We start from the raw sequence: 139,184 nt of genomic DNA, 5'->3' as shown, positions 1-139,184 counted from the left end.
AACTGTGCAGCTCTGATTGAACAGGGAAATTCTCAGTCCTATTGGTTGAATTTCAATACTAGGAGCTCTCATAAATGTTAACCCAGCCACTTTGCAAGAGCCTTGGTAACCCAGTGTGTGGCTTTTCCCTGAAATGCAGCGTGCTTGAGAGGCCTCTGTAAACAATGGCTGCTAGATTGGTTATGAATTTGGGCTTAAGGAGCCACAAGAAGTCTTTTTGGTAGGTATATTCTTCTCAACGTTAAAATGGTACATTTGTCACAATTACTGAACCTCCACTGAAATAGTATTAGTAGCTAAAGCCCACACTTTATTCAGATATTTTTACCTAATGCCTTTTTTTCTGTTCCAGAATTCCATTTAGGAAACCACAGTACTTTTAGTTCTCACGGATCCCTGGGATCCTCTGACAACTAGTCAGACTTTTTGCTTTTTAATGACAATTTTGAAGAGTTCCCAGTCAGATATTTCACAGTGTCCCTCAACTGGGTTTTTCTCATGATTAGACTGAGGCAATGTGCTTGTGAGAGGAAGACCATTAGAGATAAACTGCCATTCTCATCACATCGTATCAGCATGATTTATCACGGCTGCATTGGCCTTGAGCACCAGGTTTCCCACTGTGCATTTCCTGGGTTTTTCTCTCTTTCCATACTGTTCTCTGGAAGAAGTCACACCCATAGTCCACACTGGAGTGAGGAGCTATGCTCCACCTTCTTAAGGTGATATCCACATAACTTGGATTTCTGGTGCACAAGATGCATAGGCATTTTCTCCTTAAAAATCTCACAGGACTTTTCCAGTAAAACTAACAGGACTTTGTTTTAAAAGGGGTAACTTTTTGACAACTTTTTCCACTTCTTACATGCTTTTTGACAATTATACTTTTCTTAATTCAAATTTATAAATTATATTTTCATAGAAAATCATGTGCTTTATCGATTTACTCCTTAATAAGACTTTATACATTTACAATGCTCCTGTATTCACTCCCCCCCCATAATTACTTGTATTTAGTCTCTCTGCCTGATCAATCTGAGTAGTGAAATATGTGTTTTATTGCTGCAAAGATATCGTCTTTACTAAAGAAACAGCTGTTATATATATATATATTTTGTTTCAGTTTCCTTCATGATTTCAGGTCACATTTTTTTCTACATTTAAGTTGTCTGTTTCATTTTTCCACATACTTTCCTTGAAGTTGTGGACTCAGTGAATTGGATGCTTAATTAAGTTGCTTCATTTATTTCTGCAGTCTTTCTTTCCTTCTCCATACCAATCATCTTTTGATCCACTCTCTTGCCCCTCTGCATTTTCCATGACTGTTTCAAGCCTCAGCTTTATGTTGTTGATTTGATTTTCTGTAGTGATAATTTTTCTTACGACTGCTAATTCCATTTTAATTCTGAAGTGACATTTTCCCTCTTTAGTTTCCTTTCTCACCTATATTGGATTGTTCTTTCATCTTTCCCTGTTGATTTACTACATAGACTCTAAGCTTGATTTTTTTATCATTATTATTCTTGAGAACTTGAAGAAATTGGAAATAAAACTATTCTTCAATTTTGCCAGATAAAATAAGGACAGCAGTGTAATATAATGGTTGACAATCAGATTGCTCTGGTTTGAATCCAGATGACGCCTTTTTGTGTCCGGGTGACTTAAATGAGTTACTTAATCCCTCTATGCCTGAGTTCTCGCTCATGCAAAATGGAGGTAATTCCAGGAGCACCTTCCTGGAAGTATTGTTGGGCAGAGGGAACACTGTGTGAATAATAATGATAGCTAACATTTATATAGTGTTGATTATGTGCCAGGCATTGTTCTAAATGGCTTACATTTAAATACTGTATGTTTTCATAGGTAATTTAATCCTCATGGAAATCCTATGAGGTCGGTACTATTATAATCTCCTTTTTACAAATAAGGAAACTGAGACAGTTTAAGTACCTTGCCTAAGGTCACAGTTCATTAATGGCAAAACAGGGTTGGAAACACAAGCAGTCTGATTTCCAACCTACTCTTACCCAATATTGTGCCATGGAAAAAGTTTGTACAGAAATTCTCTGTGTTACTGATTTGGGGAGAGAGAAAGAGTTGGTATAGGAGAAATTGGCCTATGTATAGCCCAATAGACTCCTAGATATTTTGAAATGGATAAGATCTTAGGGGTACAAGAGTCAAACTCTTCCATTTTACGGATGAGCAAGCTGAGGCAATGGAATAGTATTCATTCCAGATGAAATGGTTAATAGGTAATTCTAGAGTGAGTGTTAGAATGCACACATCCTGATTCTTCTTAGATGGATAAAATTAGGAGAATCCTCTTTTCCTTAAAACATACTCACTTCCCAGCAGATATACTGGCTAAAACACTGAACATAGCAAAGCATTCCATCCTGGTTAGTGTTTTGCTTTTTAAAGGCATTATCTTATGAAAAGCTTATATCCTTAAGGAAAGTAATGAACAACAACGTTATAAGTCATTAAGAGTTTAGAGTAAAATAAAGTGTTCACCAGTTTTCCTTATGATGCATTATACAAAAGCACAAAGTTATAATATAGGTGAGAGGGAGAAAGAAAGCGACGTCTATGCTATGGTGTAAAGGAAAAGCCTGTTCTCGGTGAGCCAAGTCGAGATCTAATACGAGCTGAGACCTAATATGACGCCCTGACGTGAAATCAGAAAAACCAGGGCTGCTTTCCATACTTCCTACTCAGCATCTGCTCTGGGTTTTTCCTTCCTCTGTAGGTAATGTCTTGATACCTCCCTGCTTTATACACCTTCAAGGTTTCTTGCAAGAAATGAAATCATTCTCAGGAAAAATTCTTTATAGCTGTATAGAATTCTAGGCAATTGGTGGTAGCGAGACGATGCTGTGTATCACCAAAAGGGAAGTCAAGGTGCCAGAGACCCCAGTTTTATCCCCATCCAGCCAATGCTTTTACCTTTCCTGGAGATTTGTGTTTGAGCCGTGTTTAAATCACCATCATTGGAAATGTCTCCCACTGTGGCCTTGGCTTCTGCTCTAGTAGACATGTTGGTTCTCGTCTCCCTGGGCCTGGCGTTTAGCGACTGAAATAAAAGAGTGCAGGCGTAAATACAGAGACAGAGAAGTAGCCTTTATGACACGTGAGTACCCTCGGTTCTTCTCTCTAAGGACGTGGAGGAGAGGCATGGCGGGGAAAGTGCTGGATTAGGGTTCAGGAGACCTGGTTTGCCATCCAGACTCTATACTAGCCAATTGTGTGGCCTTGGGAAGGTCACAGTTAGCCTGGGTCTTCGTTTCTGCTTCTCTCAAAAGAGGGATCTGGCCTGGATGGCCTTAAGGAATTGTCATGGTCTCTCCAGCTCTGTGTCCCCGTGTCTCTCAACTGAGATCCGTAGCAACTGGATGTTAAAACTTGGCAAATCTTTTTTGAAATTTCATCTGGAAGATTACAATGTACTAAATTACCTGAAAAACTGTGTATTGTAAACACCTAGCTATACTAAATAAAATATAGCAAACAGCCTTTTAAATACATAGCTCCAAAGATAGTAAGCGATGTCCCCATGGATGTAATGAAAAGTTAGAAGGACAACTCTGGTCTTCAGTGACTCTGGGACTGGGGTGGGTACTTTTAGATTAAGTTTGGAGTTTTGTGCTTTTCATCAGACTGGCCCTATTAATTTTTATAATATGAGATTATCTGGTGGCTGAAAATAATCAACGGGCTTTTTACTCTCTGAAAATAATCAGAGAAGTTACAGGCCGAGCAGATGTAAAGGGAAGTGGTGGTGGGGAGGGGTTGCTGGTGAAATATATCATTTCTACTTCCTCTCTGTGGAGTACTACTTCTGTTAACAAAGGCAAATTTCTGATTCTTTGATGCTCCTGTTTTTAACCAGAAGTGAAAACGCTCAGACTGTGTGTCACCACTAACGTGGTAAGTGTAACTGCTTGCTTAGTGCTGGCTACACACACAGGTTGCCTCCTCCCAGCATCAGAAGCACAGAAGGCAGGCCAGGAGCCCTCCAGACCGCCCTGGAATTCAGAAACACACTGAAAGTTAAGTTGAAATCCAGGTCAGCGCTCACTGTCAAAACTGAGTGACTCTGGTGGCCGAGAAGAAACCGTTCAAATGAAGGGATGGGACATCCTGCTCATCATGTGTGTCCACACCGTAGGGAAATTAGTTGAAGGAAAGAATTCTGAGTCACAAGAATTGGCGACAGGCTTTCAGGGTAACCTTTCCCAAGGGTTGTACTTGTCAGGACTCTGGTGACCCAGTGCCTGCGAGTTCACTGCCCTCCAGTTCACTCACTGATTCAGTCAATATTTGTTGAACAGCAATGAATGGATGCAGTGTCCTGCTTGCTTTGCTCTTGCTCCTGCATTTGTGCCTGGAGGACTCAGTTCTCACGAAATCGCCTCTCTGTCCTCATTATGACAGGAGCCTGTGCTGGTTTCCTGTAACTGGACGTCCAGCATTTGGCTCGGGGCAGCCGCGGGCTTGGTCCTACTGCCAGCCTCTACCGCCAATGGCCTCTGCTCTGCGGACTCCAGCAAAGCCTCCAAGAGGGGTAGCGTATGACAAGAGAGAAGGATGATGTTTGCTATGAAGGAAAGGAGAGTAGCGGTGACAGCGACTATAGCTGACATCGCGAGAAGAGGGCAGCTAGACCTGGTTCATGCGAGTTGCAGCCGAGCTGAAATGGGAATGATGAGAAAGCAGCAGCCCGGAGCGACTGCTCCCCAGGCACAGGGGCCGGCGCAGCGTGAGCTGCGCTCCCACAGGCTGGTGGGGGCCTGGAGTCAGTACCCCCACTGCTGGATGGGGCGTGGGCTCTGATGGACACGGGGAAGCAGGAGATGCGGGCAGAGGCTGCTGCATCCACCTGGGCACGAGCAGACGGTGTCAGGTGGGCTGGTGATGGAGCAGAGACCAGACTGGGGGCCATTTGGGGAGACAGAGCCAGTAAGAACTGCTAATGCGGCAGGCGGATATGGGGACCAAGGGGAATCATGAGATTTAGGGCTTCAGCAAATGGGTGCATGGTGCTGCGCTCGGTGGGGCTGGGGGGGTGACCCGGACCAGAGCAGGTTTCCAGAAGGAAAAGAAGTGTTTCATTTGCACATCTGGATTTGACATGCCTGTTACACCTGGGGAAGCATTGCGTCTGTGACTCTGTAGCTTGGGACAGGGGGCTCAGGTAGAAATAGAACTTTGAATGTCATCAGCCTTATCTAGTTCTTTAGAGACCAGATGAATGAGGAAGAACAAGCAAAGAAAGTGGACCAGTCGTTCTTCTACCAATTTCCTGTCCATTTCTCTGGCCGAGTCGGATTTTGTGTCTATTCCCCTTCGCATTGGCATATTCCCGGCTCTCCTGCTGTTCACTAGTTCACTGCAAGAGACTTTTCCTCTAGGTGCCAGGCAGAGCTGTTAATAGTTCAAATGCCACCTCCGGGTGCCCTCAGCACTGACCATTTCCTCCGAGTCTGCAGCAGCTCCCGGCTCTGATTCTCGGCCCCTAAGTTTTCCCACATTAACTTCTTCCCAAAGGCATGTGGGATCTCATGTCTTACTTTTCCCAAATGTTTCAACGACGCAGAACTTACCGGAAAGGTCTGGCCTGTTCTGATTGCTCTGGTCTTTCAGCCCTGAGCAGGACTCCCTCTGCCAGAATCCGCCATTTGCGTTGTATGTAGTCTCACCACAGATGTGATCGGTGCTTTTAAAAAAATTATTGTTAATGCATCCCACAAAAACAAGCCCACTATTTGGATCTTAAGCTGCAGGTCATCTAGTCTAGTCCGAAGGGTGGGGTGATATTACCCCTTAAAAGTAGTTTCAAATTGCGGGTTTCAATCATTTAGCTGCATTAGGTAATTCAGATTCTCTCTGCAGCTATCCTTTTGGATGACATTATTCCCTGGAGTTCTGGGGGTCTTGTTTCTTTTTGGAAAAGGTGACATCCTCTCACTTTTCAGAATTGTCTCGGGAAAGACAAATTCTCTTCCCCATCCCCATAATCTCTACCCCAGAACCCCAAGAGCCGTTGCCAACATCTGAAAAGCAGAATAGTAAGAACAGACAGAGGGAAGGCTAACCTGAGGGAGACAGAGTGCAGGGTCCTCACTCCTCTCAAATAAGTCTCTCCAAGCTTTTCAAAGTTTCCTGATCTCCAGGAGGTAAATGATTACCCCAAACCTTTAACCCTGTGTTACCAAATGGGAAGGTTCTATTGGCTCAACGGTTTAATTTTTAACTTTACTTTTATTGTTTAATTAACAAGTAAGTCAAGCTCATTACATCTTCCTCATGCTTCAGGCCCAGATGAGGTCACTTCCATCTTCCCTGATCTCCCATCAGAACCGCTGCCCTTTCTCCCAGGAGCCTGACGCCACACACTTCTCCCTGACTTGGACTCCCTGAGGTGACAGTCTCAGTCTACACACTGTCATCTCAGGGAGTCCGAGTCAGGGTGACGGTGTTCTTCACGAGGGTGGGTATGTCTTGCTCCTTCTTAGCCCTCTCTCTACCATCCTCCTGTTTAATAGAACTGGGCTTTCCACAGACTGGAGACTTTCCTTAATGTGAATGATTTTTGTGGTTTTCTGAATGTAGCTATTTGCACACCAGCCACTGAGTTTTTTGATGAAAATTGACACCCTGTGATTCTGCTCCCTTTTGTAGCAAAACCTTCACAAGACTCATGCTTGATTGTGATGTTTCCTCATGTTCAGTTCTCTCTTGCGCCCACTCAAAACAAAGCCACCGGCTGCCCCCAGTGGTCAGTTTCAGGCCGTCGCTGTCAATGCCTGACAGCTTTCAGCACTTGTTCTTTCTTAGCATTTTCGCTGTGACGTTCGTCTCTAGTCAAGTGATATTTCCATGCCGCTGACTGCAGCGTTTGACTTGACCCCACAAGTGCAGTGTTCCAGAAGGGAAGTTTAGGAAAGCAGACATACATTTTTCTGTATTTTTATGTCTTTCAAGAATGAATAACAATAGGAAATTTTTATACTTCAAAGTACTCATTTATTTTAATAAAATGTAGCACCTTAATCATAGTTACTTAAAACTACAAATACTGTAATTATTTTCTGTGGATTTTTGACACATTTTGGAGAACAAACTTGAAATCAATGAATGTACTGAAAAGGTTAACGCCCTACCTGCTCCATCTTGGCTGTCAGATACCGTTCATGTCTGATCATTCTCATGCCTTATTGGTTGCCCTTCCTGAACCTTTTTGCTGAATCCACATCTTTTCTATAAGCTCTGCTGTTGCTGTGGCCAGGACCCTGGCCTTGAACTTCTTCCCTATCTGACTACACTCACTCCCAAGGCGAGCTGTGCAGTCCCGTCCTTACCTGCCCTTCTCCTGAGCGCTGGACTCCATCTCTCCAGTTGCCTTCATCTGTGGTTGAGGCTGGATTTCCAGCAAGTTCTCTGCCATACAGTGAGCTACATGCATGCCTTCCCCAAGAAGGTCTGTCTCCTGCAGTTCTCTTTCAGTCTTAGGGTACTAAGACTGTCCTTTACGTCTGCTATTCCTCTACTAGTTAGTTATTTTTACTTCTTATTAGCCAACTCCTCCTGTATCCGGTCCCCTGAGTTAACAATTCTTTATATTAAATGCTCCCTATTCAGATAACTGTGTGTTCTCCCTCTCTGGATTGGATGAACTGGAACAAACGTATTCTTGCCTTTGTGCATATTACTGAGTATTGAACCATTTCGATCACAGTTTGTCCTCGTGTGCTAATTATTTAATGTTCTCCCAGAGCTGAACTCTGATATTTAATGTCATAAGTAAGTCACTCACTCGGAACAATTTTGAGCATGTTGTCCTTATTAGGTTTCGTCATACTGTTATATTTTCTGCATAAATAGAAATGAAATGTATTTCTGCGTAATTTGTCTGTGGTTCAATTTTCTCCCACATTGCCCCAAATTTCTCTGCCTCTTTTTGGGCAAAAGAAACCCACAGCTGCCATATACATAGATAGATAGATAGATAGATAGATAGATAGATAGATAGATAGATAGATAGATAGATAAGTAGGTAGATAGGGCACACGAGGACTTAATTCAAGGAACATTGACTCGCATGAACTTGATTATTCTCAGCTATCAAATTACATCATTTCTTCTAATCTTATGTTAATCTTCTTAAAGATCTTTAGACTTTTCTTCACATTACTGCATTTTTCTCGTTTGTCCCAAATCTCTGTAGCTTTTATATATGTGTGTGATAATTAGTGGATATATGGAATATATCGTTTTACCTCACAGCCTATAATTTTAAAAGGAGCTTTCTTTTTTTAGTAATATATTTGGATTTCTGTTTTCAGTTCTTTAGATGTTTCTCTATATACAGTGCAATAAATCAACTGCTTAGAAAACTCCTTGACTAATATTCTTGACTATATCACACAATGTCATCAAATAATGATGGCAAAGCCAACAGTTAACAGTAAACATGGTTAGGCATTGCATCAGCGTCTTGAGAGGTAGGTATGGGCTTTAACTAAGGGTTTCAATTGTTTCGCTCATCACACAGCTCAGAGCCAAAGGTTAAGAAAGGACATCAGTCATGTCCTGGAGGCCTGCCTATCCAGCAAGTTCCAGGAAAGATGTTTAAAGGGTGCTTTGCTGGAGATGTATCTAGTCAAGCACAAATGATGGCTTAAACCACGACAGTGCTCACAAGATGTTTAGTTTCTGCCTTTTGCTTAAAAGATAACATCACCGATGCACATTGGTGAGGTGTTTTGCAGAATCTTCAACCCAGTTAGCTCATCCAAACATAGTTACGATAAAATGTATAAAAATTTCTGGTTTTGCTCTGCACTGGTTAAATGTAAAATAGGTAATAATTATGCACATATGCCCTTACAGCAAAATTTGAATTTAACACACTTTTGGGGAGGGGGTTAGCACAAATATTACATTCCATTTGAAAACAAAAACTAAAATAAAACGAGCTATAAAAATTTTTGAGGAAATTGGGGGAATTTGAAAGTAAGCTAGGTATTAGGGAATTGTTATTTTTCCTAGGTATGAAAATGGTATTGTTATTATAAGAGAATATCCTTTTTTTAGGAGATAAAACTGAAGTACAATTTCACGTGTGCAATGTGGGTGTTTATCACACTAGTCTTTCAAATTTATGTGTCAAAAATTTAACAATGAAAGGTTTAAAATTAGTAAAATAACATAAAAGGTGAAAGATAGGATTGGGAAGGGGATGTTATTGATAATGACATTTTCAGCTTAAATGTAATTGTTGTCTACTCCTATTTGAAATTTCCATGTAAACTTTGTGTGTTGTATGTATCATTTTATTGGAAAAAATAGACTAATCACTATTAAGTGAATATGAAAGTACCTGGTATTTTAAAATAAAGCACCTGTTCATTGCCTGCTAGGCCTCAGGGCACTGTAAGGGGAGGCAATGAAGTATGGAAGTGAGTCAGTTACATGCGACTGCTATACTTACATTGTGCTGCACTTAGTACCATGTTTCCCCAAAAATAAGCCCCAGTTAAGAGCTCAGCCAGACGGATGCATTCAGTACATTAAGATGATGTTCCAGAAGATGACATGACTGTATTTGAATAAATGTAGATTGCTGTACATGAAAAAATAAGACATCCCCTGAAAATACGCCCTAATGCATCTTTTGGAGCAAAAATTAATATAAGACCCGGTCTTATTTTCAGGGAAACACAGTAGCATGCTTTCTTCACTAGATTCTATCACATTTCTTCAAAACTATAAAACTGTGTTTATAATCTGAAACCATTTAATTAGCTGTAGATTTATCTTTTCCTTAAATGTCTAAAAGGGTACACACTTGGAAGCTCAGGTTTTTAAGGATGGTAACTCATTTATGACCTCAAAATTTATTTTCGTTTATCTTAGTCCTCATTGCTTCATAGGTTCAAATTAAGCAATTTTTTTTTTTTTTTGAGACGCTGCTATTTCATCAGCATTTTTTCTGTTAACATAGGTTTCTAAAAACTATGTCCTTGTAATTTTAAAACATACCAATTCTATAGTTTTGGGGATAATTTTATGGACACAAGTATTAAGGTAATTTTTAACTGTGAATGTTTTAAGAAATTTTTGCAGTTTGTCATGAATGTGTAGGTTTTTGTTTTGCGTTGTGTTTGAGAGACATGTTTCCCCCTTCTTCCGTCTCTGCCCCCCGCCCCCACTCCAGTTCAAGCCATTGTTTCTGTTTGGTTGTGTAGGACACAGCTCCCTGGCCCATGCTGGTATTACGAGGCTTGCGCTCCCCCCAGCTGAGGCTGTTGGTCACCAGTTGTCGGTCAGCAGTTCACAGCAGCTCACAGCCGCTCACGCTGGCTGCTGGTCACTCACAATGGCTGCTGGCCACTCATACTTGCTGCCGGCCGCTCACGGTAGCCACCGGCCACTCCTGGCCGCACACAGTAGCCCATAGCAGCCTACGGCCACTCAGACTGGTGGCCAGCCGCCTGGAGAGACTTTTGATGGTTTCATTTTTATAGTTTTGTATTTGACTGCTTTCCCAGTTTTCAGTTGTTTCTGTGGGTGTTTACTCATATGCAGTGCTCAATGATCAACAAAATATTGTTTCATTTTCAGTGATTAAACTGCTTGAATTCAGTGGCTAATATTCCTGAATAATTGAAAACTGCCTTGTTACATGACTGACTCATATTATCTTACCATCAAAATGGTATTAGGCTTCTTTGAGGTGTAACCTATATACTCAGAAACCCATTATTCATTTTTACTGTTTTTCACATACATTTCAAATAGTATGTGCCTTTTGTCTTTTGGCCTAACACGTCATGGTTGCAGATTTCAGGACATGGAAGCATCCTAGAATTTCTGAAAGGAAAGCCCGTGCTACAAGTCATTTGGGAAAACAAGAGCCAAGCTGCAAGTTAGATATGCGAGCTACTTGGCTGACATCCTGTAGATGCTCTCCAAACAAAATTTGAGCCAAAAGCTGCCCAAATTTATCTTTCTTAGCTCCTAATCCATTCATCTCATCTCTGTCCTTACTAGAAATGCTAACATTGGGTTCCATTTTCCTTCCCTTGACAATTGTCACAGCAATCCTAAATTTGCTCCTTTTCCCATCTGCCAGCGTGCTAGGCGGTTATCTACTCCGCTGTGAAAAAGCAACTCCACCCGAGACCATTTCTGTGGTCAAATTTATTGCACGTTAAAGTAAACTGCTTCCGAGACCTACCAGGTTTCCCTGAAAATAACACCTAGCGGGATAATGTGTCCTTTGAAGCAAAAATTAGCTTTTGCTCCAAAAGACACATTAGAGCTGATTGTACCATTAGACTAGGTCTTATTTTGAGAGAAACACGGTATTATCTGAACAACATGCTTCCCCGTCCTACTGGTTTAGGCGAGTTCATCAATACACTTATTTGTTAATCAGTCACTGTTTCTTTAAGCTCTTTTTTAGAAACTGTGAGTGGCTCTGAAAAGAGCCTTTGGTTTGTTTCCCTTTCCAGATGTTCAGGCCCCTCCGTGGTTTCACTTCACCACTGGAAAGATTACTTGGTCTGGACTTTGTGATGGTGGCTCTCGGTCTTCTTGGGCAGCAGCACGGCCTGGATGTTGGGCAGGACGCCGCCCTGCGCGATGGTGACCTTGCCCAGCAGCTTGTTGAGCTCCTCGTCGTTGCGGATGGCCAGCTGCAGGTGGCGCGGGATGATGCGCGTCTTCTTGTTGTCGAGGGCCGCGTTGCCCGCCAGCTCCAGGATCTCGGCCGTCAGGTACTCCAGCACGGCCGCCAGGTACACGGGCGCGCCGGCCCCGACCCGCTCGGCGTAGTTGCCCTTGCGGAGCAGCCGGTGCACGCGACCCACGGGGAACTGCAGGCCAGCTCTGGATGAACGGGACTTCGGCTTGGTGCGAGCCTTGCCGCCCTGCTTTCCACGTCCCGACATGACAAAAAAACCAGTTATAACAGAAAAAAGTGACCGTTAAGGGGGGGGGCTATTTATAGTCTGTCCGGAGGTTGTGATTTGCCATCTGATTAGTTGATGGACCGCTATCCAATCAGAAAGCATTACTGGAATCACCTACTTTACATACACGTCACTAACTACTGTCCAATCAGATCTTGGCTGCCCAACTCGACATGTCACTGTCGCCTATAAATAACGCTCTTTTAGACACCAGGCGTTACCCTTCGGTTTGGTGTAGAAGTTGTACCTGCAAAGTTGAGCACTCGACATGCCGGAGCTGACTTCGAAGACCGCCACTGTTTCCAAGAAAGGCTTCAAGAAAGCTGTTAGCAAGACGCAAAAAAAGGAGGGAAAGAAGCGCAAGAAGTGCCGCAAAGAGAGCTATTCCATTTATATCTATAAAGTATTAAAGCAAGTGCATCCAGACACCGGGATCTCATCCAAGGCCATGAGCATCATGAACTCCTTCGTCACTGATATCTTCGAGCGCATCGCAGGCGAGGCGTCGCGCCTGGCGCAGTACAACAAGCGCTCGACCATCACGTCCCGGGAGATCCAGACGGCCGTGCGCCTGCTGCTGCCCGGGGAGCTGGCCAAGCACGCGGTGTCCGAGGGCACCAAGGCCGTCACCAAGTACACCAGCTCCAAGTGAGCGCGTGCTCGTGCAGCACTCTTCAACCCAAAGGCTCTTTTCAGAGCCACTCACACTGCTTAAGGGGCTGTGAGCTCTGCTTAGCTGGTTAATCAATGTGTATGATATGTCTTAATCCTCGGAGTGTCAAATTGAGTAGTTAAACGGTGACCGCTCCCGACGTCATATATATACGTAGTGTACAAAAAGACTGCTCCGACCTTTTTAGGGCAGCCAAAAAGGAAGCTAAATAGGCAGAAGAAACTTATCCGCCATCTTAAATCATCCTAAAAAAAAAAAGGCAGTCCGTGTTTTTCAGGACACTGGGCCCACGAAATCAATTTCTATTTGGGGTTCTGCTGGTTAAATGGGCCACCTGATACCTTCTACTGACAAAAAAACGTAAATAAGACCTTGCCGTACCATCAGCTCTAATGCATCTTTTGGGATAAAAATTAGTTTAAGATCTCAATTTAAGATCTATTTTTGCTCCAAAAGATGCGTTAGAGCACAAGGTCTTATTTACGTTTTTTTGTCAGTAGAAGGTATCAGGTGGCCCATTTAACCAGCAGAACCCCAAATAGAAATTGATTTCGTGGGCCCAGTGTCCTAAAAAACACGGACTGCCTTTTTTTTTTAGGATGATTTAAGATGGCGGATAAGTTTCTTCTGCCTATTTAGCTTCCTTTTTGGCTGCCCTAAAAAGGTCGGAGCAGTCTTTTTGTACACTACGTATATATATGACGTCGGGAGCGGTCACCGTTTAACTACTCAATTTGACACTCCGAGGATTAAGACATATCACACACATTGATTAACCAGCTAAGCAGAGCTCACAGCCCCTTAAGCAGTGTGAGTGGCTCTGAAAAGAGCCTTTGGGTTGAAGAGTGCTGCACGAGCACGCGCTCACTTGGAGCTGGTGTACTTGGTGACGGCCTTGGTGCCCTCGGACACGGCGTGTTTGGCCAGCTCCCCGGGCAGCAGCAGGCGCACGGCCGTCTGGATCTCCCGGGACGTGATGGTCGAGCGCTTGTTGTACTGCGCCAGGCGCGACGCCTCGCCTGCGATGCGCTCGAAGGCATCAGTGACGAAGGAATTCATGGTGCTCATGGCTTTGGAGGAGATGCCCGTGTTCTGGTGCACCTGCTTCAGCACCTTGTAAATGTAAACCGAATAGCTCTCTTTGCGGCTACGCTTCCGCTTCTTGCCGTCCTTCTTCTGCGCGTCAGTCACCGCCTTCTTGAAACCCTTCTTAGAAACGACAGCACCTTTTGAAGTCGGCTCTGGCATGATGAGTGCTTTGTTCTACAGCTCCCCCTGGTACCAAGGAAGAAGACAGCATCTGGTGTCCAAGAGTGGTATTTATTGGCATGGCACTAACATGACGTATTGGGCAGCCAAGATCTGATTGGACAGTGGTTAGTGACGTATATGTAAAGTAGGTGATTCCAGTAATGCTTTCTGATTGGCCTTCCATCAGCCAATCAGATAGCGAGTCACAACCTCCGGACAGACTTTAAGTAGGCCCGGTAGCATACGTTTAGGTTGTTTTTCCGTTACTACTTCTGGCCTCAGAGTACGTTTGGGAGCAGTGAGCAGAGCAGCAAGGGAACGGTCTTCCTCCAGAGCCGGCCTGCCGTTCCCCGTGGGCCGTGTGCACCGCCTGTTCTGCAAAGGCAACTACGCCAACCACGTTGGGGCCGGCGCGCCAGTGTACCTGGTGGCCGTGCTGGAGTACCTGACGCCCGAGATCCTTGAGCTGGCGGGTAACGTGGCCCACGACAAGACACGCACCATCCCGCGCCACCTGCAGCTGGCCATCCACAATGACAAGGAGCTCAACAAGCTGCTGGGCAAGGTCACCATCGCGCAGGGCGGCGTCCTGCCCAACATCCAGGCGGTGCTGCTGCCCAAGAAGACCGAGAGCCACCATCACAAAGTCCAGACCAAGTAATCTTTCCAGTGGTGAAGTGAAACCACTGAGGGGCCTGAACATCTGTAAAGGGAAACAAACCAAAGGCTCTTTTCAGAGCCAGTCACATTATCAGTGAAGGCTGTTATGTAGACCAAAGAGCTGCAGTGGTATTCTGTAGCAGTAACGTGTGGGCCATAGCTCCTTGCAAAACCGCCCTCCTGAAATGATCTGTGCTTCTAATAACCAGTGTTGCTGAAAAATTAAAAGCTCAGAGTCACTTGGATACTCATCGGGATGCCCTTTTTAGTTTCCTAGGGACCAGTTGTAGAAGGCTCCGTGCTGCAGCACAGTGTGAGCAGAGGAATCCTATTTGAAGCTAATTTATTGAGTTAAGTGGTGATTGGATTAGAACAAACGCAAGATAGTTGAACTCGTGGCAGTCTACAGGATATCAGCCAATCTAGCAAGGCTGCATCGTTTTCTCAGTGCCTTTTTCAAACGACTTTCCCATCAAACATGCTAGTATGGTTCAGTGTGAAGTGTTTCAGGTTAATCTTAACATTTCGTAAAGGTTCATATGTGAATATTAGATCCATGGCTTTGCATACATGCTTAGTAAAAAATTTCCTTAAAATGTAGGAAAAGATGTATCTCAAAAAGAAGCTTGATAACTACCATGTGTAATGGAGAGACGGTGTCAGTCTCCAAGACTGGAATGTGGCAAGAAGTTAAGTTTGAAATTGCAATACTAGGGAATGTCAAAATTTTCAGGTATTTTAACCACACAAAAAAGGATGAAATAGTAGCAGTTGATCTGTTTGTACTGTCAACACCAAGATAAATTGAAAAGCAAATGAACATTTAGTTAAGCTGTCAAATACAAAATTACTATACAATATTTAAGATTACTTTATCTCAAAGAAAAAGAATCTCAATGGTTATGTAAAACAAACATTGCTAGACAGTTAAGTGTGAAGTATAAAGTTCTATAAGAAGTTAAAGATGAGAATAACTATATAATATGTTAATTAGGGACAATCAAGGTAGTTATAAGAGTCAGTCATTTCTGAATAAATGTTACTGGAGTCTCAGTTCTTCTTGCCAACGCAGTGAAAAATCAAAGTTCAGCAAGCTGATTAATATGCAAGCAGGGTTTATTAGGGATACATTCTCAGGGAAGAGAACGGGCCTAGCTGAGGTGGGGGAGAGGCAGAGAGAGGGGGAGAAAGCGAGGGCCAGAGGGCTTGAGGGGCAGGGAGAGCAAGAGAGCGCCTGTCTAGAGGACTTCTGGTTTGCTGGGTGGGGTGAGGAAGTTACTCATTGATTTGGCAGGAAAAGTGGTGCACACTCTTCCAAGGGAGGTCTGTTGACTCAGATCCTTATCTTGCTCCAGACCCTGGAGTAATAAACAGCTACTTGGCTGGAGGCAGTTAATCAAAGCTAGTTATGAGCTTTTTCTGTAGGCACCATGGACCCCCTCCCACCCCTCCTCTTCCTTCATTTTCTAACCTCTATCTGACATTCAGGTACACAAATATCGATTGAGGCCTGCAGTTGGGGAGGACACCAAAAGAAGGAAAATTTTTGGAAAAGGAAATTGTACAGATATTGGATAAAATTAGATAATATTTAGAACATGGCAATTAAAAACTTTAAAATGTGCTATTTTAAAATCAGAGAATGCTGATATAATTGATTGAGTAAATAAATTAGGGCTATGTGATAAGTCTCCTACACAGAAGGATATCAAGCAAATTATATAGATGTTCTCCCATCAAGCAAGTGTAGTTTAACTCCCCAGACTTGCCAGAGCACAGAGTGTGGAAAGGCAAGGGGGGAAAGGGAGTGACTTCACAGGAGAGAAACCTGGCAAATATTACCTCAGCCAGATAATCTATGTTAATTTAACATTGTCAATCTTAAAAATTAAACACAGGTCGTTGAGCAACAAGTGAGTTTATTCAGAAATAGCAGAGAATTTCCAACTTGGGACAAGAAAACTATGGGGAACCACAGGCAAGTCCTGAGAACAAAGGAGACGAGCAGTCTTTTATAGAGGAAAGGAGGAAGTAGGGAAGGGTTGTTTTAAATTTTCACTGGAGGAACGTGAGAGTTCTAAGGGGTGGCCGCTTCTCATTGACTGCAGGCAAGGGCAGTTGCTATTGCCAGATGGAGAGGAAATCTTATTTCCTGCCGGCCTATGGAGGCTGCCTCTAGTGTAGTGCATGAGAGCTCCTCGTGGCTTCCCTATTCCGTTTTGAATGAGGTTTCCTGTATTCATTCTCACATCATCAGTGATAAGCCATGTTGATAGCATGTATCATTAATATGAGCTGCTGAGAAGAGCATCTTCTCTGGGATTCCTCCCAACAACCATAATCCCAGTCTAACCCTGAGAAAAACATCAGACAAATCCACGTCGAGGAACATTCTACAAAGTTTCTGACGATGCGTCCTCAAAGCTATCAAGGTTATCAAAAAAGGAAATTCTGAGAAATTGCCACAGCCCAGAAGCAGCTAAGGCAACATTACAACTACATGTCACATATTTTAAGTTGGATCCTGGAACGGAAAAGGATCATTAGGTAAAGTATAATGAAATCCAAACAATGTTTAGCATTCAATTCACAGAAATGTACCATGTTAGTTCCTTAGTCGTGGCAAATGCACAAATGTGGACAAAAGGGGAAGCTGCATGACGGGTGTACAGCACAATCTTTACAACTTTTCTGTAAATCCAAAATTAAGTTAGAAACGTCATTAAAAAACAAAACACACATTTTTTAAAAATCAGGGAAGGGTCTCAAATCCAAAAACAAACAGATGAATCAAGTTCGGTAGATGACACTCTTACCTGAAAGTCTTAAGCAGCTAAGAAAAGCGTCTGCTGTTGGATGTTCGTGTTTCCCGAAGAAAGCTCCTGTAGCTGGTGTACTTGGCGACAGGATATAGTGCCCAGCACACAGCCTGGCCAGTCCCCCGGGCATCAGCAGCCACACAGCTTCCTTCCGTAGAGATGCCAGTGCAGGGCTGAACCTGCTTCGTGGGCCGGAGGTGAAATCAGAAGCAGGAGACACAGCCTTCCACTACCTTGAGGAAAAGACAGTGGCTGGTTGTGAAGCCACGGATCTTATTTATACACCGTGTATTCAAATGAGGCATTTCTGATTGGAATAAAATCAAGAGGCAAATGACTGTAAATGAGATACCTCAGGTCAGTGCTGATTGGACAGTACTCCTGTTCCCATCACCCACTCGGAAAGCAAAAGGCTATCACGGTGGGGGGGCCTCCTTCACCAGCACTTTGAAGAAGAGTTCCCCACAGGCTGCTCAGTTTTATAGATTTCAGACTCATCCTCTTTGAGAGACTCACTTCCTTAACCCGAGTCCAAGTTCACAGAGGAGTGCCACTGGCCCATGTGGAATCATATGTCCACTCACTGTCCATCCATCAACAGTGGTCAAGGGAGAATGATTCTGGAAAGTAATGCACCTGGGTGCACACATTGATGTGTCAGGAGGCCTCTCGATTTTCCACTATCTCCTGCTAGGGGATAAGCTTTCCTCATACTTACCTGTCTGAAAAAACCGGTCCTTTGGCCAAACGCAGTTCTAGTCTACCACCCTATCAAGTAAAAGTGACACTTTGCTGTTAGACTTATTAGCCGGATTGAATTTCTACTATTTAAATAGTGAGGTGTGGCATCATTTCGTGTTTGGTGGCTTTTTGAAAACCTTTTTTCCTCCTTGTTTTAAAGACTACCATAATGTAAGTATCTTTTTTTTTTTTTTATCAGATAGTGTAAACTGCCCTTTGTACTTTTCGGAATTGACCTGTGTGTTCTTTTCTTCCAAATGCACTTTGTAACACTTTTTTTCAGTTCTAATTAAGTCCTATTAGAATTGCATTAAATTTAAAGTTTATATAGAACAAAATATTTATGAAGAATGTGAATACATATTTAAGGAGACACGGCCTTGAGTTTTTTCAAGACTTTTATGTACTTCTTATAGAACTTTTATCATTTTCCTTGTAGGGCTTTTACATACATTTCATGGAATCTATCTCCCAGTGCCCTCCTTTTTATTATTTTATTGTAGGGGAATATTAAAAGGGATTCTTTTATTGTGTTTTCTGACTATTTTTTGTAGATAGAAACTTACTGAGTTTTGTATTGCAATTTTATATTTAGTTTCCTCATGGAATGCTGTCATTTCTATTTTTCTGCCTTTTTTTCTCTAGGGTTTTCCACATAGGCAAGAAAATCATATAATTTTGTTTCTGTAGTTTTCAGTAGTTAACTTTCTTGTCTAAATGCATTGTGTGATAGTTGGGAAAGATGATACATAGAAGTGGTGATTGGGGACTTTCTTATCTTACTGCTGATTATAATCAGAATAATACTACACTTTCCAAAGTATGATGGGATTTTTCATTTGGTTTGTATTATGCCCAGAATAGTAAGACTTTTTAATTCAAAATAAATAGTGGCTATTAGCAATTTACACTTTAGCAGTAACTCGGCAAGCATATGCTATTTTTTTCCTTTTGCTTATTATAATAAATTACTTTATGGATTCCTTATCTGCAACCTAGATATGGGGTGATTGGATCAGAGTATGCACAATTGTATGCACTTTTTCTTCATACTTTTAAATTGCTCTTCCAGATGGTTGCACGAAAAATCCACCAGCAAGGCATGGGACTATATCTGTTTTGTTTGGCCCTCACAGAATTTGGTGTTATTTAACTAAAGATTTGATTAGTTGATAGGGCAAAGTGCTACCACATTATTGGTTTAATTTACATTTCTTTTTATCTGAGTAAGTCATATTCTGGGTCCATTAAAAATAATATAATCAGCAAATTCACATTCGCTGTTTTCTAACATTATAAAACCTAAAATGTGTTAGATCCTTAATAGAAAATTTGTGAAATCTGAAGAAAACAATTTCACAATGTAATCAATAAGAGCCAGTTGAATTTTTGAAATGGATTCTTGACGAATAACATATTCCTCATTAACTTAAGATGTGGTCACACATGAGCTCTTTTTTTTTTTTTTTTTTTTTAAAGTCATGACTTTTAATCCACCATTCAGCAAATATGCAAAATTTATGAGGCAAAACAAGTAGAATTTGACATAACTAAAATCACACAGAAAATTACAGCTTACGGACACACATATAGTAATAATATAGAGGATTTGGATGACGTAATCAACATGTTTGATATGTATCATGGGAATGTAATGTGTATTTTGTTCACCATTAACAACCCAGTGCCTAGCATGGTGCCTAGTAAATAGTAAACAGGCCCGTACAAAATAATTGATGAATGAACGAGCCAACACATGAGCTCTTTTAAAGTCAAATATAATCTTAGCTGACATCCACAGGGAGCCCAGGATATTCTGACTCCTGGCCTTATCTGTCTGGTGTGCACCTTTGTTTTACACTCAGATCATAAATAACTGGAACCAGACTTTTCCATGAGCTCTGAGGACAAAGAGGAGAGAAAAATGGATTTCTGGAGAGAATGGCAAATCAAAAGGGATTTAAGTAGAGACGGAAAGAGAAGGCAGCCTGGGGACCCTGAACACAGGCTGTGAACCTCACACTTGCACTCCAGACATACCCTAACTGCTTCTTGCTCTTTGGAACTAAGAGATTAAACGATAATATCTACCCAACTCTTTTCTTTAGAATATTGGAAAATTAGAAGCATGTCATGAGATCATCTCCCTTAAAAATACACCCATCTGATTAATTTTGAGTATAATTCAACTCATACATATTTTTACCCACACGAGAAGAGGGGTCTGGGGTCTGGGGTCTGGTCTAGAATCTCTACATATGTACAAGCCCTCTTCCCAAACAATAACTTGCTGTGAGCTTCTGGCCCAGACAGTCTCTCTTGACCTCAGGACTGTGTTAATATGATGAGTACAAAAGAACTTGGCCTATATGTTCACAAGGATATTGGGAAGGAAAATGAGAAATCAGTCCCTCCTTTTCATCCAGTGGGGAAGTTTGATGTGTGTTCTTAATAAAGACAGAGGGGGGAATTAATAGTGTTAATTATACTAGATTTTTCAAAGTACTTGATTTTTTTTCTTTACCTTTCAAATAATAGACTAAATTCTCTAGCTCCATTTAACTCATGCTATCGTAAAAATTCATCAGAACCCACCCTTAAAGGCTACTGTGACTGGCAGTGTGTCAGGCTGAAGAGTGACAGAAACATACCACAAATTAGTGGGGTGTGCAAGGGGCTGCTGGGACAAATCTTGAGTAAAGAGTTTGAGTCAGCACTCCCTTACTTGGAGGTTATGGCAAGTGGATCACCAAGAATGGCTCCACTTTTCTCCCCTTAGATCCAGGCCCGTGCCATTGTTGTCTCTGAGAAGGAACACACCTACCAAGAAGGAGTCCTTCTTGGAGCCCAAATTTATAATCAGAGATTAGCAGCCATGGTGTAACCAATGGGCTGAGGTTAGCAACCAATGGGCTGAGACTTGCCCCATCCAATTAGACCTGCACAGCTATATATCCTCATTTGCATGTATACTGAGCAATCAAAGTGGCTCCATAATGACTAATCCGGAAAGTGTTATGTGGACCAATCAGACTTTTCGGTTTTGAATTCCTCATTTGCATAACAATGGGCCAATCAGGGACTGGGGCGGGCACTTTTTCTGTATGAGCAAAGTGACCCTGTGTCTTGGTGAAGGGCACTTTTTGTTTCCACCAGGGAGGATGTGTCTTGTTTGGAAACAAGTTGACCTGAATAAAGTTTCTCCTTTTACTGCATCCCAGACTGGGGACTCCCATTCGCATTGTTTTGGTAGCAGTGACCTTTTGTTGACAGAACTGACGGCATCTCAGAACCCGGAAGGCTTGGCGTGCGGATTCCATTAGGAACTTGCCCTTCTCTCCTCCTTCTCCCCACCCTGAGTTAGAGAAGTAGATGTCTGTCAAACCATTAGGTAGCACATTTCAAAGGTCACAACACATAAACAATTACCAGTGCATCTTTGTTTGTTCCCAGCTGCAGGTTTATTTTCACGTCAAAATCTATTTGCAGAATTGCATTTAAAAAGGTGGAGGTGTACAGAAAGTAAGATATTATAGCCCACAGCTTAACACTCGTCTCCCCTCCCCCAAACAAACATCCAAAGGACTCAGTAGGTAGATAATGTCTGATTTCTGGGCTGCTTTTTCCTCACGATCCTTTTCCCCTTACTTAGGCCTTTACCTCAGCATTTCTTTGTTAGAATTATCCAACAAACTTCTGAGGGGAAGATGACTTAGACCTTGAGAACCCACGAGGAATGGTGCCCAATTCACTTTGGATTTATAAAGAGGCTCGTGAGTGTCCTCATCGCATGATTTGCTCCTAATCTAGGACCCCGTACCCAGCATGCTCCTCAGAGGTCTGCCGAGTGGGCCAAATCCAGGTGTTCTCTACAGAGTGTGGCAGTGAAACTGCTTCTTGCTGAAAGTTGTGGTCTAGGGCCACCCTATCTGATACACACATAATGTAAGCCACATATTTGGTTTGAAATTTTCTAGTACCCACATTGGGGAAAAAAGTAAAAAAAAAAAAAAAGAAAGAAAGAAACAGGTGGTATTAATTTTACCAATATATTTCATTTAACTCAATATAGCCAAAGTATTATCACGTAGCATGCAATCATTATAAAAATATTATTGAGGTACTTTACATTCCCTTTTTTCTTATTAAGTTTTCAAAATCCAGTGTGCGATTTGTATTGACAGTGCATGTTAGTTTGGACTAACTACATGTCAAGTGCTCCCCAGCCACACGCGGCTGTCAGGGTGGGCAGCACACGTCCAGGGGTAAGATGAAACCACTGGGGCCATATCAACCCTGGTTCTAATCACGGGTAAAGCTTTGGAAATTACCTACCATCTTTCAGTTGCAGATTCCTCATCTGTAAAATGAGTAAATTTTTTACCTCAAAATGTTCAAACTCCACATATCTAAAACTCAGAATGTCTTTTCTATATTTCCTGAACTTTCTCTTCCTTCTTTATTACTATCCTAATTGGTGGCTTTATCATCCCATCTTAAGCCAAAAGAAAAACAAAAGCCTCTCCTGCATAAGCAGCAGCAGCATGTCCTCTGAGACCCTCCCCCCCAGTGAGTCTCCCCCACCTCCGTTCCCATCCCCCACTGATTCACCTTCTCTATGTTTAGCTGTGTCTTCCCCCCGACGATCACCTACAGCAGAGGCCACAAAACCGAGGTGCTCTACAGATATGCTTTGTTTTAAAACATTTTTTAAAAATTGGTTTCAAAGAGTTAGTAGATTTTGCAGAAAATTCCAAAATTCTAGTCTCCTTGAATAATCAGATGATCCAGCGCATGTGTCCTTTGACTGCCTGGCAATGACCAACTGAGACAGACTAGCCACTGCTCCCTTCAATGGGGAAGGCTTTTCCCAGCCCATCCCAGGCCCCCAGCCCGACTCACCCTGCTGAGAACACCCCAAGTTCTTAGTACAGTGTACAAAGCCTTTCGCAGTTTTTCCGTTATCAGCATCTCAGCCTCATTCCATGTCAGGAGTTCCTCATGTTTTGTTCCAACAAAATCAAGCTACAAATGCGTCAGTAAACACCCCACTGTTTCATGACATCTTGCTCTTGCACGCTCTCTTTGTTCAGTTTAGAGGGTTCTCCCCACGGAGACAGCCAGCTGAACCCTAGCCCTTCTTAGAAACTCAGCTCAGACATCACATCCTCCGCAAAGCCTTGCTTCTTCCCTGTACCCCTCCCCTTTCCTGATACAAGTTCAACTGGATTCTTCTCTGTTACCTGTAGACCTGTGACTCTTGGGCACCAGGACTGTCACACTTCCCTGCATTTTGTTTGCCTGTGTATGTGTCTTCCCCACCTTTCGGTGACTTCTAGGATTTGGGGGAACATGCGTGTTTCATGTCTGTGTCCTCAGCATGTGGAGTATGATACATACTGCCATTCTCAGAGACCGCAAGCACCCCTTTCTTCCTCGCCCAGGTCTGAAACAAATCGAGAGTCACAAGAGTCACGTAGAGGGGACCCAACTGTAGCTTTCTCACCAATAAAAATTACTGCAGAGGGAGTGACTTAGCTGAGTGACCCCAGTGGGTTCTCATAAGTCACGGCTCTAGGAGGCGGACTTACCATCCTGGCCACAGGTGGTCTGGACAACCATGTGTGTCTGCAGCAGAGACAGCCCCCTTTTGTGTGGACGATAGCAGGTTAGAGCACGCTGAGGCCTGGCAGCTCCCAGGGGCACCAAGCCAAGCGAGCTCAGGGGCTTCTCCTAAATTTATCAACCAAGTAAGTCACATGTCCTTGGCCGTTTCCTTCCTGGGCGCGGGCGCGGGGAGACACTCTCTCTGCCACAGCAACACGAGAAGTAGAGGAAGTAACAGCCCATGGCAGGGATCCTATGAATTAATGAGATTAACTTGAGGGTGCCATCAAAGTGACAGGGCGTGTTGGCAGTCAGTCACACGTGTGTGGTGACGGCGCTGGCCTCTGCTATGGAACACAGAGCATGGAGGTCATGTGGCTTCCCATGGGAACACTTATTTCTCGCCCAGGCTCACCCAGGCCTGCAGCTCAGCGGCAGTTTTGCCGGGTGAGGCGGGGCCGGGCCCAGGCTCTGGGCTGGGTTGACGGGTCTTCTTTCTTCCCATTCTGGGAAGTGGGTGAAGCGGCATCCAAGTCAGACCAGGCAGCTCCTGCTCAGTGTCTGCTTGGAGGCAGCAAACACCTTTTACACTTACATGCCATTGGCCAAAGCATGTCACATCAAAGTCCAGCGAGTCAGGGACCTCTCTCCTCCCAGAGGGTGCCTGAGCGAGTGGCCTGACCGTGAGAAAGGGGCCAAGAGTGGGGAGCAGTGATGCCAGCTGTTATAGTGATTCGACTCAAGCTTTTACTCCTCTGTGCACCACATTTTCTTCCGCCATAAATATGGGAACAAAGATCCCTCCTTGGGACCAGACAAGGTGAGACATAAAACAGGTCATCACAGCTTCCCCCACAGAAGGCAAGGCCCAGATCACTAGGTGGGGCTAGCGGGTGTCCTAGACCTCTGGCTGCCTGACGTGGTGGTACTTTACACCCCAAACTCTGGTACCTGAGCCTGACCTCGTCCCCGCTCCATGGAGCAGAAGGTTCTGGTGTTCCAATGCAATGTCCAGCTCCATCCTCTGGTGGAAACTCTTATCCTGATTTGGAGCCCTGCTTATAAAATTATCCCACGGTGCTCTCCTCCCCAGGGGTGCAGCCTTGCACTCACTGCCTCCTGAGGGACAGCCTCTGCGCATTCAGCCCAGGAGAAGCTCAGTGGGAGAGTTCATAGTCCTTCACTGAACCAGTGTGTTTAATCATTTATATACATTTCTTAGTTTGTATCAATTATTATGTTATGAAAATAAAAGGGTGAGAGCTTCACAAATAATGCACAGCCTTCAAACCCACAGAGAAGGAGGGGGAGATATTTAATCTCAAGAAATTGCACAGAGAGGTGTGAAACAGGGCACATGTGCAAAAGCACAGTTGGCTACACCTCCCAAGTGCAGAGCTATACGTCTCAGTGCTTTGTCTGCCTTGGTTCTGAAACTTGACACTGGGCAGACTCGCCCACACACAGCCTTCCCCAGTCCAAAGATGGCTAGGGCACACCTGTCTTGCTTTCGAGTTTCCTGGGGACCTTTAGTACGGCCCCCGACACTGCTCCCTGCTCCCTGCAGTTTTGTGCATCTCTGGCCACTGGCTTCTTTCCTGTCTTACTCTTTGGACTCGTTACCTTGACTTGGATGGCGTGACTAAAGAGCATCTCAATAGCACGATCGCCCCTAATACCGTAGCTTCCACACACTGTCTGCTGCTTCTTAATCTTAGACACTCGCAGATTCAAAACATGTTGAAGATTAAGACGGCTTTGTCTCCTCTCATCCGTCGTCTGCATCACATACAGGCTGCAAGTGCCCCAGTCTGCTGAGAGCAATGGGGGGATTGTGGGTATCCAACTTAGGGGGAGGGGAGCAATATCACAGGTGCTAGGGGCGGTGATAAGGGTGAACTGTCCCCAAATGCCCGGAGGCTAATTTGCATGTACCTAGTTCCTATATTTCATTTTTAAAAGTGCCCCAGATTTGATTTCCTGTGATTTTGATTTTCAGGGGTTTCATGCCCATTTATTGGCACACTGGAAGTTTGTACATGAAAGCTTGTATTTTAGGGAATAGCTTGACCCTGCGCAAATATCATTCACAGCAGCTGTCAGGCACGGCACGTGCCCTGGGTGACAGCCCAGCAGCCGCTGGCTTAAGGACGGGTGTGCGTCAGGTGCCTCATGGAAGTTGCTGGAAAATGAAAGACTGTGCTGTCAGATGTGCTCAGGAGACACGGCTGCCGGAATCGAAAACCCTGCTGCAATTCAGTGGGACTGTGGCCCAGACACACTCGCCCATCAAAGTCAGAAGCTGCCCTTGGGGACTTCCTTTCAGATCCCCGAGCTCCTGAAGAAGGACCTGGTGTGCACACGTGCTTGTCTTCAAGTTGTGGTAATTGAAATAAGCAATAGAAAGACGTCTTCACTGTCCTCGGCCTGCACAGGAGAGAAAGGAGACCGGCTGTCGGAGGCTCTCATTCCCTCTGCTTCTGTCTCACGTGTGCCTCAGGCTGACATCTGAGCTGGACTTCCTCAAACTCCTGACACGCGCCCACCCGCCGGCCTCTCCACTGAGCTGGATTCTTGTTTGGGTGAGAGAACATTCCAGCCACAGCTGCCGGGTCCTCATGCTGCCGACACTCTTGCTGTTGATCTGCGGTGAGTAGGCCGACCAGAAGAGGGTGTGTGGTCTCCTGCGTGGGCAGGGCCTCCTGCTGGACGCTGGTGGGACTTCTCAGATTCATGTGGCTGCTGGCCCCGGCTCAGGGACGCTCAGCTCTCCTTCCAGCCCAGGGCTCAGAGCCAGGCAGAAAGTGGAAGATACTGGAAAGCCAGACTTTTTTCTAAAGAAAATGTTCGTTTTAGTCTTTAACTCATAGGAAGGGTTCACCATCTGTCTTTCTTTCTCCTTTTCATTGTTGACAGTGTTGTGGGTGTGTTCAGCAGCCTCCAAGATAATTCATACAACAAATTGTCCTGTCACTATTCCTTGTTCCTATGAACATTATTTTCCTGTATCTTTCATGACCCCCCCCCTTCCTACCGTCTAACCCTAGAACTCATTACCAGCAACTGCCCCACGTCCAAAATCTGTTTGCAGCACTGTATCCCAGCTCATTCTCTAAGTGTCTTCAATTCCCCAGGATTACTTTTCTGTTGTAAATCACCAATTTTTCTGTTGTAAATTCCTTTGAAGCAAAGACTGTCATTCGTGTTTCCTCCTGTAACCCAAGTGCCATGTACAATGCCTAGCATATAGTGAGCATTCAAAATTATTGGTTGAATGGATGAATAAAGAAAACGTGATTTTTATGCTAGCCTGCATTGATTCCTTCCTCCCACCCGAGGAGGTAATTATTCAACTATTATAAACATTTAACCCCTCAAAGAAGGCATCGCAGACTAAATAAACATGGGCTGAAGAGAGCATACTAATGAGGTGATATTCTTGAGCGTTAAATAAATCCTAGACACAATTCTAAGCATTTTATGGTTATCAATTTATTTAATCGTCACAAAAGCTCTGTGTGGTAGGTCTGTTATTGTCTCCACTTTACAGAAAGGAAACTAAAGCACAGGGGAGGAGGCACTTCCCAGGTGACACGGCTTTTAAGAGGAAGAGCCAGGATCCAGATTTGTGCCAACTGGACAAGAGCCCGCATTTCCCCAGAATGTTCCGTTCTTGGTCACTATACCTTAAAATTATGGTCAAATCCTTGTGGTAGAAGAGAATCTCTGGAGCAATCTGGATTCTCTCTGGGGACTAAGCCTCCTCTGATCTGAGCTGGCAAATGACAGGAGCAGGACGCTGCGATTACCCTCCTGATTGTTACTACACTGTGTCAGTGGTTCTCAGCTGCACCACAGACTTCTGAGAGGAGGGATGAACGTGAGGGGCTGGAAGGAGGGGCTGCAAGGGGTTCTAGAACAAGGGTGTCGCCTGGCACTCCCAGATAGAGACGTTACCGGAAAGCACATCATAAGCATGAAATGAACTGTGTTGTGTTGTGCAGAGGTAGTTTGAGGGTGACGTGGAATGTGAGAAAACGAACAGAAGGAAAGGACGGAAGGAAGGAAGGAAGGAAGGAAGGAAGGAAGGAAGGAAGGAAGGAAGGAAGGAAGGAAGGTAGGAGGGAGGGAAGGAGGAAGGAGGAGAATTAGAGAGGGAAGGAGAGAGGAAGGGAAAGGTGGGAGGGCAGGGGGATGTGCTGCTGGGAAAGATCTTGGGAAAGTTAGACTTTGTGTCTGTCTGTCCGTCTGGGACTTGCTACTCTGTACTGACCTCCCCGAATTCTCTCACAGCTCCACTCTGTGAACCAACAGGTGAGTTGCACTTCCCTCTCTTCTTCATGGTCCATGTGTCTGTTGACACTCGGCCCCCACGGAGACCTGAGGTTGGCTGTGTGGCATCCGGTGATAGCTGCGGCAGTGTGCAAACAACAGTGGCTCCCTCAGGCCAGCCTGCCTGTGTGCCCGCCCCTTTCTGTACCCGACACTCATGCGCTCAGTGGGGCAGCAGGTAGGTCTGAGCTTGTCAAAAGCACAGCCTTTTTCTCTGGGGCATCCCAGCCTAGGGAGGAAGGTGCTGTTTGTACAAGGAAGTCTGGTCCCACAGATGGATGTGGGGTAGTTGTGCCCTCCCAGCCTCGGGGGCTCCAAGGCCCCTGTGTGTCCCCGGCTGGAGTGATGGAAGAAATGCTAAAATCACACGTCCGCAGTGAACAATTATGGCCAATCCTTGGGCCACATGCAGAAGAAATGGTGCTGCTCCCTCCTTCCTACTTTCAGCCATCTCTGCAGGGACAGCCCATGCCCAGTGGGACTTCTCCCTCGGACGCTGCTGATGCAAAGTGACTTCCTGGTCCTCACTGGGGGTCTCACCTACGCCAGAGGAGGGAGGACAGTCCCCCAAAAGGAGGGTTCACTAACGTCTGTTTGGCCCCAATGCATGTCCGAATGCTCTTGGTACATAGAACACTAGCCACAGGGTAACGAGAGGCAATCGCATCCCACCAGGAGCACAGGCTGTGTGGAGCCAGGGGACGAGGCACAGGAGTCCCCGTGGCCAGAGAGACCCTGGACCAGCCCAGCCTCCTGGCTGCATGTCTGCCTCACGCCTGCGCCCGTGGCAATGCCAGGGCACCTGTGCCTGGCCCGGCTTTTTCTCCATGAATGCAGCTTTGGCTCAATCTCAGCCTAAGCAGAAATCCAAAGCCATATCCAGGACGACAAAAGAAAGCTTCTGCCACCAGGATTTGCCAGGGGGGGTCTCTGTGCTTGAGAATTATTGAAACAAGCCCTGGGCTGCAGCCTCTGTGAGCTGCCCTGTGTGAGGTCCCACTGCATCCCACCCAGGCCCCATCAGAAAAGTGGGGTACAGCTGCTGGGATGCCCTTTCCTTCCTTTTTCTCCTTGGGCCCTGAGGCTGTACTGTCAGTCTTCTGGGGATGACAGTTTTCCAAGAAGAGAAGTGACTAATGTACAGAACGTTCGTTGCACAGCCCAGCACAGAGCAAACATTCTGGTGACGTCCTGGGACGGGTTTGTGACAGTTGCAGGGCCATGCGTCCCAGTAGGAGGGTGACAGGTGTCAGACCAAGACTCGAATAACCTGTCAGTGATCTAGGACACGTGGGAGTTCCTACGCTGCGGAGAGAAACGGGCGTTTCTGAGGAAAGGTCTGAGAATTTCCTACAGAGCAGAGGCTGTGCAGGTTGGATACACAAGTGCCTGAGAGGCTGGAGCTAGCGGGGAGTCGTGGGCTGCAGCGACTGGGGGAGATTAGGAGACGAGCTGAAAGCTCAGTCCAACTTTAACCACCTTTACTTCACCCGGGAAAAAGCCCCAAGACCCCAATGGGACACATCCTGAGGCCACGTACGAATCAGAGGTTTGTAAAGAAGGTTTGCGTAGACGCGTGGATCCAGGGCGTGTCCAGGCGAGAGCACACCTGCCCCTCCACTGGCAATCACAGGGCAGGAGGGCACCAGGAAAGAAGGACGTGAGTTTCTCCAAGTCTTTCCCAGACTGACTGGTCCTGTGGGTCTCACACTCTGTCTGTGAAGGAGACAGTGTGGGTCTGAGATGTCAGGGACACGGAAGAAAAGAAAATGCCTTCCGACAAGGATGAGTGACATACACTCACTTTCCTGAAACACCACCGGTCGCCGGTACCCTGCACTTAGTTCACGGGCAGAAACTCCAAAGAGTAAGAACCAAGTTCAAGGCCTTGAGGCAGGAGGTGACACTGCCCAGGGCAGCACGTGTGAGGGTGAGCGGTGGGCAAAGGGATGGCCCTGGGCCACTTGTGGGGTGACTGGGGGGTGGTCTGTGTCCAGCTGGCTGTTTCTGTCTTGTTCCTAATGCTGAGGACACAAAGTGCCTCTTACCAGGACCCCTGAGGCCCATCCTCGAACCTGTGTTTGTTCTTCTCTCTAGGGCTGCTTTTGACAGTCAGCCCCTCTTGGCTGGTGGACGGGAGCCCCATGACCCTGACCTGTGTGAACCAGCTCCAGCAGAGGCTACCTGCCCAGACCCAGTTCCTCTTCCTCAAAGAGGGTAAACCCCTGGGCCGGGACTGGACTCACTCCTCGCAGTACCAGGTGGCCGCCGTGTGGAGCGAGGACTCGGGGTCCTACTGGTGTGAAGCGCGGACAGCAGCACGCAGAACGATAAAGAGCAAAGTCATGCGGATAGACATACAGAGTGAGCGCCCCACTGGTGGGGTGGTGGCGGGGGAGGGGGCTCCTGCCTGCAGGAGGATGGCTGTTTGAGGGATGTCCCCAGCTTCCCTATGGCCGCGCCCTTCAGCTCTCATCCGTGCTCTTCCCACTCAAGCACACAGGAGGGTATTCAGACAAGCCCTACTGCGTGTTTCACTGGGCTGGAGAGAGTGGGGGAGAAACCTGCATCGTCCGCGGTCTGATTACGAGAGCTGAGCTCAGTCGGCGCTCCAGTGTACGCTGCTCTTGTAGCGGGTGGACTGTTAGCAGAAACGACAGGGCTGGGGAGCTAGACTGAGGTGCTGAAAGAAGGCTCAGAGACGCCACGGGGAGGGCCACGGGGAGGGCCACGGGGAGGGCCCGCGGGAGAGAAGTCGGGGCCTGAGTTGGAAGCTAAGAAGACAGGGAGGGGTGTTTTATGATTCTAAACCATATGATTCCAAGTCAGGATTGAGGCTTCTGACGTCCTTTCCCATCCTCAGACAAAGTGTTTTCATTGCGCCATAAGGAAACGTCTCACACCTGCCCAAGACCCAACCTTGTGACAGGGCCACAAAACCAGACACTAAACATGACCCCAGAACACCCCCAGGCAGCAGGCCCGGTCTGGCAGAGCTGAGACCAGCACTCCAGCCCCAGGCAGCTTCATTTGCAACCTGGACTTGTAACCACTTGTGCTTTGAAAATGGAGTCTGCGATGGCAGGATTCAGGGAGAGCCGCTGTCTTGGGAGGAAGCAGATGCCGCACCGTCCATGCTAGTGTGGCGGCCTTTCTTACCCCACCGCCATCAACCCAACAATGCCGAGTCCAGACAGCAGAACCCCACACAGCACCACTGAGTTACTTAAATTACTGACTTTGTCCAAGGCCTTTCCTTCAGGACTGCGTCACCTGCTCTCTGTCCCTGAAGCCCTCCCCACTCAGGGCGGTCCTGTGTCGTCTCGTTTGTGTAGGAGTGCCTGTCCGAAACGTGAGCTTGGAGACACAGCCTGCAGGGGGACACGTGGCGGTGGGACAGACGCTGGTGCTCACCTGCTTGGTCGGTGGGGGCTCCGGAGACATCCGCTTCCTCTGGTACCGAGGGGCCCTGGGTCTGAACCTGGAGACCAAGACCCAGCGTTCCCTGTCGGCGAAGTTCGAGATCCCCTCAGTGAGGGAGAGCGACTCTGACCAGTACTACTGTGCAGCTAACAACGGCTATGGCCCCCGGCTCAGCGGGCTGGTGAGCGTCACCGTCACAGGTGAGTGCCGCCACCCTCCGCCCAGCCAGCAGGTCCCCCGTCAGCCTCCATGTTCCCCGGCGGCATCTTGAAGGAGTTCGATGGGGCTGAGCCTCTGTGGGCAGAGGACGGGGCTGTCACATTACCAGGGACCCTCTCTGACATTCCACTGTCTCCTTCAGTTCCAGCGTCTCGTCCTGTCCTCACCCTCAGGGCGCCCGCGGCCCAGGCCCTGGTGGGGGACACAGTGGAGCTGCACTGTGAGGCCCAGACAGGCTCTCCCCCCATCCTGTACCGCTTTTATCACGATGATATCACCCTGGGGAACAGCTCGGCCCCCTCTGGAGGAGGAGTGTCCTTCAACCTGTCTCTGACTGCAGAACATTCTGGAAACTACTCCTGTGAGGCTGATAATGGCGTGGGGGCCCAGCGCAGTGAGGTGGTGCCACTCAGTGTCACAGGTACAGCTCAGGCCACAGAACTGACTGGTCAGTGTCTCTGTCCCGGCGTCCTGGGAGACGTCTGCTGCCCTTGCACTGTGTCTGGTACTGGGTTAGCAAAGGGGGGGTTCCTGGGGAGTGTTGTCCTGGGGTGTAGCTCAGGGGCGTGGAGGATACAAAGACTGGGTGCCTGTCTCCTCCTGTCATCAGCATGAACAGCTGAAAGTCCCTAGATAAGTAAGTCCCACGGCACCCTTCCCCTACCCCCACCACCACCCCCACCAAGAGCCACCTCGGCCTCACCGCACGTTCACGATGTCCGCTATCCATTCCAAGCCTTTTTGGCTGCTCACGCGTGGCCTTCTCCCCTCAGCGCCAAAAGAGGACAGAACACAGCTCACGACAGTGGTCATCGTTGAGGGGCTGTTTGGCATCCTTGGTCTTCTCACTGCGGTCCTGCTAATTTGCTGTTGGTGCAAGAGAAAAACAGGTTAGTAATTACAAACATTGGCATTTTGTGATGTGACCTTCGTTTTCACTGAAATAGGCTAGGGTTATGACGCGTGTCCTGTAAAGAGCGAATATGTCCTGTGAGTCACGCTGCTCACACCCCCAGCCAGGAATGGAACCTATTAAAGTGGACAGAGCTATTAGCAGTTCTCTGTCCCCTATGTGTTCTCAGCTGCTATCGTGTGCTTCTGTGATTTACCTGTCATTCAAAAACATGACCATTTAAGTAACTAATCAGCTACTGGAAGAAACAGTCCAGCTATGCTGACCATCTCCCAATTAAAGTCTGTGCATCAACCCCATTATTCTTCATCAGAACACCGAGTTAGGGAGTTTCGCACTTTATCACCATGGGTAACTCAATATTCACTTGTATGTTTAGTCTTGGTCTCCTACTGTTCATCGATCAAGTTGGAGACGGGCCAAGAGGAGACCATGTGAAATTCTCATTTGACTTCCAAGGTTCTCGGCATCTGCGGGCACCTGGCCCCAGCTCTGGCGTGGGTGTGGCAGTGCGGGCTCCTGAGGCGCTTGTCGTGATGAGATTAGATGGTGTGGTTGTAAAGCCAGAAGCAAAAAGGCAACCGGTGTGAGGGTTCAAAGACTCGAGCGCCAGGCCTCACTCTGGATTTACTGTCAGAAGGAAGCTGCTTAACTGCTCTAGACCTCAGTGTGTCCAGCTGACAATGAAGGGTCTGCCTAAAGGAACTTCAGGGCGGTGTCTGGGCACACAGTAGCCTCGATCCCCACACCAGGGCTACGGGAAAACACTGGGAAGGAGGGCCCTGCACTGACGGGTGTGTCGTTTGATTTGCAGGACAGCCTTCAGCCAGGGACTCGGTCAGGTGAGGCATCTGCTACGTCTGCGGGAGCTGACCGTGTGGGAATGTATTCAAAACAGCTGAACTCTCTCGGGAGGTTTCTTCATATCTTTGTGTACCCAAAACGGCCACTCAGAGTCACCCACTGGGAACCCTGAATACTCACTTGCGACTCCCCTTCTTTTACACGTTAACTAATTAAGTCCTTTCCTCATGCTTCCTAATTTATCTCCTTCACTAAATCTGTAGAATAAGCAAGTTACATCACTTTGATCCATTTCTTTCATTCATTCAATCAATTAACCAATATCTGGGAATCTGTAAGTCATTCTGTTGGGTGCTGAAAGGCATGGAAATATGGGGAAATCTTGAAAGTCGGAAAGAAGCTCAGAATAGTTGCGCTATGTACACATTTCTGAAACGCCAGCCAGAGGGTAAAAAAGATACTGAAAAACTTGGTGACAAAGTAATGTGGAAGTTTAGAAGAGGAAACATTTGTGAACATACTTCCATCTGGGGACACTGACGTTTGGCTGACACATTTCGTAGTGTGCTACTGTCCACGCCAACAAAAGCCAGGCTTTTTTCCAGATCAGTGTGGCGCTCCTCCAGTGGCACGTGGACACACGAGGCCATTTTCTTCTTTCCCGTTGTCAAGGTGCTTGTTCTCCTCGCCAGCCTGTGTTCCATCAGGGCTGGACCAGTCTCTCTTCATCCAGTGTCTCTGGAGCCTCCCTCCTCCACCCCCTGGATGCAAAGGGCACTTCCGGGTGTGGGCAGCACCGTGAGCCCGTCAGAGGAGGGCCTAGTGCCGTGGGTGTGACAGTGCCGAGTGAGCCAGGCACAGACGGGGCTCCTGCCACGCAGCCGGCTGGTCCCCAGGAGTGAGTGCTGCACTCGGGACCCTTAGCAGGTGGCGTCTCTCCTTGGGCGTCTTCCCCGTGATCCCAGATGGTGAGGTCTGCGACATGTGAAATGCCATCCCAGATGGAAAGCGTGTGTTTCTGTGTTTGCAGGAGCCCTCCCCGCCCTCCACCCCGGGAGTCCACATACCTCAACACGACCATCCCAGAGCAGCAACAACCCATATATGAGAATGGTGAGGCCCCCCCATAGTGCCCCGGCCCACGGCAGTGGAGCGAGCTGGGGAGGAGGCCAGGGGCTAATGCAGGCTGGCCAAAGCGGACCCTGCAGAGCTCCAGCCACCTGTGCGGACAGACGGCTCATCTGTGTGCATGTGACAGGTAGCAGGAAGGCGCGGCTGTGTCCTGACCCCTGCTTTCTCTTCCAGTGAATGTCGGACGTGGAGATGAGGTTTATTCTCTGGCGTACTGCATGCAACAGGAATGGCAGCCAGCTGCAGGTGAGGCACGAGAAAGTGACTCTGTCCCTGACTTTTGCCCTCCCGGGAACCAAGGAGTCCCTGGGTGGCAGCCATGGCAGCGTCTGCGGTGCTGCCGGCTCTGCCTGGAGCCGACGTGAGCACTGAGCTGACCTGAGACGGACTTGGGCCTGGGACCTGCTGACGGGTCCTGGCCATGGCGTAGCTGTCACTCCACAGCCCAGTCAGGCAGCAGCATGGGGGTGGTGGCCTCTGCCTGTCCCCTCTGGGTGGCCCTGTGCACCCCCTCAGCACCCAGCACAGCTGCCTACGAGCTGCTGCTGTCTATCCCCTGCCAGGGGTGCCCAGAAACGCTGAGAGGCACAAACGCCAGGAGGGACCCACTTCCCTCCCACCCCAGGCTGCTGATTTTCCTTTGCAGAGTAAGGGAGTCGTGTTTATGACAGACAGAAAAGTGAGACAGAAAATACCCATGGAAATAACTCCACGGCAAATAGACAGGAGCGGAAGAAGCCTTGGTTAGCACTTAGGGGACAGCTGTGAGTCTGAGCAGAGTCTCACGCTCGGTCTTTCTCTCCACAGCAGAGCGCCTGAGGACGCCTGCTGACGGCCAGGTAGGTGGCGTCCCTCGCGCTCTTTCCTCCGTACTCTTTCTCTCTGTTGTCTGGGCTCCAGTTCTCCAGCTTCTTCAATTACGGCCCCTGAGGGAAAACAAAAGATCCCCTGGCCGATCTCCTCCCCTATTTTCCCACACAGCAGGGATACAAACTAATGTGTCACCGCCCGGGGTGCTTACCTGTCCGTTAGCAACAGACACGGGATGATTTGTGAGGGAACGGCAGGGTGTGCGTAGGCTAAAAACGCTGTTTGAACATCTTTACACTGAAATGCTGCTGCGCCTTACACACGCAACTCTGTGCTGTCAGGTTAAGCAAACAACATCTAGAAATCTAAATTAATGTTGAATGAGGCTAAACTAATAGTGGTTTTGGTCATTGCAAATCAGTCATTCTAAACTTTGAACAATTCAAGGCATCACTGACGACACAAAAAGGCTTTCAGAAACGTGCAGGAAGTCCAGCTCCGCGTGTATATAAGGACAGTCGGGGGCTGGTAATTTCATCACGTGTGGGGTGACAGTCACAGGTCTCAGGACAGAATTGGCATCTTTGGGAAACTCTGGCGACATGCTACATTTAGTTTATGGTTACGAAATTCCGACATCTTTAGAAAAATGACAGCTACAGGACAGCCTGACAATGAGTCATAACAGTGAGAGAAGGCCTCGTCCGCCTGGGTCAGTTTGCAGCTCGTGGGGAGGCCCTCTGCGGCCCACCAGTGGGGGGCAGGCCCTCGGCAGAAGCTGACGTGGGCCACAGCCTCCCAGGGGGCTTCATTCATGTACGTGGCACCCCAAGAAAGGTAGGGTGCATCCAAGCGGCCTGGGATGAGGAGAGCTGGGGCGTCCCTGCCTGTGCCCTGCTCTGGCCCTAGCCCTGTCCCTCCTCACAGGACCCCTCAGTCATCTACTCGGGGGTGATGAAGGTGGACATTGCGGACGAGGACGACGACTATGAAGACGCAATGTAGGGTCACGGAAGATTCTGCCTGAAAACCACCCGTGAACCGTGTCTCAGCACCAGTGTGTTCTCCTGCGGTCCCAGGAACCAGCTGCTTTCCTCACAGGACGATGCCTGCCTCTACTGTGACGTGACGTTGGCTCAGACCCTGAAGGGACCACCCAGGAGAACCAACAGGAATGCCCCAGTGGCAAGGGCTTTGTTACCAAAAACGATTCCTACCGGCTCTTTTAGGCACAGGTCACATTGTGCTCGAACTCCTTTTTACAAGAAACAGGATGAGATAAAAGAAGAGCAATGGTAACGCTTCCAGGGCATGGACCCAGGGCTAGTGGTCCTGTGGGACTCTCCACAGAGAGCTGTGCGTCTCGTTCTGCCCAGGCGCTTTCTCTGCTCAGACGATCCCGAGCTCCAGCCCTGCCCCTGACATCCATCGTCTTGTTTTGCCATAAAATATGTGACTCGGTAGCTTGGGGTCACAGTTACCAAATTAGAATTAAAACAAAGTTCCATTAAAAGTTATTGTCGTTATACTCAATGTCAGCGACATATTTTGGATGCACAGGTCACTCTAGATGCCGCCCACATAACGCGATGTAATCTTTGTAAGTTTTCACCGCATCCGAAGTTCTGTATTTGTTGCAGCCTCAAGAAGATTTATGAACATAATTTCTCTGCTTTTATTCACAAGCGTTTTGAAAACATGTGATAATATGGTTTGGAGTTTGTATTTTAATTTTAAGTCAAGCATAAGCTAACTCTTATAAATTAAAACAATTGGAAGCATATGCAATGTAAAAAGTCAAAAACAAAATCTTCTCAATAATCTAACAGAAGTGCGACCTATTGTTAAAAACTAAGCATGTTTAAAATCTTAGCTCTACAGGTATTTTTCTATTTTTGTACAAACATTTTTATGTACATGTAAATATACAAATATTTAGAAATACACCTATTTAACAAAATATCATGAAATATTTTCAAGTCTGTGTATAGATTTATTGTACTATTTTAAACGACTGTACTATTCTGTTATATAGATAAATCATAATTCATATTTTCTTTTGGTAAAATATACATAACATAAAATTTATAATTTTAACCATTTTTAAATGTACATTTCAGGGCCATTAAATACTATCATGATGTATTTTAATCCTTTCAACCACTGATGGATTTTAAGGTGGTTTCCAAAATTTTTATATGATAAAACCAATGCTAAAATAAATGTCCTTGTACAAACATATATGATTCCTGTTCATTCATCTGAAGCAAACATTTGTAAATTGAGGATTACTACATTTTAAGTTATTCACAGTAAATGTTTTCGTTAAATACTTGTAGATTGCTCTCCAGTAAGGATGTATCAATTCTTGCATCTACCAGGATTGTAGAGAGTATCAGTCTGTGGGAGAAAGTATTGCTATTTCATTCAAATTTGTAAAATTACTCATTATTATGCTGTCTCATCATTGCTTTAATTCTCTCCTTCCGAAATTTAGAAGTATACTGAACCTTCTCATTCTATTCTCATGACTCTCAATTAGTCTTTCCAATTTTTTATTTCTTTATCATCACTGTTACATTCTGAGCATTTCTTAATCTCTGTGGTCCAGTTTACTAATTCTCTCTTCAGCTGTGTCCACTTTATTGTTTAACCTATTTATTTCTTATTTCAATGACTACATTTTTTTTTTCTTTTGAGAGGTATCAGTAGCAAAATGTTTAAAAACATTGTTTCTGAAAGAATTGTCTGGATTTACATTTTGCTCCACCATTTACTAGCCCTGAAGTTTGGGTCAAACTAATTAACCTATGTGTGTTTTTTCATGCTTAAAATTGAGATAGCAATTGTATCACAAATACAATGTTGTTTTGCTAATGATGTAAACCCATGTGCTTAAAATGCTGAAAAGTGTACCTATCAAGTACGCAAACAATAAATTAGTATTATTCTCCTTTTGCAAGTCTGCCTTTTTGTTGTTTATAGTGTTTTACTGTTATGGGCTTACTATTTCATTTTATTATTTTAGCTTAAATAGTATAAATACATTAAATGCATTATAACTCCTAGACAGTTCTTTTACCCGAAGTTTTAGGTATTTAGCCTGCATTTATCACCTATTTTGATTCTTGTTCATCATAATTCAGTGCCATTTGTGACGTTAGATGAATAGATGCTTCTGGGGCAGTGTAGGAACCCCACGTGACCTGCACTTCTGATGGTCCCTCAGAGGTCATTTTGTATTTGCTTCTTCTAAGCTTTGGGAGGTCGCAGGCCCAGGACCACTTTTTATGATAATTCCTTATTTGGGGTTTCCCAGAGCACACTCATGAGCGTGGCACAGTCCTGGGGTTTGTGATTTCAGGGGAAAACGTTCTCATTGCCCCCCAGAGCTCATACAAACACAAGCTTTCTTGTCATCTCTCTGTGCTGGTGGGTGAATTTTTCTCCACCAAACCACTCGTTTATTAAAAGGAAAGTCCTCTGGTGGTCCAGATTTTAGGCAGGTGTTTTAGTTTCAAGTTTATGTCTTTTGCGGGCCTGATGTTCTGTCTCCTAATTCCACATGGATTTTAAATGCTAAGCACATACAAATGACTTAGTGTAATATTTTCTCCTATGCCCCTCCCCCAGGGGGGCAGTAATGTCAATTTTTTTTATGTTTAACACTCTATTTTCACTTCCTCTTTTTTTTCTTTGTCTGCAGTGGGGAAATTTCCCTTCTTTGTTACCTATTTGGTTATGCATTTTAATAATTATGTAACACTTACCCAATCTCTGAGGGAATGAATAAATGCTTCCTCTTACTGGGGACCAGAACTTTGTGAACTGGAAAGGAGTTTGTGGTAGACGATGTTGCAAAGTGAGTGAAAACCCTTGCAGGGAGCTCAAGACTGGAAGCCAGAAGTATAATTTGGATCTGGGTTCTTGGTTTTTCTTCTGCCGCCAACAACTAGTGTTCACCAGCCAGGAAGATCCCCCAGAAACTACTCTGAGCGACTGTTACAGGTTGGTGTGGTCGATGACCCGTGGTCTACTGCTCCCCTGGGTCACGGGACTTCCTGCCTGGAAAGTCATAACCCATCCACCTTCTGGAAAACCCACACACGTACAATTAAAACAGAAAGTGGAAAGCTTCGGATCGAATTGTCTTTGATTCCTGGGGCCCCTCCACACCTACTGTCCCCAAGGAGCCCAGGCCCTTTACCAAGAGGTATTTTGACATGGGGGGGTAGGGGACTGCTCCCTGTTGCAGATGCTGCTTGCATATCTGTGGGTTTGAGTTCCACCCCCAGAGACTTGGGTTAGAGTCCCACAGTCCTGCTGGGGCCACAGGGACAGCCCTGTACCCCTCCTCGACAGACAGAGAGGAACAGTCTCTACTCCCCATACTCACCAGAGTACTCAATCCGGCCCAGGGTGACTCTGCCTCAGGCAAGCCAGTATCTGTTGAGACAAGTCACTGCAGGTCTGGACGACCACGGCCAACCCGGGAGAGGTGTATGTGTACGTGGGCACACTCCTTTTCTACCTCTGATCTGTATAATTGGACGAATAGTGTGCCATCCTACCGCATGCTAGAGGACCCTAGAAAGATGAATGCCCCCCACACTCTGCGGTACGTAGGATGGTATTAGAGAAGGCAAACCAAGAAGCCAAAAGGCTCCAAACAATCCAATCTCAGCCCCGGTGGTTCAGGCCGTCCCTGGAACAGACCCAGGATGGGACACCAGTGACCCAGGAGACCAGGCAAAGTTAGACCAGTATAAGGATGTGTGATAACGGACTTCACGAAGGGGTCCCAAAACTAAAGACTTTGAGTAAGATCCAGGAAGCACAGCGAGGGCCCAAGGAGAACCCACCCGCCTGCCCTGAATAGGGCTTTTGGGGCTTTACCGACATCACACTGGTAATGATTCAAAGCCCCACATTACACAAGACTGGTCAATATGATCATTGCAGTCAAGTGCCCCACATATAAGAAAAAAGCCACACAAACTGGAAGGGGGTTGGGGACGCCGATGTCTCCATTGGTTGAGATTGCTGTTAAGGTGTTGGGCAGCTGAGATCAATTTCAGGAAAGGCAGACGCAAGCGACGCACGACCACCAGCTGCTCTGCTCGCTGCAGCCTCGGCCGGGACCAGCCAGAACCCAACGAGGTGCGTGCAGGAGAGAACAAACGGCCGGGGGTGAGACCCCCAGGACCCCCACAACCCGGCTGAAAAGGCCGTCTATCTGTTAGACCCCAGCAACGTGCTTTTGTGCCCAGGAAGGACAGGGAACAGAGTGCCCCACCTTCTTTGGCAAGAAGGAGAAGGAACTTGCCACTAAATATCCTGCCAGATTCCCCAACGGGCTGACAATGACTCAGAATGACGAGGCCCAGGGACTCCTTTGGCCTCACTGTCCCACAAGGAAACCTGGGGATCGACAGCAGTGGGAAAGACACCTGTAGCCTTCCTCACACCGGAACTGGTTACTCGTCACTGAGCACCAGACAGAGCCCCTCTCCCCTAAGACCACGTCCCTCGCTGGTGTATCTGGCCACTCGTGTGTACGAAAGGTAAGCGTGGGTGTTTGGGCAGACAGGCGGCCAGGGAGAGCCAAGGTGGCTGCCGTGAGCGCGGACGACTGTCCAGGCACGAAGGCTTGGAATTGAAAGCCATTCTCTTTAAAGAGGCATGAGGAGGAAGGCAGAAAGCCTCTAAGAACCACATTTCCTTTTCATGAGCACATTAACATGCCAATGAGGTAAATCCTACTTCTTTCAAAGGAGACCAGGCCTCAGGTGGGTGGGAGTCACAACAGTAACGTGATCCTTGAGGCTGAAGGAGAAGGTGGTGTCTGTGGGGTTGATGAGAGGGGTTGAAGGAAGGGAAGGGACCGTGGTGCCTCCTTTCTGTCCACAACTTCTGCACACAAACAGGTGATTTTCTATTCCTCTGTTTAAAATTTCAGGAGGCACCATGTGGAAATTTCTGAGCCTGTTTTTTAAGACAAAATGAAAGTGTGGCAGGGAAGGAGAAGGTGCCGGAACCAGGGCCCACGGGGGTTGGGGGTCCTGGTGTGGGAAATGCCGTCACCAGTACAAAGGCGCACATGAGGCTCTGGGTGTGCGTCGTGTAAAGGAAGCGAGATGCTACCTGTTGGGGTGGAAGGGGAATGGCTTTCAGTGCCACAGACCTGGGTTTGAATTCCTGCTGCTGGAACACACACCTGGGGCCGGAGGTGCTTGTTTGGTATGGGATTCGAAAGCCATCACAAACCGTAGAAGACACAGGTCAGGTGGTGCCAAACCCTACAGGCTGCTTACAACTCTTTCAAGGGACTTCTGCCAGTGTACAGTTCTGGACTGAAAAGATGCCTTTTAGGGCACACCCCTATGTTCTGAGTCCCAGGAGCCATTTGCCTTTGAATGGGACCATCCAGAGACTAAAAGGAAACAGCAGTATTGCTGGATGGGGTTTCCACAGGAATGAAAACTGCCCCTACCACATTTGAGGCAATCAGGGCCAAGGTGACACAGGACGTGTCCGGGCCGTCAGAATACAGTGGAAATTACAGACTTCACGGAGGCCTGAGCCTACGGGAAGGACGGGCTGAAAGGACGATCACGCCACGAAGCCCACTGAACCTGGCTGAGGTCCGACCAGCTGCCCTGCTCCCATCACAGCAGCCCCTCGAAGCTGCAGCTGAGCCTCTGGGAAATGTTATGTGGGAGACCCTACCTTAAGGCTGAGAATTACTGTAACCTTGAAAGTGATCCCACTGTAAGGGAATTAGATACTGTAAAATGTGTACCATCTCCAGCTGCTGCTTCACCTGCTGGACAGAAATATACACAGAGCCGCTGGGGGTTTTTGCCACAGATGCTCCCCTCTGACCCGCAAGGTTTCTGTTGAGAAATCAGCTGACTGTCTTGTGGGAGCTGCCCTGTAGGGGACTAACTGCTTTTCTCTGGCTGCTTTAAGATTCTCTGTCTTTAACTTTTGTTTTCAAGGCCAGCAGAATATTGCCACGTGCTAATTGATCCGTAAGTACTTGGTGAATGAGGGAGTGAGCAATGAACAGTAAAGAGAAGGATGACCACAGAAGAGCAGATATGTTTAAGCTGTTTCCGTAGTCACTTGTGGTTAAAGGTTTCTGCAACATTCTGGACACAAGATATTGCTTATAGCTATGTATGTACATGAAGTGAAGCTGTTGATGACATTTGACTTGGTTCAGTGTTTAGTGTGGGCTACCGTAACCTAGTGATTGTGGAGTGTGGGTGCCACTTCCTCTGAGAGGTCTTCTCTGGTTTTCTGATGCTGGGCTAGTGTTCCTCTCACGCCCTTCAGGAAAACTGCATTTCTAGCTGCACCGTTTATCCCACCACAGTGCAGTTTCCCATTTGCTCGACAGTATTTCTCAGTAGTGTGAGTTTTCTTAGGGACGGAAGTGGTTCTGGCTCGGTGTCCAGCACAGCTGTCAACTAAAGAAGAATCAGTCGAGTCTGGATGGCTTTGAGCTACAGTGTGTCAAAGTCGGATGAGTTTGTACACAAGCAGATACAATGTGTTTCACAAAGGTGAGAAGCTGATGATTTCCGCTAGCAATTGTTTCCTGAGGCTGAGAAGGGAGGCTCAGCCGGCTTTGTAGCGTCAGCGTGGGTCTGGCACCCAAAACACTGGATTGTCTTCTGTCTTCCCCTCTAGAAGTCGAGGACTATGTCATCTTTACCTCATGGCCCCAGCACCCAGCACAATGCGTGACACCCCATGCAGTGTTTCCCGTTCAATTTGAATTTCAGATTAAGAAAAACCGATGTTTCTATCACTACGTCCCACACAATATTTGAGATATATTTACACTAAAGAAGTACTCATTGTTTATCTGAAATTCAGATGTAAGCAGAAGTCTGTCTTTTCATTTACTAAATCTGGCAAACCTAACCGAAAAGAATTGCTTTTAATTTACAAGCATAAATTAATGCGTGCTCATGTGGAGGGGGGGGCTCTTTTTCCTTATATGTACATGCCGTTCCAACTCTGCTCCTTACCTCACCGCCCTCCTGGGGAAGTGAAGTGACTTATCCAATCAGTTGTTGGGGGAACCGCCAATGAGTGATGCTTATCTCAGCTCCATGCGTTTCAGCTCAGATGCACATTTGCTGGCAGAGAGAGAGGTCTGCAAATAGGAATGGACACTCCCCTGCACAGGGGAAAGTCTAAAATTTTGAGAGCAAATAATCAGAGACACAGACAAGCCCCAGTTGTCTGTGTCTCTGATTATTTGGAGGACAGGAATCAAAGCAAAGAAACAAACATGGGCCCCACGTGTTCACAAGATGAGACTTTCGGGGCGACCAGGCCTCTCGCTCTGGGCTTTGATAAGAGAGCAGGGTATTTTGTGATTGAAGGAGTGCGTGCCAGACTCTTCTAAAACCCAACTGCGCTTCTGCAGAAGGCTTGCTGCTGTGGGGCCATGGTCACGACCCGGAGAGGTAGCATCTGGTGTGGTGGTTTTGGTTATAGGCCAGTGGCTGCTTCCACAGAGGTGGGACTGCACCCAGGGAAGCCAACAAGAAAAGGCACAAGAAGCCCCTCGGGGGGCTCAAGGGAGCTGTGAAGGCCTGTCACTCTCAGCAGGAACAAATGAGGTGAGGGCCCCATGGGGCAGTGGCAAACAGATGACCACCAGACCAGGGGCAACGCGGTGGCTCCACGAAGGCCCAGGACAGCCTGAGTGTCATTTTAGGCGTTTTAGGCAATCACCACTGAAGCTGAGAGCTGTAATCTCTATAATTTTTTTAGGCACTTGTGGCTAGAATAACATCTTTTCGATGTAAGTTTCCTGTGTGCTACAAACACTGTAAAGGATATAGTTGCAAACTGCTAGTGTCAGGCCTAGATGGGCCCTTATATCAGTCACCCCAAATTCTAGCCTGCAGCCAGGCTCCAGGAACACACTGGAGGACTCCCTCTTGGGTTCACATGGTGTCCCCGAGGACTGAGAATCACTGGGTCATGTTCAAGTTCAGAGAACTGTCGCAAATGGATGTGCAGGTGTCACTTTTGTCCTACGGAAATGTGATGGATACATTTACGGAATTCAAAGGGCAGGAAGCTTAGGTTCTTGGGGTGCACATTGGGGAAGGATTGGTTCTCCCTGGACATTTGGGGCCCAGGCCTCAGAAACACAGCTGGCTGTTCCATTTCCATGATCTGCTGAGCTGGATTTCCCAGCTGAAATAGGTGTCGGGATAAGGTGAATGTCTGCCAGGCCGCAAGCCTCTGAGGCCAATGGAATGACACTCAAGCAGCAGCCAATCCACTTGGGCGAAAAGTGCAGATGTGATGCTACAAGAAATCCCCCACTCAACTCAGGACCAAGGTGTCAGATAACCACACTCAAAGGGAAGTGAAACTGCGAGGTTTTGAATAGTTTTACTGGGAAAGAAAGGAGCAAAGAGGGGGGTTCCCACCCACCCCCAAAGTAGCCAACATTAGCCTTCAGCTGGGAGGTTTCTGACAATCAAGTTAAGTTTAAAGGTTCTAGGTCAGCTGGCACCAACTGCCTGGCATCCCACTGAGCTAAACAAAGCACTTTTGTGTCTGGTCTCCTTTCCTACCTGTGGCTGCCCCTGGGTTATGCTCTCTGGTAACAGTCAATGTGGGTTCTGGGAACGTGAGGCTGCTTGCTGTAGAACTGGGCTTCTGAAATCCCCTGGGTCCGGGCCTGAGCTGTGCTCATCTTCTGTGTCCTTGGAATTCTTGGAACTTGTTAAAACTGTGGCTCACGAGAGTCTGCCGTTGAAATCAATACAACCTCCAAAGTCTGGAAAGAAATTATTCTGTCCTACTGTGAAACGGTCCAGACAGTAAATGCTCCATCAGGGTCGGAAACCACGTCCAGGTCTCAGGAAGGCACCATTTTATTCATTTGCTCGATGCAGATTTACAAAGTGCCTGCAAATTGTCACCCTCTACTTTCAGCCATTTCTAGATTGAAAGCGAGAAAACTGACATCTTGAATGGGGCCACCATTCCCCTAAAAGTGAGCTGAAAGCACCTGTTTTGGAATTGGGTGTTCTCTGTACCTCTGAAAGGATTATACCTTTCAGCTAAATCACCTTTAACTTGGAGATCTAACATGATATTTACCAATACTGGCATCCCAGCTGCACAACGTTAAAAGGCACGCTAAATTCTGAACATCGTTATAATGAAAAACAGTTTAAAATTCAATGATTGTACAGCTTGAAATTCTGGCTCTAGACCAAGCTGGTGGCCACCAGCGCTAACATTCCTGCCATATGTCAGAGCTGACAGGTTGGTGTGACACTTGGACTTAGGATCTAAATGCGTCCTAAACCCACCAGGCTGGACATGTGCCTGTAGCTGAGAAGCGAGCGTTAGGGTCGACCTGATCCCCTGCTGTTCGTCCTAAACTAGTGCCGTGGTTTCCTGCTGCTCAAGACGGATTGATGGCGGCCCATTGCTCACCTTAGTGTGAGGTTGGAATCCATCCGTCTTGAAGCCATCCACAAAGTTGCTCTTGGTCGCTCAGGAGTTTGCAGCCTCAAAACTCACTTGGTAGCCAGCAAAACAGCCTCGTGACTCAGCACAGAGAACCCCAGATTGACAGCCCAGTGATGTCAAAATTTACATTACAGCCCAGGCTGATATGTTCCCGCTTGTTCCCTGTCTTGACTCTAGCTGCCCCCCTCCCAGCCCCAGTACTGGGGGACCAGGGTGAACCAAACGGCAGGTCAGTCCACGTGCAGCCTAGTCTTTGGTGGTAAGCTCAGCATCATGTGTTGGGTTCCATTTCTCTGGATGTCAGACCCTACGTGGTCATCTGTACTTGCTTTCCACCTGCCCTGCCCTTGGCGGGTCTCAGTGGTGGCTGAAACTAAGCTTGTAAATTCCAGTCCATTCTAAGACTTTATTTTCAAATCAAATTTTATTAAGGCAGATCCAGTCCTGGCAGGTTTGCCAGTCAGCGTGCATGGACGGCATGGCCGTCTTCTGTTCAGCAGCAGCTACAGCCCAGTTGGAGGTCGAGTTTTCTTACGCTGCTCTTAAAGTTGTGTATTCTGTTTTCATTTTCTGCCGGCAGTTACTAACTTACTCTGATAAATAACACCATTCACTTACACTTCTTGAAAACAACTCCTTCCCCACTGTTGACCTGATAAAGAAGATAGCTACGAAAGTCTCCTCCTGGCTACCTGGGCTTAGACTTTTGAAACAGAGCCTAGTGACCATTGCTAAACAGGGGCTTCTCACACGCGCTGGGCGTTAGGGAGAAGCCTGCATTCAATGGCTTGCTGCAGGTACTGGATTGCCTGCTCGCCGGAGCAGTGGTCCTGCCATCTGAGCCAGCCCTTATGAAGGACTTCCTGGAATCACGTTTAAACCAATAGGACCGAGACCTTCCACCTCCAGTCAGAGTGGCTCCACTCTGACAAATCGGGACAGTGCTCTTTGGACCAATCAAACTGAGGATTTGGAGTCTTCATTTGCATGAGGATGGACCAATCAGGGACCAGGGGTGGGGAATTCACTGTAGATAAGTCAGCTCCCCTCTGGCTGACAGAGTGTATTTCCCTTTCCAATAAAGACTGAATATTAGTTTCCTGCCTGAGCTACAACACTGAAGACTGGTTGCTGGAGCAGAGCAGAGTGGACCAGACCAGACCAGACCAGACCAAGTGGGTCTGGAGCTGTCTTGCTAGAGAGCTGCCTCCCCTGAGGGCCACCTCACAGCCGTGCTGTGTCACAATCAAGCTATTTGCACTGAATGCAATTTTTCTTCACCTCCAAATTGGGGATTCCTGTTGATACCCCCCTTCAGTCATGTTGTCACATTCTTTTAAGTTTAAGTAACAGAATTCTGTTTACTTTTTCTTTCTATATATAGACAGTCCTTGACTTACAGTTCAACGTATGATTTTTTTTTCAACTTTATGATGGTGCAAGAGCAATGTAGATTCAGCAGAAACTGAACTTTGAGTTTTGATCTCTTCCCTAGTGATAGATGGGGGCCTCTCGTGGTGCTGTGCAGCCACAGGGCCGTCAGCTCCACCATCACAAGGGTCAAACAGCAGACACTGCAGTGTCCTGTGTGGCCAGCATGTTTTGGATATCGTGTTTTGGGTTTTTGCATCCCATTGCATCTACAAAACTCCCAACTGTGTCTCTTGATTCTGGTGAGAAGGAGAGGAAGGTGGTTACTCTTGAGATGAAACAAGATAAGACCCAACTGTAGGCTGTTCTGAACACATTTAAGGTGGGCTGTGATGTTTGGTAGGTTAGTACATTAAATGCATTTTTTACTTAATGATGCTTTCAACTTACAATGGGTTTATTGGGATGTAACCCCACCATAAGTTAAGGACCATCTTTATTTTGTGATTGTCTATTTAACAACAAAATTTTACTGTATAATACTCATTTTCCATATCTTGTGGCATATTCCCAATGGAACAAGAGTGTTTTTAGAAGAGTGTGCAGGTACCATGTTGTGGCCTGTTATACCATGACCATTCTAAAATATTTTTATATTTGTGACACCCACTGTGTGGCAGGGTCTTGGGGTTACATCTGACGGATAAGATACTCCACAGGTATCTTTTGCACCACTGAGCGTCATAGAAAGATGCAGACAACAAACGGAAGCATCTGGGGTGCCGTGAGAGGGGGTCTTCCCGGTGCCCAGAAGCTCTTCTCTAGTCCTCCCGCCAGAGAACGAGTCAGCGCACAAGGACGAGATGGGCGTCGGGGCCACGACAAGGCACAGGCTCAAGTTCAAGAGTCACATCCCCCTTGGGGTTGCCCCCATCTCTGTTTCCCACCAGCATCAATAACCCTGAGCAGGCTCCCCCCATTTACGTGCCGTTTACCAATCATGACAAAGTTCTCCGGTCACACAGCCAATATTCCAACTCCGTCAGGTTTCCTGGGGACCAGGGTCAGGGTTACGCTGTTTGTTTTCCGGAGGAGAAGGAGAAACTGCAGCTTGTTTCATCATCAAGGCAAGGAAGGATGGCGCAGGATTTCCTACCGAGTCATTCAGGCACGAGGCAGAGGACATACATTTTCAGGCGGCATGAAATCCGTCTCTGTGATCGTAAATGCTGCTCACCAAACAAATTATTGTTAGAAAGGAACTTTTGTCTGCTTCCTAAGCACTCGTCAACAATAGCAAAAACTGCTGATATGTTGGCTCTCAAAGAAAACTTCAAAATATTCTTAAAAGTAGATATGGGATAAATAATGTTCTCTGATCAGCGTGCAACTGGTAATTCATGACAAAACTATGAAAACCACTATGTACAGTCTATGACATAAATTTATGGGAATTAAGTCTTAAGCTACTGATACATATATATATGTATATTTATAAGACAAAGGGAAGCAAATGCATGAAATACCCAAATTGTTCAAAACAACGAGACTAACGAGAACAAGGCAGCAACTAACACAGATAAAAGCAGAAATTCTAGAATTAGAAAGCAAAATTGGTAGATCAAATAACTCTAATAGCTTTACTTTTTAATGAAAAAAACGGATAAACTGTTTCCTGTACTATTATTTCACGAATGAAAAAGGATAAAGAATGGAGTAATAACTATAGATGCAGGGGAAACTGGAAGAATCATTGGAGACCACTTTGCTCCATTCTGAGAAGGTAAATTTGGAACCTTAGATAAGACAGATGATGTCCTAGGACAATTCCCTGGAGGAGAAAGAAAATGCAGACAGATGGTAACTGGATGGAATGTTATTCTCTTTTACAAGCCTCACGTTGCAGTATTTAAAGCCTCAGAGGTTCATTTACCACTGTGTCACACTCCCAGCGCAGACCTGCCAGGGGTTGTATCACGGTTGTCACGATTGTCACTCAGAGGCCTAAGCTGACAGATGGAGCCTTCTCAGTCTTAAGCTACCATCAACGTGGCCGGTGTTTCCATGACTACCAAACGGACGACCAACCCTTCCCTCTTAAATGCTTCTGCCAGGGAGTGACACATTCTGCCAACATCTCACTGGCCACATCTACCAGGAGGCAGAGAAACGCAAACGTCCCGTGCCCCCGATGCACAGGAACCCTGCATGTTGGTGAACGGTAGCAGCGTCTCACACAGGTTGTTACCAGGGCAGAAGTGGAGAAAGTTAGAGAAATAGCTGCCCCTAGGACATCACCAGGTGCAGATGGTTTCACAGGAACTTCCACAAAACCTTTACAAAACAGATCATTAGACTGCTATGTCAACTATCTCAGGACATACAAAAATAAGGCAAATGTTGACCTTCCTTTTGTAAAGACAGAGTAACATTGAGTACAAAACCAAAATTAGCACAATAATGAGAAGCCTGGCAAACCTCACTCATTAATATTGATGCAAAAAATCTCCAATAGAGTGCTAGTTTATATTCCAAAGACACACGATTAAAATGGGATTTTTACCAGGAATGCAAAGATGATATAATTCATTGACTAAAATGATGAAAAAGAGAAATATTATATGGTTACTTCCACAGGTACTAACAAGGCATTAGCAAAAATGAAAAGTTCCTGAAAAATAGTCTTAATAAGAATGCTGAAACTTCATCAAGAGGAGTATTTTAATATGTTATATAGTAGAAAAATACTAGAAAAAAATTTCCTTAAAAGCAGGAACACTGTAACTACTATTATTTAAGAGTGAGAACGTTAAGTTAGATAGTCAGAGAACTCTTATTATTATTATTACATGACACCAAACCCATTAATTACTCATGTCTTTGGGAAATTAAGCCTTTGTTTTTGTTGCTGTTGTTTTGTATGTTTGCTTAACGTCACCTGAGAGGACGTGGCTAGACTTCCAGGGGCAGGAAATACATCAGCATGTGCGTGAGTGGGTCGTGGGAAGAGGCAGATACAGTACTAAGTTTTGTGACTGTGCTTTAAAAATTTCCTTGTTCGGTAAACAGACAAATATATATCTTAGAACTAAACTTAACAAGAATTGAGGAAGGCCTATATATAAAACACTATAACCCAAAATCTCCCTGAAGAAAATAAAAAGACATACTCTTGAATAGGAAAATTCCCCATCATCAAGTTATCAATTCGTCTTTAATTAATCTAAAAATTTAAGAAGATCCTAATAAAAATGCTAACTCTCTAGAGAGAAGCTGGTTATATTGTTTGCAGGGAAAACTGAATGAGCAGTAATATCCAGAAAAGTTCTGGGAAAGTGACACTATTCTAATAAGGAACAACTTTGATGAAGGAAAAAAATAAATGACAAAGTTAAGCCATGCAAGTACCAAAACACCCCAACAGAACAGAGCGTCTGAGTTAGATCTCAGTCGAATGTTGACAAAGAGTGGTCCAGAGTTTCTCACAGCCCCTCCAAAACTATTTATTAAATGCCTGCTTTCAAGAAAGAACGGTTAGAGGCCTAGGGGACATAACGGTGGGTAAGAGAAACACGGGCACTTCAAGGTCAGTCAGGGAGAAGACCCGGCTCCTCTGCCCTTGAGATCTTGATTTCCATAACTGACACTGTGGGCTGCTTCTTTTTCCCCTTCACTCTGCTCTAACTTCTCTCTCTTAGGTTCTGAATTTACATACGATGAGTGAGCCCTCACCCCAGGTTCCAATAAAAGCAGAAGCCTGAGCCTGAGACCTTGCCGTGTGACCCAGTGTGTCATGTGCTCTCTAGTACCAGTGAATAACCACCCTTTTTTGCTCTGAGTTTCCTGATGGGTTTTGCTGAGGGCTTCTTGCAATCATAGGAAGAACCACAGGGCTGGTCCGGTGACACTGGTCTTTTATCTTCTAATTTGCACAGGCCTGGGTGGGACCAGGGGCAGCCCCTTTAGCTAATCTGTGCCTTTCTTCTTTCTGCCTTCTCAGCAGCTTCATGCAGCTTAGGTAAAGGTCCCAAAGGCTTGTGTATCTGCCTGACACTGAGTGTGAGCGAGAGACAGCATTCCCTGGCAGGACGCCACCCTCTCCACCTGTGTCTGTGCTGGGAGCCTCACGCGGAACAAAAGGTTGTGTGAATTGAAGGTAATAAAGGGCTTTCCCATTTGAAAGTGAAGAAATAGTTATTAGAATACTAGCAAGTCAGCAGCTCAGCATTTTCAGAGAAGCCAGGCACAGCCTTTAGAGACATTTCTTCTGAGAGACCTGAGCTGTTGGAAGACCACAACCCAAATCAAGAGACGCACGCTGCTGGAGGAAGGCAGCCGCTCGCTCGCACTCAAGGACCAAGGCCAGCTCTAAGTCCTGCCCCCTCTGATTCTTACAGATCTCTCCTTGTCACGACCCTGCTGCCCTCCTGAGTGGGTGGCAAGAAGCCTGGCTTTGGGGACAACCAGCATCTCCTGCCCTGGGCCAGGCCAGGTCCCCATGCTGCTGTGGCTGCTGCTGGTCCTGAGTGAGTAGATGCTTCCCCGGGGACGGGGCTCCCGCCTGATGGCAGCCAGGGCAAACCAAGGCGCCTTGCTCTGTCCTGGGCTCCCTTTGGGGTTTACAGACGGATAGCAAGGGAGGGAAATGAGCAGAGCTGGGCTCCCAGGGAAAGCAAAGGGCCCCGAAGGCAGCCCTCAGAGGCAGCCAAGTGTACTAGCCTTGGTTTCTCTCCCATTCTTTTATCTCATAAGTAGCTTGGGGTTTTCTACCTGCCGAGCCACAGCTCCAAATCCATGAGATAAATTATTACTTCTAAGATTAGGCAGGTGGGGGAAGACCTACTGGGAGACGTGACTCCCTTCCTGAGACTTTAAGCCAATGTTTTAACGAGAGGTTGAAAAAGTGAAAGGACTGATGCCTAAGAAAGGGGATGGGGAGGGAGGCTCAGGCCCCTGGCTCCGGGCCCCCCCACCCCTGCCCTGCTGAGTTCAGATGGGGAAGGAGGAAGGGAGGGAGTGAAGGAGGGAGGGAGGGAGTGAAGGAGGGAGGGAGGGAGTGAAGGAGGGAGGGAGGGAGGGAAGGAGGGAGGGAGGGAGGGAAGGAGGGAGGGAGGGAGGGAAGGAGGGAGGGAGGGAGGGAAGGAGGGAGGGAGGGAGGGAAGGAGGGAGGGAGGGAGGGAAGGAGGGAGGGAGGGAGGGAAGGAGGGAGGGAGGGAGGGAAGGAGGGAGGGAGGGAGGGAAGGAGGGAGGGAGGGAGTGAAGGAGGGAGGGAGGGAGGGAAGGAGGGAGGGAGGGAGGGAAGGAGGGAGGGAGGGAGGGAAGGAGGGAGGGAGGGAGGGAAGGAGGGAGGGAGGGAGGGAAGGAGGGAGGGAGGGAGGGAAGGAGGGAGGGAGGGAGTGAAGGAGGGAGGGAGGGAGGGAAGGAGGGAGGGAGGGAGGGAAGGAGGGAGGGAGGGAGGGAAGGAGGGAGGGAGGGAGGGAAGGAGGGAGGGAGGGAGGGAAGGAGGGAGGGAGGGAGGGAAGGAGGGAGGGAGGGAGGGAAGGAGGGAGGGAGGGAGGGAAGGAGGGAGGGAGGGAGGGAAGGAGGGAGGGAGGGAGTGAAGGAGGGAGGGAGGGAGGGAAGGAGGGTGGGAGGGAGTGAAGGAGGGTGGGTAAAGGGGCTGGAGGCAGCAGTGGAGGGATGGGCCAGGGGTGTGTAGATGAGCCACCACTGTCCATGAAAAACACCGCAGGCTGCTTTCTGTCATTTAGGGGTGATGAGAGCTATAGCGTGAGAACAAAGACGTGGAGAGGAAGAATTGCAGACGCAGCGGGGGCTGGGCTGTAGGGAAGGTTCTCAGAGGGGATCTAACTGCAGAGGTTGGAAACCCATTGCTCGGTGCTAATCTGTACACCTTGGCTCCCTTGCAGCCCCTGGACGAGGACAATCAGGTCAGTCCCCCATCTCTGTGTCCCTGCTGGGTTCTGGCCGTGGGTTCTCTTGGCCAGCACGGCCTAGTCCCAGAAATGACAGCTGTGGGGACGTGGCAACGTGGGCGGTGTCGCCACTCTGAGTTCATACCTGCTGCTGCGGTAGGCGAGCCCACCCTCCTGCGATTTCTGCAGACTTCTGGTCTTTCCCCTCCACCAGGATGCCTCGGTGTAAGGACCAAGGACTGGGGGCCATTTGCTAATGTGGACGGGCCCTCAAACTCGACCTCCTCTGTTCCCTAAGACCCCTCCCTCTGTCTGTGCCACTATCAAAGGGCACAGAAATAACTCCCATCCACAGAAAACAAGGCTGCAGCTAAATCTTGACACACCCCCAAAAGGAGCTCATGTCACTGTCATGCTTCAACTTCTGGTCCCATCAGTCAGTTACAAGTCCAGACACAAATGTGACTTCCCAGGCAGGGCAGGCGCCCCTTCATCCGATTCTTTGTATCCTTCACTTATGACTGTGCCCAGCTTGGGTGGTGAGGATACAAGGTTGCCTTCCCCACAGAATCTCAAATTAAGCAAGGCGTCAAAGTAATGAAAGTGGAAAACTCTTGTTCGTTACATTTTAACAACCAAGTAAAAAAGTGGTTTTTCAGAGTCTGGAACCTGCTTCTGAGGTAGGTGCGTCCCAGGCTCACCTTTTCCTTGTCGGGACCAGGGCAGCCCACACTCCCAGCGTCACACCTGCTGAGCTCTTCCGAGCCTACAGCAGAGATCTGACACCTTCCCGGCCACCTCCAGCTGCAAAGGATGAGGAAGGACAGCTTCTGTCCCAGGCGCTCCCCAGGGACTTTCTGTCCCATTTCCCCACACACACACACACACACCCATCCTAACAGGAACTGCCCGGGGAGGCTCCCAGCTGCAGGCTGGACCCTGCCTCTTCTCTAGCCCCCTCCCCTCCCCTCCCCCTGCCTTCATTATCCTGTTTCCTATGCAGGGTTGGAGCCCAAAGCTTCACTTCTCCTCGAACCTCCATGGTCCACAACCTTCAAAGGACGGACAGTGACTCTCATATGCAGGGGTCCCCGTTCTCCAGCCCAGGGGCACGTATCTTGGTATCGTGACAAGAACTCATTGAAAGAAAACTCTGAAGAGATTCACATAGAGACATCTGGAGATTACACATGCAAGACCCGCGGATCTTCCATTAGTGACCCCGTGCATGTGGAATTTTCACATAGTAAGAAAGGGAGTCTGTGAAATTAAGCCCCTGGGCAGCATGTCTGAGGACGCACAGGCAGCCCCCATGTAAACAAGCAGGGGGGTGTTCAAGGCCAACCCCAGCAGGGAGGACGGGGGTGGGGGGCTCGGGCTGTGTTGTCCCTCTTCTCAGACACCTAGAGGAGTCACCAGGCATAACTGGACCCGAGTCTGGAGAAGAGCACAGCGTGAAGTCCTGTTTTAACAGTCAGTGTGGGAATTTCATAGGGACATTTTCCGGGAAGTAATTCACTGTCCTGGGACCACAAGGAGATGTTGATGGAGGACGTTTTCCTCATGGGCAGGAGTGGGGGCTGGGAGAAGGAGGTGGCAGAGGATGGATTGTGTGTGTTCCTCCACCCTCTGCAGAATGGCTGGTCCTCCAGGCCCGACACCCTGTCTTTGAAGGAGACAACGTAACTCTGAGATGCCAGGGGAAGGACGATGAGAAGGCCAAGGAGAAGAGTTACTACAAAAATGGGAAAAAACTTGGTGGTACTAATAAGTCAGATAGCATCATAGTGTATTCAGCCTCCAGGGACAAAAGCATTTACCACTGTACTGCTTCTCGGGAACGTTTTTGGGGATGGTGGACGGAAACTTCAGACTATCTAAGGATCCAAGTTCAAGGTAACAGCTGCACACGTATGGGTAGCGGGACATGGCAGGGAAACCCCGCGGGGAGTGATGGGTGTTCGTCCGTCCTTGGGGAGCATGGAAAACCTCGTGTGGCCCAGCCATGGGAGGGAGAAGGAAGCAGCCCACCCGCTCGGGTCTCTCGTTCCTGGTGACTGGTGCTGAGAACACATGTGAGTCTCTCCTGGAGCTCAAGCCTCACTGCCCCTGGATCCTGTTTGTTCTTCTCTCTAGAGCTGTTTCCCCATCCTCGGCTGACAGCCAGCCCCTCCCAGCCCGCCGAGGGGAGCCCAGTGACCCTGACCTGTGAGACCCGGCTCCCTCTGCAGAGGTCAGATGTCCAGCTCCGGTTCTGCTTCTTCAGAGAACGCCAGGCCCTGGGGTCAGGCTGCAGTAGCTCCCCGGAGCTCCAGATCCCGGCCATGTGGCGTGAAGATGCAAGGTCTTACTGGTGCCAGGCTCAGACGGTGACTCTCAGTGTCGCGAAGAAAAGCCTGAGGTCCTACATACATGTGCGGAGTGAGTGTCTGGGGGGTGCTCTTCCACAGCCAGAGCTGGCACAGGAGAGCGGGATGGCATCTGTGTCCTGGGACGGTGGCCAGGACAGGGAGGGGCGTCCAGCTGTCCTAGCAGCCTCTCTTGAGGTTCGACACTGGCCTGGCTTCCCTAGAACAGTGTCTTCTCTCCACCTCAGGTAATAGTAGTTATTGATCACTTTCTGGGGGCCCAGGCCTGTGGGGGCTGCAGAGACGTAAGGGACATGCGCTGTCACGTCAGCGGGTGGCTTGGGGCACAAACCTGCCGCCTTCAGAGGTTCCCCCACGGTGCTTCCATTGTTTACTGAAACTTACTCCAAAACATCAGGAAAGAGGGATATCCCACGAAGTAAGAGTCAGAGCAGAACGTGGGGAGGGGGCGGGGAAGCTGGAGAAGGGTAGGAGAGGGCCTGGGATTCTCAGGAACATTCCCACCGTTCTGAGGGGTCCGTTGGTGCCTCGAAGATTCCTTAGAGGTAAACGTCCCTGTACTGTGACTACAGCCACCACCAGGTTTAAGGCCAAGGGCCCGGGGCCCACGTTCCCTGCGGATGGGAAGCGCTGAGGAGTGGGCTGAGGGAGGGCGTTGCTCTCTTTGTAAGAAATGACACAGTTCACTCTTTGGATGCTGGCTTGCTGCACCCGCTTCTATTGGCTTGTTCACGGCAGCGCCGGCCTTGCCCTTGGCCCTGAAGTGTCTGCCACTGGGACCCTCCTGTGTCACTTTATGTCCTCCCAGGGGTCCCTGTGTCTGGCGTGAATCTAGAGATCCAGCCTCGTGAGGGGAAGCTGATTGAAGGAGAAAACCTGGTCCTTGTCTGCTCGGTGGCCAAGGGTACAGGGACTGTCACATTCTCCTGGCACAGAGAGGGCACACAGAGAAGCCTGGGAAGAAAGACCCAGCGTTCCCTGTCGGCAGAGCTGCAGGTACCGTCCGTGAAGGCGCACGACGCCGGGAAGTACTACTGTGCAGCTGACAACATGCAGGGCCCCATCCTCAGCCAGCGGCTCAGAGTCACCGTGGCAGGTGAGCGCCTGACAGCATTGGCTCAGCCTTGGTTTGTGCACCGGGTTTAGAGTCTCTGTTAGCCATGAGGACTGTCTGAAGGTGGCAAAGGAGCAGAGGGATGAGGATTGAAAAGCTAATCAAAGGATAGCAAAGATGGCAAAATACGTTGAAGACACCTTTCTTGTTGCACAGAGGCCCGATCGGTGATGAAATCAGTTCCCCAGGAATGCTCCTCCTGGCTCAAGCGACACATCTACATTTACACTCATCCAGTGGAGACACGAATCTGTCACAGCATGAGTTTCTCTGACGGCCTTTTTGTCTCCCTCAGTTCCAGCGTCTCGGCCCGTCCTCACCCTCAGGGCGCCCGGGGCCCAGGCCCTGGTGGGGGACACAGTGGAGCTGCACTGTGAGGCCCAGACAGGCTCTCCCCCGATCCTGTACCGCTTTTACCACGACGGTGTCACCCTGGGGGACAGCTCGGCCCCCTCTGGAGGAGGAGTGTCCTTCAACCTGTCTCTGACTGCAGAACATTCTGGAAACTACTCCTGTGAGGCCGACAATGGGTTGGGGGCCCAGCGCAGTTACAGAGTGATTCTCAGTGTCACAGGTGAGCAGGATATGTCTCAACGTTACAGCCAAGAACACACTGTCTTCTTTCCAACAGCCCCGTAGGGACATCCGAGCAGACTCCCCACTTTTTCTCCTCCAGCTGAGAGTTCTGGATTCTTCCTTCTGACTGTACACTCAGTAACCATTTTTCAATCCCATATACTAATCAGGCAAAGATTTTTGTTGAAGTTTCTTCCGTAGTGTATTTCTACTTTTATTTATGTCAGTAGTTTTTCATATAAAATAAGTGGGAAGGGTTGCATATTTAAATTCATCACAGATGAATTCAAGCTTTGCAGGAAGTAGAAACTGCTTGCTACACTCTGTTGACATAGATTTATAAATATGCAAGATATGAATTTTTAGAGTTGACATATTGACATTTTCTGATAATCAAACCACATAATAAAAGTATAAATATTTTTAAACAACCTTTTAAAAAATATTATCTCTATAGCAGAAGTTTATTTAGAAAGCATTAATAATATCAGTAAAGCATCTTTTTTTTTAAGTATCTCACTAAATATTATACTATTGATAGTCACTGATTAAAAAACCATCAAAGATGAAATAATGGTCTCTTCATAGAAACACATGTGCATTCTTTACATTGAGTTCCTCCCTTTAGAACTTAGCCACAAAATTATTGAAAAAAATTCTATGTGGTACAAAAGGATTTTGTGGTCATTCCCCCATATCATTACAAAGCATTTTAAAGATTTTGCTATTTAAATTGAAGCAATCTGAAGGGTACTGAAAAGGCAACATGTCCCCATATACTGAGAGTGAACACACAATTGAAAGCCCCACTGTCAATTCCTCCGTGTCACAGAGGAATTCCTTCTTAGGAAGGAAGGATTTGACGTCCTTTGCAGGCGACACGCAGCCTCAGTGCAATGCCAATATGAATATTAGTAAAGCTGAATTTCTTGCTTTCTAGTTAAAAACCAAATACCCTTAAATACTTTCATAGTCTCTTCTCACACCCCAGTGGGTTGTCTTGCACACCCACCCCCACTTGGAGACCCCTGGAGTTGCTGATAAGCATGACGTGTTTCAGGCCTAGAACTCTCTGATTCTCTGGGAATGGGCATGTGGGGCCTGAGGTCTGGTGAACCCTCGAGGGAGAGATGCAGTGAAAGGAGCTGAGAATTACTGCACTCAGCATGCAGACCCCCAGAGAAGCAGGGGGTGGGAGGGTTCTGGGCAGATGGCAGAGCAGGAAGCACCAGCAGTCTGTCTTCCCACCGAGATGACACCTGCCTTGGCAATGTCGGTCTTGGTAATTACCTGGTGACTCTGGCGTCCCTGAAGGCTCACACCTTTCAGGACACTTGCTTGGGCAGCAAAGTGCAGTGACTTTCAGCTGTTAGCACAGCAGCAGCTACCATCACCCACCCCTTTTGATTATTGGTGTCACATGATTACATCTTTATATATGGGTGCCCGAAAGTATAAACCAATAATTCTCTTCAGGGCATTAGTCTCAAGATACACAATTGGCCAATAAACATATGAAAAGATGCTCAAAAATCACTGATTCTTAGGGAAATGAAAATCAAAACTATGATGAAATATCACCTGAGACCCATTAAAATGGCTACTGTGGGGGAAAAAGAAACAACAGAAAATAAGCAGTGTTTGCAAGGATGTGGAGAAATTGGAGCCCTTGTGTTCTCTTGGGAACATAAAATGGTGCAGCCATTTTGGAGAACGGCATTAAAAATTAAAAACAGAAATACCACATGACCCAGCAAGTCCACTCCTGGGTATCTACCCCTTAAAAGTGAAAGCAGGTTCTCAAAGAGATATTTATATACCCGTGTACATAGCAGCATAGTTCATAGCAGCTAAAACGTGCAGGCAACCCAGGAGTCCATCAATGGATAAATCATTAAGTGAAATGAGGTATATACGTATAATGGAATAGCATTCTGACTTAGAAAGAAAGGAAATTCTGATACATACTAGGACATGGATGAAACTTGAAGCCATCATGCCAAGTGAAATAAGCCTTGTATAAGATACTTACTGTAGTTCAAATCACAGAGACATGAACCAGAATGGTGGTTGCCAGGGCTGGGGAGATGGGGAATGAAGAGCCGTGTACCACGTATACAGTTTCCATTTCCACGCTTAGAAGTTCTGGAGATGGATGGTGGTGACGGTCGCATATTACGAACATATTTAATGCCACTCAACGGCACACTTAAAAATGGTTATGGTGGTAAACTTTAGATGGTGTGTCTTTTATGCAGTAAAAATAATTGGGACAAATAGGAGGATACAACGTGGGTGAAAAGGCGCACACAGGTATGCAAAGTCCATGTACAGACTTCCCGCTGAGGCCCTTGGCTTCCGGCTCAGCTGCTGCATGGTGCAAAGGATGCACAGGAGGCCCAGGCCCAAGGCATCCTTTCTATTTGGCCAAAAGCAGAGCTTGGCATTTCCGCCCTGATGAGGCAGCCGGTGGGATCTGTCTGTCTTGCTGCCAGCAGGGGGCGCATTTTCAGGTTAAATCATCCCCGTTCAATAAATGGTCACCAGACTTCACCCCTTGAGCCATTCTGACGCACAGCAGCGCTGGCCGTCCTCGCCTACCTTCTCCCGCCAGTGAAGCACGCAGCTGGCACCTGAAGGACGTCCGCACAGCCTGGCAGGGCCCGCAGTCTTACAGGTCACCTTCCATGTTAAGTGTTTATTAGTAATCCATCTATTAATCAAATATAAGGATTTTCTGTTCCTCCTGGCTGCCCTATTTCTATCACAACCAATTACAATGGAAGTCATGGTTGGGAGTCCTGTATCTGGACGATTTTGTACCAATCTGGATCAATTCAGTCATCCATTCATTGACGAAGTGTTACCTGCCAGGCACAGCTCCAGCAGCCGGAAATGCAATGAACCACCTGCTGAGTCCTCACGCTCAGCAAACTTACATTCTGTTGGGGGAATCAGTTGTACAACGACAGATGACAGAGAGATAGATAATGAGATAGATAGATAGAGAGATAGAGAGATAGAGAGATAGATAGAGAGATAGATAGATAGAGAGAGAGATAGAGAGATAGAGAGATAGATAGAGAGATAGATGATAGACAGATATCAGTACCAAACGCTGTATAGAAAAAGCAAGGTAATGAGAGATAGAAACGAGGTCCTGTGTTAGACAAGCGTGGAAGACTAGGTTTAAATCTAAGACTCAGGAGTCACTCATGTTGAGAAACAAACCTTGCTGTTGGCTGTCATTTCTATCAATGATAATAGCCAACAGGTAGCAAGCACTTGACATACACGATTTGTATGACAGTAGCTTGAGATATCAGTGTTATTAGCTCCATTTTACAAAGTAATAAACTGAGACTCAGATTAACAGTTTTTAAGCACCGTGGTCACATTGCTAATAAAGGGCCGAGACAGGATTTACACTCAGGTTTCCCTGAGGCCCAGGCCCGTGCTCCCTACTCCAGAGCTGGGCCGGGTACTTCCTTTATTTAGTAAGTTATCATGTACACGGACTTAATTAAAACTGCCGGTGAACGGCGTTTTCTCCTCAGTTCCAGCGACTCGGCCCGTCCTCACCCTCAGGGCGCCCAGAGCCCAGGCCCTGGTGGGGGACACAGTGGAGCTGCACTGTGAGGCCCAGACAGGCTCTCCCCCGATCCTGTACCGCTTTTATCACGACGGTGTCACCCTGGGAAGCAGCTCAGCCCCCTCTGGCGGAGGAGTGTCCTTCAACCTGTCCCTGACTGCAGAACATTCTGGAAACTACTCCTGTGAGGCTGATAATGGAGTGAGGGCCCAGCGCAGTGAGGTGGTGACACTCAACGTCACAGGTGGGTTGGTGGCACCTGGGCTGTAGGTGACAGTTATGGTCAACGCAATATTTCTCCAACAGGCTGTACAAAGTCTACCATTTTCAAAGAGTTTTTGAACGTGCACACCAAGCTTGAGAATCCTGAAGATTGGTCCTGATTTCATGGGAGAGAGGGGAAGCGAAGACATTTTAGATGCTGGCACTCATCCGCACGTGCCATCATTTTTGAAAATTACAAATTATCCTGGAGATCCTTCAAATGAAGGAATCAGAACCTGGCACAGCCCTGCCCCAAAGGTCTCTCACCCCCACACATGGGTTCTGTCTAATCCACAGTATTTGCCACTGGGACTCAAGTCCAGGTCTCTCTCTCCACCTAGGGGCTTCCACGAGCAAAGTAACCATTACTGTGGGGGTCATCGGGCTCCTGAGTGTCCTTGGCCTTGCTGCTACCGCTACTTGGGTGAATTGCTTCAGAACCCAAAGGAACCCAGGTGGGTGCCTGCGTCTTGCCCTTTGATGTTGTGACTTCTGCCATGGCTGTAATAATTTGTACTTGTGTGGTGCACCTTACAAAGGTCAGTTCTTCCCTTCCACGTACGAGACCCTCGGTTCCACTCACGGCCACTCCACAGGCGAGAGTGACAACAGGAGAGAATAAATTTTCAATGAAGTTGTTTCTCCGTGTATTGAAGTTGAGATTTAAGTCAGGCACTAGTTTTGTTTCCAATCACAAATTAGAAAGTTAAGTATTTACTGTCCCACCCCCACCCTAAAATTTACTGAAAACAAAAAGAATTTTAGAAAGTCCTCCATTTGTAACAAGAATAGACAGTAGCTATAGTTACAAACTATAAACTCTGAGATATATTTGAATACCAGCCAAATGTGAAATGTGGATAAAATTAACAAAGATACTGAGAGTGAAATTAAAAATCTCAATTTTTGATCATTTGTTGCTACTATATAGAAACACAATTGATTTTTGTGCATTGATCTCATTTCCTGCAATCTTGCTAAACACACTTTTTAGTTCCAATATCTGTTTTGTAGATTTCCTCCAATTTCCTACATAGATGATCATGGCATCAGTGAATAAAGACAGTTTTTCTCCTTCCTTTACAATGTGGATTCCATTGATTCCCTGAGCCTTATAACCCAGGCTAGAACCTCCTCTACAAAGTTGACCAGAAGTGGTGACAGCACACGTCTTGTTTGGTCCCTGATCTCATGGGAAAGTATCTGGTCTCTCACCGTTAAGTACGATAATGCTAGCTGTGGATTTCTTGTAGACGCTCTCTAGTAGGCTGAAACAGGCCCTCCCATTTGTAATTTGCTGAGAGTTTTTATAGGAAAAATGTTTATCAAATGCTTCTACATAGATTGAGGTGATTAGATGGTATTATTTTCTAGTTTATTGATACGGTTTTTGAATTTTGAATTTATACCAGCCTTGCATTTCTGGGGTCAACTTCACTTGGTCATGAGTGTTGAATTGTATGTGGTAAAATTTTGTTAAGAATGTTTGCGTCTGTGTTCATGAACGATATTGGTCGGTAGTTTCACTTTCTTGTTGTGCCTCCATCTGGCATGATGTGAAGATAACACCTTAGTTATTACCACTTCCCTTTTGTAGAGCCATATTTCCACAGGGTATCTTTTCTTTCGGTCTGAAGGAATGCTTTTAACATTTGTTATACTCTGGGTCTGTTGGTGAACCTGATTCGTAACATTGCCGAAGTTGTCAATATTCTTCCTGATTTTCTGTCTGCTTGATCTATCAAGTATTGAGAGAGGGGTATTGAAATCAGCAGCTGTAATTGTGGGTTTGTCCATTTCTTTTTTTGTTGTTTTTTATTTTTAAAACAGTTTTAAGTTTTATTACTATAAACAGACGTATGAAACTTGGTAGGTGTTCCGTACTTTCTAAAATTGCCTTATAGCATTCTACAGGGTTTGTTTTGTCCATTTCTTCGTGCAATTCTATCAGGTTTGCTTTATATATTTTGAAGCTCTCTTATTAAGAGCTTAAATGTTCATAACTGTTGTACGTTTTTCATGAAATGACCACCTTATCCTTATGAAATGACTGTTTTTGTCCCTGGTATTGTCATTTACTCTGAAATAGTCTTTGACATTAATGTGTTAATGTCAGTAGTGTTAGCTTGGTATTTCTTTATCTATCCTTTTACTTTTAACCTATTTGCACCCTGATGTTTAAAGCAAATGTCTTATAGATAGCATATAGTTAATTCTTGCTTTTTTCCCATTATGACAGTTTCCACCTTTTCCTAACATTTCAGACCCTTTACATTAGTGTGGTTATTGATAAAGTTAGGTTTAAGTTTATTATCTTGCTATTTGTTCCATCTGTTCTTTAATTTCCTTTTCCCCTTTTTTTTTTCTATCTTCTTTTAAGCCAATTGTTGTTGTTTTATTCCATTCTATGTCCTTTGTTGGCTTATTAGCTATATAACGTTGGTATGTTATTTTAGGGGTTATAGTGTACATAGCTATCTTACCACAGTCTATCTTCGCGTGACCTGTCACTTCACGGGTAGCATGAGAATATTACCGTAGTGCACGCCACGTCTTCCCTCCCAGCTGCAGTGTTATCCCTTTGTGAGTAATCAATTATCTTTGAAAGAGATTTAAATATAATTTTTAAATCTTGTATATTTACTTATGTAGTTACCACTTCCGACATCCTTCATTCCTTTTTCTGGATCCATATTTCCATCTGGTAGCATTTTCTTTGTACTATGGGTCCTGCTGGTGATAAATTATTTCAGCTTTTGCATGTCTGTAAAAGTATGTTGCATTCATTTGTAAAAGATGCTTTTGCTGGCATAGAAGTCTAGGTTGAAATTTCTTTTCTTTCAGTGTTTTAAAGATGTTACTCTACTGTCTTCCTGTGGGTATGTTTCTACAAGAAATCTGCTGTCCGCCCTCTCTTTGTTCATCCATGACTGCTTTCCTTTCTCTCTGAATGTTTTCCTTTGAATGCATGGACTCTTTTATTCAGTGCTTTGAATGCTTGTAAGGTTTCAAGATCTTATATTTTGGAATCACTAATCTTTTACTTTCTATCTGCCTCTCTGCATGGTGTAATGTGGCATCTCTATTCTGTCAGGCCAAATGCTTCTGTTCTCGCTTCCTCAGGGCTCATACGAAAATCAAGCAAATAAACACAAACACACAAATAAAATACATGCATCTCAGTTTAACAAAAAAGTTTACATAGTTTCCTTAATGATGCTGGTGAAGCATTGCCTTCTCACCCCTCTTTTCAGCTCAAAGAGCCTCCATCCTTCTGTTCCTTTGCGTGAAAAATGACATCAACATCCTATGAGTGATATTTCAAAGCTTCTTAGTATTTTCTTAAATAACATGACACATAAAATTATGTGTGTGTCACTAGCCCCTACAGTACTCCTCAGAACATTTGTCATGTACTTAGAGTCTATTATATGCAGTTTTATAGTGTGTCTAATTCTCCCAATTAGTCAACAAGTACATTTCAGTTTAATTCAACCAAAGTGATTACCGCCAAATTAGAGAGGAAGAAATAGAGATTTGGGGAAGTTAGACAACCTTTTCAAACTCATATATCTATTCTATGAAGAGTGAAAGTTAGGGATTAACTGGGGTCAGTCTCCTTTGGGTCCATCTTCTCTCTATTACATTTCAGTGAATTGTAAAAGCCTGGTCACACCTCATACTTTCAGAATTACTTTTCTATCTCATGGTCTATCTGGGATGGTCAGTAGCATACTAGAATGCAGATATTAGAATCTCAGTGTTGAAGCTGATCATGTTTACAAAAAAAAAAATTGCTCAATAAATGCAACACCAAATAACACTCGGGAAGGAAAGATTGCCAGCCATGGTGTTACGTGAGCCATGATGGCTGGAGCCCAGGAGGGTCCATCCTTCAGATCTAGAGGAAGTGTCATGTTAAATAACAAACTCAGTGCACTGACCAGAGGGTCTCTGCCTTTCTCATTTCAAAGTCTTGCTAACTGGACTCCCCTCTCAGCGGTTGTCCTGTTCACGACTGACCATTCATCTTGGAGAAGTGCAGGCCTTCCGGGTTTTTCTGACAGTGAAGAACTCTGCTCCTTGAGCCTGACCTTCAAGTTCCCAGAGGGAGTGACCTGTGTTTTTGACCTTATACTTGAAACTGGCTTGAAGTTCCAGCAATGTAACTTGCCAAACACTTGATCTGTGGCAAGTAAATTAAACTCTCCAAGCCCCGCTTCTCGAGCCGTTTAATAGTTGTAATAAAAGTATTTACCTTTTAGGCGCCAAGGGACCATCTATGTAAACTGCTTAGTGCAGTCTCTGGCCTGTGTCACTTCAGTGACTGTCAGCTTGTGTTATAAATGGCCGTCCTCTCGGTCTGTTTCCCGTGGACAGGTGAGGGCGTAGACTGGCTCTCAGGTGCGTCCTGGGTCTTAGCTAACCTGCCCACAGGGGGGACACTGGTTGTTGACTGACGTGGACTGCAGTGGCTCAGTGGAGAGAGAGAGGCCAAGGTCCTGGTTCGACTCAGGACACCTTGTCCCCATAGGCAGGCATCATAGGTGGTACGGGTCAGCCATCTGCTGTCGGAGGTGAGGCCGAGTGTGTCCAGTGGGCACTGACCAGCGGCCCAGTGGGGCAGGTCTTGGGCCACCAAGGTCAAGGGTGGCAAGCTGGGATAAGGCTCGTGCTGGGACAGGCCCGAGGGATTTTCATACTTCAGTGACAGTAGAACACAACTTTGTTTTCAAAGTGGATGGAGGAGATTTCCAGATGAGGTCTACAGATAATCACCCACGGCAAAGTTTTCACTTTGTCATTCTTCTGGTCCTCAGAGGACATGCTCTAATCTGTTCAGTTGTTGAACAAGTTTCTGTTGAATCGTAGTTCAACATTCTAGGCACTGGGAATGCAGAAATAATGGAGACAAGGTTTATTTGCAGCCTCAAGCAACACACCATTTCATGAAGGAGAGAGTTAGAGGCAAACACGGAAATAGATAATTACGGTAAAATGGAGTGATTTTCATATCGCGGCATTTTATGTGCATGGAGATAGGTACTTAACACATTCTGTTGGCCTCAGGGAAAGTTCTGGAGGAGGAAAGGTAAGGTGGAGTTGGCCAGGTGAGAGAGAAGGAAAGAAGGGGTACGGAGAAAACAATATGCACCCTGTGTTGTTGAAATGGACTTGTAAGGGTCACAGGTAAGGAGAGGTCCGAGTTCCTCGCGGGGCAATCCTCCTGTGTTATCCTCTCGTGAGGATCCGGGGTCGGTCTCAGCTCCGTGTCCGGCCTCGGTCTCCACGTCTGCCCTCAGGGCTGTAGTCAGGAGAGAGAAGTGGGGATGGGGAAGGCACTGGCCTAGAGTTAAGTGTTAAGTCGTCTCTGTCCTCTACTCAGTCACAGTACTTAGTGGACAGTTACTGATCGAACAACAGTTCAGAGTAAGTGTCAGTCTGTGTGAATGTCTTTCAAGACCCGCCTTCCGTATCGATAACGTCCTCTGAGATTTTCTATAGCTGAGACTTAGAATGATCTGGGAAAGGATGTTTAACCCAGCGCCCGTGATCGCACAGCTCACTTACCTTCAATGTTCCTTGGTTTGTTTTCCAGGAGGACTTTCTGCCACTGGGACACCTAGGTGAGGTCTGCTTCCTGTGTCGCCAGCATGTCCATGATTTGTTTCTATCCACTAGAGCCGGACAAGGAATTGTGTACATTACAGAACGTTAGACTCGACTTCCTAGGCACATTTTCAAACTCTTACGAAGCCCAAAAATGTGATTAGGAGGCCACTTTCAACCACCGCTGTGACTCCACTCACGCCCAGAACTCGTGTTATTTGCGACCCGGGCTGGTTTATCTGCTTCCTGACGAGCGCTCGAGTAGACAGCCTGCCCCCGACATCTGAGGGGCGCCACCTTCGCAGGGCTGCAGGTCATTCTTTCTCTCACTGGCCATCCGTTCACTCATTCACTCATCCAGGGATTGAGCGCTGAATGCCAGCCATGTTTGATTCACAATAGTAAACACTGGAGGAAAGGAAATTGAGAAAAACACATTTTCCTGAAGCTCCTTTATGGTATCTTCCAGGAAATGTGGACTTTTGTAATATGAGGCAGAAAATTGAAACAGACCATTTAAAACAAAGGTCAAGTTCTGTGGGAATGGAGTCCTCATGCAGCAATGTTCAAGCACTTAAATTTTTGAACATACTAGGACATTAGGCAAATACAAGTGTTTACTCATCAAAGGGAACCTGAAACCATGTGGCTTTCTCCCTCTGCCCTTGCCCCAGTCACCCTTCTCTCATGCCGTCCTGGGACCTCATCCCACGCCCCTGCTGACATTTTCCTGAAAGAGCCATTAGACTCTTAGAGGAAGCAGCCATGACATTTGTACATGACCCATGCTGAGCTCTTCCTGGATATTGGCTTTGTTGAAACTATAAGTGATTTCCTCCTTTGCCTATCTCCCCCATTGCAGTTATGGTCCCACTGCGGGTCAGGGGCACTCCTTGACCGGGCCCTGCAGCTCACATACCCGAGAGCTCACCTGCTCCGAACCAGCCCTAATGGAGCTGCAGCCCGTGTACAGCAATGGTGAGGGCTTCCTAAGGGCAGGGACCTCTGGGGAGGGGCCAGGGCGGAGGGGAGAGGGCGACAGGCTAGGACCCAGTCACATTCAATAGAAAAAGGGCATTCCTGACACGATGTCAGGGGTGGAAGGTGGTTATGGACTGCTGGCTGGAGGGAGGGTCTGCAGTGTGGGCTCTTAACAACAGCCAGGTGTGATCTGTTCTCTCACAGTGGGCCCTGGACACGGCAACGTCATTTATTCCCAGGTCAGCAGTATCCAGCATTCGAAAGGAAATCCAGGTGAGACACCTTCCAGATGGGCAGAGGTCAGGTAGCAGTGCGTTGTCAGGTATATCAAAGTGTCATCTCAGACCTGAGGCCAGCATGGAGGAAACGACCTGCTGGTCGTGTGCTGCCAATCCACTAATCATGTCACTTCCCAATCACTTGTCTACACTGCTGCCACTACCCACAGACTCCAAGGACAGACGCTATAGTTTTTCACTGTCATCTGGTACAAGGCCTGGGAAACAAGGCCCCTCAAGGATTTTTTTGAATGAATGAACAGAGTTGCTAAACTAAGCCTCTCGTAATCTAATGTGAATGAAGACCATTGTCATTCCCTGAACTGGTCTCTATGTCTAATCTTGCTCTCCTCCAATGTTCTAAGTCTATTTCCAGCACGATCCCTCTGACACGCACAATTGATCATGTGATTGCCCGGAGGAACTGTCCTCAGTGACCTCCCATTCCAAAGCTTGACCTTTGCCCCTTCTGCACTGTGACCCACCCTCTGGCCTCCGCCCACGTCCATACTTTGGCTCTTCTGAACTCTTGGCGTTTTCCTGACCACACTGGGCTGTTTCACGGTTTGGCGCTTATTTCTCCTGAAATGTCCTCACCCCTACCTAGTTTACAGGGTGATCCCTGCTCACATTTCAAAATACAGTTCACACACGACTGTCAAACTTACAGGGACTCCCACCGGCCCTCCCTATGTCCTCACCTGGGAGGAGCTGCTCACCTGTTGTGGCAACTGCACTGTTTGATATGCACGTCTACCTTGGTGCCCACGGGACCTGTCACACTGGTGTCCATGTCTGTTTCTCCCCTTAAAAACGACAGAGTCCTTGATCAAACGGACTTGGCGCCATTTCTGCCTCCTTAGAGATTACCAATGCTTAATAGAAGGTCACTGTTCAACGAATGCTGGTTGGCTGTATAAATAAATGAAACAGATTCAAAGAACCTCTTGAAGGATAAAAGAAGTACACACATCAATTTTTTTTTTTTAATGCTCCACTACAAATCGTGGATTTTCTGGGAACTTGCTGTGTAGCGTGAGAATGCCAAGCCCTCTCTGGCCGCCTCCAACTTCCCTCTGCGAAGTGAAGTGAATCATGTTTGCCACCATATCCTAGCGATCAGTACACAGAGGCCCTGGGGAGAGCGGGCTGTAGGGGGCGTCTCTGCTGGGGCAGAAAGAAGGAAATGGTCAGGGAAATTGCTCTGGGCATTTGGTGGCAGGTGAAAGGCTTTGTTGTATGTGTGTGTGGTGCTGCGCTACTTTGTGAGGACTTGAGAGAATTCAGCGGAGGAAACAGTGCAGAGATGAGGCAGCAGAGGAAAGCCTGGCTTAGAATGCACTGCGTGTAGGTCGTAAGCTAGAACATATCAGCCACAGTCTAATCCTTTTCTTTTCTCCTCCCATCCAAAAGAAAACTCACCAAGGATGCATCAAGAGGATAAAGTGAGTTACGATTCATGCTTCCTTTCCCCTCTGCTCCTTCCCCTCTGCATTTAGTCATTGGCTACCTGTGCTTTTTTTCCTCCAGGAACCTGCAGTCATCTATTCCGAGTTGAAGAAGGGACATCCAGGTGGCTGTGCAGGGCAGGCCAGCAGTGGAGGCAGAGCCCGTGAAGATGCTGCAGAGAACTATGAGAATGTGTCATGTGCATTGTCAGGCGTGGAGCATTAGCGCTGCACCCAGACTGGCCCACAGAGACCCTGGGAGGCAAGCAGCTTGGCCAGTCTCCCTGTTCTCGCCAAGTACTCACCCTCGTTCCCTGCAGATCTCTGCCTTCCAGTGAGCTGGGCTGTGGGGGATGTGAAGCCGTGGGAATGTCTGCCAACCTCCTCTGTGCCTGGGAACAGAGTGGGCAGCATTTGAGCAAAGCTGCATTGTCTTCAGAATAGAGACCCACGTGGAGGTGGGCGAGCCTTCAGCTCGTGGGACCGTGGATTGGAGGGGGATCACAAGTGTGTGATCAGGCCCGTTTGATTTAAGTGTAGGGGGAGATGTTCATGTACCATCTCTGCTTAAATTTGCTTTCAGCCTTTTGTTTCCTTTTCTGGGTGGTTGACAGTGGTATCACTGATGGTCTATGGTATATGCTACGTCCCAGCTACCAAACTGCAAAGGACCAAAAGAATTTATTCTAGCTACATATATACTATGTCTTCATGAAATACATACCAGTACTAAGAATATCTCTTGCTAAATAACACAGTCTATTTAATGGGAGAAAGCTTCCACGTTGTCTGATTAGATATGTCATGGAATGAATAATGTTCCCTCAAAATTTATATTTTCGAACTCTAAACGCCAATGTAACTATACTTGGAGACAAGGCCTTTAAGGAGGTAATGAAGGTTAAATGAATTATAAGGTGGGCCCTAATCCGCTTGGACTGGTGTCCTTACAAGAAGAAGAGATACCAGTGGCATCTCCATGTCCCTTTGTGCACACAGAAGAAAGACCACATGGGACTAGAACAAGAAAACAGCCACCTGCAAAGCTCACTGGCGGCCAGGGAGAGACTCTCAGAAACCAACACTGCCAGCACTTTGATCCTACACTTCCAGCCTCCAGAATTGTCTGATACTTAAGTCACCTAGTCTGTGGAATTTTATTGTGGCAGCCAATGAAGACTAATGCAGATTTATACATGGTATACAGATGATTAATGATTAATGATGATGATAGTCAGACAGACAGACAGATAGATAATAGATAGATAGTGATAGGTAATAGGCAGATAGATAGATAGATAGATAGATAGATAGATAGATAGATAGATGATAGACAGATATAGCTATGTAGATATACAACACACACACACACACACACACACACACACACACACACCCCCAACCCTCACAGCTGTGGTCTCTAAGCTGTTTCCTCTCTCACTGGATAAAACATCCCCATATCTGTAATAGTTCAATTTTACTGTTTATTCCACATCCGCTGTTTGAAGGCTACAGAAGCATCAGCACCAATCTTGGAAATTCAGGAAAGCCAATGAGTGACATGACTCAGGTGGTAAAGCTTAATGTCACTCAGGGGCCCTCATGACCTGAGCTGGCAGTGGATGGATAGATGCACGGCATCCAGTAGGCTCAAAGAAGGGCACCCTCTCCCGTTGCTTAAAGACTCCCAATCAATTCTTCAGCTGACTGACAAACATTGAGGGTCCACCACTGAAGAAAAAAAAATTGTTTTAAGTATGCCATTGTGTTTAAGTTTCAGGGAAAATGGCAGAATCACTTTTATTCATGAGTTCTGCTGAGGCAGGAAAGGTGTGGGGACAGAACCAGGAGTGCAGTTTCCAGGCTGTCGGCCTCACGCTGAAAGGTGCTGGCTCAGCTAGTAAATGGCCATCAACTGTGATTGGATGGCCATCAGCTGTGGCTAGTTGGCCGTCAGCTGTAACCAGGGAGCCACTGGCCACTAATATAACTGCCGTGGCTACGCTAGCAGAAAATGGGGGCTAGCAAGATGGTGGCTGAGCTAGCAAGAGCGGATTGCAGAGAGGCGGATGCCGCCAGCGAGAATATAGTGAGATGACTCCCCTGTCTATGGCTGCATGGGTGTTCCTTGTTGGCCTCACCATGTCCTGCGTTCTTATGTGGGGAGCGGGAGCAGAGACCCCTCAGGCTGCCCTGCATGACACATGGCGCAGCGAGCAGGACACCCTGCGCGACAAAAAGGATAATTAAAATTGTTCACCGCTATGACCTTGTGTTACACTAAACTTTTATTGTTCTGAAAACAATAGACCTTAAAAAAACGTAAGTTCACTGATGACTGATGTACATCAATTGATACAATGTGTGGACATCATTGATTTTGCACCAGCCATTGTTCATGACTTTGGTTAAATGACGCAGTGATGCTTTGCAAACCTTGCAAATAATCATAAAGGTAGTAAGTGTGTTTCAAATTTTACGCTTTTCCCCTTGAGAGTCGGAAGCTTAGAAAACAGAAAGTATAACACATAGCAAAATTCAAGGTGCCCTTTGTGTGTCATCTGTGGAGTTGGTAGGGTGGTGCTCAGGTGTGGTCTGAAGCTGCTCCCTGGGTGTGTTGGTTCCAGAGCCTCTTGGGAGGGGCTCTGGTGCAGGCCACAGTCAGCCAGTGCCTGTGCCCTGCCCATGGCCACCTGGTATGAGTTACAAAGGGTCTGCAAATGATTGCCACTTGTGCTGGGCTTGGAGGCACCTGGGAGAGGCGAGCTTCAAACTGAGGCCAGCTGCTGCCCCAGGCTTGAGCCTGCCCAGCAAGAAGTATGGGGCGTGCTGAAGCCAGATGCTGCTTGTTTGGGGTTTGTGAACTTTGAGAGGTCTTAGGAAAGTCTGCAGCATGAGCCAAGACAGGCCATTTGTGTGGAAAAGGCACTGGAAGTGGCTTGGGTGGGCCTGCAGGTTGGCTGGGGTGGGGCCTCAGAGAATCACCTGGGCGGGGCCAGTGGTGTCAGCCAGTTGATGGAGACTCACACGTCCTGCCCACCTGCGTCTGCACGCAGCGTGGAGGGAGGGCTCAACAAAGAGCCCACGTTGCCACATCCCCACAGCTGTCATTTCTGGGACTAGGCCATGCTGGCCAAGAGAACCCACGGCCAGAACCCAGCAGGGACACAGAGATGGGGGACTTCCGCCGGCTCCTCTGTCCAGGAGAAAGCTGCCCTTCCAGCCCTCACCCTGACGCCAGGCAATTCAGTTCCTCCCTGTGTGTCCCTGGTGCCTTTCGAGCTGCTGCCCCAGCGCTGGAGCTCAGAGCAAGTGATTCCATCAGTAGGTAAGTCTGTGTTCAGTTCGTTTAAGAGAAGCGCCTGGGACTCCAGCCGCCCTCTGTCTCACTCTGCCACAATTTCCACTGGTTTTCACAGCAAGAAGTTATGGGGATTTCTCTCCCCGGCACTGAAACCCTGGGCTGGGGAGCCTGATGTGGGGTTGAGACCCCTCACTCCTCCAGCGGGACCTCTGCAGCCAAGATATCCCTCCCAATTTGAAACCATCACATGTGGGACCAGCTTGTTCCATGTCTCCACCCCTCCTTCCAGTTTTGACGTGGCTTTTTATGTATGCCCTTAGTTTTAGGGTTTCAGTTCAGCTAGCCTTCAGGGGGTTCTCAATGCTGGTTGTTCTATAGTGTAGTAGTAATTCTGAGGTGTTTGTGAGAGGAGGCGAGTGCAGCATTTACCTAATCCGCCATCTTGACCAGAAGGCAATACCATACTGTTTTAATTACTATAGCTTTGTAATATAGTTTGAAATCAGGGAGCATGATTCCTCCAGCTTGGTTGTTCTTTTTCAGGATTGCTTTGGCAATTCAAGGTCTTTTATGGTTCCATACAAATTTTAGGATTAATTACTCTATGTCTTTGAAAAATGCTGTTGGAATTTTGATAGGGATTTCAATGAGTCTGTAGATTGCTTTAGATAGTATGGGCATTTTAACAGTGTTGATTCTTCCAATCCATGAGCCTGAAATAGCATTCCATTTATTTATGTTTCCTCAATTTGTTTCATTAATGTTGTATAGCTTTCAATAAACAGATCTCTCACCTCCTTGGTTAAATTTGTTCCTATGTATTTTATTCTTTTGATGCAATTGTAAATGGAATTGTTTTCTTTCTGATAGTTTGTTATTAGTGTATAGAAATGCAACAGATTTCTGTGTGTTGATTTGGTGTCCTGCAAATTAACTGAGTTGCTTTGTTCAGCTCTACCATCCCTGCTTTTTCAAGTGTTCAGTGAGACGCCAGAATACCTCTGCAGCCTACATACTCCCAGTCTTGCCTTCCAAGTAAAGGGTCACTGGTTTGGACCTTCAGGGCTTTGCCACTTACTTTTGGAGAACATGGAGCTCTTGCTAAATGTGTGGAAGGATCTATGTTTACCGCCAGCTTCTTTATTCCCTTGATTTGGTTTTGAATTTGAATAGGAAAGAACAGAGGATTCAAATTATCACAGGGAAAAGAACTGATAGGAGTGATAGATAAAAGGTATCCAGCACGCCCGTAAGTAGCATTCTCCAAGAAGCCAACAGAATAAGCATACGTGAAAAATGCTTAAAGGTAGACTAGAAACGAGAATCCAGAACACTGGTGCAGAATTGCAAGCAAGACAATAGTCTGATAAAGTTATTTCACTTCAAAGATAAAGAAAGAATTCGCTTGGGCAAATAGGAAAAAGTCAAGTCATGTGGAAAAGGGGGAAAAGCAGTCTTCAAACTTATCCAAAGCTGAATTCAAAACTAGAAGACAATAGACCAATGTTTCAGGAAAAGAAAGCTTGACCTAAGAATTTCAAACCTAGGTATCTTTTAAGAGTAAAGGGAGAGACTTTCTAACACACGAGAACTCAGTTCCTTTAGCACTCAGGAGCCCTTAAGACAAAGTGTGACTTAGAACTGGTGACAAGTGTTGATCAAATCCATTTAAATAGAGCACTAACATTAAGCAATGGTGAGAACTGTGGTTATAGACTTGGCATAATGTTATAAATTTTAGAAATATATAAATTACATTATTACTAATAAACATCAGGAGGTGGATGAGTTAAAAACTTATGGGAAAAGGTAAAAGTAGGCTGATTTCTTTCTTTTTCTACCAGGAAATAAGTAGATATTGTCTAATTAAGAAAGAGAGCTGTAAGAATACTACAGTTACAAAGTTAACCACTAAAAGAGCTAGAAAGAAACTATAGCCCTTTCAAAACATGAGTAATGTAATACACCCCTAAAAGAAAATATCAGGGATCAAAAGAAAATAAAGCAATTACAAGAAAGTTTGATAATATGAAATTCAAGGACAGAGTTAAGACCAACATATTTGTCATATGAATACATATATAAATGTGATAAATAATTCTATAAAATAGACAGATTTGAAATCTAAAAATAAAACCCAGTAGGGTTTCACATATATTATATGCAAGAAATAATTCTAAAACAAAGTGACCTAAGAGATAAGGTAAAACGATGATAAAACCATATCAGGCAGACAAACAAACAAGAATTGGAATTATAACATTAATTGAAGCAACACTAATTCAATCTAATTTCATATATATATATATATATATATACACACATATATAAAAAGGGTACTGCATAATAATAAAGAGTATAATCTGCAACAAAGATTGATTATGGATTTCCATACATCAGATCACATAATTTTACAAGTCGACCAAAAGTAAGTATTATAAATATTTTATAAATCAACCACAAATAAGTATTACATGAAAAGATCTGCTTAACATATTTAATAAACTAGCTATCTTCCATACTGAAGGTGAAGAATCCACCTTTTTTTAAAGGCCCATGGAGTACTAAATAACAATTCCAAAAGACCACAGTAGGTCACCGAAAAAAAATCTCCATAAATTTCAGAAAGTAGAATATATATACACCATATTCTTGGATTAAAATAAAATTAATGATAAAATGTTATTAATAGCAAACAGAAAAATAAAAAACCTACCATTTAAATATTTGAAGACTCTTTAAAAATTCGTCTGTCAAAGAGGAAATCCAAATTGAAATGGTACACTACCTAAAACATGCTATAATGAAAAGACTGCATTAGAACTTACGGAATGGCTAAGGCACAAAAGAAAATTCACAGCTTTGAACATTCATGTTACTAAATAGGAAAAAATGAAACGTATAAATATTCAATTTTATAATTTAGAAAAGCAAAAGTATGAGTAAGAAAAGCAGAAATTTGTAAATTAGGAAACAAGAAAAGGAACTGATAATTAAGTTCAAGAGTTGATTATTTTGCAATAGAGAAACAAGCATCAGGAAATAAAAACTAGAGTTGTGCTGAGATATGAAAGAAATTCTGAACATAAAAATCATCATAGTAAATATTTAAACAGTTGCCAAGGAATAACATTATTAAAAAACATCAGTCTAAGGTAGTTTCACAGTTACATTTTTCTAATTTTAAAAAATGAGATAGTTTGATTTAAAGACGAATAATTCCAAAGCTGTCTAAATGGCCCTCGAGCACTCAAAAGTTAGAAGGATCCTTCCTAAATGTGATGACAATTATATATCTCAAGCCAAAAGTTAGATTTACATTTAATGAAGAATCCTAAAATAATTGCCTGTAATGCTGGAAAAAGCAGGGAAATTTAGGATTGTTCGGGTAGTATGTTTTAGACAGGAGAAGATCATTTGTGCTGTGGTAATAATTCCAAAAATTGAGTGACTCAGCACATGCTAATTTAGCAGTACCTTCTAAACTGAATTTATGCAAACCTTACGAGCCAGGAACTCTACCTACCCCAGGTACAACTCAAAAAGAAAAAAAAAAAAGAAAAGAAAAGAAAAAAGCATTCACACATGTACCAGGGGAAAATAGAATATCCGTAGCTGCGAGTGTTAGTGCCAAAAGCTCGTAAAGATTCTCTGTGGAGTCCGAGGCCCTCCTACGGACCAGTGGGGTTCACCTCTGCTTGTCCTTGTATGCTTTTCTTCTCTCAGAGTGCGTAGAACGGATGGGACATAAGTAAGACAATGTGCATTTGTAGATATGAAATTATGTGTCGCCTTAGGAAGACCAAAGTATGAGCCCCAAAAGAAGGGGTGGGAACATTTATTTGAAAGAAAGAAACTGGCATGCCTTATGGCAGCTAACGTCTTAGGGATCGCTGTGGACCAGGATGACGAGATGGAAACTTGACTTTGAAAAAGTTATAAAAGCAATACGCTTACATAGTATTAAAAAAATAAACAGTAAAGATCTTTCAACATAAAATGTCTCTTTCTCATTCATAGTTCTTGAAGGGTAACCACTGTTTCTGGAATACTTCCAAGAAAAAAATATATATACTTATATCCATTTACACACACGTGTTCTAGTTTTTACACCCACCCCAGGGGGAGAATACAACAACCCAATCTACTCCTCACGTTTTCCTCTTCCAGTTAATCAGATGGTCTTACCTCCTTCTGGACAGACTGACTGCACCCTCCACCGCTGCATCAGAACACCCTCAAACAGCACCACATTCACGCTCGTTTAGGTTGCCTTCAGTTTGGGCCAATTAGGTTAGGAGTGATGCTACAGTAAACACTGGTTGAGAGCAATCTTTACATACTTTCCTTAAGGGAGTTTCCCAGCAATAGAAATGTACAGTCAAGTGGACATGCTTTTTAAAAACGCTAACATTTGTGTTCTCACTTTGGTCATAGGGTAGGAAACTTTGATTAGTAGATAAAAATGTGTGTTTCCACTTCCCTTTTTCTAATTCACTAATGCATCCTGCACTTTGAAAAGTAATTTCTCAGATGTGCTCCTTGGAGCTGGGGTGGCAGTGAACCGCTGCGAGAGCAAAACCCAACCTGTTATCCTAGAGAAAACCTTTCGTGTGGTCTCCGCCCTGGACAGGCCCGCTCTCCATGCTGCTGTGGGTGTCACTGCTGGCCCTGGGTGAGTAGAGGGACTGAACGCAGGCCCCGGGAGAGGGGTGGTGAAGACTCCCGGCTCTCCACGGTGGACCCGGCCCTTTCTTGGGCACTGCTCAGACACCCTCATCCTGCCTGGCTGAAGGAGGGGTCAGAGCTGGATTAAACCTTCAGCCTGACAGAGATGGGAACCCCAGTGAGCACAGCAGTTAGGGTTTATTCATTTCTTTCTACAACAAATAATACTTCATGAAATCCAGAAAATGTACTGTGTGTGCTGGTTTGTACTGTTGTTTCGTGGAAGACTGCGCTTTTCTCCCTGCAAAGGAGATGTGTTTATTCCATGGGTGACAAGCCATGACAGCTTCCAACATGCGAGATGCGTCCTGCACAGCAGTGACTGGTGATGAAGGACATGGGGGGAGAGGCGGGACCCAAGGGGAGAAAAGCCGAAGGCACACGGAATTCTCTCCCCTTCCCCAGGTTCACTGAAGTATAATTAACAACAAAAATGTATGCATTTAAGGTGTACAAGATGATGTCGTCATGTACGTATATTGTGAAATAATTGCCACAATCAAGCTAAGTAACATTTCTCTCCCTTCGCACAATTACCGTGTGTGTGTGTGTGTGTGTGTGTGTGTGTGTGTGGATTTCAAGTGTCCATTATTATTTAACTATGGCCACCACGCTGTGCGTTAGCTCCCCAGGACTTACTCGTTTTATCACTGGAAGTTTCTTTTCTTTTACCAACTTCTCCCAGTTCCCTCACCCCCCACCCCTGGCGAACACCATTCATCTCTGCTCCTGTGAGTCCAGCGTTTTAGATTTCCCGGATAAGCGAGACCAGCAGTATTTGTTTTTCTGTGTCAGGCCCTTTTCCCTAAGTGTAGTGTCCTCCAGATTTATCCTGTTGTCCCAATGTCAGGATGTCCTTTCTCATGCCTGAGTAACGCTCCTGCATCGTGACACCACATCTCCATTATCCATTCATCGGTTGACAGGCACTTGGGATGTCCCCCTCCTGGCTATTGTGAATAGCGCTGCGACACACATGGGGTCTCCTCAGGATGCTGATTTCATTTCATTGGGATCTGTACCCAGAAAGGGAATTGCTGACTCATATGGTAGTTTTATTGTTAATTGTTTGAGGAACCTCCATCCTGTTTTCCACCATTGCTGTGTCATTTACATCCCCACCAGCAGTGCTCAGAGTTCCCTTTCTCCACATCCTCACCCACTCTTGCTATCTTTTGTCTTTTTGATAACAGCCATTCTGACAGGTATGAGGTGGCATCTCACTGTGGTTTGCATTTGCATTTCCCTGGTGTTTAGCGACTGTTGAGCACCTTTTCATGTACCTGTTGGCCATCTGTGTGTTTTCTATTGAGGATATCTATTTCTGTCCTTACCTGTTGTTTTAATCAGGTTGGTTGTTTTCTTGCTGTTGACTTGTTAGAGTTCCTTATAGATTTTAGATACTAACGCCTTCTCGTATATGTGGTTTGCAAATATTTTCTCCCATTTCGTAGGTTCCTTCTTCAAACTGCTGACTGTTTCCTTTGCTGTGCAGAAGCTTTTTGTTCAGATTCAGTACCATTCGTTTATGTTTGTTTTTGTTGCCTGTGCTTTGGGGATCGTATCCAAAAACATGTGTCCTAGACCAATGCCAACAAGCTTCCCTGTGTTTTCTTCTAGTAGTTTTACAGTTGCAGGTTTTACATTTAAGTTATCAATCCCTTTTGAGTTGATTTTTGTACGTGGTGTCATATAAGGGTCCAATTTTATTTTTCTTCATGTGAATATTCAGCTTCCCCAAGACCATTTACGAAGGAGACTATCCTTTCCCCATTGTGTGTTCTTGGCACCCTTGTTGAATGAAGGTAGGTCGACTGTAAATGTATGGATTTATCTCTAGGTTGCCCATTCTATCCCCTCGGTCCCTGCCTCTGTTTTTAGGCCGGTACCATCCTCCTGATGACTTGGGCTTTGAACTCAGGCAGTATGATGTCTCCAGTTTTGTTCTTGCTTAAGAATGCTTTTCAGGGTCTTTTGCGGCTCTATTTGAATTTTAGGATTGCTTCTTCCTGTTTCTGTGAAAAACGCCATTGGCATTAATAAAGTTTACATTGGTTCTGTAGACCATTTTGTGTAATATGAACACTTTAACAATATTAATTCTTCCAAACCATGAACTCGGAATAGCTTTCTATTTATTTGTGTCTTCAACTCCTTTCAACAATGCTTCAGATTTTTCAGTTTAGAGACCGTTCGATTCCTACAGTAAATGTATTTCTAAGTATTTTATTCTTTTTGATGCTGTTGTACGTGGGATTGTTTTCTTAATTTCTTTTCCAAATAGTTCATGGTTAGTGTACAGAAATGCAACTAATTTTTGTACATTGATTTTTGTATCCTGCAACTCTACTGAATTCACTTAGTAGTTCTAACAGTTTTTTTGGTGGAATCTTTAGGATTTTCTTTTATACAAGATCACATAATCTGCAAACAGAAATAATTTTACTTCTTCCATTCTGCTTTGGATGTCTTTTCTTTCCTTCCTTCCTTCCTTCCTTCCTTCCTTCCTTCCTTTCTTTTTCTTTCTTTATTACTCTGGCTAGGACTCACAGTTGAGTAGAAGTTGCTAGAGTGAAACTCCTTGCCTTTTTCCTGATCTTAGAGGAAAAGCTTTCAGCTTTTTTTTCTCATCATTGAGTATGATGTTAGCTAGGGGCTTATCATATACAGCTTTACTTTGTTGAGATAATTTCCTTCTGTATCTAGTTTGACCAGAACATTTATTGTGAAAGTGTTGAATTTTGTCAAATGCTTTAATGCATCTATTGAGATGATTACAAGATTTTCACCTTGCGTTCTGTTGATGCAGTTTATCGCATTTAATGACTTGCTTACGTTAGGTCATCCTTTTATCCCAGGGATAAGTCCCACTTGAACAGGGTGTATGATCTTTTTAATATACTGTTGAATTTAGTTGGCTCGTACTTTGTTGAGGATTTTTGCATCTATGCTCACCAGGGATATTGGCCTGTAATTCTGTTTTCTTATACAGTACTTGCTTGGTTTTGGTACCAGGGTAATGCTGACCGTGCAAAGTGAGTTAGAAGTGTGCCCTCATCTTCATTTTTTGGAAGACGTTGAGAAGGGTTGGAGTTAATTGTTCTTTAAACGTTGGTAGGATTTACCAATGAAGTCATCTGGTCCTCAGCTTTTCTTTGTTAGAGGGTTTTTGATTAACGATTCAACCTCCTTACTAGTTATTGGTCTGTTCAGATTTTCTATTCATTATTCAGTCTTGGTAGGTTGTATATTTCTAGAACTTATCAATTTCTTCTAAGTTTTCCAATTTGTTGGTGTATAATGTTCATAGTAGTCTCTTCGATCGTTTATAGTTCTGTGGTATCAGCTGTAATGTCTCCTCTTTCGTTTCTCATTTTAGATGAGTCGTCTCTGTTTCTTAGTTTAGCTAAAGGTTTGCAATTTTGTTTGTCTTTCAAAAAAACAGATCTTAGTTTTGTTGATCTTTTTTATTGTTTTTTTATTCTCTATTTATATTTTTCTGCTATCGTCTTTATTGTTTCTCTCTGCTAACTTTGCGTTTCTTTTTTTAATCCCTTGAGATGTAAAGTTAGGCTGTTTATTTGAGAGCTTTCTTTCTTTCTTTCTTTTTTTAAACATGGGCATTTATCATTATTAGTTTCCTTCTCAGAACTGTTCTTACTCTATCCTGTAAGTTTTAGTATGTTGTGTTTCCATTTTCATTTCTCTCAAGATATTTTCTGATTTCCCTTTTGAGTTCTTCTTTGACCCATTGGTTGCTCAGGGGTATGTTATGTAATTTCCATTTATTTGTGAATTTTCCAGTTTTCACCCAGTTATGGATTTCTAGTTTCATACGATTATAGTTGGAAAATATATTTGATATTATGTCTATCTTTTTAAATTTATTAAGACTTGTTTTGTGACCTAACATATAATCCATCCTGGAGAATGTTTCGTGTTCAGTTGAGAAGAATGTGTGTTCGGCTATGATAGGGTAGTGTTGCTGCATGTTTGTTAGGTGGACACATTAGACGTATAGACTGTTTGGTCTGTAGTGTTGTTCACATATGCTGTTTCCTTGATGATTTTCTGTCTGGGAAATATATCCATTGATGTCAATAGGTTATTAATGTCCCCTACTATTACTGTACGATTGTCGATCTCTCCTTTTATGTCATCAACATTTGCTTTATATATTTAGGTGCTCCTACGTTGGGTGTGTAAATGTTTACAGAGTTATATCTTCTTGTTGCATTGATCCCTTTATCATTATGTAATGTCCTTCTTTGTGTATTGTGACAGCCTTTGTTTTAAAGTCTGTTTTGTGTGATGTAAGTTTTGCTACTCCAGCTTTTTTATTGTTTCCATTTGCATGAAGTAATTTCTTCCATCCGTTAGCTTTCAGTCTTGGAGTGTGTTTTTTGACCTGAAGTGAGTCTCTTGTAGGCAACATATGTAAGGGTTTTATTTTATTCTCTGTTAAGCCACCCTATATCTTTTGACTGGAGCATTTAATCCATTTACATTGAAAGCAATTGTTGATAGATATGTAGTTAGTGACTTTTTCTTATTCATAGTTTTAATCTTTTTTTTCTTTTTTTCTCCTTCTTCTTGAAGAAGTCTCTTTGACATTTCTTGTAATACTGGTTTGGTGATTATGAATTCCTTCACCTTTTTCTTGTCTGGGAAGATCTTTATCTGTCCTTTGATTCTAAATGTTAGCCTCACTGGATAGAGTAATTTTGATTGTATGTCCTTGCTTTTCATCACTTTGAACATTTCATGCCCTTCTCTCTGGCCCACAAAGTTTCTGTTGAGAAATCAGCTGACAGTCTTATGGGAGCTCTCTTATAAGGGAACTAACTGCTTTTCTCTTGCTGCTTTTAAGATTCTCTCTTTGCCTTTAACCTTTGGCAATTTAATTATGATGCCTTACTGTGGACTTCTTTGGGTTCATCTTGTTTGGGCTCTCTGCACTTCCTGGGCTTGTATGTGTATTTTCTTTACCAGGTGAGGGAAGTTTTCTGTCATTATTTCTTCAACGAGGTTTTCAATCCTTTGCTCGCACTCTCCTCCTTCTAGTTCCCCTGTGATGCAAATGTTGGTACTCTTGCTATTGTCCCAGAGACCCCTTTAAACTATCCTCAAATTTTTTAAATTCTTTTTTCTTTTTGCTGTTCTGATTGTGTTTTCTGCTACTTTTCTTCCAAATCACTGATTCGATTGTCTGCTTTCATCTAATCTACTGTTGATTCCTTCCAGTGCATTCTTCATTTCTGACTGGTTCTTTTTTATGGTTTCTATTTCTTTGTGTGAGTTCTCACTGAGTTTGTCTATTCTTATCCTTAGTTCATTGAGCATCTTTACCAGCAGTGTTTTGAACTCTGTATCTGGTAGATCGCTTGTCTTTGTTTGTCCTTTTTCTGGAGTTTTGTCTTATTCTTTCATTTGGGACATGTTTTTTTATCTCCTCCCTGTATTTGGCTGCCTCCCTGTATTTGTTTCTATATATTAGGTGATCTGTTATGTCTCCCAGTCTTGGCAGGTGGCCTTAGGTGGTAAGTGTCCTGTGGGGCCCAGTGGGGTAATCTCCCTGATCGCCTGAGCCAAATACTCCAAGTGTGTCCTTTTTGTGGGTTCTGTGTGTCCTCCTGTCATAGTTGAGCCTCAATTGCTGTTGGCACATCAGTGGGAAGGATTGACCCTCCGGCTGACTGGCTGTGACTACAGTGGAGGAGCTGTTATGCAGGGGGTGACCCTCCAGAGCGGGATTCTCTTTGGTGGGGCTCTGGTGCCTGCCCAGTCCACCCTTTGGGTATGTTATTTGTGGAGCAAATTGGGTAGTGCTCTGGTGTGGTCTGAAGCTGGCCACAGGGTGTGTTGGTTCTGGGGCCTCTTGGGAGGGGCTCTGGTGCAGGCCCAGGTCAGCCACTGCCTATGTCTGGCCCGTGGTTACCTGGTAGGCGCTACAAAGTGATCTGTGGTTGGTAGCTTCCTGTGCTGGGCTTGGAGGCTTCTGGGAAAGGCTATGCTGAGACCCGAAGCAGGCTGTCCTGGTGCTGGGCTTGGGGTCGCTTAGCAAGAGGGCCAGATGCTGCTTGTTTGGGGTTTGTGGACATTTGAGAGATTTTAGGAAAGTCTACAGTGCAGGCTGAGGCTTTCCACTTGTGAGGAACAGCTACTGAAAGAGGTTCGGACTGGTGTGTGAGTTGGGTAGGGCAGTGTCTCAGAATCACCAGGGTGTTTGAGTAGTGTTAGCTGGTTAATGGAGACTCAGCCCTGGTGCCCACTTGTGCCTGCAGGCTGGGTGGGGGTGGGCTCAACAAAGTGACAATGGCACCTGCACTTTATCCAGGAAAGAGCTGCCCCTACAGCCCTCACTCTGAGGTCAGGCAATTCAGCTCCTCCCCATATGTCCCTGGTGCTTTTTGAGCTGCTGTCCCTTCTCTGGAGCTCTGGGCGAGTGTTTGTGGGCAAGTGAGTCTGTACTCGGGCCCTTTAGGAGGATGCCCGGGTCTACAGCAGCCCTGTCTCACCCGGACTGAGTCCCTGCTGGTTCTCACAGCCTGATGTTGAGGGGACTCCTCTTCCTGGCGCTGGCGCTCTGGGTGGGGAACCCGGTGTGGGGCTGGGACCCCTCCCTCCTCCGGGGGGACCTCCACAGCCAAGATAATTCTCCCAATACTCCTCCTCCTCTTTCTTCTTCTTCTTCTTCTTCTTCTTCTTCTTCTTCTTCTTCTTCTTCTTGTAATTCTATTTTTTTACATATCCTTCCCAATTCTTAACCACCACACATGGGTGTGGGGCCGGCCTATTTCACATCTCCGCCCCTCCTACTCGCCTCAGTGTGGCTTCTTCTTTATACCCTTAGTTACAGGAGTTCTGCTCAGCTCGTCTTCAGGTGGTTCTCAAGGGTGCCGGTTCTATAGTTTAGTTGTAATTTTGATGTGGTCGTGGGAGGAGACGAGCACAGCATTTGCCTACTCTGCCGTCTTGACTGGAAGTCTCTGCCTTCTAACCAGTCTCTCCACTCACATCTGGTCTCACTGATGTCTGCCGGCTGCCAGACAGCTCCATGCGTGTTCCAAATTCTAACCTTGTCACTCTCCTACTTGAAACTTTTCCATGGCTTCACATTGCATTTATAATATTAATAAAATCTGAGCTACTTACTGGGACTTGGGCCCTGCATGCCACTCTCACCTTATTTCCCCCACCACTGCCTGCCTTTCAGAACCCCCTTGGCTCCTGAACACCTTGAAATTGCTTCACTCCTGTGCCCTTTCTGCCTTGATTACCCTCCCCCAGTGTCTCCTACCACCCACAGACACACCCCTCTGCTTGGCCGACTCCTACGGTCTCACACACTTTTCTCAAGTGTAACTTCCTTCAGGTGCCTCTCATGACCCACCCACCCTCTTCACCACACACTTACACACGCATCCCCTGTGCACTGTGATGGGTAGACTTCTGCCCTCAGTGTAACCCGGTGTGTGTCATTATGTCACTTACTCCCTGTATTATAATTATAGTACTTTGTTTCATGTTTCTGATTCCTGCACCAATCAACCTCTTGCTGGCAGAAGCAATTTTGTATTCATTTTAGAGGACCAAGCACAATGCTTAGTATATAAATAGACATTTGATAAATGACTATTAAATTTTTTTAAATAGTTTTTTAAATAACAGAAATACTAAATGATTGGGGGAAAGCAGCTGTCACCTTTGAAAAGCCAAAGAATTCATGCTCTGTGCTCATCTCTGCCTCTTTATTTTTTTTGCAGCTTCTGTCAGTGGACAACTTGGTGAGTTCTCCTTGCCTTTTCACCTCATTGTCTCTGGATAAGAATGTCTCCCAAATAAATAGGAAACATTTGCTATAGCTGCCTGAGGACCCCTAATCTCTCTTGTTCTTCTTGGCGAGGCTGGAGGGGATATGAAAGTGGCACCTGATCTATGGGCGTAGCCATCCTCTGACCCTCCACGGAAGAAGTGGCAAATGCACAAGCAGCTCCCGGCCTTTGCTGGGCCTTCTGCTCATTTTTATTGCAAATTAAATTTACTTTTAGTTAACCATGCAAGACAGCTTCAACTTCATGGCAGAAGTGCAGGGTTTAGGGCAGGGTGTTCTCCAATCAGCAAGCTATAAACAGTCCTCCGAAAACACCACACTGTGGAGATAACAGCAGGCGTGTCACACTCTCTACAGTTTCAGGAGTAAAATCCTCTGGGAAATGTGTGGAGAGCAGAAGAACACCCAACAACTAGGCCTTAAGTGGAAAAAGAAAAGAAAAACACAGAAAAGGCAAAAACTGGAGAAGAAGCCACATCATCTGTCTCGTACATTTTCTTAGCTCTTTCTTACTGTCTTTGCTGCAGTCACAGTGTCTTGGACCTGTGAGGGCCCTTGAAAAGCAAGAACCTCGCTGCAGCCTCGCCCCTTGGCCCAGAGCAGCTGCCACGGCTGCGTCCTAGTCTAGGTCCCCTCTGGAGCCCAGAGAACGACTTGTCTATTCCTTACTCTGCCACAGCTTCCTATGGTGGGATTTTTCTGGGCATTTTCTGGGTATTATCTATTCAATGAAGGTGTCAGGCGAGCTTTTCTCTGAGCTGAAATCTTAACATGATTTGTCCTGTTAGGAAAGTGTACAATGTGATTTCAGCAATTCCTAGGGAAGTTTTCAGGAGTTTTTGAACATGGTGAAGTGGCAGGGGCAGGGGTGACTGTCTCTAAGATCCGCTTCTGGAGCCGGTGAGCCAGCCATTTTCCCCATTGACACCTGGCAGGGAATCCTGATGGCAGTTCCCTCTTTAAGTCATTTTGCTCATTAGCGTCCCTTAAGCAATCATTCTCCACTGGAGAGGCGAACGCTGGGACTGACATGCAGCCTTGAGAGATCCGTGACCTTCCCAGGGGTGTTTCTTAGGGATTCTCCAAAGCCAGTCCCTCTAGTCTGCGCCTCAGAATCCACTGGAGTGGGAACTGCAGGTAACTCCACCTCAGACTCTTTTTCTCTTTTCTCCTCAGCAACTGCCCCCAAACCTGTGATTTCCCTCCAACCTCCATGGACCACTACCTTCCAAGGAGAGAGTGTGCTTCTGACTTGTAATGGATTTCCCATCAACTCACCACGGGAAACAACATGGTTCTATCAGAACCAAGGGAGCCAAACATCCAGCGTGACCCCAGGAAACACCCGTGTGGTTCAGGAGACTGGAAAGTACCAATGCCAGCACAATGGCTCATCTCTAAGTGACTCTGTGCACTTGATCTTTTCTTCAGGTGAGAAAAAAGGGAAAGAAATAAAAACTGTAGAATTCACAGAGTTACCCGGGAACTGCCCTCTAGTCCCTGAATCAAAATGTATAGCAATAGGACCCTGGAATTTGTATTTTTTACAAGCTGCTTGGTAACGGGAAATTTGAGAAGCAGTTTATGTGAATGGTTCCTGAATCTATGTATAGTTTTAAGCCAATAAAATTTACTTGGAATAAAGAGCATAATAAGGATTGTTCATATTTATAGATAGATGAGAGAGGGGGTTAGAGACAGAGAGGGAGAGGGAGAGAGAGAGAAAGAGAAGAAGATTTCCTTTTTGTCCTAAAACCACCTGTTTTGGATATGAAGCAGTAGCTTTCTGGTAATAATGTTCTTTAATTTAGCGAAAGAGAAAGCTGCATAGGGCAAGAAGCAAAGAAAATGCTTACTCTCTTGGACCTGACAATTCCCCTCTTAAGAATTTACCTACTGAAGCAGTCTTAGATATACCTGCCCAGAGTTGAAAGACCTTAAATGTTCTAGGCAAGAAAACTCACTAAATAAATTACATTTCTGCTATTGAAAGAAAACTGTGGGTATTGAAAACCAGGTCCAGTAATGATACTGATAACATAGAAAAGTTCTCACAGCATACTAAAGGAAAGCAAGTTATCAAATAGAGAAATACTATTCCAGTTTCATGAAAAAAAAAAAAAAAGAAAAGAAAAGAGCACAAACTCTCACATGCAGGCACAGGGAAAAGAGAACTGAAACAAACGTGTGCCACAACCTGGGTGGTGAGCTGATAGGCGGTTTTGGTGTGTATTTCTGCTTTCCAAATTTTCTCAAGGCATTATGTATTCACTTGCCAATCAGAAAGAAAGAAAACGACAAGTACTTTAAGTCCTCTTCCCCAGCCCCCATGCCTATAAAACCTACGTGGGATAATGTTGAGAAGAAGGGAAACAGTGGGATGAAACAAACGGCGGCCTGTGTTTCCTGCAGCTCCCCTCATCCTCCAGGCTCCACTTTCCGTGTTTGAAGGAGACACCATGGTTCTGCGATGCCTCGGAAGGCCGGGATCAGCCCTGAAAAACACCACCATGTACAAGAACCAGGAGGCCCAGGCGCCCCTCCGTGACGGCTCCGACTTCCGCGTTCATGGGGCACTGCTAAGGGACAACGGCCAGTACCACTGCAAGGCGGATAAGGAAAGTTGTTGTTCTGTTGTGTCAAACACAGTGGAAATCCAAGTGCAAGGTAAAGCCCGCGTGATTTCCAAAACAGGTTCCTCACAAGGGTCCCTGCAGTTGGGCCCAGGCAGGGTGTGGCGGGTCCCCCACGACCTTGGGCGCGGTTCTGCCAGGGACACGGGGCAAAGTGGTACCAGGTCTGTCCTGCCTGGGCAGGTCCACTCGCGGTGTGGAGGGTGAATTCCGTTTTCCTCCAGAGCAGTCCCAGCCTCACTTCTCTGGGGACTGTTGTGATCCTTCTCTCTAGAGCTGTTTCGCCATCCTCGGCTGACAGCCAGCCCCTCCCAGCCCACCGAGGGGAGCCCAGTGAACCTGACCTGTGAGACCCAGCTCCCTCTGCAGAGGTCAGATGTCCAGCTCCAGTTCTGCTTCTTCAGAGAACGCCAGGCCCTGGGGTCAGGCTGCAGCAGCTTCCCGGAGCTCCAGATCCCGGCCATGTGGCGTGAAGACACAGGGTCTTACTGGTGCCAGGCTCAGACGGTGACTCTCAGTGTCACGAAGAAAAGCCCGAGTTCCCACATACATGTGCGGAGTGAGTGTCTGGGGGCTCTGAGATCTTCCAGGACTGGGCTGGGCAGAGCGGGCAATGCCTCTCCTTATATGTGGGAACGGAGCTGTCGGAGGGGACGAACCCCAACTCTGTGGGCATCTTAGGTGAACTTAGAGCCAAGAAAGTCCACAAGAGAGGGACAGGTGCGTTTTCTCTTTCAGTGCCATAGGATGCAGCCCTTTCCTTTCCCTCTAAAGTCTCCCTTCCGCGATAACACGCCCTCCTGCTGGGCCCGTGGGCATAAGCTGAGGGGCTGGGTGAGCTCTGCTCCGCCCGATGGGCAGATTCCAGCATGCTGGCTGCCTGCAGCAGAGCCCTTAAGAACAAGAAAACCAAAGGAAAACGTTTGGAGAATAAACCATCCCGACTTGCTGGCCCTGGGGTGGCGTTGTGCCCACTGTTGCTTTTCCCCACATCTCAGCATGACCAGCACCCAGTCACCAAAAGCCTCCTCTGGTTAATTTTGACCCGTGTCATGGGAAACCTATTTGAGCGTTAGGAATGGACGCATAGTCTGTGGTACATGCTTTCCCCAGTGAGGGCGGAGTGAAAGGGTGGCATTATCTACAAACTCACTGCCCTCCCTGGGCGAAAAAGAGAACGGGTTCTATGATTGTTTCTTCTAAACTGCCTAGAATGCATTATTAACCTTCTGTGCTTGTCACAGGTAACGTGTGTTTCTTAGGTCACCAGTTTAAGAAGGGACAGTTTAGAGAAGGTGGGGAGGGAGTTATCCCATGGTTGCAACTCAGTAATTTCTAGCACAGGACACCCCCCCCCCCAGAATAACTAGTGGAACCCCAACTTCAGGCCCAACTCCCTGTCTGCTTAGGTAGCTTCCCTTTTTCTTCAAGACCCCCAGGATGGCTCTCACAGGCTCGGCCTCAAACAATCGTCACTGTGCAAAACCATGCCCACCTGGGCTCTGGAACACTCATTGCATATTTTCCCACTGTCCTGGGTCTGCCTCCTCTGACTGTCTAACTGACAGGCTAGAGGGGACAGACGTAAGTGCCTGCTCTGGGGCAAGCTTATTGTAATGCCAGTGAGTGGTTTTGGGTGGGCCCTGCAGCGCCCGCAGCTCCGGGTAGAGCAGCTCACATGCCAAGTCTCCCTGGCCGCTTCACCACCTCTGCCACTTCCCCCAAGCGATGCCCCTGCTGGGCACTGAGTGGTGCCCAGAATGACTGGCCCATGCTGTGCCAGGGGGTGGGCAGGACACAAGGGGAAGAGGGGCAGGGTCACCTCTGTCTCTTGTACCAGGGGTTTCCACAGATCGCTAGGGAGCAGAAGGTGTCCTGAGCTGTGGAGGGCCCAGTCTGTCCACCATTCCCCTCTTCCCATGGAACAGGCCAATCCCACTACCTGTGCTCAGCTGACTCAGCCCCACGCGTCCTGTGACCCTTCTCCAGCCATTAGCCCCCCACTGCCAAGAGCCCCATGTGTCATTTTCATTCATTCAGGAGCTGTTCCCAGCGTCCAAATACACACTCGCCCACCCCAGGGGTCAGTGTTTGAAGGTCAGGAGCTGGTCCTCATCTGCTCAGTACGTGGAGTCCCAGGGCCCATCAGTGTCTCCTGGTACAGAAGACCCAAACTGCTCAGAGCAACAGAAATTGCACTTTCCCGGGATGCAGAATTCAGGATCTCCACGGTAAAAAGCAGTGATGCTGGCAAGTATTACTGTGTAGCCAACTCCATTCACAGCGCGGAAGTCACCATCAATATCAGAGGTGCGTCTGTCAGATACCATCTGAGGGAGGGGTTACCGAGCTCAGGGAAGACTGCGAGGGACAGGGTAGTGACGGAGGACGGGGTCCTGGGAGAGGACGTGAGTCTGGAAAGAAGAAAGGTCAGAGGCAGAGCCCTGAGGTCAACCCAGTTAAGGGGGCAATAGAGCAGGAGCTGACAAGAAGACTTAGGACGATGGGTAGTGAGAGGTAAGAAGGCAGCGTGAAGGGACAAGGGAGAGGCATGGGTCTGGTGGCAGCAAAATAAGGGGTTCTTCCCTGAGAGTTTTATTTCCTCTGCAAAATGCGAGTGAGTCACCTGAAAGGGGAGACAGCAGAGGACTGAGATCAGCTCAGAAATAGGAAAAAAAAAAAAAAGCAAGACCAGCGTGGGGGACGGGAGTGAGCTGGTGAGAACAGCCTTGGAGGCTGCCGGCCTCCCGGTGCAGGTGAGACTGGGCATGACACTGACCACCTACAGGAAGTGGCAGAAGCAACTGCTGACCGGTTTTTTCTCTCCCTCAGTTCCCGTGTCTCGTCCTCTCCTGACCCGCATGCCTCGTGGGTACTGGGCTTCTGAGGGAAATGAGATGACACTTCGCTGTGAGGCCCAAAGAGGTTCACTCCCGATCCTGTATCAGTTTTTTCATGAAGATGCGTTGCTCAAGGAGATAGAAGCCACTTCGTGGAGAGCAAGTTCCTTCCGCTTTCGTCTGACTGAGGAGCATTCTGGGAGCTACTACTGCACAGCCAGCAATGGCCTGGGCCCCCAGCGCAGTGAGGCCGTGACCCTCTCGGTCCATGGTAAGACGAGGGCTGCCAGTCCGCCAGCCCTGCCGCCTCACCAGCCCCTCCAGAAATGCGCTCCACCTTCCAGTTTCCTCCTCTTCTTCCTCCTGGGGCCAACCTAGAGTCCTCCCCTGCTTCCTGGCTCAGGACTCGGCGGTCGGCCCTCGTGAGCTTCCTTCCTGTGCAGCACAGGTGCCATTGCGCCCTTGCCAGCTGCGCAGCAGCTTTCTGTCCCCTGACCCCCAGCCTGTCAGGAGCTAACTGCTTTGTCTGTCTCTCCACTTGCCCTGTGAACCCCCGGATGCCTGATTTTCATTCATGCAGTTGTTCTCAGTGGCCACGCATCAGTCCCCAGGGCCACAGAGGTGTCTCTTGACCCTTCACTCTCAGACGTTGACCATGAACAGGTTAGAAAACCACGTGAGGTACAAAGGCAGATGGCAGTTGCCGAGTTACTCCGAAGAGGTCCCTCTTGAGTGAGCACTTCTCGAGCTGGTCAGGCAGTGGTGTGAGGGAGGCCCGGGGTGGGGCTGCAGCAGGTAAGGGGTAACACATTGGTGGAGGTGACCTCACCCCCGCTGGCTTGGTGTCCTGCCTGGAAGGCCCCCGAGGTCGTTGTTGTCGCCTAGACAGGAAGTTAAAACGTTTCTGTTGAGCGTTGAATCTCAGCTCTGGGCTGTCCATGGGCAAAGCCCAGGCCCAGTTCTCGGGAGACAGCTTGAGCCGGTTGTCCTGGCTGGTCCTGGAAGCGGCCTCGGTTTCCTCTTCTGTAAACAGAACCAGGCTGGGGCCTAGCCAGAATCCACCCCCTCCCACAATAGTTGTGCAATAGGTTATAAAGAAAGGGATGGGGTCCCTGGAGTGAGAGGACAAGTGAAAGAGACGGAGAAGCTGTGCAGCTGACGTCCGGAGGAAATTGGAGCGGCGACAGCACTATGAAATGCCGTCAGAGAGGTGTAAATCCTACTCATTCGTTCACCCCGTCAGTGGTTACAGTATGTGTGCTGCACCCCAGATAGTACTGACACCTAAGCACAGGGTGACGGCTAAGGGACACCAGACTAGAGCAGCGGACCCCATGCACACAGTTCCTGGGGCCTAAGAGCCACTGTGGATGGTCAGGAGGGCCCACACCACTCGGGACAGAAGAGCCTGGGGGCTGTGGGGGCAAATGGGACAGAGCCCCAGTCAGAGTTGGGAGATGCAAGCCAACTTCTCACGAGAGCTCTCGGTGTAACTTGAGTCGTCAGGATGACTGGGGACCTTTCCGGAAAAAGAGGGGAAAGGTGGGAAGAGGAAGAAAGAGGCTGTGTCCCTGATAGAGGCACATGCTAAAAAACTGGTGAGGGAAGGAGAGAAAGTTCAAGGAACTGGGAGGAGGTCTGTTGTGTTGACCGCATCGTCCAGTGAAATGGGCAGAAGGGGCGGGGCCAGCTGGGGCAGGGGGCGGGGCCAGGTCACCAGGCCTTAGAAGCCACGGTAAGGGCTTGGGCTTTATTCTACAGGGTAACCTGGACTCTGTGAAGGGTTTTAATATTGGGGACAAGACTCCAGCGGCACAGTGAAGAAGGGATGTTAGAAGAGCCAATCTGGGGCGCTGCCAAGAATAGAGGGGAGGGCCCTAGAAGACAGAACCCCAAAGCCAGCCCCCAATCCTGAGAAGGGACTGTGGCTGGGGAGAGTATGTTCCTTAGAAACCTAGGGAAGAGATGGCTTTAGGCAAAAACTAAGGGGCAGTTAAATAAAGCAGAGTTGAGAGATGGCAAAAGATAAGCCCTGAGTCACACCCCTGCTCTAGCCGCAAAGCCCCGAGAAAACAAACATGAGCCAGAATACCTGGGTGTGACTCCCGCCTCCTCTTGCTACTTTGTGCTCTTTTACTGTCATCTGTAAAATAGGAACCATAATAGGACCTGCCCCGTGGATGGTTTTGGTCATTAAATTCGTGTCTGCGTACATTGTTTGCAGATTATATGTGACAAACGCATACACACCAGACCCAGAGTCAAAAGCACTATTTTATCATTGTAATATCATTTTTATCATCATAATGTGAGAAAATAACTAGTAGGTTAGAGGGGATAAAGACCGGGTGTAATGGACAAAAACAAAAAAGTGTCAGATAAAGAAGTGGAGACAATAAAAGTGGGCCACTTCCTCTGGAAGTCTGCAGAAAAGGGGCGAGACATTCAGTGCAGACAGGGCGCGTTTGTTTTGTCCTGTTGTTTTTCTAACATGGAGAGGAGTAAACCACCTAAATAGTGTTTGGAAGAAGCCAGTAGAGGCAGCAAATTTACATCCAGAACAGAGGCAGGTGAGCTCAGAGTCAGGAAAAGAGGGGACCCTTCTTGGTTGGGCGGAGGGTCAACTGTTCCAGGGTCACCGGCAGAGGGGAGGGGCAGGGGGCTGGTGTAAGGAAGGGCGCCGCCTGGTGGCAGCAAACTGAAGGGCTTCTCCGCTGAGAGTAGAGTCACTTCCTCTGGCACAAGGAGGTGAGGGACCTACAAGGAAGACAGAGGAGGAGGAGGACGGGCTGGGGCCTAGGGGTCAGATGGGTAAAGAAAAGACTGAAATGGCCAGCGGGGGCGGGGGGGACGGGAGTGAGCTGGTGAGAACAGGCCTAGAGGCTGCCGGCCTCCCGGTAGAGGTGAGACTGGACATGACACTGACCACCTATGGGAAGTGGCAGAAGCAACTGCTGACCGGTTTTTTCTCTCCCTCAGTTCCCGTGTCTCGTCCTGTCCTGACCTTCACGCCTCCTGCGTCCCGGGCTCCAGAGGGAGATGTGGTGACACTTCGCTGTGAGGCTCAAAGAGGTTCACTCCCAATCCAATTTCGATTTTTTCGTGAATATGCGTTGCTCAAGGAGATAGAAGCCACTTCGTGGAGAGCAAGTTCCTTCCGCTTTCGTCTGACTGAGGAGCAGTCTGGGAGCTACTACTGCACAGCCAGCAATGGCCTGGGCCCCCAGCGCAGTGCGGCCGTGACCCTCTCGGTCCATGGTAAGACGAGGGCTGCCAGTCCGCCAGCCCTGCCGCCTCACCAGCCCCTCCAGAAATGCGCTCCACCTTCCAGTTTCCTCCTCTTCTTCCTCCTGGGGCCAACCTAGAGTCCTCCCCTGCTTCCTGGCTCAGGACTCGGCGGTCGGCCCTCGTGAGCTTCCTTCCTGTGCAGCACAGGTGCCATTGCGCCCTTGCCAGCTGCGCAGCAGCTTTCTGTCCCCTGACCCCCAGCCTGTCAGGAGCTAACTGCTTTGTCTGTCTCTCCACTTGCCCTGTGAACCCCCGGATGCCTGATTTTCATTCATGCAGTTGTTCTCAGTGGCCACGCATCAGTCCCCAGGGCCACAGAGGTGTCTCTTGACCCTTCACTCTCAGACGTTGACCATGAACAGGTTAGAAAACCACGTGAGGTACAAAGGCAGATGGCAGTTGCCGAGTTACTCCGAAGAGGTCCCTCTTGAGTGAGCACTTCTCAAGCTGGTCAGGCAGTGGTGTGAGGGAGGCCCGGGGTGGGGCTGCAGCAGGTAAGGGGTAACACATTGGTGGAGGTGACCTCACCCCCGCTGGCTTGGTGTCCTGCCTGGAAGGCCCCCGAGGTCGTTGTTGTCGCCTAGACAGGAAGTTAAATCGTTTCTGTTGAGCGTTGAATCTCAGCTCTGGGCTGTCCATGGGCAAAGCCCAGGCCCAGTTCTCGGGAGACAGCTTGAGTCGGTTGTCCTGGCTGGTCCTGGCCTCGGTTTCCTCTTCTGTAAACAGAACCAGGCTGGGGCCTAGCCAGAATCCACCCCCTCCCACAATAGTTGTGCAATAGGTTATAAAGAAAGGGATGGGGTCCCTGGAGTGAGAGGACAAGTGAAAGAGACGGAGAAGCTGTGCAGCTGACGTCCGGAGGAAATTGGAGCGGCGACAGCACTATGAAATGCCGTCAGAGAGGTGTAAATCCTACTCATTCGTTCACCCCATCAGTGGTTACAGTATGTGTGCTGCACCCCAGATAGTACTGACACCTAAGCACAGGGTGACGGCTAAGGGACACCAGGCTAGAGCAGCGGGCCCCATGCACACAGTTCCTGGGGCCTAAGAGCCGCTGTGGATAGTCAGGAGGGCCCACACCACTCGGGACAGAAGATCCTGGGGGCTGGGGGGGTAAATGGGGAAGGAAAAGACTGAAATGGCCCCATTGGGGACAGGAGTGAGCTGGTGAGAACAGCCCTGGAGGCTGCCGGCCTCCTGGTGCAGGTGAGACTGGACATAACACTGACCACCTACAGGAAGTGGCAGAAGCAACTGCTGACCGTTTTTTTCTCTCCCTCAGTTCCCGTGTCTCATCCTGTCCTTACCCTCAGGCCTCCTGGGGCCCAGGCTTCTGTGGGAGATGAGATGACACTTCACTGTGAGGGGCACAGAGGTTCACTCCCGATCCGGTATCAGTTTTTTCATGAAGATGCGTTGCTCAAGGAAATAAAAGCCACTTCATGGAGAGAAAGTTACTTCCGCTTTCGTCTGACTGAGGAGCATTCTGGGAGCTACTACTGCACAGCCAACAATGGCCTGGGCCCCCAGCGCAGTGCGGCCGTGACCCTCTCTGTCATCGGTAAGTCCTGGTTTCCTGCCAGTCACCCACCCTTGACTCAAACCCCACTCACAGAAGCCCCTTCAGAAGTCTGCATGCTCCTTCCCATTTTCTAGCCCAGTGAGCCTGGTGTCCCTCTTGGCTCCCTGCTCCCAGAACCCTTTCTCTGTGGGCCTCAGCCCTCACCCAGCACTAGCTCAGCAGACCCCTCCAACCCATGCCGAGCTTTTACCAAATGAATGCATTTTCTCAGATTACCTCTCCTGTTCTGTGAGTTCAGTGCCCAAGCCAGTTTCTCTTAATTCAAGGCACAGACGCATGTCACATTTCCCCACGAACACACACAAACTTAGCTGCAAGCATAGTCATAGGGACCAGTAGTAGCCAAAAACTTACCTTCTCCAAGGGGTTCTCAAGCAGGGCAAGCTCTCCCAGTGGGTTTGAAGAGTCTGAAGGGGGAAAGCAGGAAGGAAAAAAGGAAGTAAAGAAGGAGGGAGAGAGGGAGGGAGGGAGGGAGGGAGGGAGGGAAGGAAGGAGGGAGGGAGGGGAGGGCTTCTAGAAACCAACTCCTCAGTTTTCTGGGGTTTCTGTGACCCCCCTCATCTTAATCCATTAAAATCAGCATCATTTTATTGTATTATAGTTTTAAGTTTTTGTTGAAGTATGACATACATTCATAAAAGTATACTAATCATAGGTGTAAACTCATGGTTACCCAAGTGTCATTTTGGGGTAAAATTACCTCTTTACACTTGGATTTTGTTTAGTAGAGAGTGAAAATCTGGTTTTCTTTTCAGAAAAGCAGCAGTATGGTAGAAAAATTCTGAGTCTGGTGCATCAGACCATTTTACATGACAGAAAACAGATCCCCAGGTGTTCCCGGGATGAAGGTTCGTGGGATACCCAGAGAGTGAGAAAGACAGGCCAGCATACATACCCAGATCCATAGCAGAGCTTCTGGGGGTGACTTCTTGCTCTGTGTTCGGCTTCTGCTCCAGCTGCCTAAGCAGTGGTTGTAGCCCGTCTGACTAGTTGGGCGGCCTGGCCTCGAGGCCATCTCCTAGGTCACTGGAAAGTCTGTAATGGGTTGTTCTTAAAACCACGACCCAACACACCATGGCCAAGACAGCAGGATCCCTTGGGACAGCACAACACATAATGACTGTGTTTAAGAAAATACTTCTTTAGGGAACTGTGTGTTACATGCACTCTGGGGTTCCTAGAAAGAGCCAGGGTATGTGGAAAACACCTTGCCATGGGTGTCTGACATGTGCACAGGTCAGAAAACCTGAATTCTAGCTCTGGCTATGAAAATGCCTAGTCCAGAATTTGGGTAGACTTTTTTTACCTTATATTGAAAATGAGATAATACAGTAATTACGATCCCTTCTGGCCCCGGAATTCTGTAGCTTGCGTTGGAACGGGACCTGGTGTTCAGTAAGCTCTGGAAGAAATGAAGTGACGGGGAGGCTTAGCAGCACTTGCCCAGGCCCCATGGAAGGCGACCGGGGAGCCCATGAGGGCCACAGAGCTGGGCTCCTTTACCAGGCAAAGCAGGAGGGAGTGCCACTGTGACAGCATCGTCACCCTCCCCGGGGACAGTTAGGGAGCAGGAATTAGTCAGAGTGGGACTGGGGCTGGGAGTGTGGTCTGGTCAGAATTCGTCAACAAGGCGAGTTGCTGGAACCGCCCGTGGCCTTAGGGACACGAGTCCGTGCAGAGCTCCTAGTATTACAGTCTCATTTGAGGACATACGGGTCTGAAGGCTGTCTTGCGCTTTCATAGCTCTCGTTTCGGGTTCTGGAATCAAGAACAATCAGAGGAAGCCATTCCCCCAATATACAGTGTTGAGTAAAGGCATTATTTAAGAAATTTAAGTTTTCTGAGCGCCAGACTCCAAAGCCAAAACCCAGTCTATCCAGGAAAGCCCCAAGCCCTGGGACACCCTCTATTCCAGCATCATGTTTTATTTTGTTCTCAAAGTTAGCAAGATCCAAAACCTCTTTATTTCCTGTTTCTTGTCTCTCTCCCTCAGTATCAGACTGTTAGTTTCATAAGAATAGAACCTCATCAGCTTTGGTCTCCGTGACAATCCCTGTGCCCACTGGGTGTCTGGCACAAAGTAGGTCCTCAGTCAGCCTTCGTGATTCAACGAAGTCTGTGAGGTGAGATGAGGGAGCGAAGAGGAGGGAGAGAACACTGGTCTTTGCATCCGTGGCTGTCCCGGGACCAGCATGAGGGAACTCCACGATGGCCAACAATTTGTCCGAGTGCTGAGAAGCTTCTCTCTGAGCCATGCAGACCTCCTGGTGGAATAATCTACCTGTGGGGGAGATGTGCCCCCAACAAGAGACACAGGCAGATGTTGTGGGAACGTGTTCTGATGAGATAGTCCCATGGGAATCTATCAACAGCCCCATGTCACTGAGACACACACACACACACACACACACACACACACACCATTCTCAAGCAAATACAAGACTGAATTTAACTTCATTCATTGAAAGATATAAGCCAGAAAAAGTCCAATGTGATAAGCTTTGTATCGCTGCATTTAAGATTATAAAAAGAAAGAATACATGATATTTTTAAGACAAAGTATTACTTTAGGGGACAAAAAAGATTGCCACGTTCTTCTGGATATACTGAACAAAATTAAAGAAAATATGAATTCAGGTGTGGGGGACTACAAAAAAGAATTTAAAGGAGTCAAAGAAGAGATAACAGAAGAGATAAAAAGACGTTACCTAGCAGAACTCAGGAGAAAAAACAAAGAAAATCACAAAGCTATTTTAGAGATGAAATCCAAATTTAAAGCAGTAAGAATAGAATGTGTACATCTGAAAACTGTTAATTGAATGGGAAATTGGTTTGAGGGGAAAAAAACATAGAGTGGAAATTGGAAAGATGCAGAAATAGAAACAAAAAGAAAAAATATTTCAAATACGGAGTTCAGACAATGAGACCCCTACAAGTTGATAATTAAGTGTCTCTACATTCAAAAACCAAACTGAAGAGAAAGACAAAGCTCAAAGATGTAATAAAAGTTTTCCGGAAGTGAAGAAAACTTGGATATGTAAATCCATAGGTGTTTTCCTCACTTCAGGAAAACTTTTTTGTAAATCGTTTCTGACTACTTTACAGACAGAAACTCATCACTAGTGGATGGTAGTTCATTGGCCGTCCATGAGAAATCAACCACAGGGTCACAAAGGATAAGATGAGTGAACTGTTCAGTTTAAGACTCAGAAAAGAGAACAAATAAACAAACGTCTGCATTTGTGTGATTATAATCAGTCAGAGAATGAGGAAGCAGAAACTCTAACACCATCAGTGCAGGTGTAAACTGGCCCAAACTTTTTGAATAACAATGAATATTATATATCATTATTTGAAATGCCCATATCCCTCATCCCAGAAATTCCACGTCTAAGAATTTATCCTACGAAGTGCATGGACAAATGTGTAAAAAAAAAAAAAATATATATATATATATATATACACACACACACACACACACACACACACACACACGTATATATATATATATATGTCATCCATATATATACTGGATGTATATATACTGGATATATGTATGTGTGTGTGTGTGTGTGGTGTGTGTGTGTGTGTATATATATATATACACATATATATAATTGTTTAATGTAGCATTATTGGAAATTAGAAAGTAACAACCTAAACATCCATTAATGGGGAATTGCTTAAATGTATTATGGTAAATCCATGCAAGAAAATGGTTTGTGGTTGTTAAAACAATCAAGCGATATTTATCTCAAACTATCGAATTGTAAACTTAAAAGAGTCTCATTTTATTGTGCGTAAATTATACCTCAATAGTGATTTTTATAAGTGACTGAGATAGTCATAACAGAGAGATGCCCATTGTATGTTGCTAAGGGGGAAATCAATGTGTAGATCTAGCACGTGAGGTGGTGTGTGTGTGTTTGATCCCATGCATGGGGTGTGTGTATGCATGTGTGTGTGCACGTGGGATGTATGTGTGTGCTTATACATGGAAAAGATCTAGAAAGCGTCCCAAGTACTCGCCACTAGTAATCTCGGGAATATGAAAATAAAGGAAATGGGAAAACCTTTAATTTTTACTTTATACAACTCTGTAGGATTTCTTTTTTTATGAGGAGCTGTTTTTTAAAAAAAAGAAAAAGATACTGGTATCGACTAACTCATTTTTGCCTTCAGTTCCAGCATCTCAGCCCATCCTTACCCTCCGGGCGCCCAGGGCCCAGGCCCTGGTGGGGGACACAGTGGAGCTGCACTGTGAGGCCCAGACAGGCTCTCCCCCGATCCTGTACCGCTTTTATCACGACGGTGTCACCCTGGGAAGCAGCTCGGCCCCCTCTGGAGGAGGAGTGTCCTTCAACCTGTCTCTGACTGCAGAACATTCTGGAAACTACTCCTGTGAGGCCGACAATGTCCTGGGGGCCCAGCGCAGTGAGGTGGTGCCACTCAGTGTCACAGGTGAGTTGGCCCTTCCAACTACAGCATAACGTGGGAAAGACCATCTCCCCGTCTTCTCCAGCAGCTGAGACTAGAGGTTCCACAAGGCCATTTGCTTTGTCACATCACGGTCAGCCTGCTGCCTACACAGCCTCCATCTGGGAATTCTTCTGGCTTCTACATTTTCAGGAACTTGTGCCTTCCCTTTGCTTGCTATGCGTTTCCAGGTAGCAACACTGCAGCCATTGTGATCAAAACACAAGCTGCATTGTGGTCAACCGTGATCAGCAGGGAAGGGACTTAAAAAGTTCCGCGTGTCTCACCTCAGAAGATACTTAGTTGGGGTTTCCTCTGTTTGGCCATCAATGGAAAGGCCAACTCACGCTGTCACTGACTCTGAATTTCTCTCCAGCTCCCCTGCCCCTGTCCCAGAGCAGCTCGGTCCCGACCCAGAACTCTTGCTAAAAGACTTCTCAGCATGCTGACCCCGTCCATGGCCCCTTGCCCATTTAGTTCCCGCGCTCACTGGCACCTGGCCCTGTCACGGGCTGACCGAGTGGTGCCCACATTCCATGCAGCTGTGGCCCCTCACTCACAGCCTTCCTCTCTTCCCCACTCTGCCATCGTGCCATGACTCTAACGTCCACACGATGACCCAGTCAGCACCGTGGGCTGTCACCCTCTGCACACAAGCCACCCGCTCTCACATGCACACACCACGCCAGCTATCTGACCACAGTCTCCTGTGCTTTTTCCTGTTTCTTCAACGTCTCCAGTCATTGTTGTTCTCATTCCTCAACAGAACCCCCAGTTCACTGACACCCTATCCCAGAACCCTCACTTGGTCCCATGTCAGCCTCCAGCCACTTCTCTTTTGTGGCTAAACTTCTAAGAAGACTCAGCAACACAGACTGTCTCCACCCCTTGTTACCCACAAGGTTCTAACCCTCTGTTTTCTAATGACCTTCCCATGAAAACGGCCCTCCCGGAAGTCACCAATGACCTCCATGACTTGAAAGCCAGTGGCCATTGTCCAGTCCTCCTCACGCCTGATCTGTCAGCAGCGGCCCATGTGGTTCAGCGTTTCTTCCTCCTTGACACCGTCCAGGTCTGCGGTGACGGCTCCCTGCCTGCGTTTCTCCTCTCTGGCCACTCCTTCTCAGCCTCCTTACTGATTCCTCTTTTTATACATGAACTTTAAAGCTCGGTGTGTTCCGGGACTTTGTCCTACGTCACCCTCTTTTCTTACCTACTTTCCTGCTGTGGAGGGTCCTGGGCACGTAATCTAGAAACGATTCCTCGACTTCTCTCTTCAGAGGAGACCCCCCACCTGAGTACCTGCCATAGCTGCACTCACATCTCAGATGCTCACGGACCTGAGCGGCTGTGACACTGAGCTTATGACATTCCCCCCCAGACTTGTTCCTCCTCCAGGCGTCCCTACCTCGTCAAAGACACCACCGTCCACCCAGATATACAGGCACAAACCCAGGAATTCTCCTCGGCCTCTCTCTCCCTTGCTCCCCGCAGCCAGTTAACCACTAGGGCCTGTTGATTTTACTTCCCAAGTATTTCCTGGCTCTTTGCTTCCGGTCTCCACAGCCACTGTCCTAGTCAAACCTGCCATCGCATCCATTGCTGCAAGGCCACCTCTCCACTCCACTTGTGACCCATCTCTACTCCGCCTCTGTCCCAGTACAGGCCATCCGCACACTGAAATCCGAATGGTACGATAAGACAGATTTGATCGTTTCACGCCCCCATTCAGACACACCTGCAGGCTTCCCACTGCTCCGCGAAGGGGGCTCAGTGCTTACCATGGCTCGTGAAGCCCCGCTAGCTCCCCAGCTCCTGCTTCATGGCTTGCTTCAGGCCCTTCTCTTAGTGCTGCCGCCATCTTGTTGCAGTAACACAAAAGCTCCCACCTCAGGGCCTTTGCACACACTGTTTGCTTGCCTGATGCGTCCTTTACTTCCCTCTCCACCTGGTTAATTTCAAGCGTTACTGTGTGAGGAAGGAATCCCTGACTGACCCCACGACATCAGGTCCCAGTGTGGAACCTGTTCTTTACTTCACATCAATCATCAGTGTTTCAATTCAATTTTTGTGTTTTGATTGACTTGCTTCCTGTCATGGCTTCTGCACTGTAGGCTCCCTGAGATCCGGGGCGGTGCTGTGCCTGTCTCGCTGTTGAATCCCCAGTAACCAGTCTAGTTCCTGCGAAATGTAAATGGCGCAAGTATTTTTTGATGAGTGGATGAATGTAAGACTGAGCAAGCAAAGCACCAGTGCTCAGCATCCCACGGCCGCAGCTCTGAGGCAGCCCCGGCTCGGCTGCGCCCCGGCTGGGTGGCAACAGCACCTCCCACCCCTCGTTTGCTACTGGAATGATTTCCCCTTTTCCCCATTGTCTTTTGCCTTCTCAGACACCCAGGTTTCCATTTAATTACTGTTTTCAGACACATTTGAGGTTGGACCTTCAGGTGCCCTGAGCTACATCTAGCACTGCACACACGATTGTTTCTTCAGATCTGAAGAAATTATAGCTGAGTTCTGAGTGATGTCACGAGGTCAAAAACTGAAAAAAAAAAAAAAAATTCTGTTTGAAATGGTTTTACTATGAAGAAACATATTTAAACAGTAGGAGCTGATAGCTAACTATTCTGTCTCCCTCAGTTCCAGCTTCTCGGCCCGTCCTCACCCTCAGGGCGCCCGGAGCCCAGGCCCTGGTGGGAGACACAGTGGAGCTTCACTGTGAGGCCCAGACAGGCTCTCCCCCGATCCTGTACCGCTTTTATCACGACGGTGTCACCCTGGGGAACAGCTCGGCCCCCTCTGGAGGAGGAGTGTCCTTCATCCTGTCTCTGACTGCAGAACATTCCGGAAACTACTCCTGTGAGGCCAACAATGGGCTGGGGGCCCAGCTCAGTGAGGTGGTGACACTCAGTGTCACAGGTGAGTTGGCCCAGCGGCACAATCAAGGGCTGACTGGGCCTTCCTTCCCAGCGGCTGAAAGAGTGCTGTAGCGCTCCTGTCACCCTGTGTGACATCCTAGCCCACTTCCTGCCTACAGAACCTGCACTGGGACATCTGGGGTCTTTCCCGTGCTTATGGTTTCAGGAAGCAGGCCCTTCCCAACAGCCCCATTCAAACTGTCTTGACTATGATGAAAACTCACCAAAAATGCCATGCAGACTCTTTAATTTCTTTTTCTTTTTCTTTTTGAAATACATTTTTATTAAAGTGTGATACTCTAGAATGAAAGGAAAGGAATAAGGGCATTGTCATATATGAGCTTTCATGTGCCCATATACATGTCCATGAATTTCACATCAGAGAAAGGTCACTGAAGAACACAGGTGGACAGAAAGGGCCAGGAACTCAGAAACATCTCAGCAAGGGTGGACGGGGGTTGGGGGGTGGATGATGTCAGGTTTTGATGGTCCGTATTGATGGTCTAGTCCAATGTTTGTAAACTTTCTGACATCTGCCTTCTTTAAAAACTACCTTTGTGGTCAATGAACTTATCTCTGCTATCACAATTTTGCAGTGTTTTGGCAATGAACTTGCATGGCTCTCCCTTCCTTGTCAATGACCTTATATGATAGCCAAGGTAAATCGAGCCAGCTGAGGTAAAAGCTGCCTTGAACCGAAAGTAGGTAGTTGGGTTAGGTGAGAACAATTGTTTTTCATTAACAGAACCATGAGGGACTGCCCCATTTTGTAACAATGATTGATAAAGTTAACTTAGCAGCAGGTTACTCCCAAGCAGACTCTTTAGAACGTGGGCTGACACAACAGGGAATCCCGAGAATTCTGCGTGGGGGCTTCTCTGCTGCAAGGAAGGGGAGGCCATTCCCCGACTAGGTTCTCCTCTCAGTGCCTCCCACAAGCCTCCTTGCTCTCGAGCAGCTTTCATTACAAAGGATGTAAGTGTTCCCCACAATTCCACACTGGAAATTCTGTTACTAAGAGTTGTGCACACAGCCTTTCAGGAGACACCTCCAGTCAAGTGAGTTCCCCAAGTGATTGTGAAAGCAGTGGGGACCCAGGGGGCCAGCATAGAAAAGGTGTGAACAGGAAACCGTGGAGTGGAAGTGGCCGCCCAGTGGTCAAATCGCTCCGTTCTCTAAGCTGCCCCGTGACCTCATCCGTGAAGTGTGTTATCCAGAGGGAAAGTGCATCTGTGAGCTCTGGGTCTGCTTTGTGATGATGGTGCCTGTAAGCCAAATGTCTAAACCCCTGTTTAAGGAGACCCGGGGAATAGCAAAGTATGCTAATGTCTGCTGAGATGAAGGTCCTAGTCTGGGCTCTGAAGATAACTGGCTGTATGACCGTGGCCAAGCATATTTCCCTATGTTGACTTCGATTTCCTCACCCAGAATGCGGGAAAATCAGACTACGTGGAAATAATTGTCGTCCCCAGCTTTAGAATTCTGTGACTTTGGTTCACAAGGAATATGGGTTATTCAGACTAATAATATCACAGAAGGAAACATGCCAAAGGAGAAGCTGGGAGTCTCCACTCCTGGGACACCCCAGAGAAACAGGAGACCATGAAATGGCACGTCAGTGCCTCAGAGAGCTATGAGGTGAGATAAGGCTGGTACGCTGAGTCTCTTCTCGTGGCTGGGTCCCTGGACCCTTAGGAATAGAGACAAAGTCCCGTGAGCAGACTCGCTTGGGGGCCAGCCCAGGACCCGGGACTTCAACAAGATGCCTAGTGCAGCCAGGAGGCACCTGGACTTCAGGTTCGATTGTTTTCATTCCAGCCAGGCCATTCTTCTTCCCCACTGGCAGGCAGCCAGTTTTCCTCCAAGATTCACAGGGACTCACACACGCACCTGTTACAGTCGCCGCAGTCACCTGTTTCACGCCCCCCAGCACAGCGGACATGCACATCACACCTCCCACGCTAGTCATCATTCCTGCTCATCCCCAGTCTTCTGTTTCTGTGACTCCCCTGCTACTGCTGTCACCCCTGATGGGCTCCCTGCCCCACCCAGAGGGGTTGTGTCTGAGACATGGGTCATGCAGAACAGGACCTGCCAGGAGAAGACACCTCTCGCTGTCATCATCACCACCATCATCGTCACTGAACCCTTGACGGGGCCAGGCCCTGGCCTTGGGGACTGATGTGCAACCTCTCGTTTAATCCTCAAACCATCTTTATCCCCACTTTGCAGGAAAGGAAACTGAGGTTTAGAGAGGTGACGTAACTAGTGTTCAGACCTTTCAGACCTGGCGAGCAATGTTTGAAGCCAGGTTGGAACACGGATCTACCCAGCTCTTAACATTAGTCTTCACCCTTTTTGGCCACGTTTAAACACCACCTTTTGGTTTTAAATGATGTGTTATTCTGAAAGAATACAGAAATCTTTGTGATAAAAAAAATTAAATGGTACAAAAGGAATAATACTAAAAAGTAAAAGTCTCCTTCTACCTGCATCCACACGCTTTCATAGCCACATACTTCCAAGACATAACCTCTGTCAATAGTTTTGTGTGTATTCTTCCAGAGCTATTCAGATATATTACAAACATGAAGGCATAGGATTTGTTACAAAAGTAGAATCATATTACACATATAGTTATGCAACTTGCAATTTTCACTTAAAAATACATCTTGACTTTAGTTTTAAAACTATGTCTTGGATATCTTCCATGTTTCAGTAGCCGGTCAACTAGGCTGTCTCTAGTTTTCATGCTACAATACGAATCTTTGACAACTATCTTTGCATATCTTTTGTCAGTATCCCTACAGAAAATAGTCTTAGAAGTAGATTTGCTGAGTCAGTTTATGTGCATTTTAAATTTGATATTTATTGCCAAATTGCCATTCAAGGAAGTGTGTCAAAAAAAAAAAAATAGAACAAAAAAAAAACATCAGATTTGTACGGAACCACAAAGGACCGCAAACAGCCAAAGCAATTCTGAGAAAAAAGAACAAGGCCGGAGGTATCACACTCCCTGACTTCAAACTATACTGTAAGACAATAATAATCGAAACAGTATGGTACTGGCAAAAAAACAGACACACGGAACAATGGGACAGAATTGATATAGGAGCCAAAAACATACAATGGAGAAAAACAAGCCTTTTTAATAAATTGTGTAGGGAAAATTGGAAAGCCACATGCAAAAGAATGAAACTAGATTATTTGTCACCATACACACAAAAAATAACTCAAAATGGATCAAAGACCTAAATGTAAGATGTGAAACAATAAAATGCATAGACGAAAACATAGGCACTAAACTTACAAACCTTGGTCTCAGAGAGGATTTTATGAACTTGACCCCAAAGGCAAGGGAAGTAAAAGCACAAATAAATGAATGGGACTACATCAAACTAAAAAGCTTCTACACAGCAAAAAGAAACCATCAACAAAAGAAAAAGGCAACCAAATAAGTGGGAGAAGGTATTTGCAAACAATGCCTCCAATAAGGAGCTAATATCCAAAATATAGAGAGAGTTCATACAACTCAAAGGCAAACCAACAAATAGTCTGGTTAAAAATGGGCAGAGGACCTGAATAGATATTTCTCCAAAGAGGACATACAGATGGCCAATAGATATGAAAAGACACTTAAAGATACTAATCATCAGAGAAATGCAAATTAAAATCACAATGAGATATCACGTCACACCAGTCAGAATGGCTATCATCAATAAATCAACAACAAGTGTTGGTGAGGATTTGGAAAAAAGGTAACCCTTCTGCACTGTTGGTGGGATTGCAAATTAGTGCAGCCACTATGGAAAACAATATGGAGGTTCCTCAAAAAATTAAGAATAGAACTATCATATGACCCAGCAATCCCTTTACTGGATATCTACCTGAAAAAATTTGAAAACATTTACTCGTAAAGATATATGTACCTGTATGTTCATTGCAGCATTCTTCATAGTAGCCAAGACAAGGAAACAGCCAAAGTGTCCTTCGATAGATGATTGGATAAAGACGTCGTGGTATATGTACACACTGGAATACTACTTTGCCATAAGAAAAGATAAAATAGTGCCATTTGCCACCACATGGATGAATCTTGAGATTATTATGCTAAGCGAAACAAGTCAGAAAAAGTCAAGAACCATATGATTTCACTCACACGGGATATAAAACAGAAAGCAACAAACGAACAACCAAAGCAAACAAACAAAGTCATAGACACAGACAACAGAAAGGTGGTGACTGGAGAGGATGGGGGTAGGATGAAGAGATTAACGGGTCAAATACATGGTGACGGAGGGAGACTAGACTGGGTGGTAAGCACACAATGCAATATACAGGTGATGCATTATAGAATTGTACACTTGAAACTTATATAATATACTAACCAATGTCAGCTCAATGTATTTAATAAAAAAGGAAGTGTGTCAAATTTGCTTTGCCTCTACAGTACATCAAAGTACTTGTTTACCCACTGCGTCATCAGTATTAGCAGTCTTTTCTTTTTTTGCATTTTTTAATTTTTCAATCATGGTTGGCATACAACATTATATTAGTTTCATCTGTACAGCATAGCGGGTTAGACATTCATATAACTTACAAAGTGATTCCCCCATAAGTCTAGTACCCACCTGACACAATATATAGTTATTATAGTGTTATTGACTCTATTCCCTATGCTGTACTTAGTTGTTTTAAGCTTTGATCATCTGAGGGTGTTTTCAGTTGTATGTATTTAATTAGTAATGAAGAGATAATCTTTTTATATATTTATTGGCTATTTGAAGTTTTCGGTGGTTCAGGCCATTTTCACACTTTTCTGTTGGATATTTCTGTGCACTGAAAGCTATTTGTCCATCAATATGTTAAAAGTAGGAACATCTATTGATTTTTGTCTCCTCAGTTCCAGCGACTCGGCCCGTCCTCACCCTCAGGGCGCCCAGGGCCCAGGCCCTGGTGGGGGACACAGTGGAGCTGCACTGTGAGGCCCAGACAGGTTCTCCCCCCATCCTGTACCGCTTTTATCACGACGGTGTCACCCTGGGGAACAACTCAGCCCCCTCTGGAGGAGGAGTGTCCTTCAACCTGTCTCTGACTGCAGAACATTCCGGAAACTACTCCTGTGAGGCTGACAATGGGCTGGGGGCCCAGCTCAGTGAGGTGGTGACACTTTCCATCACAGGTGAGTTCCCTATGCCCAGGCCACTGTGAGGACAAATATTTCCTGCAAGGACGCTGTGACAATCCTCACAGTGCCTAGGCAGGACAGGGTTTCTCGGAGACTGGCACCCAAAGCGGGGTTCTCAAAATCACTTTCTGAAGTGACAGTGCTTGAGTGGGAGTGGGTCCAGGGGCTCAGTGGACTCAGTGTCCAACAATGGCTGCTGCTCTAACTGCCCACTGTCCACCTGACCCCCAGCCTGGCCTCGGCCACAGGCGTGAGCTTCCTCGCGGAGGGGCCCGTTTCCTGTGCCATAGCGGCTCGGCCGTCCAGTCCCTGGACTCGTCCTCTCTCCATGCACAGGCCTGAGCACCAGGGGTCAGGGTGGTTTGGACCACAAGCCTGTCCCTCTGGCTCACGCGCAGGGTTTCCCCCTCAGGGCTGACAGGGAGCAGAGGCGGCCATGTCGCCACAGGCGTCACTGGGGTGCTGCTCAGCCTGGTGGGTCTGGCGGCGGTGGTGCTGCTGTTCTATTACTGGCTCCCGGGAAGAGCAGGTGGGTGACCCTGCTGACCTCTGCTGACCCTTCCCACCTCCATTTCCTGGGGCTCATGCTGCCTTGGTAACAACCTCTGAGCTCTCTACAGCTCCCCCCATAATCCCACAGGCCCCCCTCCGCCTCTGGGTCCCCCAGGATTTGTCTTTACCAAACAGCCCCGCTGGGTGGCAAACCCCTTGATGTGATGTGCTTGACCCAACATCATAAGCTGCAGTGTCTCGCCTACAAGACCCCCGGGAGCGGGAAGAGGGGGAGAACGGCTGCAAGGCAGGAGTGGAAACAGGAAGCAGATGGGGTTGATAAGCTAGTGACTTTTTAAAGTGTCTTCACAGCTGATCAAGTCTGTTTTCCTCCTGGTAGCCGTAAGCAGTTGTTCTTTACAAACTCCAGGTTAAAGGGTCGTGGATGGGGGTCCCTTTCACATTGTAACAACACCCCTTGGGAAGCCAGTGTCCGTCCCAGGGCCGGTCGTTGTGGCCCAATCCGCCGCGTCCCTCGGGCATAGCTAAGAAGAGTCCCACTGCAGGGCAGTGGCTCCTGTAACGCCCTCTTCTCTCCCTTGCAGGAGGGAGGCCTGCCTGTGACGCCTCCAGGTAAGAGCTGGGCTGTGTGCCCGTGTGGCTCACGAGAGGCCTGCGGGGCAGAGAGGGGAAGTAAGCCCGGTGACTGCTGAGAGCAGTTCCTGCTGTGTGTTGTGAGATGGGTTGTGCCCGTTCCACATTGTCCCCTCCAGGGGACAGAGTGAGGCAGGTCCCAGGACTTTCTTTCCTGCCACCTCACCGTGGCCTCCTTCTTGCGTGAGGTGCTGCTTTTTATGTACAATCGCCATCCTTGTGCCATCGTTGCCTTGCTTGTCTGAGTGCCCACTGTGACCACTGAACCCATTTGTGTCCTGACATGGCCTTGACCTCAGCTAGATCAGCCTGGAAAGCTCTGGACTTGGCCAACCTAAGCAACACCTGTTGTGAGGACCGCCGAGAAGGTGCCGTCACACAGCTGGGCCACCAGAGAGCGCTCTCTGCCAGGGGTGGTCCCTGTGAGGAAGGGCTGCCACGCGGGCTCAGCTGGGTCACCACCGAGCCCCAGGCAAGCTGGGTGGCAGCACAGGAACCTCCAAGAGCCCCTGAGCCTTTCCGATTCCTGGTCTCTCTCAGACGCTGACTGCCTGCAGAGTGGAGGCTTTGGAGCCAGGTTGGAAGCGTGGCTTGTTCCCTTTCGACCTGCACACCTCGCCTCTTGGAACCTCCGTACCTTCATCTATAAAATAGGGAGAACAGTAGAACCAACTGAATATTGATACAAGCACTAGTTCAGGGCCTGGTACACACAGGGCGACCACGAAGTCTGCAAACACAGATGGTATCAATGTGTCATTAGTAGAATCGTTCATAACAATAGGCCAGTTGTTACATCCTCATCCACTACGCGTCCCAGCTTGGCTGTCACCCTGTGGTAGACTCGTTACAGCCCCTTTGCAGGGTCCCTGGGGGACATCAGTGTTTCTGTCTCCTAGCAGCTCTTCTCACTCGGACCCCCAAGAGCCCACCTACCACAACGTGCCAGCCTGGCTAGAAATGCAGCCAGTGTACAGCAATGGTAGGACCCAGGACCCCCCTCCTTGGGCAGGGCCCCCGGGGGTGGCCTGGGAAGGGAAGGGACAGTGCCGCAGCCCGGAGGCTGCAGTCCCTCCAGGGAACAAGCCCCCATGGGGAGGGGTTGGGAGCTCAGACAAGAGGCAGGAACCTCACAGTCCTCTCCAACTTCACCTTTTTTCTAAGTAAATCCTAAACGAGGAGACGTGGTGTACTCGGAAGTCTGCCGCGTCCAGGGCAGAAACAAACGCGCCGGTAAGAGCTGGGGCCCCTCCACTTGCACAGCCAACTGCCCTGCGCAGCTCAGAGCCACAGCTTGTCAGGTCTGGGCCATCAGACACAGCGCCACCCCTCCCGGGTCACTGGGCTGCTTAGCCTGTGCCCCACCGATCGCGGGCTCACCCAAGCCCAGCAGGCTGTCTCCACTGTCCGCAGATGGCCTCGGTATAAAATGAGGCAGTCACTTAACCCCTCCGAGCCGCAGGGCCCCGTCTGTAAAATGACACGGGGCTGTCGTTCCCTACCTGCCTTCTGCCTTGCTGTTGCTGCTGTGACAGAGGATGCAGGCTTGGTGGGACTAAACAGCCCGTGTGTTACACCCTCTGGCTGTGTCCCCATCCTCACTCACAGCAGGAGCCCAGCCTGGCTTCCTTAGGAGCCACAAAGGGAAACACAGCCCTCAGGGCAGACCTTCTAACTCTGCTCGGTAGAAAGTGCTGTGTGATTTTAGCCATCCTGCTTCCCTCTCTGGTTGTCTGATAACTCTTGTCACATGAACTGTGTTTGTACCCCATTCTTGGCCCAGTAGCCCCCCAAAGCATATGACTCATTCACACCTACACCCCCCTCTGAGGTGAGTATTGTTATGGTCCCCATTTTACAGATGAGGAAACTGAGGCAGAGAGGCCCTTAATGACTGGCCTGAGGTCACACATCTAGTAAATCACAGAAGATCTGTCTGCATAGTCCAGACTCTGGGCCTAGCTCTGCTTCCTGGTGTCGTTCGGGGAGACTTGGTGTCCCACAGAACACACAGGTGGCACAGCCGACCCGGGGCTCAGTCTGGGGTGGCCTGGGTCTGCAGCTTGCTCTCCATAGCATGTCCCATGTCTGCCTCTCCATAGCACGTCCCGTGAGTCAGTGCTCAAAGCACTAACAAGACAGAGGGTAGATTGCTTTGTTCTAAGAGCCCCAGGAGCGGGGTGTGGGAACAAGTGTGACGCTGAGGGCGTGGGTGACAGCTGTGGGGCAGAGGGCCTAGGAATGCTGGCCCCTCCCCGCCAGGCTGGCAGGGCCGGGCCACAGCTCCGTGGCAAGAAGGGGGCTCTGGGCCCCTCACAACTGAACGCTGCTCTTCTTTCCACAGCGGGCACCACTGCCAGGCTTCCCGAGGACAAGGTGAGTCCCATGACCTGTGTGCCCTCCCGCTGCAGCCCCAGCTCTGCCCTCACCTATGTGTTCTTTCCCCAGGATTCCTCTGTCATCTACTCCCAGGTGAAGGTGACTTCCACCCCAGGCTCCAGGCCCCAGCGCTCAGCCTCCTCGGCTCCTCACAGATGAGTCCACACAGCTCCCCAACTGCTGCTCCAGCCTCTGCACCCCAAAGCACCTTTGAGGGAGACTGACACTGCTGTGGGCCACACCCTGGGGCCTGTGTGCTGTCTGACACGGGCCCTGCAGGCCCCTGGCCTATTTGCCCAGTTACAGCCCTGCCCTCGTGATCCTTTGTCTGATGGCGTGTTGCTCTAACCCAGGACCCATCACTCCCTGGTCAGTTGGTTGAGCTGAAGGTCAGGCTGAAGGTCGGGCTGCAGGGAAGTTGACCTCAACAACGGGATGTTGGAGCCAGTGGTGACTTTGCTCTGTTTCCCCTCTCCACGCACCCCGCCTTGCACTGTTCAGAGCTGCAAAAGCTCTATGCGGCCTCGCTGAGGACTGGCCAAGACAGCAAGCACCAGCCTATGGCAGAGTTCTGCCCGCCCTGAGCACACCCTCGAAAGTGTTCGCCGGCCTTCCCAGCCCCCACCCCAACTCTACTCCCCCACAGGTGTCAGCGCACAGGGTTGCCTCAGGCTGTCTTAGGAAACCAGACCTAAAACAGCAGCTTCCATAGGCCTCAGGCCACGGAGAGTACCCGCCAAATGGTGACCACGGGCAACCCAACAGCCCGATGCCCGGCTCGCGGCCTCAGCACGAGTGAGGGTCGAGGGTGTCAGCGATGCCAGTGACCTTGACAGAGTGCCCACTTTTTCTTCAATAGTCATGACTTTGCTGAGCAGCTGTGGCTGCGGCAAAGATTCAACCACAGAAAAGATCTTTCCATTAAAGGCCTTTCACCTGTCGGGATCCGGGCAATATTTCCACTCTCGGTGCAAGACAGCTTATTCCCACATGTGTCAGAGAATCTGCCAGGCTGTTAGGTGTCCGTCAGGGCCTTGCCGGGAGAGGCAGGGCTGGGTCTGCCCACCCGCCCTCAGCTCAGCCTTCCAGAAAGGAAACCAGACAGCAGCCATGAGCCTGTGCTGCCGCCGGAGCCAGCGGGGTGAGACACCCACAAAGTTGAACCAGGGGCAGAGTGCTCTCGGGGCTGGATTGTAGGCTAAACTGCAAATCAACAGATGACAACAGCAGGAGTAGCTCAGGACTAAAGGAAAAAAACCTGTCCACAGGTTTTGAGGGAGGCCACGTGGCCAAACAGCTCCGAGATGGCAGAAGCCCCTGGCCCAAAAGAGAACATTCTGAAATTCCTCCATGCAAACAAAGAAAGCCACCTTCTAGGGGGAGAGCCACCCCGTCCCCAGGACAGTAAGCACGTGGTGTCAAAGGAAACCTCGTGCTAGAGGATTTCTTTCACTTGAGTAAAAATTACAGACTCCAGACAGACAGAAAGGTTGATGTCATTCTGGCGACAGTGACATAGAAGCGATCTCTTCCGTCTCCCTCCAGGATTCACACACCAGTCCCTCTGGCGAGGCTGGGCTCTGGGCTCCATGGTAAGTGCTTTCGCAGCTTGGAATTGGCCTGTTTTTAAAGCAGTGAGTGGAGGGCTAGTGCTACAGTAGTCTACCGTGGCCCATTACCCCTCCGATTCTTTTAAACAGTGTCTCTAGCTACTCAGGCTGCTGTAGTCCAGACACCATCGGCTGGGTGGCTAATAAACATGGGACTTTATTTCTTGCACTTCTGGAAGCTGGGAAGTCCAAGGTTAAGGCGCTGGCAGATTCAGTGTCTGCCTTCACATGGCGGAAGGGACAAGGCAGTGTCCTGGGGTGTGTGTCCCCTTTGTGAGGACACCTGACCTCATCACCTCCCACAGGCCCCCACCTCCTGATCCCATCACATTCAGAGATTAGCTGTCAACACCTGTATTTGGGGGGGAACAAACATTCCGTCTATAGCAAACATAAGATACATCATCTACTAGTTAAAGTTGGGATGCTTTGAGCATGAAAGAGTATTAGTAGTAATAAGCTGGAACACATCAAATTTTAAAATAATCCATGAGATAATTAGTCCCAAAAGAAAGAGCAGGAAAAAGCTCTTGTTCACAGAAGACAGCAGATAATAAATGCAGGAGGAATGGTGACATGAGGGAGTCAGCACTTTGCTGGTGGTCAGTCATTGACTCGGGCAAAGATCCCCACGGGGGCTCAAACTGCTGGGTAAGAGGTTGCTAGGCAACAAGGGATCTCACTGCATCACCATCCCAGTACTGTCAATCAAAGGGGGAAACGTAGCTTTCTGATGGTGGAGAGATGCTTGATGTAGTGAGCAAAGGAGCATCTCAAGTCATGGGGACACGGACACTGTGTGCTCTCTGGTGCAGCAGGGAGCCCAGTCACATCCCAGGGGTGCTCATGTCAAAGCTGACCCAGAACCTTCCTGAGGAGACAAACGGATCAAAGAACGGGGACCCTCCTGACCCGATGTCAAGAAAGATAAAAACAGAAGGGCAGTGAGACTAAGAGCGCCTGAAGCGCCAGGACCACCAAACAGAAATCTTGACTGGATCCTGGATTCTAGAAAAAGCCGTAGGACAAATTTTAGAAACAATTAGGGATAAGGAATAGAACAAACCCCACATGGCTCGGGCACTGAGACACACCTAGCCAAGGATAGAGCAAAACAAGATGTCGATGGCATGCCTGGAGTTTGATGTAGCATATTTTATTCTAATTTCCTTGGGGATTTCATCTTTGTAATTCTTCCCGGAGGATGTCATAATGGAATGCGGTTTGTTTTCAACATTGGAGAACCTTTGTGTTGGCACGTAATGATGTCGTTGGATCTCACTGCAGAACTTCTGATGGACTGCTAGAAAATACGGATGAAATAAACTGGGCCTGGTACCAGAGCAGGTGCGGTGTGACCTGGAGTGGACTCTCATTGGTTCATTGTTCTGATCATTTCAGCGCTGTGTAGGGACCAAACCCCAGTGCCCAGCAGGGCTCACAGGAGGCAGCACACACATGACTGTTGGGTTCGAGCAAGCAGCTTCCTATAGGAGGGATCTGTGTAGATATTCTTTCTGCTGACCACACCCCTGATTGGCCACACGCGTAATGGGTGGACCCAGCGGACTGGACAACCACCTAAGCACATTAGCATTTGCCCTGAACGCCCCCGTGTTCTCTCACTGGTGGGTGATGGCCATTGGTTGAGCCACCTTCATCAGCGAGTCTACATTTGCCAAGTTCTAAGCACAGGGATTCTTCTTTCTCCATCCTCTCTACCCAGGACCAGTGTACGCCTGCGACCTAGATGGTGTGTCTGCTCTGGGACTGGGATTTCCCCAGCAGGCAGTTAGCCAGCCCATTCGGCGCTCACACCTCAGCTCTGCTGATCATTGTATGAGCCAGGGTCCTCCAGAGAAACAGAACCAAAAGTGTGTATGTGTGTGTATCAGATAGATGATAGACAGACAGATGGATAGATAGATAGATAGATAGATAGATAGATAGATAGATAGATAGATAGATAGACAGATGGATAGATAGATAGATAGTATGGTAGATGATGGATGGATGGACGGATGGATGGAGAGAGAGAGAGAGAGAGAGAGAGAGAGAGAGAGAGAGAGATGATAGGGAGTCATCAAAAGCAATTATATGGGATTGTGGAGGCTGACAAGTCCCAGGGCCTGCATTTGACAGACTGGAGACCCAGAGCAGCTGAGGGAGCAGTTCCAGTGCCAACGCCAGCAGGTTCAAAACCCAAGAAGAGCCAATATTTCAGTTTGAATGCAAGGCAGGAAGAAGACTGATATCCCAACTTGAAGCCAGTCGGGCAGGAAGAATTCCCTGTTACTTGTGGGAGAGTCTGTCTTTTTGGTTCTAGCAGGTCTTCAACTGATTAGATGAGGCCCACCACATTGGGGAGGGTAATCTGCTTTACTCAGTTGACCAATTCAAATCCAGAAACAGCCTCACAGACACACCCAGAATGTCTAATGCCTGGGACTCTGTGACCCAGTCAAATCGATACATACAATTAATCATCACAGTTGGCTCCCTAAACCGTTTCACTTTGTTTCTCAGTTGAGTCAGAATTTTGACAGGGAAGAGCTGTGTGCTTGTGGGGGTCTCCTCAAAGAGAGGTGCCTGGCCTCCCACACTTTCACAGTTAAAATGGTGCCAACCATTCCAAGGTTACACCTATTTTCTCTTTTTGTTTTGTCGTCAGTCCCTCATCAAGGTCTGCCTTTCTCTTGGACATCTGGTTGACCTGTTGTGTCTCCTAATTGAACAACTTCTTCAACTAGCCAGCCTCGATGTCTTCCCCTCCTCCTATGCCCTCTGACCAATCCCTCCCACTTGGCAGAGGCCTGGCTCCTGAGAATAGCTATTGTTGATTGAAGAATCAGTAAGTGCAGGCATCTTACATAAATCATGTTCTGTAATTCTCACAATAAGCCTCTGCCAGAAGTATCTATTACTGTCCCTTTTACAGGAAACTGAAGCTTAGAGAGAGTAAGTAATTCACCCAGGCCACACAGTCATAAGTTGGAGCTAGAACTGCCCAGAACCAAGATCCATGCTCTTATCACATCACCAAGTGTCCTTGATGGGCCTCCAAGGTCGCCAGTCCTGTTTGAACAGGGGCACCTGTGGAGAAGCAGAAGCGCACCTGAGAGGAGTCAGAGGCCGGCTCCTGCGTGGCCTCCACCGCCCTCTGTCTAGTCTCCGCAAGTTCTGGTTACCCCACCTGCAAATCAGGAAAAATAATCCGACCTGCTTGACTGGGTCCGGTGTTGAAGGAAATGCCCTTTCCGTGAACACATGTTCTCAGAAGCAGGTGAGGTGCTGAGTTCATGACAGTTTGTATCGCTTTTTGTTTGCCTTTATTGGTCCCCGAAACGATGCTCCAGGAGTAAATGGTGGAAATCATGGGTATTCTTTCCGATGTGAGCGGAGTGGAGCGATTGGAGGAGCAAGTGTGGGAATACCAGATGCCTGAGAACAGACATTGTTAATTGCAGGAGTAACCCGCAGCACTAGGAAAGAGAAACTTCATCGTGTGCTTTTATCTACGGTTTGGATTTTTAGGAACAAGCACTCGTCCTGTACACGGGAAGGCGTCTCTGCAGTAGGCATCTCATGCTAGTGCAGGAGAGAAAGTCCTTGGAAACGCCAACAAAAGCCGCAGTTCTAACCAGTGACCACTAGGTGTCACCGGGCCCCCAGGCTGGTGCAGGCCTGGAAGCGGGATACCCAATAACCACCTGGGGGCGCTGCGCCTGCCTCCTCCCGGCCTTGGCATTCCGGGGAGCGGGCCAGGAGGGGCAGCGGTGGGGACCAGTGGCTCTGCCAGCGCCAGAACTGGCATCCAGGGCACAGGCGGCAGTGGCACACACATGGGCGGCCTCCGCTGATTGGGGCGGTGATGAGCAGCCGGGGCGGGGACATCGGGAAAGCGTCCTGATGGAGAAACTGCGTCCGAGAGGCGGGGTGTGCAGTGACCTGCGCTGGGGGAGGCTGGGAAAGCAGAGGCGGCCGGCGGGCGGGGCGGACGAGCCAGTGGGCGCAGAAGCCCAGGTACCTGGAGAGGACGAGCCTCAACGCCCGGGGTCTACCTGGACCTCGGGCAAGCTGCCTCGCCAGGTGGGTTTAGTACCCTCACCTGGAAAGAGGCCTTCTTACCGGGAATGACGTGGTACCTCGCTTTGGTCTTCCTGAAGGAGAAAATTCAGTCAGGAGACAGTTTGTGCAGCGTAGGAGAGCAAGGAGTTTGTTAGTCAAAGTGAGTGCACTTCCGAGACCTGGACGGGCTGAGCCAAGGGAGGGGAGCAGGCCCTCCTTACGCTGTGCAGGGGTTTTATCTGTCTGGTAATGGTCTCCCCCTCTTCCTCTCCAGCACCTCATTCTCCCAGCTGCTGTGCCTCATGCTCCCTTCTTGCTCCTGAGGGTGTCTGAGCCCATTGCTATGGCCCTGAGAAGGAAGGTGCACATTCTGATGAGTGGGGTGGTTCTCTCTCTCTCCCTGCCACCCGCCCCCCAGCTTCTAACAACTCACCCCTTTGATTTAGGGCAGGTGTGAGCCTGGAGTCCTGGCCCAGTGAGGCATCGGCGCCCTAAGTGGGGGCAGCTGCAAGGGGCCTGACCCACGTAGGAGCTGCACCAGGGACTTTCCTACCGGGGCTGGGTCCCCCCTCGTCCTACCCACTCTGTCACCCCCCACCCTGTCGGGATGACAGCACCGGCCCAGCGGTCCTGGTACAGTCTAGGACTGCAGCTTCTCAGCTCTGTTCCTCCTCTCGGCGGGTTCCCGCAAAGCAAGGCGCACGGCCCAGCATCCCACCCCTGCTGTTGACCCAGGTGACATGGAAAGTCCCATTCACACAAAGTCTGCACGTGGGTGTTTTCAGCAGCTGTGTCTAGAGTCACCAAAAACTAGGGGGGAAAAAGATTCTTTATTTTTATATTTATTTCTTTATCGGGCAGCCGTGTATTTTTCCAGGACCCATCAGTTCCAAGTCAAGTAGTTGTTTTCAATCTAGTTGTGGAGGGCACAGCTCTCCCATGTGGGACTCGAATTGGGGACCTTGGTGTTATGAGCACTGCGCTCTAACCAACAGAGCCAGCCAGCTGCCCAACCCAAATATTCTTTAACAGGGAATTAGATAAACAAAATGGACGCGTTCCACACGACGGAACCCCGCTCAGCAATGCAAAGAAAAGCAAATGGCTGATACATGCAGCACGAGTGCTCCTCAAGGCAACATGCCAAGTGCAGGGAGCCTGGAACACTCCAGCCTGCACCAGTCCATTGTAATGAGGTTCCGTGAGGCAAGACCACAGGGCCAGCACACAACCCCGGGGCGGGGGGGGGTAACCACGAGGGGACACAGAGAGCTCTCAGGGTGATGGGATGTCCCATCCTGACAGTAGAGAGGCGATATGAATGTGTGTGATTGCTAAACTCACAGCACACACTAACGAGAATGCCAACTTTTCAGTTGGAGGGAGAGCTGTCTTCCGGTCCGGCTTGCTCCAGCTGGGAGCCTTTTCCTGCTCTGCCCACCCCACAGAGACCCTCCCCCTTTGTCCTGCTAGGACCCCCAAGGTACTCCCCCCCATTTGTTCTGTTGTGCCCCCCACGGACCCTCCCCCCAGAGCTTTGCAGGGCTCACTCTCCACTGCATTCCAGTTTCTACTCAGAAGCCACTTCCTGGCAGAGGCTGGCTTACTGTTCTACCAAAAACAGCTGCTTCCCCAGCCCCCCACACCTTGGCCCTAACCCCCTCACCCCCTCACCCCCTCAGCCCATCAGCCCATCGGCCCATCACTCGTCACGTGCTGTCCCTTTGCCCTGCCTTTAGGGTCTTCCCAGTACTCATCACACATGAGCTCATGTTGCAAAGGCCTGTTCCTTGTCTGCTGTCTGCCTGCTCCAAGGTGCTGTCCGTGAGACCGCACATCCCCTCTCAGTCAGCTCTTAGCACACAGTGGGCTTTTAGCACACAGTAGGTGCTCATCAAGTACTCTCCCCTACACCCTTCCTCAGAGAAGGAGGCCATCCCTGCCCTTAAATGTGCCCCTCTGCCCACCCTGCACTTTCCCTTCCCGTTAACGTGTCCTTGTTTAACGTCTGTGCCGTGGACTCCACGTGGGCAGGGAACACGGACGCTGCTTCCGCCCTGCGTTATGAGCCTCTGGCTCGTGCCTGGCACCCAGGTGGGCTCAGGAAGTATCGGCTGAATGGATGTTGAGTAAGCAGCTGGGACCAGACCTGGGGACAGAACCCACACAGTCCAGGTCCACGGTCAAGGCTCCGGCAGAGGGAACCAGTTCATTTGGAGACAGGTGGTCCTGTGCACACGGGGACAGGCACATAGGTCATTCCAGGCCTCGTGCACACGCCTACACGTCTTTCAGAAGGCACAGAGCTCAGGAATGGTAACACTATAAAAAAGCTTAAGTTTATGTTTCACGAGATTTGGGTTTAGAAACTAACTGTGAAGATAGCAGAGTTCCCATCCGCCCCACATGCAGCTTCCGCTGTTTCCACATCTGACACCTTTAGCATTTGCTGCAGTTAATGGGCCAACGTCGATATGTTGTAAGGAACGTCAATGCTGTAGTCACATGGCTTCACTTTTGCCGCACGTCCTTTCTGGTCCAGAATCTCACCCAGGACACCACTGTACATTTGGTCGTCACGTCTCCTCTGGCCTGTGACGGTTTCCCAGACTTTCCCTGTGGTCATGACAGCTTTGAAGAGCCCTCGTCGGGTGTTTTGTAGAACATCCCTCTGTCGGGATTTGTCTGACGTTTCCCTTGTGAGTAGATGGGGGTTGGGGGTTTGGGGGGAGGACAAACATGGAAGAAAGCGCGCTTATTGTCACACCAAAGGGCCGTACGATGGCAGGATATCACGGTTGGTGCTGACTCTGGCACCTGGCTGGAGGACTGCTGGTCAGGCTGGTCTGCTGTGCGTTCCTTGCTCCCTTTCCACACTGTCCTCGTTGGAAGGACCGAGTCACAGCCACCTGCCACCACAGACGTGCTTCCAGTTGGGTTAGGAAATGTGAGGAAGTCCCGGAGTGAGGGGGAGATAGCGCCCTCTCTGTCCAGTGAGATCTGTGCCCAGCAAGCCCCCTGTTGTTTGGTGAGACCTTGTAGACAGGAAGGAGGTGCCATGGGTCCCTGGTTGACACCTGTCCTCAGACTTTGTGACAATGAGTCACTGACATTCTACTCAATAGAGCCTGCTTGTCAGCATTGGGGGGGGTCAGATCTCCATGAGTCGCCTGCTCTGCGTTTAGTTCTCAGATTGGAATCACTGAGGCTCAGACTCTGCCTCTGACGGGGGAGGGTCTAGGGCTATTTAGCTCCCTGAGCAGTGCTGGAAATGTGCCCAACGGGGGCCCAGTGTCACAGGGTGAGGTGCTGGGTGACATGCTGCTGTGCAGACGCCTCGGGCTCAGTGGCAGCAGGTGGTGACCGGCTGGGAGAGGAAGTCCCTGTGGGTGCCCAGGCACAGGTGTGCTCAGTAACTATTTGCTGAGTAGAAACCAGTCCCAGCTGCCACGTGGAGTTTAGCTGAAAGTGGCTTGTCTTGTTGGAGAGCATGTGTGACACCCCAGCGCCCGCACAGGCAGCACCGGGACTAGCGTGAGACCACAGGACGCCCACTGTCAGGTGACAGCCCTGTACTTGCACCAGCCTGAGGGTGGGCTCTCCCTCCCCTTCTGCCCCCATCAGGGTGTCTCACAGGGACCCACAGAGCCCGCCCTCCCCCTGTGGTGGGGGCGGTGGGACATGAGGTCTGAGCCGGGTGGGGAGCGGTTGTGCTGGGTGAGAAATGCTGAGACCCGGCCAGCAGCCAGCAGCTGAGAGGGGGCCTTGTGAGGAGGAAGTCCCACACAAAGGCCGATGTCACCCGCAGATGACACCAGCCAAAGGACCCTGCCCGGAGCTGAGCCCAGGCCGGGGCAGGAGCAGGTTCCCCTCCTGGGGCTTCTCCAGGTTCAAGGGGCCAGTGGTTGGCGTGACTGACAGGAGGCTTGGAACTAAGAGGAGAAAACCTTGTGGAAGCCAGATGGGGACCCGAGGAGCAGTGTGCATGCCCAGGGGTGAGGCAGGGGCACCAGCCTCCAGCTTGGGCGGTGACAGTCCCAGCGCAGCTGGGAGACCGGCTGAGACTTGTCAGGCCTCCAGCCTTTGCAGGTCTGGCCATTTGTGACGCACTGAGCACAGGGGAAGCGGCTGTGGTTGGACAAGGGTGGCCTTGGGGACGCAGCGGGGCTGGGCTGTAGCCACAGACAGGCCTTGGTTCCTCTGCCTGGGCCGTGAGAATGAGGCGAGAGGCCTCTCTGGGACAGGCCTGGCCGCCTCCCCATCCCCCCCACCCCCCAGTGTGGCTTCTCAAGGCCCAGAGTCACCATGTGGGGTCACTGCTGCCCTGAGAGGGACTCACATCTGGGAAGACCGTTGGTCTGGGAGGCGGGACTCCTGATTCCAGTGCAGACCCTGCCGCTCCTGGCTCCCAGGCCTTGGGGTTTCCTGGGTGACCTGTCTGGAGCCCCAGTCCACCCTGTGAAGTGGGAAGGTGACCCTAATGATGGCGGCTGCCTGTCACAGGCGAAAGTGCATTTAGACTGGACAGTGTGGGGTGGGGGGCGTTGGGGAAGAGTTGGCTCTGCAGCCACAGGACAGGAATGTGGCAAATGCGATCAGCTCTCAGGAGGTTGGAAAAGTCCCTGGTTTTCTGCCAGCAAACAGTTTGTCTGGCACTCCCCCCACTGGAGCTGCTCAGGGGTTCTCTTTAGGCGCCTCCCCAAACCCCAAACAAATGTTTTCTGAGCCAAACCGTTCTCACACAGGGCGCTCAAGAGCGGCGTGGGGACATGGGGACGAGGACACTGAGACGCCCCCTGCCCCTGAGAGTCAGTGTGTGGACAAAGGAACGTCCTAAGGAAACGGCTTCCGAGAGTTCATTTGAGCCACAGTGACCTCAGTTTTCTGAAGCAAAATCTCAACAGGTTAAGAAAATGCTCCCAAGAACGGCCGTTTTACAATTTATTTCACACATTAGAATCCAAGGAGGAGACTGAGGGGGTTACATGGAATCCCTGGGCGGTAGATTAGGGGGGGGGGGGGAAGCAAAGAGGGCGGGGATCTCTGGGATTGGATGAAAAGTTAAAGGGAGAGACACACAGTTCTTTCACATTGTGGGTGCAGGACAGATGATAACATACAGCACATGGAGATGGCATGTGGGGGACAGGATAACAGCGAGGGCTCTGTGGTCTGTGGGCTGGTGCTGGCGCTGGCGGTTTCGCCCTGAGGGGTCTGGAAAAGGAGATTACTCTGTCCTTTCAAAGGTCTGCTATCCTAGGTGCAAAAAGGCAATAGTGTCACTTAGGGAAAGACTGACCTTTGTCAGGAAGCTACAGTCCTAGGATGTGACCACTTTTGAGTTGGGAACTTTTGTGTTCCGACCCTCCTGCGTGGTTACTCTGGTCTCTGGGTTTGTGGGGCCCACAGGGCACGCCCCCCTGAGCTTCTCGGGTTCCTTCTGCTGCCCCTTTTCCATCCACAAGGGTGAGCTGCCGGATTATGACTCCGTGTCAGAGTTTCTGACCATGCACTCTTGGGGCGCCTTCTGAGGTAATTTCCCCGTTTCTGGGGGCGGGCAGTGGGGGTGGGGGGCAGACTGCGTTGAATACTCTCTTGTCTGGGGAGCTGCAGAGGAGTTTAGGGGGCACACAGGCTGGCTCAGGGGTCCTACTTGAAGCCACCCAGCAGGATGGAAGAGCAGCTGTGATGTTGGGGTCCAGACCTTCATCCCAGCTGCTGGGTGACCTTCTGCACGTCCTACCTCCCTTAGGCTCGGGTTCCACATCCATAAAATGGGCTCCACATGCAGGGAGCTGAGTGCCTTGTGTGCGTGGCTGTGGGGCCAGTGCTGCCGGCCCAGCCTTGGGGAACTTCCATGGGGGGCGGGTGGAGGTGGCACTGCCCACTTAGGAAGACTGGGGAGCAGACAGGCGGATGATGAGGGGCGCCCAGTGTGGGGGGGAGGCCAGGGCCGGACCATCAGTCGCAGGCCGTGCCAGGCGTGGCTACCCCTCTGTCCCCTCCCCTGTGACACCAGCAGCAGGGCTGGCACAGGCTCCGGGGAAATGTCTGTGAGGCAGCTCCTGGGGCTGGCTTTTCCCATGTCGGGGGCCCGAGAAAACCACGTTCGTCAGCAACAGGCCAGCGCCAGTGTTGTCACAGGGATGTGGGGACTCGACACGTCCCACGATGGCCTTTGTTCTTGCTCACAGCTTCTTTCTTAGGCAACTGACAGTTGAAGTCTGTGGGAAGTCAAAGAGAATTTCACTCCTTCAGTGGAGAACAGACAGAACAGCTAACACACAGGACAGGCCTGGACTGCCCTGGTGGTAACAGCTGACCACAGGTGGACACTGGGGGCGGGGCTGCCTGGGCACAGCTGTCCATCCGTGGGAGAGGGGAGGAGTTTCCAGTGGAGCGGGGTGGCAGTGTGAGGCCACCGAGCCCGGGTGACAAAGTGACAGGCCTGTCCCTACACCACAGGGCATATCAGAGGAGGGTTGGTTATACCTTGTCCTGCTATGATTTACTGCGGGGGTTCGAGCAGAATATGAACTGCCATCCCACAACTAGTGCCCGCCCTGCCCTGCGGTCGGGCTTTCCTCCCCGTCTGCTGTTCTCATCTTTCCTCTGCAGCAGGACAGCCTGTGGTGCCCCGTGATGGGGGCCTGCTGCGAAGACCCCCACCTCCGCTGGGCCTCCCGGCTCCTGGGACTGGCCGGCTTCCTCCTGGGTGAGTGGCGGGCTCCCTGGGAGGGGGTCCTGGGGCAGAGCCGGCAGGCAGGGTCCCCTTTCCTTCTTTGGAAACAAAATGAGGAACCGACGCTTACAGTTTAGCAAGTGAGCCCCTGGGTGAACAGAAAAACAAAATGGTCTTGGGCGGTGACGAGGCTGGAGACCTGAGCTGAGGAGGCCTTGGCTGCTCTGAGGGAAACTTTCCTGTGAGGAGAGGCTGTTTCTGCAATAACAGGGCAGCCAGGGGAGCCTGCGGGGAGGGATGGAGACCCAGAGCCTGGCTCCTGGGGGCAGAGGGGCCCAGGGCACCCGCCTGGATCTCACAGGGGACCTGACCGCCTCTGCAGCCGTCCTGTGGAGCAGACCCCGTCTCACACTAGGACCCCGGTCTGAGCTGCAGGGGCAACCTCGCACTCGGGGGCTTCCTGGGCCGGATCAGGACACTGAGACGATGTACTTATAATTTTTAAACAGAACAGCAGCCCTCCTCTCCAGGAAATGGGGGTCTGGCTGGGCTGCTGCGTAGCCCTCAGCTGGCCAGAAGTCCCTGCCTTAATTGCTCTAGGTACTTGCTTCCCCTTTCCCAGCAGAGCGAAGATGTGAAATGGGGGGGGGACCCCTAGTCCAGGGCTCGTCCTGTCTGTGCCGCTCAGCCAATAGAACCACAGGAGCTGGGCCATAGAGTAAGCGTTTATTGTCAGAGCACCGGTAGTCTGAGAGGGCAGCAGGTTGACACCTTCACATTCTCAGACTGGCTTAGGGGTATTTAAGGGAAACCCTGGGCGTTCCTCTAAAGGCTGTGTGGTGGCTCCGGGGTCTGCATGGAGCCTTCCCTCTGGCCACGTGGTTCCCTGGTGGCGTCAGCAGCGCAGGAACAATGATGGGAGAAGCCTGGAAGGAACGCTAGACCACAGAGACTGTGATCCATAGGCATAAGGGCACAGTCATAAGTCTCAGGGTAATTTTCTAAGGCAGGGAACTGGGACGGGACATCCGAGCTCGAGCTGTAGGGGGTGATCTATTCTTAAGTTATAGGTCAAGGAAAGGTGAGGTCGGAGACCGGACAGGCCTCTAGTATGGAGGTCACAGCGGGCCCTGCTTCACAGGGAGGATGAGACTGCAGGACCTGCTGGGATCCTGGGGACCAGGTGACAGTGCTGGGATGAACTTGGAGGGAAGGGTCCTGGGAAGGGCAGGGAAAGGGAGACCACTGGTGGGCAGGTCTCTGCAGGGGAGAGACCCTGGGCTGGGAGACGGGAGCCCAGGGCCCCCAGTCTGGCTGTGCCCTATGGGACCCCATTCCGGGGGAAGGTGACCCACAGGCCGCTGCCTCCTCTGTGACCCCACTAAGGTCCCTCCAGCTGTGACATTCTGAGTCGTGGCTCCGCCCAGACAAGACTCTCCTGTGGGTCTTCAAGGTCTCCTCTGTCTCTTCCTGTCCTGTCCTATCCCTGTGTCCTGACAGAAGCTGATAGCTGGTGAGCCTGTGTAGGGCGCCCTCCAGGAGAAGACCCCTGGCTGCCCAGCGGTCACTTCATCAGACCCTCACGGGCAACGGGACTCATGTCCTGGCCTCCTGCACCTGCCCTCTGTTGTCTCTGCCTCTGCTCCTGAGAGGGGCCTTGGCACGGAGTCCGCTGACCACCTGCTGGCCGACATCCTATCTACCCCCACAGGGTAGGCAGTGTGGTCTGCGCACCCCCCTCAGGGACCTGGCCACAGCTGTGCGTGTCAGAAACCGCTGACCACTTTGGCCAGAGTTTCCAGTTCCTCTCTGTTTAGCAGGAAATACCAGCTCTTCCTTCCTGTTCCCTAGGTCCAGACCCTCTTAGCAGCACTTGAGACAAAAAGACAAATGTTGTTTTGGGCAGATTTACTGGTGAAAATCTCTCAGGAAGGTGCCACATAGACACTGGAAGTCACATTCCCCTCTGGTTGACGTTGTTGCACCAACATAGCCTTTTCACATTAGCTGAACACGGACTGTGTTGATTATGATGGAGAATAGAGGTCTTCCAAACTACTTTTGTTTTGCCCGTTAGTTAATAAGGGACCAGCAGGATGTGACAGTCAGCTCAGAGCAAGAGTCAAAGCCACCCTTTCTAGGCCATCAGGAGTCTGCGGGGTCCTGTGTTCACGCGGTTTCCAGTATTTCTGTCTGCAGCTCAAGTCTGGAGGTGCACATCTTAACTGCACTTACCCAAGGGAGGAGACACACTTCAGACTCTTTTGAGTAAACTCCATAACCCCGTAATAGTTTTAGATGAGCACACAATACCTGTATAATTACCAGAAACCCCTGAAGAAATGGGGAAGACGCCACACCAAACAGAGTAGATAATATCAGTCTTTTCAGACCGTGCTTGAGATGGCCCGGACCCGTCCTTCCTCCATCCTTACTGTTCTCCCTGGCAGCACAGACGTGCAGGTACCTCCCTGGTGACACAGGGGTTGGCAGGGGCTGTGGAGCAGCTGCTGTTGACACAGCGATGAATTTGCTTTCACCTCAGGGCTTTGGTAAACGGGAAGGTCCCGCCTGGACTTTGGCTTATTTGAGGTACCTGGCAGATGGGACCCACGGGCTTGTGACTCTGTGAAGCCTGTCCCTGCACCCCGGGGAGACCCCTGAGAGGCCAGTGGTGGAGAGGAAAGGGCTGCACCCTGGGACCTGGGACTGTCTGGTTCTGATCCCAGGGACGCTTGGCAAGAATCATCGTCCTAAGAATGAGAGCAGCTCACATTAACAGGACAATTAGGGAGCACGGTGCTGAGTGTGCTCCTCTTCTTAAGTCCTGTCGATAATTACGTCAGGAGACACTGTGATCATTGCCATTCCATGGACAAGAAAGCTGAAGGCGGGAGGCTCAGTAACTACTCAGGTCCACACGGCCAGGAAATGAGCATTGGACTCAACACTAGCCTCTGACGCTGAAGCCCAGGCTCTGACTGTTACGCTAGGTACCTAGACTCACGCCTAAGTCAGTTTCCAGTGGGTCCAAGATGTAAACACAGTCACTGAAGCCATGAAAGGGCTCGTCTTCTTCAAATATGTCTAACTCCCATTGACTAATAGGAAAAGAAAACAGGGGCACTGGAGATACGCAGACATTCAGGTGACAGAAAGGAGCTTACAAAATGGCAGTAACATCAATGATTGACTTCACTTATATGAGAAATGCACGTTTAATTACAATGACATAGAATTTTCCCTGATCAATTAGGCAAAAGGACCAAAAGCTTGATCGTTTTGTGTTGGGGAAATCTCAACATTATCCATAGAAGTGTGGGTAAGAACAGCCTCTGAAGGGCAATTTGGCGGAAACTGTGACACGCTCATATGTACACACCGTCCCGCTGTTGGCCCCGCCTCATCACACACACCCACGTGTGCAGAGACTGACATTCCAGGCTGTTCATTGCAGCATTGCTGGCAGTGGCAGGAAACAAGCTAAGTGTCACTCAGAAGTGGACGTGGGGGGGGGGGGCACATGGAACAGTGTGCGGCCACTAAACGAGCCCCCTCCATGTGTATAGACGCAGGTGGGCTCCCACAGGGGTGACTACGAGGGAAGTCGGGGCAGAGGGCGCGTGTGGCATGTGTCCTCGTGTGTGTAGGTACACACGTGTGCTTGTACATACCTGCCTTACCTCCGATGGACACACAGGAATGGTGCCTGCCAGTGGGAAAGGGAAGGACCTCTGTGGGTCATCTGAGGGTCACTAGACACTCGCTCTCTGACAGCTGCTGAAATCAGGGACTGGAAAGCATGTTTGGGGGTCAGAGGTCGGGGGGTTGCTCCAGGCAGTGAAAGCATCCAACTCCAACAGACCTGAGATTTGACAGCAGGTAGATGCTACCAGAGTAATGTGGTAACAGCCGAGTATCTCCTGCCGAATGCCTTCTGTGGACCATTCACTCTAACCCTGCAGGAGCCCGTTGCCACCATTATCCTCATCCCCACTGTCCGTATGTGGGGACGCCAGGCTTAGCCTAGGACCTGCCTGAAGATTTCTCAGCCAGGAATGGCTGCCGGCCCCCAGGTGGGTCTCACGCCAGTGCTTACACCTCAGTGATTTACTGGCCAAGAGCACAACCCTGGCTCTGGAAGCCCTGACAGGTCAGAATGTGCCCCAGGGCGCCGCCTTCTCAGAGGACCTGTGGCCACCACGACAAGATTCCACTGACTCGGGGGCTTAAGCAGCAGAAGTTTATTGTCTCACAGTCTGGAGGCTGACAGATCCAAATTCTGGATTTTGGCCCAGGTGGTTCTGGTGAGAGACGGGCTGAGTGGTGTGTCCTGAGACCTGCTGGGCCATAGTGATGTGTCCTGGGACCTGCTGGGCCAAGAGGATGTGTCCTGGGACCTGCTGGGCCATGGTGATGTGTCCCTGTCTTGTTCACAGGTGACACTATGGCACCCAGCCCTTGTCTGTCAACCTTCTGTGGGCCACGTAGGGGAGTCCTTCCTGTATGTCATGTTGGGTGAGCGTCTGCTCCAGGCCTCTTCCTGCCCTGAGGTGCCTGAGGGGACGTGTGGCAGGAAGAGACTGAGGAGGGTCTGAGAGGAGCTGGCAGGAGGCTGATGAGTGAAGACCTGTAACTCTCCTGGTGGCCGGAGGCAGGAATAGACTGACCACGGCCCCCTCCACCCTAACCCCAACCCCGCCTCCCCCTGCTCCCCGCCCCATTCAGGCCCCTGAAGGCCTCTGGCCTTGGATTCCCCACATTGTCAGGTCCAGGGCCCAGTCCTGTGAGGGGAGCTGAGGAGATGAGGACATACCTGATTAAGTTAGTGGTTACATGAATGCAGACAGATGCCTGAAATACTTGGCCACGTGAACACTGGCATGAGCTGCGCTCGGCCCCCAGGGAGAGCCAGGAAGGGCAGGTGAGCAGGATGCAGGCTGACGCCAGGAGGACTCCCTGGTTTGCAGGGACAGCTGTGTCCCCAGCAGTCAGCGGCCTCCCAGGCGGCCCCTGACCGGCTGAAGAAAGCAGATTGTGCTTCCTTTCAGGATGAGGTCGTTGGGTCCCCTGGTCCTGTCCTGTCCTCCCCGGGTCCCCAGGAAGGACAGAGGCTCTCAGGCATCTGAGAGGAAGGGGACTGGCTGGGGAAGTGCTGTCTTGGTGGCAGGGACAGTGGCCTCACCAGACGATCCTTTGCTCCCGCACGTCTCTAGTCCCTGGTAGTTACCCAGGGCCCTGTCACTAGTGTGGCCACAAAGTGTGAGCAGGGATGACATTACCTCTGAAGTGACAAGTGAAACCACATGTGGTGTTCCTGGTCCCCTGACGTCTGTGGACCTGAGAGCCAGTGACAACACTGTGGGTTCCATGGGGCACAGCTGCCAGGTGGTGGAGCCTCCACCCTGGTGCCAGGACCCCGCCCTCCCTGGGTCATGGGACATGTGATGTGGGACAGACACTCCCTGTTCTGAGACCCAGAGGTGTTGTCATGGTTACCACAGCACCGCCCAGGCCATCCTGACCACTAGGCTGCATAGAAAGGGGGAAAGAACCAGCTTTGTTATTGTCCCGGTTATTCCTGCTGTGGGCGCTGCTACCCAAGCTTAGTACCTGAAAACTCCACCATGTGCAGTGTCACGGGTTCTGTGAGGCAGGACCCAGGCTGTTCTGTGAGCTCCTCTGACTCAGGGTCTCTCAGACAGAAATCCAGACCTGGGCGGGGGCTCCAGGGTCACAGGGAGGGGTCTGCTGCCAGCTCCCTCACAATTGCTGGTGGCATGCATCCTGGGGCTGTTAGCCCAGCGTGCTGCTCAGCCCTGCGGTGGCCCGAGTCTGCCCTCAGCTCCTTGGCATGAGGAGGTCTGCACAGAGCAGCTGGCTCATCAGTGTGGGCAGGAGGGTGGAGGAGAGGAGAGTGCAGGACTGACTGATGGACGGACGGACGGGCAGGCAGGCAGGCCCCGGTGCTCTGCGACCCAGGTCTCCAGGGGACAGCCATCACCTTTGCTACACTCCATTCCTTAGAAGCCAGTCACTAGGTGCAGCCACACCCCAGGGGAGGGGGGTCACACAGTGTGACCACGAGAGAGGACAGAGCCACTCTAGAAACTGCCTCGTACAGATGCGCTTGTTACTGATGAGATATGTTCTGGGTGCTGCGGTCCACGAGCTCGTTTCCGTCACCTGTCAGTGTGAGGCAGGTAAGGGTCTGCAGGGCTGCAGGTGAGCGAGTGGCCTGCTCGGGGCGGCTCCTGCTACAGCAGGACTGCATTCTGAATGTTCACATTCCCTGCACCCGGCTGCCTCCCGACACTCCAGGGGGAGCCCTGGTGGGTCTCCCCAGAAGACGTGTTATGTGGTCGCCTCCTTCATCCTCACGTCTCCCTTTTCCGATGCCCTAGGCGTCTGCTGCATTGGGCCCGTGAGTCCTAGACGTGCGGATTCTAGAGCCCACGTCTCTCTGGAGAGGGTCCAAGGAGGCTCCGTGTGGTTCAACATAACTCAGGAGGTGGAAGGAGAACCAGAAGCTCAGCTGGAGGAGATCGTGTGGGGCTTTGGCCCTGACACCACCTACAAAGTCATTCTGCGAGTGGGCAGCGGTGGGGACCCACTAACCTGGGTCAGCCTCCAGGACAAGTACAAGCACAGGGCCCGTGTGTCCAGCATGACGTCCCTGCTCATTCAGAACCTGACCCCTGAGGACAGTGGGCAGTACCGGGCTCGAGCCAGCTTCACAAACGGAAGAGAATTTACCCAGGTGTTCTATCTGTCTGTCTATGGTATGTGCCACCTCCCACCCTCCCGGGGCCACCTCCTTTTCTGGTCCACGTGAGTGTCACATAGCCTCCTTCGGGGACTCCTTCCGGAACCCCACCTTTAGTCTCTCTTTGCTCCCTTGATTCAGGGTGAGTGGGCTCAGCTCAAGTGCAGAGCCGACCTGACCTCACACCTGGGGTGCAGTCACTGCAGTGCTTGGGACAGGAGAACAGAACGGGGAGGGGGGGGGTGATTATCCCCACAGCACTTCAGCTCTAGAGGAATCAGTTCAGCCATATTCACTGGTTACTAGTTTTCTGTGCTGCTGTCACAGGTACGATGGCTCTGTGCTTAGATCCAAAGACTCATTATATCACCGGCCATAGTGACGTCACAACTGAGCAGGAGGCAGGGAGGTGGCCGGGTTGCTGTCCTTGTGCGGGCTGTGGGGAGCAAACCCTGCCCTTCCCACGTCCCAGTGGCACCCACGTCCCTGGCATGGGGGCTTCTGTCCCCCGTCTTCCAGGCCAGCAGTGTGGCTCTCGTCCTTCTCATGTGCGTCCTCTGAACCCTCTGCTTCCATTTCCACTATGAAGGACCTTGGGCTTTCTGGGTCCCATCCAGACATTAGACAATCTCCTTATTGTCCTGCAGTTGGTTAGCAATGGTCATTCTGTTCCCTTAGTTCTCCCTTGCGTGTCACGAACATGCTCACAGGATTTGACACTTACCACACGGACGTCATGGGGGCCACTACTGGGCCCATCACAGCTGCAAACCCAGGTGTAGGCAGCGCTCCCTGCCCCGCCCGCTCTCTCCTGCTCCTGCCCAGGGCAGCCTCACTCCCTGACACCCACATCCAGCTCAGAGAGCCTCCAGGCGCCCCAGGGAGGGTTCTCACGGCCACACCCTCTTAGGCTCATCCAGCCACGTCCTTCTTTCCCCAGAGAACCTCCCTCATAGGGCACATCCTGCTGCAGCCAGTGCTTTTGCAGCTTGAAGTCCCCATATGACTGTCACTTGCTCCCTGTGTGGAGCTCAAGGTCAGTGGCGTGTCCGAACCACGCTGACAGCGCTCCTTCCTCGTCACCACCACTTCCCTTCCCTCAAATGTCTCTTGCGAGAGCCCGGGCGTTTCCCTGGGCTCCCAGAGCTGGCAGCTTCCTCTCTGCCATGGACCGAGCTGTCCCCTGTGACCTCAGCAGGAGACGCAGAGCTCAGCCCTGGCCTGGGCCAGTCCTCCTGTGCCACACTGTGCACCTCCCAGGAGACACCCCAACTTGTGGAAACAGTGGGCCTTGGGTAGGTGGGGTCCAGGCTTTGTTTTCTTGTAGGAGAGTTTAAGACTGGCTCCGTCTGGTGGAATCACATCGGGCCTCAGCCCACGGTTCCCCCCTTATGAGCGCTTGCTGTGTATTTTGGCCAATTCTGTTTTACCTGGAAAATGCTTTCACCCTCGTAAGTGGGAGGACGGCAGCGCTCGTGAGACTGGGTGAGAACTACACTGTGAAGGGCTCCCCACCTGAGCCTTCCTTCTCCCCCTCCCACCCGCAGAGCCGGTGCCCCTCCCCCAGATACAGGCCAAGTCACTGTCCATCACAGCAGACTGGTGCAACGTCACCCTGGAGTGCAGAGCCCAGGGGGCCTCAGAGGACCTGAATGTGACCTGGTGTCACAGTGACCTCCCCAGGAAGTGGCAGCAGAGAGGGACCCTGGGTCCAGGCCCCAGCACCTGGCCCCTGGCTGTGAGCCTGCCCCTGGAGCAGCCCAACACCAGCCTCACCTGTGCAGTCAGCAACCAGGTGGACCTGAAAACGGCCACCACCACCCTGGAGGACGTCTGTGCCCATCGTGAGTACATGTGCCGGGGAAGGTGCAGGGAGCACTGCGGTCCCTGCAGGTCACAGCTCACCTCCCACCTGGTCACACATACACAGCGCTGGGAGTCTCAGCCCATTGTTTCTGTGCTTAGATGTCTCTCGCCGTCCTGCCCTCCTCCCCACACATTCCCTGCTGACCCAGGAGGGAGCCGTCCTCCCTCCCCCACCATCATCCAGAGCAGTTTAATGCACACAGAAAGTGGATCGTGTCATCTTCTGTGTCACCCGTGGGATTTGGTCTCCAAGGGCTCCCTGTGGGATTTCGGGGTGGGCACTCCCCTCCCCCCACCCCCGTTTCTGACGTCACTCACACCCTGCACACCTCACGCTTCCTGAAGGCATCTTGCTATTCAGGCTGTGACCTGCGGACAGTCTGTGCTTTACCATCCGCCCTCCCTCACGAATCCTAATTTCTTGACATATTTTGTTGACGGATTTCCCTCAGGCGCCGCTAATATTGTGATCACTTAACCCACGCTGTCACACAGGGCCGCTCACTGGGTTTCCAACTCGGCTCTTAATGAGGTTGAACAAAGGGCTCCTGATTCTCCTTTGCCCAGGGCCGTGTGGCTGCCGTCCTGTCCTGCCCTCAGGCGTCACCTCCTTCAAGGAGCCGTCATGCCCCACACTGGGTGGCAGTGCCCTGTGTGTGGAGGCATCTCCTTTGGAGCCCGGACGCCCTGTCCTCCTTGGCTCCCTGTGCCAAGCAGGGCTTCTGGCCGCGTTGGCTCACAGTCGGTGTTTCACTGAATGAGTGACTCACCTGTGCCCCGTGTGCAGCCTCACCTCTCAAACCATCCTCTACACTCTGAGGGGCTCTGATGTGTCAGCATCGCGTAAAACCCATCACCCTCTCCTCACACCGCAATCTCTGTCCCAGGTGAATTTCAACACTCAGCATGACCCACGGGACCCCCGATCATCCCTGCCCCTCCCTGTGCTGCCTGCCCCAGGGGTGCTGGCAAGTCCCAGGGGCTGGCTGTCTCCAGGGTGCCCCCTTCCTGCAGTGCCGTGCCCACCCAGAGTGTCTGGGAAACTCCTACTCGCTCCAGACCCAGGTTACCCATCACCTCGTGTGGTATTTTGTGTCCTCCGTGTGGGTGACGAGCTCCACGGGGCCCACACCATCCCTTGTCATCTCTCTGTTCCTGCCGTGCTCCTCCCTCCTCGGCTTCTGAACCAGGACCTGCAGCGTCTCCACCTGCTCTCTCTGTTCCTCCCCTTGGCAATGGGTACCTCACGGTGTCTCTGCCTTCACCTTCTTCACTCTCTCCGTGTGAGGGAAACAGATTCACAGGGACAGGCCACTGGTCGCTACGTGCCATGCCTCGTACGTGCTGTCATGGTCGTACTGCTGATTGTGGGAGCTGGACTGTGCTTCTGGAAGACACGCGGGAAGAAGAAGGAGATGGAGGCTGGAACAGGCAGGTTGCACATCTCCTTCAGGCCAACCCCTCCCCTCACGCATTTGGCTTCCTTTGTCCCTTTGTCCCTTTGTCCCTGCACAGGGGTGGATGGTGTGCCCATGGTCTTGTCGTCCATGGTGGCGGGGGTGTGCAGGGTTCTAAGGCTCAGAGTTGAGCTTTATTTTGTGTGTGACTCAGGTGCGGGACTGGAGGATGGCCGTCGGTCCGTGAGGATGACATCTGCTATGCAGAGTTGAGCCAGGAAGAGTCTCAGGAGGGAGGGGACAAGGTGAGAGCTGGGAGCTGTGCCACCTGGGCCCCCAGGTCCTTGTGTCCCACGTGGGCTTGTGAAGCCCAGTCACCTGCCCTCTCTGGGTCCTCTGCCCCCTTAACTCCTCCTGGCGAGTCGACTCACTAAGTGAGAGAGTTTATAGCGGGACCAGTGTCGTCCTGGGCCCTGGGGAGAGTCTTCCCAGGCATGTCAGCAGCACTGCTTCCACCCAGGCCCCTGGGGACCCTCAGCTGCTCCAGGTACCCCCTGTGTTACCCTCCTAGGGCGTCTGTGAGCAACCTCTGGAAGAAAAGATACCTGTCACTACTATCTACAGTGAGGTCCACAGGCCAGGACAGGCCGCGAAGGTCATTTAAGTGGGAGAAGCAGGAGAAGGCAGCGCTCCCAGGATGCCTCCGTTCCCAGCAGGACGCCTGCGCACACGTCCTCTCCCAGCTCTGCTCCAGCTCCCGCTGCCCCATGGGCATGACTCTGACTCTTGTGCCCTAGCTCCCTGGTCACACATGGCCGATGGCACGTGTGGCACTTTTTCTGTTGGGAGAAATGGGATCTCTGGGGATGTGGGCACCCCCGCTGCTGGGTGGGCCATCGTCACTGCGTTAGCACCAGAGAAACAGCACAGAGAAGAGGGTGCCTGGCTTGCTCTCGTGCTTCCTGCAGCCTCAGGCCTCGGTCACCACCACACTTCCTGGGTCCTCTACTCATGGGCCACGCCGCCGCTGCTCCGGTGGTTCTGCAGGTCCACGAGGCCCAACCCACTCGCCCTCAGAGGTACTGATGTGTGGCTCTCCCGGGGGTCCTCCTGTGCTGGGCAGAGGATTCTTTGTTGGGCGATGGGTGTCCCAGTGACTGACTGTGGCTGAACGGGGAGAGGCAAAGGGAAAGACTCAGGCTGTCACACTGCTGATTCTGTTTTTCCTGTAAGAGGAAGGGCTTTCACCAAAGGATGCTGACCTCCGGTGAGGAGGAGCATGACACCAGGGTGGTCCCTGGCTCTGAACAGGCAGAACCTGTGCTAGGAGAGCGGCTCTAAACTGAATTGCTGCCAGATTCGATCAGAATAGTTGCACACTTCCCACCTTGGCCCCCAGCACCTCCTGGCTGAGTTGCAAAGTACATTCAGATTCGATGAATTGGTCCCCTTGAGTAGAGGGCCAGAGCCAGAAAGGACCATGAGGTTACATGACCATTAAAAGTGTCCCCGAGTGAGGAGCGCTGCCCCCTCATTTGAAAAATGAGAGAGTGAGATATTACACAGGATGGAGGAGCTTTGGGCCACAGTAAATGTTGTGATTTGTCTTCTTTCCCATCTATGGAGGGAATTTGCAAGAAGCTACCAAAATTTTCTGAGACAATGTAATGAAATGGACAAAATTTTATTCACCAAAATTCCAAAGAGGCTGAGACAGGCAGACAGGCATGAAGAAAACATGAGATAAGCAACTGGAGTTGAGAGGCTGGACTCCCACTCTGAGGGGGGCGTCACTTGTCAGAAGGACAGTGAGGGGACTGCCCACAAGATGGCCGACGCTATGCCCTGTGCGTCCTCTTATGACAACCTCCAGACGTGCAGTGGGCTTATTTATGCTCCGCTCCAGTGGCTCATTTCAAGGGAATGCAAATAAGTCTGAATCATCGGGAAACTTTGCATGGAGTGGGGAGACTGAGAACAGAGGGCTCACAAGTTACTGGAGACAAGATGGCACTGGATCGTACAGGCTGTGAGAGTCGGCCTCAGGTCAAGTTTGATGAGCTGACACCTGAGTTACCTAAAGATGAGCATCCCGAGAAACACAGGACCAGATGGAGTCCCTGTCGTGTTACTGACTGACAGGGCGCCATTGCCCAGTGGTGCACGGTGGGTTTCTACTGGGGTGAAGCTCAAACTCGGCTGCGTATTTAGGCGGGAGGAGTGTGCAACGCTACGGATCAACCAGGACTTCAGCAGGAACGGAGCTGACATTCTTCCTCTTCTCAGCCATGTCCACTCCTCCCCTCACGGGACAAACCCCAGACAGCCCCTCGTGACGAGTTTTCATATATGGGAACTGAGTCAGCAGCTTCCCAGAATCATAAACAGCCTCTGTGCGGCCTCACCCAGCCCTCATGACAGGTCAGCAAGCATCTCCCTTGGCCTCTTCCTCCTCATGTGTATTTTACCGGGTCCAGAATAAATCCTATTATACGTTAGGAAGTATTTCTTCCTTCCTTATCTGTAAAAATATAAATAGACATTCTTTTATTTTCTTCTGAGACCACAATGGATCACCTCACATAACACCCTTTGGAAACCATTACTTTATCTAAAAGAACTTGTTTCATGTTATTTTGAATGCACAGAAAAACATACCCAGAGGAACTACACAAAAATGTTTATGATCGATTGAAAATAAGCAGAGGACTTTAATAGGGAGCTTTCTAAAGAAGATATTCAAATGGCCAACAGGTGAAAAGTGCCCTAATCATCAGGGAAATGCCAATCAAAACCACCTGAGATGCCACCTCACTCCTGTTTGAATGGCTACTATAATCCAAGACAAGAGACAGTAAGTGTTGGGGAGGATGTGGAGAAAGGGGACCCCTGTGCGCTACTGGTGGGAGTGTAAATCGGTGCGGACACTATGGAAAACAGGATGGGGGGGCCTCAAAAATAAATTACAGAAATGCTGTATGACCCAGCAATTCTTCCTCTGGGTATTTATCCCAAGGAAGTGAAATCTCCATCTCAAAGAGACATCTTCACTCCCATGTTCATTGTAACATTATTTACAATAGCAGGATGTGGAAGCAACCTAAGTGTCCATCGACAAGGGACTGGATAAAGAAAATGTGCACATATCATATATATATGGTTCGGCCATGGGAAAGAAGAATATCTTGTCTTTTGTGACAACATGGATGGACCCTGAGGGTCTTACGCTAATTGAAATAAGTCAGACAGAGAAAAACAAATATATGTTGTCACATACGTGGGATCTACAAAAGCTGACCTCATAGACTGAGTAGAAGGGCGGTCGCTGGGCTGGGGTGTGGGAATTGGGGAGATGCTGGTCAGAGGCACAAAGTTCCACGGAGAAGATGAGTAAGTTCTGGGGACCTACGCATCGCACAGCGACAATGATTAACATACTCACTGTGCAGGAGAGGGTGCTTGGAAACTCCAACAAAAGCCGCAGTTCTAACCAGTGACCACTAGGTGTCACCGGGCCCCCAGGCTGGTGCCACGCCTGGAAGCGGGATACCCAATAACCACCTGGGGGCGCTGCGCCTGCCTCCTCCCGGCCTTGGCATTCCGGGGAGCGGGCCAGGAGGGGCAGCGGTGGGGACCAGTGGCTCTGCCAGCGCCAGAACTGGCATCCAGGGCACAGGCGGCAGTGGCACACACATGGGCGGCCTCCGCTGATTGGGGCGGTGATGAGCAGCGGGGGCGGGGACATCGGGAAAGCGTCCTGATGGAGAAACTGCGTCCGAGAGGCGGGGTGTGCAGTGACCTGCGCTGGGGGAGGCTGGGAAAGCAGAGGCGGCCGGCGGGCGGGGCGGACGAGCCAGTGGGCGCAGAAGCCCAGGTACCTGGAGAGGACGAGCCCCAACGCCCGGGGTCTACCTGGACCTCGGGCAAGCTGCCTCGCCAGGTGGGTTTAGTACCCTCACCTGGAAAGAGGCCTTCTTACCGGGAATGACGTGGTACCTCGCTTTGGTCTTCCTGAAGGAGAAAATTCAGTCAGGAGACAGTTTGTGCAGCGTAGGAGAGCAAGGAGTTTGTTAGTCAAAGTGAGTGCACTTCCGAGACCTGGACGGGCTGAGCCAAGGGAGGGGAGCAGGCCCTCCTTACGCTGTGCAGGGGTTTTATCTGTCTGGTAATGGTCTCCCCCTCTTCCTCTCCAGCACCTCATTCTCCCAGCTGCTGTGCCTCATGCTCCCTTCTTGCTCCCGAGGGTGTCTGAGCCCATTGCTATGGCCCTGAGAAGGAGGGTGCACATTCTCATGAGTGGGGTGGTTCTCTCTCTCTCCCCCCACCCCCCGCCCCCCAGCTTCTAACAACTCACCCCTTTGATTTAGGGCAGGTGTGAGCCTGGAGTCCTGGCCCAGTGAGGCATCGGCGCCCTAAGTGGGGGCAGCTGCAAGGGGCCTGACCCACGTAGGAGCTGCACCAGGGACTTTCCTACCGGGGCTGGGTCCCCCCTCGTCCTACCCACTCTGTCACCCCCCACCCTGTCGGGATGACAGCACCGGCCCAGCAGTCCTGGTACAGTCTAGGACTGAGCTTCTCAGCGCTGTTCCTCCCCTCGGCGGGTTCCCGCAAAGCGAGGCGCACGGCCCAGCATCCCACCCCTGCTGTTGACCCAGGTGACATGGAAAGTCCCATTCACACAAATGCATGTGGGTGTTTTCAGCAGCTGTGTCTACAGTCACCAAAAACTGGAAAAAAAAACAAATATTCTTTTTATTATTATTATTATTTTTCTGGAAGCAGCGTGGTTTTCCAGGATGCATCAGCTCCAGGTCAAGTAGTTGTTTTCAATCTAGCTGTGGAGGGCGCAGCTCTCCCATGTGGGACTCGAACCGGGGACCTTGGTGTTATGAGCACTGCGCTCTAACCAACAGAGCCAGCCAGCTGCCCAATCCAAATATTCTTTAACAGGGAATTAGATAAACAAAATGGACGCGTTCCACACGACGGAACCCCGCTCAGCAATGCAAAGAAAAGCAAATGGCTGATACATGCAGCACGAGTGCTCCTCAAGGCAACATGCCAAGTGCA

General features: G+C 48.8%; 9 protein-coding genes and 2 long non-coding RNA genes across 24 annotated transcripts in view; 6 read left to right on the top strand and 5 right to left on the bottom strand.

Annotated features, from left to right (window-relative positions):
• SLC17A4 (solute carrier family 17 member 4) overlaps positions 1–6,375 on the bottom strand; it is an 18,765-nt gene extending 12,390 nt beyond the window's left edge. For both annotated transcript variants that reach the window (XM_088799706.1, XM_074319284.2), the window contains exons 1-3: positions 6,099–6,375; positions 5,607–5,719; positions 2,950–3,076 (exon numbers count right to left, since the gene is read on the bottom strand). In XM_088799706.1, coding sequence (XP_088655832.1) covers positions 2,950–3,040 — 91 coding nt within the window. In that variant the 5' untranslated portion in view covers positions 3,041–3,076; positions 5,607–5,719; positions 6,099–6,375. The remainder of the gene's footprint in view (positions 1–2,949; positions 3,077–5,606; positions 5,720–6,098) is intronic.
• A 5,189-nt stretch (positions 6,376–11,564) lies between these two features.
• Positions 11,565–11,960, bottom strand: LOC109438729 (histone H2A type 1-H-like). The gene has a single exon (XM_019718751.2). The coding sequence runs from the start codon at positions 11,958–11,960 to the stop codon at positions 11,565–11,567; it is 396 nt and encodes a 131-aa protein (XP_019574310.2).
• Positions 11,961–12,130: 170 nt separating this feature from the next.
• On the top strand, positions 12,131–12,633 carry LOC148757811 (histone H2B type 1-A). Its single transcript, XM_088799747.1, has one exon. The coding sequence runs from the start codon at positions 12,250–12,252 to the stop codon at positions 12,631–12,633; it is 384 nt and encodes a 127-aa protein (XP_088655873.1). The 5' UTR covers positions 12,131–12,249.
• An 885-nt stretch (positions 12,634–13,518) lies between these two features.
• On the bottom strand, positions 13,519–13,975 carry LOC109438730 (histone H2B type 1-A). Its single transcript, XM_019718752.3, has one exon. The coding sequence runs from the start codon at positions 13,900–13,902 to the stop codon at positions 13,519–13,521; it is 384 nt and encodes a 127-aa protein (XP_019574311.3). The 5' UTR covers positions 13,903–13,975.
• Positions 13,904–14,566, top strand: LOC109438728 (histone H2A type 1-A-like). Its single transcript, XM_088799323.1, has 2 exons — positions 13,904–13,970; positions 14,157–14,566. Exons 1-2 carry the CDS (start codon positions 13,904–13,906, stop codon positions 14,564–14,566), a joined length of 477 nt encoding a protein of 158 aa, XP_088655449.1.
• A 6,997-nt stretch (positions 14,567–21,563) lies between these two features.
• LOC141568577 (uncharacterized) lies at positions 21,564–23,854 on the bottom strand. Its single transcript, XR_012491737.2, has 2 exons — positions 23,717–23,854; positions 21,564–23,571 (listed from the first exon to the last, which is right to left on the bottom strand). It is a non-coding gene; the product is annotated as an uncharacterized LOC141568577 (long non-coding RNA).
• A 1,827-nt stretch (positions 23,855–25,681) lies between these two features.
• Positions 25,682–38,321, top strand: LOC109438734 (Fc receptor-like protein 1). Of its 3 annotated transcripts, none has more exons than XM_019718760.3 (11): positions 25,682–26,381; positions 28,026–28,242; positions 30,162–30,428; positions 31,400–31,687; positions 31,849–32,127; positions 32,480–32,596; positions 33,434–33,461; positions 34,454–34,536; positions 34,729–34,800; positions 35,365–35,393; positions 36,292–38,321. In XM_019718760.3, the coding sequence occupies exons 2-11, from the start codon at positions 28,080–28,082 to the stop codon at positions 36,367–36,369; spliced, it is 1,404 nt and encodes a 467-aa protein (XP_019574319.3). In that variant the 5' UTR covers positions 25,682–26,381; positions 28,026–28,079; the 3' UTR covers positions 36,370–38,321. The 3 variants fall into 3 exon arrangements, with proteins under 3 accessions (XP_019574319.3, XP_088655831.1, XP_019574318.3); XM_088799705.1 differs by having other exon boundaries at positions 25,683–26,381; positions 28,026–28,046; positions 35,362–35,393; XM_019718759.3 differs by having other exon boundaries at positions 25,683–26,381; positions 35,362–35,393.
• A 12,840-nt stretch (positions 38,322–51,161) lies between these two features.
• Positions 51,162–70,143, top strand: LOC109438731 (Fc receptor-like protein 3). Of its 2 annotated transcripts, XM_074318525.2 has the most exons (15): positions 51,162–51,415; positions 51,657–51,785; positions 53,169–53,189; positions 54,178–54,420; positions 54,810–55,070; positions 55,311–55,595; positions 56,352–56,639; positions 56,953–57,231; positions 60,791–61,069; positions 61,431–61,544; positions 66,689–66,716; positions 67,562–67,677; positions 67,885–67,953; positions 69,372–69,403; positions 69,489–70,143. In XM_074318525.2, the coding sequence occupies exons 2-15, from the start codon at positions 51,758–51,760 to the stop codon at positions 69,630–69,632; spliced, it is 2,187 nt and encodes a 728-aa protein (XP_074174626.2). In that variant the 5' UTR covers positions 51,162–51,415; positions 51,657–51,757; the 3' UTR covers positions 69,633–70,143. The 2 variants fall into 2 exon arrangements, with proteins under 2 accessions (XP_074174626.2, XP_074174627.2); XM_074318526.2 differs by lacking the exon at positions 60,791–61,069.
• On the bottom strand, positions 64,259–77,026 carry LOC141568459 (uncharacterized). Of its 5 annotated transcripts, none has more exons than XR_012491592.2 (7): positions 76,899–77,024; positions 75,427–75,508; positions 69,712–69,798; positions 69,381–69,589; positions 68,678–68,870; positions 66,245–67,107; positions 64,259–65,977 (listed from the first exon to the last, which is right to left on the bottom strand). It is a non-coding gene; the product is annotated as an uncharacterized LOC141568459 (long non-coding RNA). The 5 variants fall into 5 exon arrangements; XR_012491590.2 differs by having other exon boundaries at positions 64,259–66,394; positions 66,661–67,107; positions 76,899–77,022; XR_012491591.2 differs by having other exon boundaries at positions 64,259–67,107; positions 69,469–69,589; positions 76,899–77,026.
• FCRL5 (Fc receptor like 5) lies at positions 71,810–114,699 on the top strand. 6 transcript variants are annotated; one of them, XM_074318520.2, is made up of 19 exons: positions 71,810–72,734; positions 77,233–77,385; positions 85,205–85,225; positions 86,449–86,703; positions 87,685–87,939; positions 88,180–88,464; positions 89,946–90,215; positions 90,738–91,016; positions 93,725–94,003; positions 95,319–95,597; positions 99,801–100,079; positions 102,735–103,013; positions 107,916–108,194; positions 108,613–108,729; positions 109,298–109,325; positions 110,246–110,328; positions 110,511–110,579; positions 111,691–111,722; positions 111,795–114,699. In XM_074318520.2, exons 2-19 carry the CDS (start codon positions 77,355–77,357, stop codon positions 111,882–111,884), a joined length of 3,210 nt encoding a protein of 1,069 aa, XP_074174621.2. In that variant the 5' UTR covers positions 71,810–72,734; positions 77,233–77,354; the 3' UTR covers positions 111,885–114,699. The 6 variants fall into 6 exon arrangements, with proteins under 6 accessions (XP_074174621.2, XP_074174622.2, XP_088655829.1 ...); XM_074318521.2 differs by lacking the exon at positions 71,810–72,734 and adding an exon at positions 77,048–77,148; XM_088799700.1 differs by lacking the exon at positions 71,810–72,734 and having other exon boundaries at positions 77,163–77,385; positions 110,249–110,328.
• Positions 114,700–123,795: 9,096 nt separating this feature from the next.
• On the top strand, positions 123,796–136,612 carry LOC141568458 (SLAM family member 9-like). The gene is made up of 6 exons (XM_074318539.2): positions 123,796–124,118; positions 130,490–130,867; positions 132,399–132,695; positions 134,014–134,148; positions 134,329–134,419; positions 134,686–136,612. The coding sequence occupies exons 1-5, from the start codon at positions 124,046–124,048 to the stop codon at positions 134,385–134,387; spliced, it is 942 nt and encodes a 313-aa protein (XP_074174640.2). The 5' UTR covers positions 123,796–124,045; the 3' UTR covers positions 134,388–134,419; positions 134,686–136,612.
• Positions 136,613–139,184: the final 2,572 nt, after the last annotated feature.

This window comes from Rhinolophus sinicus, chromosome 7 (assembly GCF_057876585.1).
Source record: "Rhinolophus sinicus isolate RSI-liver-muscle chromosome 7, RSI-T2T, whole genome shotgun sequence".
Lineage (NCBI taxonomy): Eukaryota > Metazoa > Chordata > Mammalia > Chiroptera > Rhinolophidae > Rhinolophus > Rhinolophus sinicus.
This window is presented reverse-complemented; position numbering and strand designations above follow the sequence as displayed.

Coding starts and splice junctions, on each gene's coding strand:
- LOC109438729 (XM_019718751.2), bottom strand. CDS start 11,960: ATGTCGGGACGTGGAAAGCAGGGCGGCAAGGCTCGCACCAAGCCGAAG.
- LOC148757811 (XM_088799747.1), top strand. CDS start 12,250: ATGCCGGAGCTGACTTCGAAGACCGCCACTGTTTCCAAGAAAGGCTTC.
- LOC109438730 (XM_019718752.3), bottom strand. CDS start 13,902: ATGCCAGAGCCGACTTCAAAAGGTGCTGTCGTTTCTAAGAAGGGTTTC.
- LOC109438728 (XM_088799323.1), top strand. CDS start 13,904: ATGAGTGCTTTGTTCTACAGCTCCCCCTGGTACCAAGGAAGAAGACAG. Junction 13,971..14,156: donor GCATCTGGTGTCCAAGAGTG/GTATTTATTGGC, acceptor GCATACGTTTAG/GTTGTTTTTCCGTTACTACT.
- LOC109438734 (XM_019718759.3), top strand. CDS start 28,080: ATGTGTCTGTTGACACTCGGCCCCCACGGAGACCTGAGGTTGGCTGTG. Junction 28,243..30,161: donor TGCGCTCAGTGGGGCAGCAG/GTAGGTCTGAGC, acceptor TCTTCTCTCTAG/GGCTGCTTTTGACAGTCAGC. Junction 35,394..36,291: donor GGACGCCTGCTGACGGCCAG/GTAGGTGGCGTC, acceptor CCCTCCTCACAG/GACCCCTCAGTCATCTACTC.
- LOC109438731 (XM_074318525.2), top strand. CDS start 51,758: ATGCTGCTGTGGCTGCTGCTGGTCCTGA. Junction 61,070..61,430: donor GGTGACACTCAACGTCACAG/GTGGGTTGGTGG, acceptor CTCTCCACCTAG/GGGCTTCCACGAGCAAAGTA. Junction 67,954..69,371: donor GCATTCGAAAGGAAATCCAG/GTGAGACACCTT, acceptor CCCATCCAAAAG/AAAACTCACCAAGGATGCAT.
- FCRL5 (XM_074318520.2), top strand. CDS start 77,355: ATGCTGCTGTGGGTGTCACTGCTGGCCCTGG. Junction 85,226..86,448: donor TTCTGTCAGTGGACAACTTG/GTGAGTTCTCCT, acceptor TTTTCTCCTCAG/CAACTGCCCCCAAACCTGTG. Junction 109,326..110,245: donor CCTGCCTGTGACGCCTCCAG/GTAAGAGCTGGG, acceptor TCTGTCTCCTAG/CAGCTCTTCTCACTCGGACC.
- LOC141568458 (XM_074318539.2), top strand. CDS start 124,046: ATGGGGGCCTGCTGCGAAGACCCCCACCTCCGCTGGGCCTCCCGGCTC. Junction 130,868..132,398: donor GTTCTATCTGTCTGTCTATG/GTATGTGCCACC, acceptor TCCCACCCGCAG/AGCCGGTGCCCCTCCCCCAG. Junction 132,696..134,013: donor GGAGGACGTCTGTGCCCATC/GTGAGTACATGT, acceptor TGAGGGAAACAG/ATTCACAGGGACAGGCCACT.